At 45.5% G+C, this 144,179-nt stretch overlaps 2 protein-coding genes across 8 annotated transcripts; both read right to left on the bottom strand.

Annotated features, from left to right (window-relative positions):
• Positions 1–15,717: 15,717 nt before the first annotated feature.
• LOC143163448 (serine/arginine-rich splicing factor 5-like) lies at positions 15,718–32,692 on the bottom strand. Of its 2 annotated transcripts, none has more exons than XM_076344826.1 (8): positions 32,571–32,692; positions 30,087–30,225; positions 26,461–26,531; positions 25,606–25,692; positions 23,220–23,292; positions 19,287–19,360; positions 18,189–18,299; positions 15,718–17,243 (listed from the first exon to the last, which is right to left on the bottom strand). In XM_076344826.1, the coding sequence occupies exons 2-8, from the start codon at positions 30,210–30,212 to the stop codon at positions 16,952–16,954; spliced, it is 834 nt and encodes a 277-aa protein (XP_076200941.1). In that variant the 5' UTR covers positions 30,213–30,225; positions 32,571–32,692; the 3' UTR covers positions 15,718–16,951. The 2 variants fall into 2 exon arrangements, with proteins under 2 accessions (XP_076200941.1, XP_076200942.1); XM_076344827.1 differs by lacking the exon at positions 32,571–32,692 and adding an exon at positions 32,219–32,425.
• Positions 32,693–41,027: 8,335 nt separating this feature from the next.
• On the bottom strand, positions 41,028–138,444 carry ACTN1 (actinin alpha 1). Of its 6 annotated transcripts, none has more exons than XM_076344823.1 (22): positions 138,205–138,444; positions 90,597–90,711; positions 85,213–85,332; positions 77,289–77,375; positions 76,614–76,701; positions 75,579–75,657; positions 67,626–67,707; positions 65,911–65,996; positions 58,974–59,066; positions 57,591–57,821; positions 56,901–57,048; positions 56,166–56,316; positions 53,849–53,957; positions 53,221–53,361; positions 51,052–51,234; positions 50,177–50,311; positions 49,133–49,312; positions 48,065–48,211; positions 46,013–46,093; positions 45,396–45,461; positions 43,738–43,896; positions 41,028–41,919 (listed from the first exon to the last, which is right to left on the bottom strand). In XM_076344823.1, exons 1-22 carry the CDS (start codon positions 138,307–138,309, stop codon positions 41,761–41,763), a joined length of 2,745 nt encoding a protein of 914 aa, XP_076200938.1. In that variant the 5' UTR covers positions 138,310–138,444; the 3' UTR covers positions 41,028–41,760. The 6 variants fall into 6 exon arrangements, with proteins under 6 accessions (XP_076200938.1, XP_076200939.1, XP_076200934.1 ...); XM_076344824.1 differs by lacking the exon at positions 65,911–65,996 and adding an exon at positions 64,474–64,559; XM_076344819.1 differs by lacking the exon at positions 45,396–45,461.
• Between the last annotated feature and the right edge of the window lie 5,735 nt (positions 138,445–144,179).

Genomic DNA, 144,179 nt, shown 5'->3' with positions numbered 1-144,179 from the left:
TGGCGTGGATCCCTGTTTACTTAAGGAGGCGTGTGACGACCTCTAGCAGACCGGCTGCACAAAGCTGCAGCCCGCGTTTGGCACCCAGCTGCTTGTCCCAGCTTGTGACCCTTGGCACGGGGAGCAGAAGGACAGGGCTCTGGCGGAGCCCAGTGGCAAGGGCTGATGCAGGGAACTGTGGGTAGTGTTTACATGGCTCTGTGGAGAGCCCCGGTGACTAAGCCGTCAGCTCATCAGCAAGGGCGCTTGCAGGCCTGCCTTGGCCTGTCCTGACCCCCACAATACAGAGGTCCTGACTGGGCGGCTGGCTGCTGTGTTTGCTGTATACAGGCTGTGGGGTACAAGTCACGGGAAGCATCAGCTGTGCCAGAGCCAGCCTTCGGGTCCATGTGCTCCAGAGAAAAAATAATGTGAACGTCCACCGCCTTGTCCATCCTCACAAAGTAGCATCGGTGGCAATGACACCGGTGTCTGAACCAGATGCAGCTCTGGAGGTCTTCATCATACACACACATAGGTCAATACACGTGTCACCACACACGAAATGCTGCAGCTAAAAAGAAGACGGTACATATTTAAACTCAAGCACTCAAGCCAGGGAAGGGGGGGATGATCCTGCAAGCTTTACATCCTGCCTTTGTACGTGAGGCTAAAGCAGTGTGGAAAGAGATCAGATATCACAAATTGAGCACCCCCCTAAAAAATTGTCTATGGGCAACTCCCTGCCTTCCCTCCAGGCCAGTTATTGCTGCTTCCTGCTCTGATTGTTTCAAATCCAGTTATCTTGAGTTATGCCTGTTCTGGCAAATATGGTGCGGCAGAGGGGAGGTCCCGTTCCAGTCCATGCTGTATGCATGCCACAGATCACAGAGATTAGCATGGGAGGAATAGCTCAGATGAGCTGCTTGAGGCAGGTATTGGGAAGCTTACAGCAGAGCTGTGTAACAATTAGAAATACAAAACTGTTTAACAAAACCTTCATTTTGGAAGATACAGGGCCATGCTGAATTTCCGGATGGCCGGAGGCTGTTTCACAGGGGCAGCACCCAGCAGAAAGGGGAGCTGAGGAAGCCCACTCCAGCACCGGCCCAGACAGCCCCACGTGCTTCCTAAGAAGCACGGTGTCACACCACCCAAGGGCCATACATCATCAGGGAGGGCTGGCTTAGGCTGTGGCAAGGAACCTGCAGCCACATGTAGGCAGAAGCATGGGGTGTGTTTTCTTCTCGCATAAGGGTGGATCTGGAGCAGCTTTCAGCTTCCTGGGACTTGAGAGGTGGCTTTGTTTATAGCTGAAGAGGATGGAAGGTGCAGCTCCTGTTCCCTTTTTTGGGGGCACACCACGAGCTTCCTTTCCTTGTACCTCAACAGGAACCTCTGTGTTCACGCACCACGTGCTCCCACTCTGCACCTTGTACAGCACACCAACATCACAGAAGGACAGACAGCTGGTGGGATGTGTGAGGGCTAATGCCACCTCACCAGGAACGGTTATAGCTACCCTGTGGCTCAAAACCCAAAACCACGTCCCCAAGAACGTATTCAGTCTAGGCTGAGCCCACACGCCCTATGATATCCTAGTCATAGTTGCAGAGCAGAGAAGCAGGACAGGGAAAGAAAGGTAGGCTAGTGAGTTATCCCAAAATCATATTTCCAACCTTTTAATATGGGTGGACGTATTTTAGGTATAACCTTCAATGCGAAGTCCCAATTGCTGGTAGATTCATTTATGGGTAACTCAGGGTTCAGGCTTAGTTTCAAGGCCAAACTCACTGAGCGTTCACACCACCTCTTCCGTACAGTCTTGTTCTCCAAACAGCAGAGAAAAGCCTGGTCCATGTAGAAACTATGTCCTTACCAGCAGCACAAGTACTCCTGGCTCAAACCTCCTGGCTTTGCAAACTCAAAGACGTTTACTGAGGACAGCACAGATGTAGCGTGATGCAAGTGCAAAACTCCCCAAAAGCATTCCCCTGTCTCTAGGGCACTGAAACAAGAGCCGAATTTTCTCATTGACCTCTTTTGTGGCAGGTGCACAGATTTAGCAACGGCACATTAAAAAGAGCACCCAAAAACTGTTTGGCAGAGCAAGGACTGGAACCTGCTTCCTCTCATCTCCAGTCTCCCAGGTTGGGGGAGAGATTGCTTCCAGGTGCCTAGCTTTGTTCTGGTCCTGGCAACACAAGCCCGTTTTCTGGTCCATTCTCTATCTATCCCAAAGGGGTTTTAATTTGCATTTTTGACCACAACCAAACAGATTTTTTCATTGAGCTGTTCACGCAGAAACCATTTTATTGAGCTGTTCTGGTTTTGGTGCGCTAAAATCACCCAGCTGGCAGAGCAGTTCAGTGCAAGACAGAGAGAAGTCACACACCTCTCAGTTGGGTCTTACCATAGGAGGTCCTACCAGGATGCTCCGGTCAAGGCTACAGCTACCTGCCATGTAGTCAAGGCATCCTCCTTTACCACCACTGTTCTGGCAAGACTGGCTCAGAGTTAAGAGGCAGCTGATCCCAGTGTCTTATCCAGGTCCACTGCTGATGAAGTTTACATTAAATCTACTGGCAAGATCTAACAAGATTGCATGCAGAAGGGCACAGTTCTGGATGAATAGAAGTTAAGGGAATAATAACCTGCTTTTCTTGGACCTGGTCCAGTATTCACTAAAGGGATTTCCATGAGCATTAGTAGGATTCAAATCAGACCAAAAATTTCTTGCAAATTTTCTTCTGCTTTATTAAAGCTGGGAAAAAAAAAACCCAAACAAAAACTATTTTAAAAGCTGTTTCCCCTTCTTCTTATATATTTATTCTCCTTTCTGCTCCTTCCTGGCACCAGGAAGAGTATATCCCACCTCTGACAAGACCTTGATCTGACAACTGCCTGTAACATAAGTGCATTCCTGAGCCCCCCAGCTTTGCTGGCCATGGAGAACGACCGACTCGGCCCTGCTCCACTTCAAGGCTCATCACTTGTACTGGGCACCGGCACGACAGAATTACACACCAAGAGGACGTTCTTCCTATCTTATTATCACCTTCCCAAACTATCAATTAAAAATGTCACATTTCTGTACCCTGTGGATGTCATCTGCCTTATTTGCGCACTTTGTTCATGCAGGGTTGTGACACACGCTTCCCGCAAGTCATCTAGGGAGGAGTATTACACGTATGGAGGCACTTAAAGATGCCAGCAGAGTGCCTAATTGGATTTCAAAAGGGCATTTCTCCTGCTGCCTTTTGATTTCAATGCAGGTTGGACATGTAAACCCCAGTTCCCGTCTCTAGGTACCAAACACCTTTAAAGTCTGGTGTCCCCTCTTAGACTATGGCACTTAGCTCTCAGGGTGTTGCGAGGATGGAAGAAGTAATGACTGTGAGTTCTCCGGAAGTATAGAAATGGTGTCAACTAAGTAACTACGTAACTTTTAAGTCTCTTAGAAAGACAGTCTATTAACACTTTCTGCTAATAGCCAGCTTTTATAGATTCCCATGATTCCCACTGCCAGCATCTCCATTCACACAAGGAAATATTTATGACCCTTCTCCCTCGAAAGGCTGGTTTATCTCATTTAAAATAGAGAGAGCATGAAGATACATCTGTCAACATTAGGGACATTAACTCTCCCTTTTTGTCCCCATGCTTAAAAAAGAAAAGCATTCAAACCTTAAAGTGGAAAGTGAATCACACAGAGTGGCTGTGCATGGGAGTCATTAAATGCCTGGCTACACTTTTTAATTGAAACAATAAAGCAATTTACCGTACAAATAGCTTTGACAAAGTGGGGTTTAGGTTCTGTCGAAGTTCACAGCCCTGTATCCCTAAAGGTCAAGTACAGCAGCAAAGCCTTTGACCCTTCTGAGCACTGAGGAGGCACTGGCTCTCACCCCAGGATTGCTGCTGGCACATCAGGCAAAGCACACACCAAATGTATGCAAGCGTGAGGCCTAAAGGAGCTACCGCATCTCTGCTTTGATTTCCATGCAACTTCAGAAATGTGAGGGTCAATTCCCAGGTAACAATTCCTGGTCCATTACAGGCAAGCGCAGAGTCCAGAAGGGAGCAAATCCATAGTCCTCATTTTGAACAAGAGAGAAAAAAACAAATCCAGTTTGTTTTCAATGCAGTCTTGACTGCCCGTAGGTTTTGGTCTGAACTACTAAAAGTGTGAGGCCTGTCTTTACGCCCCAATTTTGAAAGGAAGGCGTTTCTGTATTTTTTCAGCATTTTGGTGTGTGAGCAATAGGGCTGCCATCTAGAGGCCAAAGTGACTTTCCAGCACATTCCCTTGGACAGCAATGGCACCGGCAATAACCTGCTCCTCTTGCTACCTCCTTCTAAAGGATTTCTCATTTCTAAATAAAATTGCTATAGTATAAAGCACTTCTCCATCCACAGCTCTCATTCAAGAATTGCATATCCTGCCTTAATCAATCCAGCTTAAGAATGGGCTATATAGATAATGAATGTATCCGCCATCGGGATGAAGGACAGTATGAAACATGAGATATAAAGCAGAACCTTGCAGAGATACGTGAGGGGCTCTGGGGAGCTCTAGGCTTCTGGGAGTGGTATTAAATGTGTGGTTTTGAAAGAGTTATAGCAGGGAGACTCAAGTATGGGACAGGGCTTTGTGTTGCCTTCCTAGTCACATCAAGCTCTATAGCCACAGAGTGAGCATGATTTTCATCTGCTCATCCCATTGCTACTCCTCACTACTGCCAGGCTTGGGAAGAGTTTGCTCTGGAAATGCCCCAGGACTGCATCTATTTTGGCTCCAAATGTGCTTTTCTCACATCCCTACAGCAATCTCATTCCTCTCTGACAACAAGCGGGGGGACCAGGTCTACTGAGACCAGCAGCAAGCTCTGGCTACCTAGGCCTGGACACCGTCCTTCCCAACTTGCCCCTGAACCGAATACTGCAAGTCAAACTGATCCAAACTCCCAGCAACTGAGACGAGTCTGAAACTTGTCTTGGTGGTTACGGCCTGTACAGAAAAGTCACATCTCAGCTCACACTCCTTCCCCATGACTGCTCTGCTGCCTTGCTGCCTAATCTTCTCTCTAGTCTGGCTTAGGAATGGCCTCTCCCCATGCATTTCCCTACAGCAGGCGTAGGAGTCATTTAATACTGACAAATGTTAAAAGGAACCAGGCAGAGGACATGCATGGCAACCTATTGCTCTCCATAATGCCCCATGCTAATTTGAGGTGTGTTAAACCCTTCCACCTCCCACACATCTCGAGCAGCTGAGCAGGTTGAAGTGGAGCAGGAAAGTGAGGGTTCCACGGCGATACTCTGACCTTGCAGCTGGAGAGCCCCAATCAAATGCCCTTGCAAAGCACTTTAGTTTTGCTTGCACACTGCCTGCCCTGTGCCCTGCACCCACTGCATTGCAAAATCCCCCCGTTGATGTGACTAAGAGTCACGCTCTGCAGCCTCAGCTTCGGTTTCTACCTTTCACAGCCCTGAAATGGAGACAGGGAAGTGTCAGATACTTTCTGTTCTCCTTACCTCGGACTCTCTCACCATGGGTGTTTTTGAGTCCAAGGGGCTGGAGGGAACTTTCAGTCAATACTATCGCGTGAGTGGCTAAATAAAAACAGATCTGAACCCAGTCAGCTCTGCTTACATCAAGGAAAGGGGAAGAGGCCGTTGACTCCAGCAAGCGCTAGCAAAGTTCTGCTAGAGGTGGCTAAAAATAGGCCTGCCCCTATAACACTTCCGTCCTGGCTTTGACACACTCACAGCTTTCACATCCCATCAGCCTCGCTGTTTCCTTGTCGCTGGCTTGCCTTACGCCCCAGCGTCACAGAGCAGCCCTTCCTGCCTGCGGACAGCCTCAGGAGCTTTGAAGTGCACACAGCTCCCTCCCACCCTGGTGTAAGCGGCCACTTCCCCTGCCCTCTCTACGTGTACTTGAGTTGCAAATGAGAAGTGGGGTAAGCCCCCAGTGCTGGTCTCGCCCTAAGAAGACACTAAAAGTCCCAGAGATACTGAAGACTGGAAAAGCTTTCCACAGTGGCGTGTTTTCTCAGTAAATTAAATGATGGAAAGTGTTTGCTTGAATACCCTGGGATAACATTCCTAAACACTGCCTTTCGATTTTGGTGCTTATTCTTGGAGAACTTGTAGCTGAAAATGGCCTGAACCTGCTTCTTGGAGTAAAAAGGAAAACAAGTGAACCCAGGATGTAGAGGAGGGGATGTGAAGGGGAACTCTTCTTTGTGCTCTGAGGCTCAGGGCTGAGATGTCCTTGCCTCTGGAGCCAGGGAGATGGCTGTTAGCACGCCAATGATACTGTGTGGATGTTGGATGGTGGCACATGGAAGATGGAGGTGCATTAGCAATGTACTGTAGGAAGAGCAAGAGCGTTACCAGTTCTGCCAGTGCTGTTTGTGAGGACAGAGCTCAGAGCAGATGGCCATCACTGTTAAGCTAAGGAGAAAGCAATATGAAGTGTGTTAACCCAGATGAAACGGAGACTGTTGAAAATGGCCTGTGCTGTTTGCCCAAGGTTTTCCAAATCCTGGGAAAGTAATGCCCATAGGAAGTTGGGCTGATTGGGAGCTCATTAGTGTTTCTGTCTTCCCTGCTTTTCAGTCCAGCAGGTACCAGGAAGGGCAAGGCAGCACATGCTAGACTCCTGGTACAGACAAATAGGATCAGGGAAATCCAAGAGCAGGGCTTTGCTGCCTTCTCTGGACTACAAGACAATTAAGCAACGTACCACGTTGTTGCCATGCTGCAGGAGCAGGGGTCCAGGCAGTCTGGGAGGTGATCCACTCCTCCAGGAGTTTGGAGTCTGGCTGTTCTGGCCTCAAGCTCTCAAGCAGAGGGATTTGGTCTTGAAAGAGAAACACTTCAGAGCCCCCAGTTCTGCTCCCAGGTACCAGGGGTGAATCAAGAAAGCCAGTTGAGTCCCCTTGCTGTAAAAGGACTGGTGATGAGGGAGAGCTGGGCCCCTTCACTAGGGGTGGGGGATGCTGTCTTGGGGTAGCCTCTATGGAGCCCTGACGTTGGCAGAGGACTGGAGTGTGGAGATGCTGCCTCGGGGAGTTGGCTTGGTAAGCGCCAGAGGTCTCTGGAGTGGACCAGTGAAAGGCACACCTGGGGAAAGAGCCCCCAGCCAGCCTGCAGGACAGCCTCCAGGGAATAATAGCCCTGTTAGGAGAGGGCTGCTTCAGGGCACTGGGTGGTAAAACATAGCAGAAAAGCAATCCGCTCAGAAGTCACACCCAGACAGCAAGAAATTTTCTCCAGACCAAGCCAAAAGTTATTTCCTGAAGCCTCTTTGTCACCAGACTCCTTTGAAGGAGTGGCAACATTCAGCATATACCTAACGCTGGCTAGAAACAGGGCCATGGCAGAAGGGTGCAGCCCCAGTTCTGGGTAGCTCCTGTGGGTACGCGGGGGGTGGGGAGGATGCTGGGGGTGGGGGAGGCTGGTTCCTCAGCAGACAGTTTTATATTTCTCAGTCTAGTGCAGAGGAGAAGCATTTGTAAGCTCTCACTACTTCTAAGCCTTGCTAACCACTCTCCTCTCAAGACTAGCCTGTGAAGGTTTCCCGAGTGGTGGGTTTGTGTTTTTTACCATTGGCAATTTAGTATCTGGATCTTAATTCAACCTCTCCATCTCCCTCCCCTGCCCTGCCAGTGGTCACAAAGGCAGGCAACTTGGGCCCCCGGTGAAGCTGTGCCTCGGTGTCCTTCAGAAGCTGTTGTGGGCATTTGGGGAGCTACCCCGGGGCCGCAGCTGGGCTGGAGAAACAGGTCCACAGCCCCTGGGGTCAGTCCTCATGGTGGCCCTCATGACAGAGCGACTTCCAAGGGCTTGAGGCACTGGCAGGGAGTCAGAGAGATGGGACACAGAATATCTGCGCACACAGACATGGCTTCCAGCAGATCCTCTGAGAGAGCTCACATGGCTCAGCTCCTCGGTTGATTTTTGGGGGCCCACCCCCCAGCTCCCCCACTTCTTCCTTCCGCTCCCCTGGCAGGTGAGCGTGCCGGAAACCACGAGGGGAACAAGACAGAGTTTCCAGTGCTCTAGTCAGGGGTGTTGTTATGGTTTTTCTGTCTGTGTGTGTGTGCACGCGCGCGCACGTGTGTGTGTGTTGTTTTTTTTTTCCACAAAGGCAATGGTTTGGGTCACCAGGGCTATTTTAAGATGGATTTTGCAAGTCTCTTCTAGAAAGGGTATTTCCTTGAGGCAGTGTTACAGCACCATCTGGTGGGGTCCCAGCCAACCTCCAGCAGGAAAGGAGCTGCTCCTCTGCAAAGGGCGTTGACGAGGGGGCTACTCTGAGCGCACAGTTACACTGCCCCGAGCGCGGCCGCTGCGGGAGAGGGGCCCGGGGCCCTGCCTGCCTCCTGCCAGCAGACACGTCGATGGGAGCAGAGGTGAGTTTTTGCCCGTGTTCACGGTGCGCTGGCCCTTGGCAAGAGCTCTCGGAGAACTGAATGCTCTTTGAAAGCATGGCCTGCTGCCATGCTGCGAACTGTCCCGGGCCTTGGTTGCTTCATATGATCTATCTGATGCTAAAGCTTCCCTCTGTGACTGCATTGCGGCTGACATGCTGGTACCCTGAGATCTAATTGCCTATATACTGGACAAACCCCACTGTTAGGTAAACCACACCGTCATGGTGAAGAAGCGTGTGGGGCAGCTTTAGACCCAAGTCCAAGACAGCACTGGCTGCTACGTAACACTGCAACAAGCATAAACTGCTCTCACCATACTCTTTTTCACATACAGCTACGTGCTGGTTCTGACTGGGATAGAGTTAATTTTCTTCCTAGTAGCTGGTGTGGGGCGGCAATGTTTTGGATTTGTGCTGGAGACAGTGTTGATAACACAGGGATGTTTTCGTTACTGCTGAGCAGTGCTTACACAGAGTCAAGGCCTTTTCTGCCTCTCACACCACCCCACCAGCGAGAGCAGGCTGGGGGTGCACTAGAAGTTGGGAGGGGACACAGCGGGGACAGGTGACCCCAACTGACCAAAGGGATATTCCACACCATACGACGTCATGCTCAGCAATAAAAAGCTGGGGGAAGAAGGAAGAGGGGGACATTCGGAGTGATGCTGTTTGTCTTCCCAAGTAACCGTTACGCGTGATGGAGCCCTGCTTTCCTGGGGATGGCTGAACACCTGCCTGCCGATGGGAAGGAGTGAATGAATTCCTTGTTTTGCTTTGCTTGCGTGTGTGGCTTTTGCTTTACCGGTTAAACTGTCTTTATCTCAACCCATGAGTTTTCTCACTTTTACCTTTCCGATTCTCTTCCCCCCATCCCACTGGGGGGAGTGAGCAAGCGGCTGTGTGGTGCTTAGTAGCCATCTGGGGTTAAAACCATGACAAGCTATTACTGTTGTTCAGGTAGGATAGACAAATGTAGGGTAGGAAAGTGCGCAGTCCAGGTTTGCAAGGTCTTAGCTGAGCTAAGTAAATTCACTCATAGTTTGCAAGGTGTTCACTGAGAGATTTGGGGTCTCAAAAGTTATGTACTGAGTATCATCCATTCTCACTGGGAAATACAGCATAGTGTGATCATTTCAGTGTTCAAGGATAAGAGATACGAGCTACTGGACTAAAAGAAGTTCAGGAGAGTATGTACAATGAGCAGATGTGGATTTTAGACCATCCAAGTGCCAGAACTGGGAAAAAGTAAAGCAAATTGAAACAAATGGAGGGGAGGTGTGGGCAGAAAGCTTGCAGCAAGCATTTTGGCAAACCTGGAAGACCAGTCTACATGATCGGCCGTGTTCTTGTACAGTGCTAGAAATAGGCTGTGACAATTTGAAGGAAAAGAACGAGGAAGCTTTTTAAACATATAAGAAAACTTGTTTTTTTGAGCACATCACTTTTCAGCTAGGCATTCACAGGAACTGGCAGCAATGCAGAGAACATGGCAATGGCCATGTGTGTAAGAAACAGCAGAGCTGCTTGCTTATACTTTTTGTTAAAAAGCCAGTGTGATCTGAAGCTTTACTGGGAAAAAGACATAGAAGGAACAAAGCCAAGTGCCATCAGAAACAACACTTCAGGCTGAAGCACTAGATGTTGTGTTTAACTCCAGCTCCGGTAAATTCCATCTTTGGCCAGAGGCATGGAAGGGCTAGACTGTCTAGAGAGATCAGATACCGATTCTCTGGTGGTCAGTACCAGCAGAAGGACAGACTGCCCATGGCCTAAGCAGGCACAGCCTGCTGCCCATTTTGGAGAGCTCTGGCTGGTGGCTGGAATGCTGCTGGCCTGGACTCCTGATGTCCCGAGGCACTTAGGAAAATCCCAACCAGAAGTCACAGTGGTGGGTGAGGCCTAGACCCACAGTCCCATTCACTGATTTTGAGGAATAATTCTTTCACCTGTAGATGTGAAGTGCAAAGATTTCGTCCAGTTTCCTTTCTTTCCCTGTATATTTTTTCCCTACTTCCCTTTCCTGTCATTGCAGTGCCAGCATCTGCTGCAACACCTCCACCCTACCCCCAACTAAAATCTGGCTCAAATTTTAATATCAGTTTGGGGTACCTCTGCTTTCAAGGCTCTACAGTGGGAGCATTTTTAGATTTTAGTGACTTCAGCTCTACCAATGGGTGCTCACTTGCTTTAAAAGCATGACCTGCTACATCTTACCTCTATGAACCACAAAGTAATATCCACGGACCTCTGAAACACAAGGAGAAAGCACTCGCCTTAGAATGCCAGAGAGCTGGCTGTTGGGTAAAACAAATGCAGCGTGCACGTAGGATCCTGCTGAACTTGATCTCGGGGTCTCCAGTGATGTATCACACCTACATACACACATACGGAGCAGTTCTTGGTCTGAACTGAAACATCCACTCTAAGCATATTGATCTGGATCTTTCCAGCTCAACCTGCCACTGCTAAATGCCCACACAGTGCAAGGGTTTTCTAGAGTGGAAAAGGAGAGAACAGGGAGGGAAGACATTCATCCCTGGTTACAGGAAAAAGCCGTCACACAACACAAAGGTATCATTCATTACCAGTGAAACTCTGTCTTTTATTTTAAGCCCTTCATTAATCTTGAAGAGCAGGTTTTACCATACACTTTTCTCTCCCTCATCACTCCCTCATGGTCCTAGGCCCAGCAAATCAATAGTGGCGATTGTCCTTTGAACATCTTGAGACTACCCAGACATACAGAGCTGCCATTAGCTAGTATTTCACTACAGCATATAGTTTGGCCTCGTTTGTAACCCAGGCCCCCAGCCTGTTAACCCTTGCACTTTCCTCTTGGTGCTGACTCCACCCAAGGCCTGAATGGCTCCCTTATGTGGAGTCAGTGTTTCTGCTGTATCCTCTCCTTTAAGCTGACGTGCATAGAGCACTCTGCTTGTGCTGCTCCCCCAGCTATAGCCCTCTGCCAGGCATAACTGTTAGCTAATCAGCGTTATTGTCCTAGTGAATCACCCCCAGGGTGAAAGGCTAACAACTCTCCTGCAGGTTTGCAAAGAGAGGGGGTGGAGGGGTAACTAATTGCCGGGCTGGTAAAATGGGAAACATGCCCTCAGGTACTGTACACACAGAGCATTTAGTCTTCCAGCAAACAATGGCTAAGGAGGGGGAATGAGGGAACCAGACTGGAAATTACATGCTTCCAAAACCCTTGTTAGAAAATTAAAGCCACGTAGGAATTGTACAGCACTCGGCTCTACGATTAGGCTGCAGCAGGAGGAGCAGGCAGAGCTGAGAACTTCCCACCTCAGAACTCATCGTCCTTGACCCTCTCTGCTAGAGCAATAGCCGAGCGCCGCGGGTACGGATCCCGGGGCATTTCTTCCTACTCGGAAGCACACCGCTACTTCACCTCATTTTTGAAAGAGAACCTTTTTCTCTCCTGATAGGAACCAAACCCCTTCCGAGCCCGTTTGATGGCTCCACAGGCAGCGGCAGCAAGTACAGCCACTAGATGGCACGAGTCAGAGCCGAACCTGTCCCGTGAGGAATCCTGGCCTTCGCTGCGGGCACATTCCTCCTCCTGACCTCTCGTGTTTTGCAACCGCAGGTGAACGCCCCCAGCACTTGCTTTCCTTTTCTCATCGGTAAAGCAGAGATGAGATGTGGCCAAGTATAATAGAGTTTATCTTCACAAACTGCTGGGATACCCTTGGATGAAGAGCCCTGTGTTAAACTGACAAAAATGTAATTAATAATAAAGAAGTGCCATAACCGTCACAGAAAATACGCTCTTATTTTTGGCGTGGGATGTAGCCAGTTGCTGAAATGCAACTAATTGCATTGCTCAACTTCCAGCTGTGCCCGGTGCTCCAAGCAGTTGCATGCTGTAGCATAAGGCTTCCCCTGGGAGGAAAATGTCCTGTGGTAAGAGAAGCACAAGAAATCCTGGACAGAAGGAGAGTGATGATTGGAGACTGACTGCTTGGAGGACAAAATGGGAGGATAAAGTTAGGAAAAATAGGATACTTGTGTTCGTGAGGGAGGCAAACAGAAGGATCACAGGGGAGTTATAGCCCAGGTCATAATTCCACTTCCTCCCTCCCAGAGAGGACTGGAAAAAGCAGCATTGCAGGAGACCCGAAGTACCTACTCTCTGTGATGTAACTGAATTGGCTTCTGGAGGATCAGATGAGCATCAGAGCTGGCACAAGACAAGGGGCAGGCACAGGGATGGTAGCTTGTAGCTTGTCTTGCCAGCAGCAAGCTGCTAGATCATCCTAGCTGTATTGCCCAACTGCAACCCAAGGCACAAGTGGAACCTTTGAATCTAATATAAATGTAATATTTGTATTGTCTTACGTCACCTCCATTTGCTGAGGAGAAATTTGTGAAAACTGCTCTTCAAGGATCAGGTTAGCAGAATAAGGGTAGGAGTAATGACAGATTTACTTGTAGATGCATCATGACTTCAGAGCTTTGTTCCTTTCAGCTTTGCAGGGCTGGGAGCAGAAGCTTTCTGCCAACTGGAAGGGATGATTCCCAGCTTTCTCATGGAAAGCGTCAGGTGTTGGAACATGCTGCCTGTAAAAGCTATGACTTTAATACATTAAAGCAGTCTATTTACAGTTATTTTAAAGTGGAGCTTACATTCCTGTGCTCTGTAAAGTTGGAACTAAGGCACCTGATATGGATAAATAATTTGGTCCAATGCAGTCTAAAAATGTTCTATTTTTAAAACAATCTGGTTTCTGATACATTAATAGTTCAGCCAAGTTTCAGACTCTAATGTGTTCCCTAAAGAGTCTACCAAGCAAGTCTGTCTCCTAATCAAGATGCCTACCTGACTTGTAGATATTATCTTCTCACAGGAACACAGGTACGACTTTAGTTTTCTTTAGACCTTTTGCTCTTCAGCAGAACACCAAGTATTTTTAAGCAAAACAAACAAGCACACATGTTCCCCAATTTATCTCAAGATCACCTGCTGGAGGAAACCTCTAAATTTGAACTGTTGTCATGAGTATAAAGGTTGTATTCCCTTCTGTGGTCTATGTATACCAGTCTTTGACACCGAAACTGCCACCTGTCAAAACTCAAACTCCCTCTCATCCTTTTTTTCCCTTCACGGCTTCTGTCTACCCCAGTCCCTCTTCTTCCCTCTCAAGCCTTTTCTACACTTGCTGACCACCAAGCAAGTATTTTATTCAGGCTGCCGAACTGTCCTTTTAACCCCTCTGCACCAACTCATATGCCCTAAACCGACAAACTCCAGATTGGGTTTGCTCCAAGTTGAGGTCAGACATGACCAACTTAGAGTGGCACAATGAGTTATCCTTCATCAAAGCAATTAATTAAGTGTACGCAATTGTAGCTCATTTTACATGTCAGGTAATGTCAAAACTTTAAACCCCAATGAAAAACGTAGTTTTCATTTCCAACTCTACCGTGTGCCAAACAGGGCTGTGCTGCTCTGAAACCTGCTCAAAATTGTTAGGACTTCCTGATACGATAGTCTTGAAGTTTGGTTTGGCGTGTTTTTTTTTTTTTTTCCCCTAAAGGCAAAAAAAATCCAGTCTGCTATTCACGGTCTGTCCTCTTTAAGAAAAAAATCAATGTGGTAACACAGCAGGAAATGAGGGGGGAGGAAATCAGACCACCCTTCCGCCTTCTCCCCCACATACATTTTAAGGGCTTAAGTTTTGACACGGAAAAAGCCATGGAAAAAAGCCATGTGCACAATAAATAAAAATTTGGGCTTCAAAATCCCTTATTTCTCCAGGCACCGAAATTAATATCCCGAAAGAAACAACTAAGAGCTGAGTAACCAGGGACTCAACCTGTCCTTTAGGAAAACTGTTTGTAGCTGCTAAAGATTCCTATCCTTGCCCTTCAAATAAATACTCAGAAAGCTACCAAGTTCGCATCTACCATAAACAGATCCTTCCCCAGAGAAAGACCAGATTTAATATTCTTAGTATTTCAAAAGCTCACCTTTTCCTCACCTAAACACCTTTATATATCTTAGGGAAACAAAGAACCACTGCTTGCCAGCTTGAAAAATGTAAAAAAAAAATTAGTGGGAGGTCCGTTTCCATCATGTCACATTGCATTGGTAACACCACCCTACAATCGGCAGTCCTTAGTTACCTGTTGCTACATTTAGAAACCCGTACTACGGTTAACTTGGATGCAGCTGTGCTGGCAAAGATGTTTAAGCTGCTAGAAAGAAAAGAAATACTGTCATAAGTGTTTCTACACTAAACCACTATCAGTTCAATCATACAATTTAAAGTAAGTTAAAAAAAACGTACTTCTAACCAGTATTAATAGCAACACAGATCTATGGGTAGACTGGGCTTGAGGTTTGACATGACAGGTGTTTGGGGGGGAAGGGGAGGCTGGTTCTTTGGTCTATAGTCATCTTACTGTTGCCACTGCTGACTGAATCAACAGAAAATTACAGGAAGGGAAATGATGTTGTACAATAAAGAATCAAGAATTAATAAAATTCACAAGATCTATATTAGCTCTGTATTTAAACAATTTGCAAGGTAAGCATGCTGCGGTCAGAAGCATTCAAGGTCTCCAATACTGCACTTGCCAATCTCAAAGGTACTAGGCTAGGCAGTGGACATTTTGGGGAGGTTTTTTTCTGGCATAACAAATTTACCAAAGCACACACCACTGACATTTAACGCAGCTGAGCATACCCCAGCTTTCCCAACAGAGTCGTATCTAGTAAGATTCCTCTGCAAAGTGATTTCTGTTTGTTCCTTGTGTTCCTTCTGAACTGCTACCATATTCAGATCACATCAAGCCAACCATGCAAAGACCGTGATTAGCAGTAACTTGCTCTAGAAAGGGTGTCAGCCTTGAAGCCTTAGATGCACAGTAGTGTGGGCAAGATAAGAATCTCTGGAACCACATTTCGAAAGCAGCAAATGATTTTACCTATAGGAAGATTCCAAGACCTATGGCCATTTGGTTGTCGGTTCTTCTGTTGAACTGGTGGACAAGGAGGTGTCACACAAATCTGCCTCCAAGGACTGCAGAAGGACTACTATTTGCCATCCGTTCAAACAGCCACTGATGGCCATGGCAGTAAAATCCTATCCTGTCCTGTCCTCCTATTAGTCAGCATCTGGTTACTTAGGTGTCGCAACTGGTTTCTATTTTACATTTTGCTTGCTTCCATATGGGTACACCTTCAAATAAATTTCCTTGTGATCGTGTTTGCAAGATTGTACGAAGTGAACAACAGCAACAGTAACATTACTAAACAAACTGCAAAGTAAGCCAGAAAAAGGTTTTATTTTATTAGGAATGGTACATTTAAACACACGTAAGACTTTGGGATTAATTTACATATTTTTCCAAAAATGTTTCCCTTCTTTAACAATACAGAAGTTAAAAAAAAAAAATCTAATTCCAAATTATAAGAACGAACAGTATTTGCAGTGGAAATTTCTATTAATTAAAACAACTGTGCATTGAGAAGATTTAAAGAAATTACCCTCTTTACGCTTTAACATGATTAACTTTTCCTGTCACAACTGACTATACTTTTCCTGGGATTTTTTTGCTGCTGTCATTACTAAAATAACCTTCCTTTCCATCAAGACTATTGCTAGTCATACACACGTTATTCAGTATCATACTTTTGGGTATGAAAGCTATGTCACTTTTATAAACATCAAAAACATGGACATGCATATTGACATTTCTGTGCAGTTTTATGGAGTCACCTGTCAAATAAGGCCTCTACATACAATACCACATACTAGTGAATTACTGGAAAATTATTCTAATGGATTCCAAATAATCCTGACATCTGGATGGTACGTCTCATTTTAACAGGAACTTCCAGCTTTCATTACTGGTTAACATTGTATTGATTCACTGTCCAAATGAGCAATATTCAACTGACCAATGTGTATTCCTGAAAGTCTGTTGCAAATTAAGCGTATTATCAAGGTCATTTAAAGCTGGAACTTAAACAGCCTGTTAAGCCAAGCAACGGGGGGAAAAAAGTGAACTCTAAACTAAATTCAGCTGGTCCATTCATTCTCACACAGAAAAGTAGCCACAGCACCTTAAAGGAATAAAATCTATACTTCCTGTTCTCGGACTTAATACCAAGGACAAAAGCTAACATCGTATTTTGAAAGTCAAAGGCCTTGGAGGTGGAGCAGAAAGTGGGGGGCAAGAGAGGGAGAAAGCAGCATATTGTCTCATCCCATTACCTCAGCATTATGTGTACATAATATATCTATGATAGAAATGTTTACTAATAGCAGGGAAAAAAAATAAAAAAGACTTCCCACTCCAGACTTCACTGAAAGGAGAAAGCCGACAGCCCCTCCTCACAGAGATGGCCTATTTGATGACAGGCACTTTGGCAATGTAAGAGGAGGTTACCCTTTCATCACGTTAACTCTTCCCCTCCCGGTTCTCATATATAATTTGTCTCAAGTCTTCAAGAAACTTGAACCAAATTAAATGCATTAATACACCTCTAAGAGCAGGTTAACTACGGCTATGAGCAGAGCTCGACCTAGAACGAGATTTTCTTTTAGAAGAAGAGGGAGATGGGGAAGAAGCTAGCAAGCTGGAGCGGTGGCTTTTCTGAGAGTAACTCTTTTTAGGTGTACGACTGCGAGAACGAGACCGGGATCGAGAGCGGGACCGGGATCGAGAGCGGGACCTGGACCTGGACCTTGATCTTGACCTGGACCTGGACCGGCTGTCCGATCTGGAAGATCCTGTAGACCTGGACCTGCTGCGAGATCTTGAGTAACTCCTTGATCGAGATCTGCTTCTAGAGAAACAATTAAAAGCTGTAGTCTCACCTCCTACTAAATTTAAAATACTCAATTTAGATTCTCAACTACTTTGTATGCACAGCACAGAACATCTGAATGCACTAGGCACAGCATTCAGTTATTTCAGAGTGCTGCTAGATTTCTGTCATGCTCCATCACAACAATATCTTCTTAGGCGAAGGCTAGCCTTGACATTCTCTGCTAGCTTGGCAAAATACGAACTGCCTAATACAAGATGCCTGCCCCCGCTGGGAGGAGGGAGACAAATTTTTAGCCATTTATCAAGAAAAGTACAGAAATGAAAATTCATACCTGTGGTATTTATTCTCTCTAGAAAGGCCCATGTAAATTAGGGTTTCTTTCAAGACACTAAAAAAGTCTCTAAAGGCATGGAACACCAGCACACTTTAAGGCCTGAGAGTTTAACACCTTCTCTAGTTATGCGTCCCTTTTTTCATGAAAATAAATGGATTTATTTTTAAGAGAGACAATGAAAGAGCTGCAGCCAACATGTTTTTTTAATGACTAAATGGCAGAACTGCTTTGGGAATAACGCAAGCAAGCTAACTGTTTCTCTTTTATTCTCATGAAAAAGTTGGCTTTCACAACTATTTGAGAGACATTTCACAGGACTCTGAAGCAGCTTTCCATTAAATTAAAAGGCTTTTAATACCAAAATTCGTTTTTTTATAAGTCCTTTCATTTAAATATCAAGTTTTATCTTTAAAAAAACCCCCACAACTCCTTACTCTCATCCAAAAGTGTTCTATTTACCCTGTTTTCAGCAAGTCAGTTCTTATCTAAATCTGTTTACACTGCTAGAAAGCGGTTCTGTGCGGTGATATTTAGCTTGGGGCCAAAGAATTAGATAATAAAACTTTGGCATCGATACTACCCAAATCCACGCCCTCAGCAGAATTTTATCAGGTCAGGTGACATACCTATGCCTTCTGTGATCTTCAGTCAGTTTAATTCTGCGTCCATTCAGCTCAGTGCCATCCAATTTTTCCAGTGCACTCTTCATATCACTATAAGATGCAAATTCCACAACCCTGTATACCATCAGGAAAAAAAAGTTTTAGAGAAACTGAAAAAGCAAGGAGAACAAGTTTGGGCTTTTTTCAATCTGGTGATTCACAGCTTGATGTTTTATCTTCTGAAAGCTAATTTTTAACTTGGTTAACAGGAAAATATGATACTAACAGTCCTAGCCATCCACACCTTCCACATCCTTTTAAACATTACCAGAACTCTCATCTGCAAAGAGATGGAGAAAATCCAGGAAGCTGCACAAACCTGCACCAGCTGAGGAAGTATCTTTCAGTCCTCCACTAAATTGCATTCTAAAGCTGTCCAAGAAACAACATAAACTTGCAGACTTTCCTGCCCTATTTAGAGTTTTAACAGTGAATAGAAAAAATCCCCTTTGTTTTTTTAATTTGTTTTCCCCTCAAAAAAAGTCTAGAGTTGCATTTGCTCGCAATGGCCCTAGAGCACTGTTTTGCCAGCACAGACACTCTATTCATACTTCCCTCTCTCCTGCTTTGTCGTGCAGGACCTTTGTAGTCTGCAAAATTAAGAATGGAGAGCAGGCAGCTAGGTATCCGTAAGGAGACTGGTTATGTTCATTTCCTATGACTTTGACTGTTGAACCAGTGCAAAGCAGCCACAGACAGGAGGTATTTTAGCCTCAGGAGTCAGATCATAAATGATTATAAATAAATAACTTTAAGTTAAAGACAGCAGAACTCAACTGTTGAAAGGTATTCTCCCTTCCCTTTCTGCTTTGACACATTGTTTTCATAGTAGAGAGTAGAGACTGAGTTCAATACCACTTCTGAACTCCTACTTACTGACCGTTTGTGTTTTGGTGGGGGGTTTTGTTGGTTTTTTTTTTTTAAATTGGAGAAATGTCAGCATCTAAGCCACACCATAGATTTAGTTGGGGTTTTTTTATATATATATATATATATTACAAGGATAATCTTGCCTTTAACAGTTTCAGTTATCATACAGATTTAGACACAAAATGAACTTACCCTTCATTCCTGTTGTTTCTGTGTGCGTCCACATAGGTGACCTCCCCTGCCTTTCTCATGACATCTTTCAAGTCCTGCAGCAAAAGTTAACATTTTAGCCTTAAACAGGACACAAATGAGTCAGCTAGCAATTAAGTAATACCCCCCTAAAACTTTCTTTGCTAAAACTGCTTAATGTTTTTATATTTTTATATATATAAAAAAATACATATAATTTAGAAAAAAGTTTCTGAAACAGCCTATGTTAATAGCAGCTGCATATAGAAAGGATCCCTCATTTTTACAACTACCGTGAATAAGATACTGCTTTTAAAATAATCCTGCATCCCAAAACCAGCTGTTATGAAAACACAATGCAATACTTAAAATACCAACATATGCACTGAAATCAGAACTATAACAGATGAAAAGCAACGTAGTATTAAATGCAAATTGTCACGACTAAAACCCAGTTAAATGACAATCCAATATATGTAGACAAATTCATTTTATATGCTCACCTCCCCCAACTTCACAGCAAAATTAAAAGCAAAAAGGTGTAATTACTACATCGTTAATAATTTTACAAAGGGAAAAATTTTTCCTGTATTTCACTTGAATATCTGTCACACTACAGTACCACATCAATAGACGCCCTTGTATTTAACTTAATAGAGGCTAAACACGCAGACACTGTAAAATTACTTGCTTAGCAGTAGGATGAAGTACAAACAAATAACGTAAAAGGTCACTAAAAAGCTAAACGTTTGTACAAGTTAAAGCAGTACTTTTGCAAACAGTATCTGGTATTTTATAATCCCAGACTACTTACCACAACATGCCACAAGTGGCAGATGATATAAGAAGGCACCTTAAGCAAAGAGTTGCTTGTCCAATACCTAGCTGGCCAAGAGGAACTCTCTTACATGAGAAAGGCAGAGTGATGGCTCATAGCAATATGCTTCACGGAGGTACCAGAGGCCCTGAAAGCACTGGACATAGTCTCCAGTCTCCAGAAGTGGCTAAAGAACCCGAGGATGATCTGTGCTAGCCAATCGAGATCAAACCCAGGCAAACCAAGATCTAGATCGCCAAAAAACAGGAGTGTCATAGGAACCAAAAGGAAAATTCAGAACAGGCCAAACCCTAGAATTTCAGCCACTAGAAAACCCCCAAATCTTTGGTTCTTTTTCCTCCACACAAGAAAAATGAGGGTTAACCAAATCAAGGTTGTTAGAAGAGGTTCAAAATGCACTTGGTTAGAAATAGGCTTAAGGAAGAAAAGACTACAAAACAAAAAGCCAAGAAAAACCTTTAGAACATTTGCCACAGAATATAAGGCTTAGTTTTATCTAATCTTTTAATTAAAATTCAACAGTTTTATTTTAAAAACTGTTTGCGTATGCAAACTAGTAGATATTTTCCTTGTTTCACATGTGCTTAACACAAAGAAACCTTAATAGCAAATGAAAAATGGGCCCTACAGCACCATTAAAAGTAATATTTCAACCTCAGTATGTTTATCCCAATTTAGAGACAAGGAGCAAACTTTTGCCTCTGCTCGAGTCAATGACAGCTTAACCAGACCACGGCTGGTAAGGCAAAAGGAAGTCAGAAAATGTTAATCTACATAATTATTTTCTAATTCAATAACTTCAGGCTTTAAAATTGAGGCCCCCACAGACTTGCCACACTATACGCCGAATCCTAAGTATCATCATCATGAAACATCATTTGTAATAGTAATGTCAACATGATTAAGATGCCAACATTATTGCTCAAAAGACAGTAAGTGTGCATGTGTTATAAAAGCTCAACAGAGTATTTGCTATTATTAGGGGAATGCTTTATCCGGTTTTACTTAACCAGTGGAACAGTCAAATTTTATCCGAAGTTTACTGTTCTGGTTCACCTTAAACAGCACAAGAATACCCTGTTGTCCTTAGCAGCAAACGAAAATAAGGTGTAGGACAACCATAAATAGGAAAAACACACACTAAAAATTACATCTTGATGTAACACAGGTCTACTTTTCCCAACTGCTTGAAAATTCACAGATACTGAAGAACTAATGAGGGTGGTTGGAAAGCTCTGAACATGCAGAAATACGTTTGCTAAAATAAGGAGAATTCTGACAGTTTGTCTACTACTTAGAGATGAGATTATCTATTAACAAAATAGTCAACAATTTGAGGAAACTGATCTAAATACAAATTTTATTTGTGGTTTGTTTTGTTTTTTTTTTTTTTTAAATATCCCAACACAGTAACTTTTAAAGGAGACAGAAGAAGTTCTCAAAGCATGGGGATCTGCACACACCAAAGATGAAATTATGCGCCTAAGTTTTCAAGCAAGGTTCCTAGTGATTGTGCTTGCTAGAAGCTCAGGGATTAGAAAGGAAGAATAATGCCACTACTGTTAATGTATTAGCTATTTTAATCTGTTGTGTAAGTAGTTAAAAGAAGTTAAAACACTATAGTCAGTATCAAAGCAGTACAGCTTCAAAACTAAACGAGGCTTGCATATGGATGTTAGCTTCAAATGATTTCTATTTAGGCAGGTATCAAGAAGTAAAGTCTCTTATATGCTAACTTATCATACATTTAAGAGAGTCATTAAAACATTTAATTAGAATCCTAAAGATTCATCAGCATGAAATTCGATTTGGGTGGGCTAAAATGGTAAGTACATATAAAGCCATTATAAATATTCACAAATAAAAGAAAGTTACAGAAACATTAATTTTTTTTTCAAGTTATGAATTTAACACTAAACAGCATTATAGGATTTACTCTCCTTAACACTCCATTCTAGCTTACTTCTCTGGTCCCTACTGTCGTTTCCAAGCGCTGTGTTTTATAACAATCTCTTCATGTACATAACTGCATAGCATACCCAGAAGATATTTAGATGAAATCCACTTGCTCATCACATGAACTCAGAAGTTGTTTTTTTAGTTATTCAATAATTAACACAACTGTACAATTATGAACCTTTTGAACCTGTCATGCAGAAGATAAACAAACCTAGTTCAACCATTTATCTGCATGGACTGTACCCAAGCTCTTATGAAACTCATCAGTGGAGCTTCAGGCAAGCCAAACAGCCTCCTCATGTGGATTTAGCTGCAACACCAAGGCTTTGAACATTCAACATGTTCTACTGCATCTTTCAGTACACTAGCTCTCTTTATTCAAAGAATATAAAGGTTAATGAACAAGACTGAACTCCACTACTCACTCACCTTTTGTAAATAGCATCTGTTGTTATGCCCTTAAAAAAGTAAACTTTTTATAGACTGTATACGACACAGAACATAATTAAAGGAATTGATTATATGGTTATTCTGTTAAAAGCCAGCTAAAAATTAGCAAAACTTTAGCAAGGGGTGAAAAAAAAAGAAGGGTGGTAAGAAAGCTTCAAAAGACAATTACTGAAAGTTTGGGGTTTTTAAAAAATATCTACAGTAAGCATACTTTACACAGTAGCTTTCTTAAGATTAAGACCCTTTATTAATGATGTATTACCAGACTTCTCAATCATCATGTCACAAAAATATTTTGCAAAACTGAAGAAAAGACTGTAAATTTCACTCAGAACAAAGGCATGCACTTCCAGGTGTAACAATACAAAAGGATGACATAGTTTGAGTGGATGCTATGCTTCAATAATTTAGAAACAATCTAGAATCTTCCAAAGTTTTATCAGTTGATAAACGCAAGTGAGCAAGAATCAGTTCCCAACTACAAAATCTAGTTATAAAACTATTTGCGCAGATGTGAAACAAAAGACTTCAAGTTTTTCAATGCTAGTTTTTAGCAATCACTGAAGCTTTTTTGCTTATTTTTTATTCAGGTTAAATATTTATGATGGCTTTATTAAGAAATTAGGCTGAAAGCAGTCTGCTTACAGGGTAGGAAAATAAGGTGTAAAAAAAAGATGACGTTAACTCACCTGCCAGCTGATACGGGATGAAAGGTTTTCAACTATGATCCTGTGTTCAGTACGAACAGGAGGTCCATACCGGCTAGAAGAGTTCAGAGGAAAAAAAAAAAAAAGGAAAAAGTCTCCAGTGTAAGGAATTTAGAACTTAAGAAATCTGATGTTTTCTATAGTTTGCTGAGAGATTTAAGTATTTTCCTTGTCGCTGGACTGCAGATTTGATTCTCCCTAGTCAATAAGATATTTAAGAGTCCACTACAAGAAGAGAGCTGCTACAAGGGTATTAAAAAGGATTTTGATGAAGAACTTTATACCAAGGCAGTCAATATAGCTGCCATTTTTTCTAGATACACTGAAATAAGTGCCTAGTAGAATGAAAATAACGTAAAGAGAATTAGTTTAATTTTGGTATTTGACAGGCTTGGCTCACACATACGGTTTTGGAGGATATTCATGTAAAGGGCAATATTTTTTTTTTTTTAGTTGGTAGGATAAATTCTGCTTCATGTCAGGGAGATAGAAGGCACAATTTAAAGGCATCTTAGTTCATGCTTCTCAATTCCAAATCACTTGTTAATATTTATAAATGCCACCATGACCTATATTAGATATTTCTGTGGGTAGAAATATTCTTATTTTAGTAAAATGAGAGCTAGATAACTGGTTGCCTTGAAATAACTGTGGCAGTTTACAGTTCCTGAATGAAAGGCGGTATTTTTCACTTAACCAAAAATTAAAGACCCTCTCAAAAATGAAAATGTGGCTTGAAAACGTTCATACAGAAAAGAAGAGTAAGACATCTGGAAAGAATACTGCCCTTGCAGGTCATTTCTGTTCCCAATACTAGTCATTCTGAATCCAAAGGGATCTGAGAACTATGGAAAAAGGCATGCCAGCCTTTTGATAAGTAATGCAAGATTCTAACAATGGCACTACTTTGTATTACTACAAAAAGATTCAAGAATCAAGAACACTGACCTTAGAGAAAATTCTCATCTTCTCCTCCCACAGAAACATAATCCTAAATTGTATGTATTGATTTGTACACTGAAGCACAGGCAATTTCATTTCAGTGCATACCTCAAAGTGTCCCAATTTTTTTCAGAACATCCAGATCTTCCAGGCATTTAAACAGAGGTCCCAGAGTCCCAAAACTGGCAGGCTGAGTCTCATTTTTCCATTATTGCAAACCGCAGTCTCTTCCTGTCTGGCATCGGCAGTCTGACGTCATGAACATGACTACAACGTCAGATGCCCACGACCTTCAATCACACTTCCTACTTTAAAAGTCCACTTTTAGCCTGGACCTCGGACCAATTATACCGCATCAAGGTTACTGCCACTAAAGAAAAAATAATCTAATTAGCATACTTGCATATGCAAATTAGATGTTCCAGACACTGGTTTGTAACTGGCAGCAATTCTGACTTTGAAACAAACGCACAGGTTTATGTCAGTTAAGTCTTCGTCTTTCTTCCAAACTCTACTCTGCATAGGCCACAGCTATAAATGTTTCTACAGAGTAAATTATTCCATACATATTTACTTCACACAGGTAGATATAAAGTACAAAGATGTAATACGCAGTTGTTTGGTGGAATATATGCAAATCTGCAGAACTTTCACAAACTCCACTGCAAGTTGGTACAAGGTTCACCACTGGCTCAATCATCGAAAGCGAACAACTCCACAAATACTGTATGTCCACTACAGGTATTCTAGATATGAGCTACGTCCTGTTTTTCAGATTCCGTTGTAGGACAGAGGCTCTCCTTCAGCAAGGCACCTGCTCGGTCAGCAAACTTAGTCAACTGGTATTTAAACACTTCTGCACATGCTAGTATCTTGTGCCCTAGCACTATTTCTCAAATGCAGTTCCTTTTGTATGCTGTGCTGTAGTAAGCGTTTTGATAACCATACAACTGGAAATGTGAAAGCTTGGTTAGACGGTAAATACCTTGAACTATTGCTCTACAATAATTCTGCTTAGCCTGTAAGCTCAGTTTCATGACAAAAGCCTCAAGAGAGAAGCTCTAGCATTTTTCTTGGTATACTGTTAAAAACAGCCAATCCAACTGCAGCATTACTCGTTCACATCATTTACACAACAGTAGGAAGCAAGACCAATATAGTGCCTACAACACAGAGAGGGAGCATTTCGTAACAGGTTTGTGAACCTCTGCAAGCCAGTTAAACTGCTTTAAAATCCACATTCTCCTCAGCCAGAGGAGGTAAATAATAGTAATGGACCTCCAAGGTTTGAGAACATAAAACTTCTTTTGTGAAGCTATACAAGGCACAGAGCTGGATCCCTAACTCCAACCACAAGAAGAAAACAGTATTTCAGTACAGTTGTTCAGTTATTCTGTTTGTAGGAAACAGAGTCCAGACCACCTACCTAGATCCACTCTGCGACTGGTAATAACTGAACCGTTGTGGGAATCTGCCCCTTCCTCTTCGGGCTCGAGCATGCTCAATTGTAACCCTTATGATAGGAACAAAACAAAACAAGCAAACAAAAAATAAAACACAAACTTTAAGTATTTGACACTGACTTAAATGTTTCGCAACTGGAAGCACATGTGCACAAACAAGAATTATCTTGCCCTTGCAAGCAACAATTTATAACACAGTCACTGGCATTTCAAGAGCCAGAACAGTGGTATTCTCGTCTCATTCATCTGCCTCAGACTTTCATGAAAATTGTCATGGGTCTGTAATTCAGATTGAAACAATTAAATTTGCTCAACCAGAGCCCAAGAGTAATCACAGAGGGAAAAGAGTACCAAAATAATAACAACCTAATTCCACAATCAAATAAAAATTACTGTAACATAACAATGACTATAGTCCACATTGTTGCAAACTGAAAGGCAACACTCCAAATGATGAAAGGCTATCATCAACTTATTTTCTGAAGTCAACAGACAGATAAATAACAAATAGATAAGTTCAATTCACTTTTACTAATATTTCTAGTGACAAGACCTTGAGTTAGCTTTGAAGGAGAAATAAGTGCAAGTGGAGAAAACAGTCAGCCCTGCTCCAAACCACCCCTCCTCCAGTCCCAAACTATCTTTGCCTTATATAAGACTGTAGCCAGGATCCCAATGAATCTCTTTAGATAAAGTTATGGAAGGTGTATCCCACCATAGAGCCACAAGAAACGGGTGTTGGAGCACAAGCTAATGCACTGTATTTGGATGCAAAGCACTTTTGCTGTTCTTAAAGGTAATTATGGTATCAAGCTTACCTTTCATCACACAACTCTTTACCATTTAGTTCATAAATTGCATCATCAGCATCCCTGTGGTCTTCGAATTCCTAGAAAGAAAATAGGAATAAAAAAGTATTTTCCCTCACAGTATATTCAAATGCTAGAAAACATGTTTTCTTTATAAATTTTACATTTCTGCAGCACGTATCAGCCAGAACTTTGAACAAGGAAGTGGATTCCTAGTACATTTATGACTGAAAAGCCAAGATGTTCCCATTCACGACCATTTCTTCTCCCTCCACCCCGCAAACTCATTTTGCCTCCCTCAGTTGTTTCAGTATAACTATTTGCAGGACCTACATAAAATAAATCAATTAAATGACCTGGTTTATTACTGAAATATCTAGAATACTTTTTGGGAGAGAGGTGGGGGGATTACTTCAAGGCATACAGTTTAAAACACAGCCCTACACACAGGGAAATCCTGTATAACAGCACGAGCTGATCAACTGCAACCAAAAGCAGGAGAGCTGTGCACTCCCAAAACCCTCTTAAAGAGTTCTGGGGCTGATTCAATTCTTACTGAATTGGAAAAGAAAGAGTGAACCAGAAAAAAAAAAGCCCTTCTGATTTTTTTCTGAGTGAATTCAGCTCACTAGTCTGGCAAAAAGGTGCCTGTGTAAGAAGAGTAAGAAACATAAGCCCCTCTTCAGCACTGGCCACCTGTGGGTCTGGATCAGCTGTAATATGCAATTCCTTATACTGTTGCAACGGAATCTGTTGCTTTGCTTTTGGCAGCACTGCTGCTTTCATCAGCCCAAGTAGCCTCTGCCCACTATCCAGCCCACTGGTTCTTGGCAAAGCTGTTTGTACAGCTCTGCAGGAAACTAGGTCAAGAAACCTATCCAGATGAAAAACAGCACACTTTGTGCAGGAAGTGGGGTGAAAAAGACAGTGTTATTTTTCAACTACATCGGCTTTCCAGGTAGGTTCATTATGTGGCTGAACAACTGTGGTAACACCATGCGAGGCAAGGGGAGAAAGGAAAGAAATAAAGCAGTGAGAACAAGCAGCTGGGTAGGGACTGCTTGAACCAAGTGTGGATGATGAAAAAAAAACCCGTGGCACTGCAGCTTGACAGCAATGAACAACAGAGAAGCAGCTTCTCAAGTTGAAGAAAGCATTTGCGTAACTATAAACAGCTTTTTGGAAGCAATACTGGCTTAAACAATCTTCCCCCCTCTGCACTGAAATCTGTTTCACTACCAAGTGAAACATCACACATCCTTGCATGATGATGCGAAGATTATCTTGAGAAAATTCATTTAGGCCCAGCATTTAAGAATATCAAGTTAGCATCTACAACTCCCATGATTTCAGCTCGTTTCTAACAAACTGAAGCATGTCTGCAAGTCTATCTAGCTTTACATACTAGCTTTATGGTGTGGTTTGAAAACATTCTGCACTGAAATTTACAGAATTTCAGTAAATATAATCAGTTTCAAAGATTAAGCAACAATTTCAATCAAGCACAATGAAACATGCTTTTAACACTACAACAACGTTCAATCAGAATCACTTGGGTTTGTAAGAGGTTTTATAAATACAGATTTTAAATAACCAAAACCAAAGATGAACTGACAGCCCATCACAAGTGAAGTACTGCAAAGGATAATACTATTCAATGTATTTATAAATGATCTGGATGACAGGACTGAGTGCACCCTCACCAATTTTGTGGCTGACACCAAAGTGGGAGGAGAAATAGATATACCAGAAGGAAAAACCACCACACAGAGACACCATGATAGGCTGAAAGATTAGGCCAACAAGAATCACAAGTTTTAACAAAAGATAAACGTCAAGTCCTGCACCTGGGATAGAATAATCCCAAACAGCAGAACAGGCTGGGGTCTCAGTGGCTGGAGTGTAGCTCTGCTGAAAAGGACATGGAGATCCTTGTGAAGAGTCAGCTAAGTGTGAGTCAGCAGTCTGGCCTTGCTGCAATGAAAGCAAACCATGTCCTGGGCTGCATCAGTAAGAGTACAGCCAGCAGGCCAAGGGATGTGATTATTCCACCCTATGTGGCATTTGTCAGGCCACACCTGGAACACTGTGTCCAGTTTTGGCCCCTCCAGCTCAAGACAGACATTGAAAAATTGGAGTGGGCCACCAAAACCGATCAGAAGGTTGGAGAACAAAGAAAGGTTGAGAGAGCCATGTTTGTTCAGCCTGAAGAAAAGGCGGCTCAAAGGGGATCTAGTCAGAGTCTTCTAATACTAAAACACAGTTACAGAGGTGATGGAAGTGCTTTCCTCATGTGGGTGCACAGTGACAGGATGACAAGCAAAGGGGGGGAAGTTTTATTCAGCTGTAAGGAAAAAATTCTCCATCATGAGAAGAATTAAAATTTTTAGACAGAGTTATGGGATGATTATTCAAGCTTATTAGTGAGCTTTGAAAAGAAAATGCTTCTGCCTAGGAACTGGAGAAGACAGGAAGGATGGTTGGCTGACTCATGTATGGGAGTTGAACAGAAGTTGTTCCTGAATGAGTCAACAGCCCTGCCCAAAAAGAGAAGAGGAACGCTCAGGGAAAGGCAATTGAGACATAGCAGCAATTGGAAAGGACGCACTAAATAAACTCAGGCTCACGTCTAGATCGGCGATTTACCTCTGGACTTTAAGAGGCAGGTATTTACCTACTGGCAGTCAACAAGAAGTAGCTCATACTGCAGGGCAATCAGGAACTAGCACATGTAGGAGTCAAGTCAAGAAGTAATACTCACATGAAACTAAAGTGGGCAAAGCCTGTTTTTTTGTTCTTTTCCCATAGCTTCACCCAAGGGATTGATCTTGGCAGAACAAATGGCATGTAAGCCTGCCATAGTGTGAGGGCAGTATCAACCTTTCCAGTTTGAACTCAGTACTGCAGAACAGCTAATTATCAGTTCTCAGGAGATAATAGTTAAGAAACAGGCTGATCTTAAGTCAGCTTGGGAACCTGTAAAGCTGTAAAAATTTGGACAACAGTTTAGGAGCATAGAGCTCTAGAAAGCAGTGGTAGGAAACTAAGACCCAATCAACTGTGTATTTCATTTAATAGTCTGACAGACACATACATCCTGTGAACATATATTGACAGTGAATATACCTAACTTTAGCTGCACAAGGGTTAAAAGCCATGCTGCTTAAATCCAACAGCAAGCACCTATTACACCTGTTGTCTTAGCCAACTACTTTGCTTTTATGTCACGCCGTTATTTAGAAATGTGACCAAGCAGACTAGAAGGAGTGAGAGAGGAACATGAGTGACTCTGGATAAACTTTTCTCCAGGTCAAGACTTTGTCAAGTTTTGTGATGCCATAACAGGGTATTTATACTGTCTTCAGAAATAAGGGATAAAATTTAAATCCATGGAAGACTATGATCAGACAATGCATTTAATATAGCTAGAATATTACCAAGATTTTGAGCAAAATCTGGCCAAAACCAGGTAAAACTGTAATCCCAACATCTGAAAAGCAGTCTGAAATGTATATTAATATATTTTCCATTTCCCATTAGAACTATTATTCTCTTAAACATCTTCCCTTCCTTGACATCAGCCTAGCAAGGCTAGTACCTGCAAGCAAGAGAAAGGAAAATAAGGTGTTACATACCACAAATCCAAATCCATTTTTAAGATGGATTTCTCGTATGCGTCCATATCCTTTGAAGAATTTCTCCACATCCCGTTCCCGAGCACGTGAGCTTAAGTGGCCAACAAAGACACGGCAGCCACTCATCTTAAGGTCGATGCTAAGAAAAAAAAACAGCAACGTTTATCAGATTAACAAACTTAAAATAGGGTGATTAAGATCACTTTTACATCTCAGAGATCTTGGTTAAATGGGATTTGATTTTATCGTCCTCCAGGTATATGTTAAAAACCCAATTCTTCCCTATAGCCAGAGAAGTGAGAAAATCCTGTCTTACTGACTTCTAGCAGAACCTACACAGAACTCCCAGCTTTGTCCTTTTTAGTCACATAACTTAAAGACTTCTTGCATCTGAAATAATGTTTTTGTTTGTTGCTAGACTAATAAGGCTTCTGTACCACAGAGCATGAAAAAGACCACTCTATAAGCTCCAAGATGAATTTGCTGGGCTAAGAGCAGTTAAAAAAAAAAAACAAACCAAAACTGTTACGCTAATCATTGGAATAACACCATAAAACATTCTCAAACTTTTGCTTTCACCTGAAAGGATTGCTGCAATAAAAGTTATATTAGCATCCAAAAGATGAACAGTAGTTTATTTCAATTTGCACTAACCATAAAATAACATATTTTAACAGTCTATCAAGTTATGAAGAAGAAACATTTTGTTATTACGAGATTTCAACAATGGCAAATACAAAGGCTATTTCAGATATGCAGACTTTCAAAACTATTTACTGATCCAGGACACACAATTTGAGGTATTTTATTGAAGCTCCATTGTTTACCTTGAGTATGTCACTTTTTCAGTTTATGTGATTTAGAAATTTTTAAGTTCTTGTGACTGGAAAATATTAATTATTTGGCTCAGCTTGTTGTCATACAAAATACAAAGAATCCAAGCCCTAAAGAGTGGAAATATAATGTGATCTTATACTAAAATACTGGGCTGTAAAGCAAACAGAGTAAACAGACAACAGATCACGTTAGCTGTGAAAGTAGTTCAAGACAATTTGGATGCAGTATTTTGAATGAGCGTGATTTACCTTCTGTGTTAACACCCATTAGGTTTCTAGCGATTAGCTTCTTCATTCGGGCTCACTGTGCCATCAGAGAAGTGCCAGAATTTTGGAAGACAGGGTATAGGGCTTCGTATGGGGCAAGGGGCAGAAGCGCGACAGCACTTACTTAGATTAACCTAAACTGTCCCCGAACCACGACCTGAAGTGATAGCTATTTAATTGCTTTCACGTGAAAAGTTTCGTGCTTCTCCTACAAGGGCTTTTGTAACCATTCCCTCCTTTGTGCCCACACTTGCATTTTTATGCCCACATGGAAATCCAGCTCAGAGGACTGATTCAGCTCCCTCGCAGAGTCGCTAGTCTTCTGACAGATTGTTTCCCCAGTGCACGCTTACCACACAAACACTAGCAAGGCCAGCAGTGGGTAAAAAGAGACAGGCCTTTGCAGAGGAAGGACAGACTTACATAACTATGTGCTTTAAAACACGGTTAAGAACAGTCACTCTGGCAACAGCACTCATTTTGGGAACAACATAGATTTGACAGATTAAAACGACTGCGTAACTGCTGTTCAATACTTTTAGTTCTTAGTTCTAGAAAAACAAGGTGGGGAGGAGAGAAGAATCACAGAAGGAAACGAACATGGGGTGGATGGAACTGACTGCCTGAGAAAGTACCACAGATACAGCGTAAGACGTGCAAACTATCTGTCCATGCATTATTTACTCAAACATCAGGGAGCACAATGCAGTTGAGATCTGTATCGACACCTGCAAGTCGCAGATCTTGACACGTTGTTCCTAGCACAACGCAACCGCGTTTGCTCACTAGTGGCTCACAAGATCAAACATGCTGGCCTAAAAGCACTCGGGAAGCATGGGACCGCAGCAAAAAAACAACTGCTTGTTCGCCTTTTTGAGAAGTCGAGGCGGGACAGGGCTGCGCTAGACTCGCCGCCTCCCCAAGGCAGGAGGACCCTCTCCTTGGGTTCCCCATCACCGAGGCGTCGGCCCACCCAGCGGCGATCGTCCCTCCGGCTCTTCGGGGCGGACGCGAAAGCTTTACACTCACCTTCAAGCCCCGACGGCTCCCAGCCATCCCTCCGAGCAAAACAGCCGGGATCAGCCCTCCCCTCCGCAAAGCCGCGGGGCAGCGATGAAGCGCGGCGTCCTCCGCGGCCTGCTGCCGTCGCGCCTCGATTACCTAACCGCCAGCGGCCCCCCGCCGAGCGCCCGGGCCAGCGGCGCTGCGCGGCGCCAGCGAGGCCTCCGAGAACAGCTTCCTCCCCCTCAGCCCGGCGCCGCCACAAGAAAGGCCGGGCCCGTCCCCGCCCCGCAGCAGGGCCCGGCTGCAAGAAGCCCGCTCGCAACTCGACGCCCGACCCTCCCGTCACCGAGCGAGCCAAGGAGGGGCAGCCGCTCACCGTCGCCGAGCGCTGAGTCCTGCGGGCCGTGAGGAAACCGCTCTTCCCGGCCGCGGCGGCAATGGCTGCCTTGTTCCTACGAGAGACCAACACCGCCGCGCGCCCCCAACGGATGCTGCGCAACCGCCAACGCCCGACTCCAACTCCCAGCGTGCCGCGCGGCGGCCCCCGGCCGCGCCCCTCTCCCGGGGCGGCACCGTTGCACGCTGGGAGGTGTAGGCGCTGGGCCGGTCAGGCGGCGCCGCGCTCCGGCCCTGCAACCTCCCGGCTCCGGCAGCTCGTTTGAACAGGCGTTGTAGGGCAGTTTTGTGGGGATGAGGGTTCCCGAGGGCAGCGCCGCTCCCGAGGGGGGCGGCTTCTGGCCGGGAGGAGAGGGGTGCCGGAGGGGTGCAGCGGGCGGGGGCAGGCTGCGGCCCTGTCGGGGCGAGCTGCGAGGCCGGGGCCGTTGGGTCAGGGAGAGGCCGAGGGGCTCCTGCCACGACCAGGCCCGGGCTGCGGGGTAGGAACGCGCTGGGAGCCAGCGCTTACCATGGGGCATCCTGAAATAAATCACGCTCCTTTCCCGATGAAGCGATGCTGTGCCTATGCATCCCTGCCAACCTGCTGCCATCCCCCGGCCATTCATTCACGCTGAACTGCCTGTGACTTTTGACCAAGACATGGCAAAAAAGATGGGTATCTATACTAGTTAACAAGTGGAAGAGCAAAAGCACACGTCCAAAGAGTTCATCCGAAGTGTTACATGTTAGCTCAGCAACTGCAGTTCTCCTGTCAACAAAAGTTCGCTGCGGCCAGCCCCTAACTACCACCTTGTCTTCAGCACACAGAATTGCACTGCTTTGGATAAAACCGCAATACTGTTACTGTCGCTGACACCAGGGGGAAACCTTGGTTGGGGAAAAGTGGCTAGTGAAGATACAGGCTTGTATGGAGGTGCTAGGCAGGAGCAGTTTTTCCATGCATATACATGCAGCACACTACTTTTCTGGTTTATCAGTGAGATGTACTCATTTTATGGAATTCTTACAGTGTAATTCATGACAGTTCACAGTATGATGATCAAGAGAGAAATTGTTATCTGTTTCTTCAGTAAAGCGTAGCTTGTTAAATCTGCAACGTCCAGATGCTTACAATATAGCTACAGTTTGTTCTGCCCATTTTTTCCCCTCGTCTGATAGCATCATGTCTGGATTTCCTGATTTAACTTGGAGTAAATAACTAAGTTACATTTATGACATCGTATGTTAGATTCAGGCATCATTCAAATTTCTTGCCCTCTAATTATTCTTTAGGGTGGAGATAACCTACACATTCAACATCCATAATAAACAGAATCATTTAGGTTGGAAGGGACCCTTTGAGATCATCTGGTCCAACCCCCCAGGTTTGCCCAGGACCATGGGGGCACAACAACTCTGGACAACCCAATCGACTGTTTGACCACCCTTACAGTAAAATAGTGTTTTGAGAAGAAATTTCATGGTTTTTAATTGCCAGTGGATGCTACTGAGAAGAGTCTGGCTCCCTCCTCTTCATTCCTTCCCATCAGGTATGATGAGAGATGCTCCAGTCCCGCAACCATCTTTGTGGCCCTGTGCTGGACTCACTCCAGTAAGTCCGTATCTCTTTTGTACTGGGGAGCCCAGCAGAGGACACAATGCTCCAGGTGTGGCCTCACCAGTGCTGAGTAGAGGGGAAGGATCACCTCCCTTGACCTTCCAGCAATGCTCTGCCTAATCCAGCCCAGGATGCTGTTGGTTTTGCCGCGAGGCAACTGATGTGAACTCTTTTTGGTAAGAAAATGGAGTAATGTGACAGCTTAACAAAGCTAACTGTGGTTAAAATAGAAAAAGTGGGTAGCTGTAGCTGGGGCAAGTATGTCTTACAACTTCAAATACCATGTTCAGTTGTAAGGCTGTTTTACTTCTTTATTTGGTAAGACCATCCAGGACACTCAAAATGGCAGCCCTGTGACTCTTTGCAAATTCTGCGTAGGTAGCAGAGCTGGACTATTACAGGGGTAGCACCAGAGTGTCTGTGTGCCTGTGTGCTTGAATTGCTGTGTAAGAAGCTCAGAAGCAGAAAAAAGCTCCTTAGGTGGCAGTCTTGGAATGGTATGGGAGTAATAGGGTTACTGGCAATAATGAAGATCAGTCATGCCGGAAGCCCAATTAAAGCTTTTTTTGTTTTATCCTGCATCTCTGCAGCCTCTGGGGTCATGTCAGTGGGGAAGAATGAGCCTGTGTGTCTGGAACGCAGCTCCGGCTGCTCTAGCGGTGCCTGAGCCAGGCTGGAGTCTCACTTTCCCTTTCTTGGTTGTGGACACTCTGCACGGGTGGTAAAAGACATGAAATATATCATTAGAAGAATCTGCAGCGTTGCCTCTAGTGTGTGGGTAGCGTTTCTGGAAGCTATCATGTGCAAAATCAACTTTCGTAATAAAGCTGTATTTTAGTTTCCTCATTATTTTGGTTGCACGAAAAGATTAGTCTCTCAGAAGACTATCTGAAAGCCCACTGGGAACTATTAGTGTCCTGACTGCACACCTATAAATGTAAACAAATACTCAGCTGGAATCAGGATACTTAAAAAAACACAATCTGTTTATTGCTGGGGTATATGAACTGCTTTTTTGCTTCCCTGAAGAAGACATTTTATTTTCTCTGTGGCAGAAAGCAGGATGCTGTGGTTCAGTACCACAGATTAGAGATTATGCCCTATTCAAGTAAGAAGCAGAAGGAGAGAAATTCTTCATTAAAGTGATGGTGGTGGTGGCTGAATGTGCTTAATAATAAAGAAGGTATAAAACGCTTTCTTAACTCTGCAGTTTAAAGTAGTCCTTAGTTTTAGGCAAATCTGTACAACAAAAGCACAGGGTTCATACAAAAAGCCACGACAGCAATTAAGGATCTGGAGGGAATGGTCTGGGAAAAGGTTTGAAATAGTTGTAGGATCACTGTGGCACTTAGACAGGAATGCGACAGAGCTGGGCTCAGTTCTCTGCTCCACCACAGACCTCCTGGAGGACAGGCAAATCACTTCTGGCTGGAGACAATAACCACCCAGTTGCCTTCACTGCAGCACCTAACTCTGAGGTGCCAGCCACCCAGAAGGAATCCAAGACCTAGATCTAGGTCCCCACTCCCCCTGCCCAGGACACAGGGGAAGGTAGACATCTGGTGACCAAAAATGTCCGCGTGCTAGTGAGTGAGGAGCTGCTAGGAAGCAGTGGTGAGAGATGTAGGTCTTAATGTCCTGCCCCTGCTCAGCACATATGCACCTGCCTGCAGCTGGGAAACCAGAGCCTTGTTCCACTTGGGATCCACAGCTCAGAGTTGTCTCAAAGAGAAGTGCCAACATCTGTTTCTAGTGAGGACTAACTAGGACTTGTTCTTTTCTTTAGCTGCCAAAAGACATGTTGAGACCAACAGCTACGTTTTGTAAAATGGCCTATTGTTTAAAAAACCCATCACTCTGGAGGCTAGGGTCCGGTGTCTTCCTCAGACTGAAGATCCGGGCTCCCACCCGCCACAGAGTGCCCTAACCACAGTGTGAACCTGCAGTGGTGGAGGAGGGAGGCTCCTCTCACTGAAGCTGTGCCACTATGGTGCAGACAACTGAGGGAGAGCAAGTGTAAGGGCAGACCTAATAGTTGGGGTGCTGGGAGAGGCGTCCTAGGGCCTGTTTCCCACCCTGAGGCTTTGTTCTGTATTTTATCCTTTGACTATTTAATAGAAAATACTTAAAAAATGCCTCCATCAGGGACTGAAATGCAGCATTCCTTCTGCAAACCGATTGCCTAAACCATGAGGATATGGGTTTATGCTTTCTCTCCTATTGCTTGGGTGCTTATTCTTTATTTCATGGAGACAGATGGAGTGAGGCTGGGAAGATGCTCCCTGGCCCAGCCTATTAGGGTTCCCGCTGGTTAGGGTGTAGTGCCAGGAGGTGGGGATCCCCTGAGGAGGGACGAAGCGTTGAACTTGTGTTACTCTCCTTATGTGAAGGTATTTTAGGCAATTAGGACCTTACGGAGCAAATGGGTGGCAAACCCACCTGGAGGCTTTGCAAAGCAAGCAGCCAGTCTTGCTGGTTTGTACTGCTCTTTCTACACGGGGTGAGGTTTGCAGCCCCTGGTGATGCAGGGTGTTTGCAAGGGGAATGCTCAGGCCCTGATGGGGACTCTCACAGGGGACCAGGTGTCCAGTTGTTTCAATGGCCTGTTCCAGGCCTGCCCCGAAGCAGAAATGTAGGTGTGCAGAGAAGGCTTAGGTGCAACAGGGAAAAGTCTAGTGAGCAATACCTCCAGATTTGGGCAGCAGCTGAACAGCGACTGTTTGGATTGCAATATAGGCTTCACATTTCTACCTTCTAGTGAGACCTAGCCCTTTTTCCCCATGTGCTGCCTTCATCTGCACAGTGGGAATAAGACTAGATGTTTCCCACAGCAGTAGTGAGAGATTATGTTTTTCTAGATAGTATGAGGATTGGGGTCACTGAGGTTTTGCGATAGCTAGAGGTCCTTGATATTTTGCTCGAATGCTTGCTAGGTCACTGGGATGGGAACTACTGACAAATAGCAAAAAGGTGTAAACAAACTTTCTGAGAAGAGAGAAGACAGGGATGGGATGTAGTGCAGTTTCTACCAACATATTTTCATGCATGTATGTCCCAGAAATCAAAGCAGAGAACAAAACTGAGAAACTATTTCCTGACTGTTGTGTGGTGTCCAAAGACAGGGCAGGAATCCATTTTAACATTTTATTGGTGAGATGTATGGTCTATAGTGGCTGTAAGTCCTCAGAATATAGAAAAGATTAATGTTCTTCTTTCTTTTTCAGTGGGTTTAAATTGCTGAGATTTAAATCTACCTAAATAGCCTTATAGAGCATCCTTCCCTGTACAAGAGCTAGTCATCCAACTTTATCCCTCGCAATAGCTGACTTTTCTACTGACTGCAGCACTGAACGTATTTTCTCAGTGCATGCTGGGGAATGTTCTGATTACCTGTTTGTCTCAGGATATGCCCTATACTTTGTTAATCTAGGTTTATTATGCTAAGACTTTCCCAGCAGCTTAGAGCTAATGCAATGGATTTTAAGGGTTTACACAGTAGCAACTCTTTCAGTAGCCAGAGTCACCTCAGCTGTTTGATTAATTCAACAGGATTAAGCTTTCTTAGTACTCGGCTACTACAGGGTTGGGGGGAACCTGTCCTACCTCAGCATCTGTAGTGCAAATAATGTCATACAAATAATTTTCTTGTTACGGTCTGAAAATCACACCTGCATTCTGGTTCCTTAACAAAGTCATTTTAGTTCAAACTATTCCTTTTCCCAGCCGTTACAGTCACCCTCTCTTTATTGCTTGTCCTCTTCGATATTGCCCTGATAAAACCAGTCAGTCTGATTCGGCTGGATGGATCCTCCATGGATGTATGAATACTTCTTTGAAACCAAGTTCATTCAAGGTTGCGGACCAGTTTCCTTTCATTGTCTTCTGAGACTCCTGGCTCTGCTCCTCCACTCCAAAGCACTGAAGACATGCAGCAGTCACAAGATAGATTTGAGAGGCTTTTGGAAATGTGGTTGCCATGCTGGCAGGCAAGACAGCCCCATGTTGTCTTAGCACTGATGTGTTTTTTGCCCCTGTACTGTCAGACAGTCATGCAGGGGCAGGTACCAAGATCTCAGCAGCCAAAGATGTCAACAGCCATGAAAGGAAAACGGTTAATTTCTCAGGAAAGCATTATTTCAATTTCTGTCCCTGAAAATACTGAGTATGGCAGACTGATGAAAACAGTTCATCCCTGAACGGGAGATGTGAGCTTGAAGCGGATTGTCTGCTGCTTCTGTTCTTGGCAGGGGAAGGGTTGGTCACTGAGCTGCAAACAGCTGCTTCCAGAGACAAATTTCATCAAGGCTGATGTCAGGACTTAGCTAAAGAATGGCACGTTAGCTGCAAAACCATGAGCCTAATACAAAAAGCTGTTTTCAAATTTCAGCATACTAACTGCCAGAGACTGTTAGGCCACACGATGGCAAGATACGTCTTATGCTGCATATGAAGAAGGTGAATGTGTTGCAGCATCCTAATGCTCCTCCTTGGGTGGGATGGGAATGGGGAGGCCGCATCTACAGCCTAGAAGGAAAGACCAGGTCACATAAGCTCTAGCCAGTTTGTCAAAGGCCATGCCACCTAAGCAGAAGAAATACCAGTACATGTGCCTAAAATTTTATACACACCTACTGCCAATACTTTGAACTCTATTCAGCTACTCAGAAGCACAGGCGAGGCCTTTCTGGTGCTGTTAACACCTGAACTTCACCAAAGGATGTAGCGCTGTGGTGCCAATGGAGCAACGTTAGCAAGGCTGGAGCCCACACGCTGCCAACAATTTGTGGTGTGAGCAGGGACCAGCCACCTGTTTTCTTTCTGCCTCATAAAACCATGAATACTTACGCCCTGTTGGGGTTTTGTGTGAAACCTGGTCACAGGGTGCAACGCTACCACAGCTCAGTAAAAGGTTTTTGTAAAGACTTCTGGAATCTCCAAGCGTGGACTTGCAGAACGCTGTCACCGGGATCATTCCAAATAATTTGGCTCCATTCTCAGAGTGGTAGCAGACCTGGGCCCATGGTGATGGCTCAAGGTGCACCTATGCTCTTTTTCCAGACCTATTTCAAAATAACATGGGTCTTTTCTCCAGACAGTGGTCATTTAATACCCCAATGGGTATTCCCCCCACCCCCGGTATTACTGTTTAAATAAAAAAGCAGCATGCATAAAAAAAGTGTATCATTACATTTTCTGGGAATGGGTACGACCCACAGAAAACCTCAGTTTGACAGTACAAATGTCCTTTTCCAGGTGCAGCAAACCAAGGACAGGGCAGCTACTGTGGAAGAGGAAAGAGGGTTATCAAAGCAAGGGCAATGGGTGCTCTGAGGCAAACTTCAACATAGATTATCTGCTCATGCCCGTAGTCATCCTCTCTGCTGTTTTAGTTTTCAGATAACCTATGTTATGTACATTAAAACACGACAATGGAATCAGCACTCCGTATCTTTGAAGAGGACAGTCCCATTTGTAGCAACATAGTAGTGACGTAGCTGAAAATGGGCCTATAGAGGAGCTTGCAAGTGGATTAAATACGGATGCAGCTGCAAGTCCTACATTACTGACAATTCGTATCGACCCCTCCAGGCTTCTTGGTATCATGGGTTACAACAGGAAACTCAGCTTCACCTCAACTCCAGCACTCATTAACAATGCAACTATAGGTAAGTTACGTGAACTGCCTCTGCTTCAACCTTTGAAGACAAACTATGGCGAGTACATTCTGGCCTTGTCTATGTATGAAGCTAAATGATGCTCACTTGCACACCCTCTGCAAACACATTATCCAGCCTACAGGAGAACACAGGCCTTGGTGTCTCCTGGAAGAAGCGTGGTAGCAGACATTAGCATCCCCTCTCCCAAATACAGTATGCAGATACTGTCAGGTTAGGATAGATCACAACACACTGCTCTGATTTTTATTGTGTCCTACTCAAGGTCAGGAACAAACCAGAAAGCTGTGCTGAACCCCAACCCGCTATGTGCAACGCCTTTCTCAGAACTTAGCTCTGCCCTGGAGAACAGAGGGCAGTGATACTGAGAGCTTCAGGAGCTCCTTGTGAATCTGTGCATGAATTCTCCACTCCTGCAGTCGTTACTTCAAAATAAAACCTGCCTTCAGGACTGGAGACAGCAGTATGTAGTTATACCTAAAAACCACTCACTTGAAACATGTCATGAAGCAGTAATGCAGTTTTTTGCTCCTAACTCCACGTTTCCTAAAAAAGTTGCGGGAGGGCAGAAAATGCACCTTTAATAGGAGATGGCTGGGAAGGGATTAGGCTCCTTCCCTTTGCTGATTTTCAGGCACGTGCGTGTGTGAGTATACTTTATGACTCATTAAGGCTCCCAAAGGAGTTGTTCTGAAGGCTAGTTTCTTTTGAATGTCCAGTACAAAGATGATCTTGAGGGCTCTGGAAGAATTTATAATGTCAGAAGATGTGATATCAAGAGCAGTGAGATATTCAATGCTGAGCATAGAACAGTGGAGAAATTTTCCACAGATGGTTCAAGATGCGGCGGTTGTTTGTTTGCACTGGTCTAATAACTAGTTCTGTGCTGGTTTTTAAGGAGTAACAAGGATATTGTTCCTAGAGATGTGGGTGTATCAGGGATAATTAAAAATTATATAAGACGTTAATTTAAAGTAGTAAGAAAGCTGTGAAAATTCCAACATCGTTCAACAAGAATGACAAGGTTAAGGGGGAAAGCAAGTTTACCTTTAAAATATTGTAATTTCAATTTAAAAAACATTAATTTTGGATTCTCTTTGTTGTGTTTGTGGTTTCAACTAAATAGGATTAAACAATTTTACTATACAAATGAATAAAGTCTAGATTTGTTATCACAAGAAATTTTTAATATGGTTTGTGACAAGCAATATCAAAGTTATCAACTCTTAAGCTTCATGTTCTGAAACCAGACAACTCTCAGCAACAAAAAAAGTTGTGCACTGATAAACATAGGAGGCATATTGTATTTTTTAATTAAATATGAAAACATGAGCTGTGTACATTATTTTTTCCCTAGAAAACACAGCAATTTCAAAAGTTTATCATAAAATATTTTCATGAAATGAGTGAACCAGCAAACACATGCACTTGTGTGCCTTCCCCCCTCCCAAGATAAACGTGATAAAAGAGACATACGCAAATGTAAAAGTTAACAGAACAAGTGGCTTTTTGTTGTTGTTTGGTTCTTTTTGGAAAGGATGGAATGTAACATTGTGCTCGACTTTATGTCACAACAAAAAATATTTGGTGCAATATTTTAACATTTTCTTTTTAAGTTTCAATCTGGTGGAGAAAAATACCTTTTTCTATAATAAAATATGTCTGTTCTTTTTAAAACTTAACTTTTTTGCACAAAATAATTTTGTAAACTGTCATTTCAAGGGCAAGGTAGGCGGTGCCATGTCAATGTCCTCCCCCCCACTTAAAAATGTGATCTGTTATCTGAAGCAAAACGGGGAAACACAAAAAAGAGCGGAGCAGAGGCTGCTTTGCAAAGAGAAAGAAGGGCGTGTCGGACGGGGGAGAGGGGAGGGAGCGTGTGGTGGGACAGAAAAAAGTTAAAGGTCACTTTCGCCGTAGAGTGCCGTGGAGAAGGACATGTAGTCAAGGGCACCGGGTACAGCATCACGGCCGTTGTAGGGTGCCATTCTAGCAATGCAATATTCAGCCTGATCAGGAGGCAGTTCCCGCCGTAATTCATCCACAGTGATGTAGTTCTGCAATGAGGACAAATGATAAGGCGATCGTTACTTTCAGAAAACCGACCTTCCTCAGAGGGACAACCACCCCCTGTCCCCCCAGGGCAGCAGACGAACAGTCAGGGGCAGGACCCCAACAACTAGACTAGTACTGTACACCCACACAGGGAGCTCTCTGGTCACTCCCTACCATCTGGACAAGAAAATGTTTTTTACAACGGAGAGAAATATTGCTTTTGCAGGAGAGATGCTGGCACACCTAAAGAAAAGACCTGGAGGTAAGTAAGGTAAGTTGTTAGTGTAAGACTGTGCCTTCCCGCTGATAGTGGAGGTCCTGCTGAAAGCAAATGGGAGGAAGCAGAAAATTCATTTGGATCCTGTCCCTCACTGGCAGGAGGTAACAGCTGCTTGTGCTGTTTGGGAGTTGCCGTTCCCTCTCTTCAGAGCAAGGAAAGGAGCTGTCCCCACTAGCTCTGGTTGGTGGCACCAATGCAGACAGCAGACAGGCAAACACTCTGTATTGCTTCCACAGTTCCCCCAACAATCCTTGCCTTTCACAGCAGACATTTTTAATAAACGAGCAAAACTTCTTACGTGAATTCGGCTTCTGGAGACTCACTGAGCTGCGCTGAGGTAGCTTGGCTTCTCTCCATGCAGTAAGTAACAGTAGCTGCCTGTTTGCTAACCACTGTGTTGTCTTTAGCTAACTGACTCATGGGCATTTGCAGTCGTCTGAATAATGGTTCAGGTTTCACAACATCGCTCTCTCTCCTGTGACTTTTTATTCTCCCCCCCCCCTTGCCTTTCAGTTTAATGATTGGAGTGAGTAAGAGGTATTTTTCTTCATAATGAAATACTGTCTGATTCATGTTATAGTCACTAGAGCATATTAAACACTGACAAATATATTTAATGTACTGTACAGAGTAAAAGAGTTAGTAAGTAATACTGTATCCAAAAGTACCGATTTATTCAGTGATTAGCTCATCTGAATAATGTGGAATTTTTAGGCAATAGGACTGACTTCAGTCAGGTAGATGCCTAAAGGATGGATATCATGGGTTTCTACACTACAGATTATGAAAAGATTATTAGTGAAACATGGAAACCAGTACTGGATTTAAGGGCAACTCATTACAATCTGAGAAATGGTGTCCTACATTTCAAGTGAGATTAATAAAATCATTAGCAAATACAGATATATTAATATTGCATGTACATATTTGTTCAATTCCTTAAAAGATTAGTGGGGATGTTATATAAGAAAAATAAGATTAAATAATCTTTTTTATCAGCTGGTTGCACTGATGATGCAAATTCAGAAAAGTAATACTTTTAGTATCATCCTGTGAGTTTTCCTACTTTTGACCAATTTCTATGATTAACAGATGCTCCTCTTGCAGACACAGCATATCCTCAATGAAAATCTGCTATTGATTGTATAACAACTGATAGTGACACGTATATCTGAGAAAGATCATCTCAGGTTTACAGCTGTCAGTAATTAATAGTTTTTCAAGACTAATCAAGAACCATCTGTTGAATTTGTTCACACATTTTAAAATAACAAATCGCAACCAAGCTCTTAATTAAATTTTTAAAGCAAGAGTGGGCAGCAAAGTTCTGACTGACAGCTGAACAGGACTTTCGAGTGCCTTGGCAGGCTGCTCATTAACCCACACTTTCGCCTTGCACTCCTCCAGCACTGCACAATGTTCCTGTGAAAATACCCTCCATGCTAGAGAGTGCTTCCCTCGACACTTTCTCTCGGAGACAAGAGAGAAAAAGGAAAGCAGGAGCAATGCAGATGCAGGAAAAGAAGGTGTGGAGCCTGACCTTATCTCCAGCCAGGATCTTGAAGGAAGCCATAACCTGGTCAGCCGTATCTGTATCTGCTGTTTCCCGGGACATGAAGTCGATGAAGGCCTGGAACGTCACTACACCCAAGCGGTTAGGGTCGACGATGCTCATGATGCGGGCAAACTCTGCCTCTCCCTGGAGAACAAGAGAGTCACGTAAGCCTGGACATTTGGGCGGCAGTGCTATGAAAGTGGGGAGAAACTGTTCAGCAGCATATCTCACAGCTAGAAAAACAAAGCCAAATAGAAACCACTTCTGTTTTTTTTTAATCAGGATATTCTTTTTTAGCTTGCTCTTATGTATAAAATGCTTCCCACTCATTTGTCCTTTGGACTAAAATATTCTCAGCTGTGCCCTAGGATAACATCCAGCTCCATCTAGCTCTAGGACAATGCTCCTATCAGGGAACAGTATCACACAGACTTCAGGGGAACACGCAAATTTTTATGTAATACATGTCATGCTAGATGTCTGTAGCAATATTTGAAGATCTGCATTCCTCAAATCCTTTTACTTTCATTTACTAAAAGAGAACTTTTACAGTTCTCTCAGCTGCCAGAATAGAAAACACCAGAAGAAACGTCTCTGGGTCTTTAATAGTATCTGGTTCATCTGAACTAGACAGACATTGGAAAGGATGACTTACATATCTGGAGTAGCCCAGGGAAGTAGCCTTTACAAGGAAGATCCTACAGAGAAGTTTGCTACAGAAGCCAAAACCTTGTAGTGTAGTTTTCTGCATTTTTTTTGCATATAAACGGAAGATCATCTATTGTCATCTCTGGGACTCCTTCCTCCCCAGGTAAGGAGGAGGGGAGAGCAGAGCTGCGTCTTCTCCTGGGAACAGGCTCTTCTAACACATCTAAACCAGTATACCTTCAAGAGTAATTAAGGTATCTAATCAAATGTTACTGTGGCTTGGCACGCTACATTGAAGTCTGTATTTATACTGGGCTGATGAGTAAGATGAATAAACACTGCTTTGCCTGACATCAGGAGCAAAGATACTGAGAGTACAGCTAAATATTTTTGCACCACACTCCTCTGCCCTTTCACGAGCATCAGTCTTCAGTGAAGCTCTTCCTATTAGTTATCGTGCCTCTCAAGGTGCCACATGGTACTGTTCTGAATATGCAGGTACTCTGGTGAGGGAAAAGCTATGGGGAGGATGACTGGAACCTGAACTTACTTACATGTACAGGAAGAGAGATGTGAAATAAATGGCAGGAATGAGAGGTGCAGTGTTTGAGTGTATTCAGAAATCAGGTCGTGTATACTTCCAGATGAGTTCAACTGATACTTAGGGCTGGGGAGGTTGTGTGTGCTGTGCAGAGCGCAGGTACTGATACGAGGAAGTTTATTGTTTCTTCCACTTGTAGCTACACAGTTTGATAAATATAATTCTTATTTGAAATACACAGGAATGAGACAATGATTTCCATTTTTTTTACCTTCAGCTACCGCTGCGAGACAAGAATTTTACATGTAGAACTAATACTAGATTTAACATCTATTGCCGATAATTCTGGAAAATAAGGCTGTATTTACCTTGACTCACTACACATTCTCCCTTTATTTTTGAAGGTGCCTACAAGAATCGCTTTGAACAGGAGTTACAGAGGGCTCTACATTACCATATTGTAACCCATGGAGATAAGGCAGGCTCGGAAATCTTCACAATCCATCATACCAGTCTTCTTCTACAGGGAATGATGCAAAGATGGAAAAAGCCAAGAGAGAAAACGAGACCAGTCCAAGGAGAAATGAACCCACAGGAGACATTACAAAGAATGAGTTTCAGGGGGGAGAAGATGGAAGGAAGGAAGGATTTACAGGACAATGAAAAACAACAGAGGAAAGGTAGTTTGTGAAACCATGAAGAAGCAAAGGTGGTTTTGGACATGGAACAGTTTACACATAAGAACATATTGATGGTGAAAAAAAGGAATGAAGACATCAAGCAAGACAGATTGAGGGATGGACAAGAAAAGGAGCGTTAAGTGACACAGAAGTAAATGGAATAGTTTGAAGACATAAAAGGAATTCTCCCAAGACAAACAATTGGGGAATTAAGAAGGAATAGATACCAAAGTACATTTAGAGAGGTAGTAGTATAGAATAGTGATGTATATATAGTCAAACACAAGAACAGCAATGACAGATGGATTAAGACAAACAAGAAAAGAAAGGAAAAAACTGTTATTTTTTCACAGTTTAACATCTGGCTGTGTTCACCACTAGCATTCAGTACCTGTGCATCGTTTCCAATATCGTAACCCAAGCTGATGAGACAGGCTTTGAATTCCTCAGGGCCAAGTGTGCCGGAGTGGTCCTGGTTATGCGGTGTGCCAGGCAGCAGGACATGCAGTGCCAGTGGGGTGACGGTGTGGGGCAGAAGGAAGGGAGACACAGAGAAGATCAAAGGGAGGACAACAAACAGGTGCACCATGCAGTGGGTGAGGAGAGAGGGAGAGGAAGAATGACATGCAGATAGAAAGACAGGGAAGAAAAATAAAAAGTGCACAACATTAGATATCACAATGACATTTCAGGATGTGATAAAAATGCTCTTGGAACAGTTCCTTCTCAGAGATGCTCATCACATCTTGAGAGCATTTGGACGACAAAAACAGTTGATGCTCAGAAGCCTCAAGATCTCCATCTCCCAAGTGAATTACTTGCGTCACTGCTTGTTATCCATAGTGCCAGAAGCCCTGTGTTTCACTAGTAACCCAGAGTGCAGGTAAGCAGGCAGAGACAGTGGGAAGCATTGCCTTAATCTTCTAGTCAAAAGTCTCACTAAAGGAGTAGGTGAGGACAGGTATGTTTGGCAACACACCCAAGGAAGCTTAGCTGTCAGGGCATCCCAGGAACAGACAAGGAAAAACAGCTGAAGCTCAGGGGAACAGTGTTATGGCTGTATTTATGAGACCTGCACGAGGTGGAGCTTTGACTGGTAAAGCTATTTCAAGTGCTCAGCTCTGCAAACAGCACTGCTGTACAGCACAGCACAGCTTGGCAGCTGCTCTTCCCTTTGCTCATTCCCCGCTCCCCCACTGTTTAGACGTACCCATCAAACTATATGCAAGCTACCACAGGAACTGAGAATCCCCATCCACCTTGCAGAATTTTAGCTCAGGACAGCCCCCAAGCACTGAAGAGCCCCTGCCTGCCACCACCATCTCTGGCCAGATCAAGGAAGCTACAGACAGGATGGTGGGACCAATTCCAAGCGACTTTCCTCAAAAAATCAGCTTTTAAAGTCAGCGTTAAGCCTTCATAAATCAAATACACAGTTGAAGATGGGAAGCCCATGTTCTCTCTGCATTATCATTCAGACTGTTGTGGAGGAAGGGGCAAGCGATACGAAGGTGAAAATATAAAATCTACAGGGCTGTATGGTTCCCTCTGCTAAGAAAAGAAGCCATGGTTTTCGTTTTTCTTAGGCAGCTAGAGAAGGGCTGAAATAGCCAGTGTTCAGCAATCTGAAAGTGTTGCCAATCTCTGAGGGCAGGCTGCAGCCCTGTTCTCTGGAGACCTTTCAAACAGTCTGGCTGGTGCAGCAAGTGGTGGACAGCAACCTATATTTGCATCACTGACTTAGTATCTCTGCAGGCTGCTCATAGATTCCCAGACAACATTGAAGGGATTGATAATGGAGCCGGTTTCAGGCTTGGGCTGCTGTCTCTGCTTCCCTGCATGACACCTTTGTGATTCGGGTTGTAGAAGGAAGAGCTGCAGACAGGCTGGCAAGTTGAGGGGAGGAGAATTTCCTTTAAGGAATTCCTTTCTTACTGCACCCGTTAGTGCCTTGGCATGTATTTCCACAGTAAGGCAAGGCAGACTTTACATCAGGGTTTATCTACATCACGCAATGCCGTGGTATGAATAGATCCTCCTGTTTGCTCCATACAAGAGCAATACTGGTTTCTTCAATACAGGTTTATGTGATGGTATGTCAGAGTGCAGGACAGCTGCTCCAGAGAATTTTATAAATCAAGATAATAATCTGCTCTCTGGAGAAGATGGGGTAAAAGTCTAATTTCCTAAATAAGCCTTCAAACTTTTCCATACTTCAGCTTTACCAGGAAACTTAGTTTCCTGTGAAGATATACTTCTCCTCCCAGCCTAATGATGACTTAGCAGTCTTCACAGGAATGACTGCTCCACAGGAGTGGCGTTTCTAAGAATGAAACATCTTCTATTGATCTAGTTTTACCACAGTGACTGCTTGTTTTTTATTGCACTGTGCAGTCTACATGGAAGCTTGTAGTTTACCAAGCTGCAGTCAGCACTGACTTACCCTGTCGAAATGGTTGAAAGAAGCCCGGAACTCATTCATCTGTTCCTGGCTGATTCCTTTGGCATCACGGGTCAGAATCTGGTTTTCCACTTCATTGATGGTTCTAGCAATTGTTGTTAGTAACTGCTCCCAGCCCACTCGGATATGCTGGAAAAAGAGGACAGGACAATTTTTAAATTAGCTCTTCTGCCTCTGAGGCCAGTGGATCAAATGTGCCACTTGTTGCAAACCAAATGATCCTGGTGGCCAAGGCAGGAGAAGTCCATTTGCTCAGAAAAGCTTCCTTCTCATCTGCAGTGTGAGCCAATCAGATGTTTAAAATCTGAATTTTGACAGAAAAAAATATTGAAGAGGCCAATTCCTGTTCTCAAGAAAGTCTTGGTCCTATTGCAAAGTTCCTTTGCCTTGTCAGAGCAACATATTGGGGGCCTTTAACAAAAATGAGAATCAAACCCAGTGCTTCTAGGATGTAGTTGGGCAGAAAACTCTCCTTACCAAGAAAATAAATAAACCACAGTCCTTGGAAGACACTAGTGCTCCACTGCCTCTGCTGTTGCTTAATGGAGAGCTGGCCAGAAACCAAAAGACAAGTTTCAAAGCTTGTCTGTGTTCTGCTGGACTCATGTTGAACTCAGATTGATTCCAAGAAACCTCATGTTGTCAACAGAAAGCCAGACTCCAATTTTAAAAAGCTTTTCTTGGACTTTTTTCTTTTGCCAGGCTGTGGCAGCTCAAAATTGCCAGCACTTCCCTGGTCTTTCTAATCCCAGCTAATAGGCTGCCACAATTGGATGGCAGGAGAAATGAGACCAGCCAATTTTTCAAGCAATACTGTTGATGTCATTCAGGTTATTTCTACTGTCTTTATTTGGAAGTACATTGGAATGGATTAGCATGAAGTATAGCAAGGCAAAAAAAAAAAATTCAGTGACATGCTGTTGCATGCTTGGCCACATTGCCAAGCTCTCCATTTTCCTGAGAACCACAACACGTTGCCAGAGCTAGATGTGGCTGATGCTAACTGGCCACAGCAGATGAGGCTGGCTGATCTGCTGCCAAAACTTTTACCTCCATGGTGTAGTTGGTGTGCTTGTTGTCAAAGATAAGCGCTTCCTGGATCTGTTGGTGATCTCCTTCCAACTGGTCAATCTTTGGTTTGTAATTCACAATGCTTTTCTCATACTGCCGCAAGTGGTTGAGCTGGTCTTCGAGGGTCCCATGCATCTCTATCGAAATGCGGCCAATCTCCTGCATTAGCAAAGCCAAAGGAGTTAGACCCCATTGGAAGGACAAGCCTCAACATGTCTGACATTTATTGCAGCTATTTCATGCTCACACAGGATGATGATTCAAAAAAAAAAACCACAAACCAAAAAAACTCATGGAGCAGTTACTTTAAATGAGCCAAAACAGTGTCAGCAAAAATTTTAGCAGAGCCCTGAACATTTTCCAAGTGAGGTGAGTCACATGAGATGTGTCTAATACAAGGATACAAAAAAAAAAAAAAAGGAAACTGCAGTCCATAAGCTAGTAATGTACCAAGCCAGATCTTTTTCTGATGTACTATCTGCCACTAACTTAGTCCCTTCATACAGACATATTTCTGTAATTGCTCTCTTCTTTACAGCTCCTGCCATCAGTAATAGCTTCATATTTTTCCATTTCATCAACTCCAATTCCTTTAACTCAAATCTTACCTAAAGAGAGAAGATGTCCCTTAAAAATATGTCTCCTCTGTTGATGTTTGCTAGGCTAATTGTATTTATTTTGTCATGTGTATCAAGACCATTGCTGTGAAAGCAGTTACACAAAATATGCTTCTGATGTAGGGTCTTTAACTTGCTGCATATAAACACAACTCTATTAAAATACCAGTGTTCCCCATTTTAAGTCATGTTTTTTATCTCTGTATTAAAGAGTTAGGGGAAGAAAAGTACAAGCACTTCAGTAACCGATATCAATCTTGGGATTCTCCATATTTTCTATGAAAGTTTCTCTTGCTGTAACCTGAAGGAAGAATGACCGTGACAGTGGTCAAGAAAGACCACGGATAAGAGTATCAGTGAAGATCACAGAAGAAAACAGACTGTTTCAAAATGAGCAAAGCACTACCTCCATCTTGGTCTGGATCCAGGGTCCAATGACATTGGCCTGTGCACCAAACTGTTTACGAAGTCGTTCATTTTGCTGCTGCCGAGCATGTTCTTCCATCAGGGCTTGATCCCTTCTGGGAACCAGTTGCCGCACCTACAGCAAAGAGTAACAAAGCGTGCCGTTTATACATACAAAGGCACATGTATAGTAAATGTAGAAATTGCCGCAAGGAAGGGAGGAGTGGGTGTTTGCACTGAAAACAAGCAGTCATATGGTTTAGGACACAGTGGGAAGGCTCATGGAACGTGAATCCTATCTGCTGTAGGATGCATGCTGCAAACTCATCTTTGGCCATGGAAGACCAGAAGCTTCCATTCACTACTTGGGTTTCTGGTGGCTCATGTTAACTGAATTGCAGGACCCTGTTCAGATCTGACTTTGGTGATCTTGCTTGGTAGTAAGAACCATCAGCACAGCTGGTATGGAGAGTAGCTGCTCTCTTAGGATTACAGCAAGGGAAGGCTACTTGGCTGTGGAGATAAAACATGTGAAGGGTTGAATGGTGAAAAAGGATACTGACTCACATGCCATACTTACTTGCTTGTCAGGTCAACTGAGGACTGAAAACCTTAAAGCTTTTAATTTAGCATCTTTCATTATAAAAATAGCAAGTAAAAGGGATCTGACACCCCTTAGACATTTATATGAAAGATCTCTTCGACTTTCCAAGCACATGGTAATTGAGCCGAAAACAAATGACAAAAAACCCCCCAACAAACCTCAGCAGTAAGCATGAGAGAGTAACTGAAGAGTAAATAATCCATTTCCTGGGGCCCCAGCGACTGAGCAGTGGCATCCTCCCACACTAACTTGCAAGGTTAGAAAGAACTCACATGTTCCCATTTGCCATTGATCTCGTGTGGGGTGATTGTAGTGTAAGGATTCGTTCCTGCCATGTTGACATGGTATGTCTGGACAATCTTTGAGACTTCATTGTGGATTCCCAGGATGGCCTGTCGCTCCTTGTCGGCATCTGGCAAAGTGGCTTTGAACTGTTCGTGGGCTGTGGTCAATCCCTGCAGAAGGAAGGCAGAAGCAAAGGGAGGGTAAGAGCATTAGTCACTGAATAGCCTCTTCAGCAAATGTATCCCTGCAGAAGTGACTGCAAAAGCTTACATATTCCGATACAAAGCAGGCTACTCTAATACACTTTTCAGGTTCTCTCAGCATCACTAAACAGGCTGTTTTGAGTAGTTAAATGATGTGAAGTCTCGTTTTTCCTCTGTTTCTGTCCCATGTTGACCAGGGACAGAGGTCACGTCCCAAAAAATGGTGGAATAATTCTGGCTCATAATTTAGGGGGAACTATTTCTCCAACACCGCTCAGTGACTGCCTGTCAGACCCTTTGGGAAGAAGATCTGACTACTAGCATTACTTTAAAGCAGTCATGTCTCACTACTGTAAATGCGCCATGTTTTTCTTCTCCTACTATGTATGTACTAGTTCTACACCTAAGGTAAGTCCAGATGAATAATAAGAGTCAGATTCAGTCTTATCAGAGTCAGTTAGAACTAGGTAAAGGACTTCCAGCCAACAGCAAACTCGCACAGGCAACATATGCTCCTGCTGCTGAAAAACAGCTCCTTCTCCCTGAACACAACAGGCCCTTTCTGTTCCCAGTCTTGCTGTCGTGCCCGGATTGTGCTCCAAGGACCGATGGTGGGGGCACGCCTGCTGGTAGTTTGTGGACAGCTGACAAGCCAGTTGGTCCTGGCTCATCTCCCACTGCTTCTACAGGCCTGTAAGGTACTTAATCCCAGAAGCCTGGAAGATCAAGACTAGGGAAGCAAACCCAGGGAAAGAGGCAGCAAAATGAATGGGGGACAGAGAGGCATGTGCAGGGATAATCGACGGAACAGTGTGGACAGAAGAGGGAATGAAAGTAAACCACATGATTGACCCCTCTCTTACAACACACACATAGTAACTACTTTTTGTAAAATTGCTTCCTTACACAGTGACTCATTACTTTGCAGCTGCTGCAGTGGCCATAGAGATGTAATGCAAGTCTGGGGGGCTGGAAAAGATACTGCAAACAGTCACAAAGAGATGATGGAAGTGTTTAAATGCTGTTCAGATTTTTTCTGCATTATGAAAGATTTAATGAACCCCTTTGTTCAGGAGGGAAGGGTGGAAGAAACAAGTAGCAGCTCAGTAACAGAGCTGATACTAGGCTAGGGCTATTTCACTACCCCTCCGCCCCCCTGGCTACATAGCGTCCTCAGTTGGTCTCCCATTCGCTGCCTCACTGATTGCCACGTTGCTGTCAGCCATTCCTGCAAAGAGCTGACTTGGATTCTTTTCATGAGCCCATCAAGCAGGAGAAATAGAAGTTGCCACTGCAACCCAGGGAAGAGTAATTCCTGCTCTCAAAGGTCTGAAAATTACCCGTAGGTACCTCAAGTTGCTTTCATAACACCCTTTCAGAAGGGGGAAAACTGAGATACTGTCTCTGTCGTCTTGCAGGAGGCAAGACAACTTCCGCTTCAAATGGTAATCCACCACCAAAGTGGACAATTCTGATTTTTCTTGTGCTCAGCACCGAAACCGAGCTGGCAGCTCAACATGTGCCCTCATGGCACATCCTATCACATAGGACCAAATGACCTGGACATGACATTACACGGGACAACTGACCTGCAGAACCTGTGAGCAGCACTAAGCTTTGCTCATGTGGGTTAAAAAAAACCCGCACAAGACCCTCAAAGATTCTCTCAATTTTCAGGCTTTCATTAATAACACTCTGGAGTTACACTGAAAAATCCACTTTCAGTTCTTTGTGTCCAGCTAGGATGGTGTGAGCATGTTTCATACCTATTCAGATCCAGGTTTTTGGAGGAAATCAAGGATAAACATACTCCTTATTGTTTCTCTTGCTAAGGCTCACTCACTAGAGCAGAAGCACCAGAACATAACCTACAAATATGACACCACTAGGAATCCAGGAGACCCCTGACTTCTCTCTATCCCAGCCCGACTGGTGCAAACGACTGCTCTGTACCTGGATCTCCTCGATGGTGTGAACAATGAACGTATCCTGCAGGTCCTCCATGGCCCCTTCCATCCAGTTATTGAAAGGGGCAGCTCGTTTGGCATATTCCAGGTACAACTGGTCAATTGTTTCCAGTAGCTTCTCTGTCCTCTGGGCATGCACAAAAAAAGAAAGAAAATCAGGAAAGATGGTTAGAGAAGAATAATCACATAGATATGTGGGTTGTCTGAGCTGCTCCTTCCTTTCAGACCTCCTTGGTGCTCCCAGGATGGTACTACAGTAAAAGTCTCTCTGCTGTTAAGAGATTACACACAGGATGGATTTTTTCCTCTGAGGGAAAAATCTGAGGTCCTTTGAAATAAAACAAAACAAGGACAGTCTTTCTAAGCAGAACGAAATTACAAAACACAGAAAAGTAGAAATAAATCAATAGCCTGAGCAAACAAATGGCACCACAATTTGGCTGGAAGGGAAAAAGCAGGCTAAATATACTGAAATGTAACCCTCGTTTACAGTCTGGGATGTTCTAGGCATGCACAAAAGAGCTGAAACTGGTTGCTCATGCCCACTGCAGCTTGATTCCCACAAAATGACCTACCCATGTAATCCCAAAGGTCCAACTTGTAACATGTCTCACCTCCAAGGCTTCTCTACGTTTCTGGGTTAGGGCACCCAGATTATCCCACTGATCACAGATCTTCTGGCACCTGGCATTGACACTGGGAGAGTCGTAATAGTCCAGCTCACTATACGGGGTGGGGAAAAAAAGTACAAGAAGTCAAATAAAGACCTTTTGGAGAAGAAAGAGAAACCCATTAGAAATCTTTATCAGCCTTGAGGACAGATTCAGACATGCAGAGCTCATGGTCTCTGCAAGTAAAGCGAGCCAGGAAGACGGCAGTATCTAGTTTTGGAGACACTGTATGTTATGGTACATCAAACAGCACAGAACAGGAAGAAAAACAACCACCACCCAAGGCCTCAACAAACACTGGTGCTGGCTGCCTGATGGGAATAACTTGGCACTGGGGGAAGAGAGTATAGACTTTTGCTCAAGATGGGAATAAGCAGATTATGAGCACAGCAATATGGCCCATATTCTGCTTAAGAACATCGTGCAGGCTAACTACCTGCGCGGGGTAAGCTGAAGCTTGTGGTCTTGTATCGCTTTGTGCTCTTGGTTCTGCACACAGTCAAAGAGGGAGAAACCTGCAGGCAGAGGGAGACCAGCCAAGCTGGAAGTGTCAGCCTCGAAAGAGGAAGTGGAGTAACTCACTGGGCTACTGAGTGACCCTGGGCCATCTGATGAGCATTTTTCTAAGCAGTAATGCAGATTTAAACAGTTTCCTCTTGCCTCCCCTAGCCTTGTTTCTTCCCACCATTGTATTGCCCTCCTGAGGTGTGTGGGCACAACTATTGGTGGAATCTTGTGGTAAACTAGTCAGGAAACTGATTTGGGCTAAAAATAACTTTTTCTTTGCTGGGTTTTTAATCCAGATCAGTTCCTTGATCTACTTTGCTGCAGAGCCAGCTCTGCAGATGAAAGAACTGCTTCTGAAAGCCTGGCTTGTAATGCACCCGTGCTGGACTGCTACTGCCGGGGAGTGGAATGTGCCGTGCCCCCAGACATGCCTGGCACAGGCAGCCGCAGCGGCTTCCTCCAGACCCTCTCCATCTCCCTGGCAGTGTATTTCTGGGGGAGAAAAGAGCTCAGCCATGGTTTTTCAGGGTATGACCTCTTTGCTGAGATGGAAGATGGCTTTTGGAAGGATGGCAGAGCCCACTGTTCTCACACTTTGGAAGAAATCACCTCTCCCCCAGCTTAGGGCCCAGCCTTCCCTGTTGCTCTTAGAGCTGCAGCTGCTTTGGCTGGCATGTAGCATGTGCTTTGGAAGTGGCAGGTCAGCTAATGCTTGCTGACTAGCCAGCCTCGGTTTTAATCTTACTGACATGGAGGATTGCCTTGAACCCTCCTCCTGTTCCAAGGTCAATCCTCCAGTGGACAAGGGAGCAATTCTGTAAATCCGTGTTGTTAAAGGAGATAATGATCTTGATCCAATAATCCTGATTTTTTAGAGAAAAATAGTCCTTCGGCCCAAGACTACTGATCTTAGCCTAGACACTAACTTGAGGTAGGCCAGTGCGATATATAAATATTTTTAAAATAGGAAACAAAGTCAAAGCCAAGTTATACAGACTGTTTTTGCCAAGAAACATGCAGGGTTTCAAAATCTCTCTCCCTGTGCTGCAGAGGCCAGCTCTTTACCTGCCTGCTATCCCTAGCAATCAACCTCCCGCAGTGAGGAGACCCCATTTCTCCTAGTAACTTGCATCACTTGTCACTCCAGGAAAGGGAGTGGAGGTGAAGTTTTCCAAGCCAGGGGAAGCAGGGAGGGAGCTGAGCTGCTGTGAGGATGCCCTGGAGCAAGTGCCGACCAGAGTGCACATAGTGCAGTACTCCTGGGGCAAAGGGCCGGGGTGGCAGCAGAGGCCATGATGGGCTCAAGCATCAGCAGGTTTTTTTCCTGCCAGAATAAAGAGGATTTTTTTGATAAAAGAGAGCAAACTAAGAGCCTGCTATCCTCTGCCGTTTCCTTCTGTTCCTGGAAAAGTATGACGGCGTTACAACTCTGAAACCTAGCAGGCACCAGCGGCAGGTCAGACTCTTTAGGAAAGGGTTCACAGCAGCATAACGAGCTGGAAGAGTATGGAAACTTGGCTTGGGAATGTAATTCTGCCGCCCCCTCATCAGCACCCACAACTCATCTGTTTTCTGGCCTGCTCTTCTGGTGCGTCCGGATACTGGAGAGCAGTATCCTAGATACTGTTTGGAAACACTGGGACTTCCCAACATTTTTGTATGGGGATTGATTTATGGCTCTCCAGAGGGCAGAGGGCAAAGCTGATTAAGCCTCTCTGGCCCCAAGGATGGGACGTGTGCCGGGGTGCCGTACTTCAGCTCTTGTGCAATAGCAGCAATCTGTTCCACGCGGTCCTGGTGTGCAGCCAGGTCGCTCTCAAAGGCCTCGTGTTTCTTCAGCAGGGCCTTTATCTCCGAGAGGGTAGCAGTTTCGTAATCCTTCTGCTGCAGCATTGCTTCCTTACCTGGGGAGGGAGCCAAAGGACAGGAGAATGAAGGACAAGACCCAATGCCCCCAAAGCCAGCTCCCCACCACCGAGGCAGCCCCGTGTGCCCTCAAAAGGGCATCTGCCCCACTCCAGACACCCTGCCTGAGGTTTGCCCTCACACGTGCTGGCCTAGAGATGCACAATCCTCATTTTCAAACCACAGAGTGCGAGTTTGCCATTAAGAACAGAGAAGGGCATGTAATGCAGCTCAAGCCAGTGCTGTCACAGTTTATACTAGACTTGTCTCAGTAGGCAAACTGGGCTATGCTGGTTCTGTAAATGCCAACTGTAGCATTTACTGTACGGTAACTTTTCCTCTGCTCTGTAGCTCTTTTCTATCCAAAGTTCTCACTTTGCAACAGTTCGGGAATGCCAATGTGGCCACATGATGTAGCAGAGCAGAGATCAAGCTGATTTTCATGCATCATTATTATAAGAAAAGAACCTAGCATTCTCGAGAGGAAAATCTCATGGAAGGACCTATGTATGATCCATCTCTTCCTCCCTATGTAATGGACAGCACTATGTCAGGCAATAGGAAGCATGTAGCTTGGCATTACCATCTGTCCAGGACTCATGAATGGATGCTTTCTGCCGGAACTTCTCTGCCAGGTGATCCAGCCTCTCTAGCCTCCGGATCTCATTCAACAACCACTCCTCATAGCCCTTCTCGGCCTGCTCTAGGCCACCCCAGGCATTGTTTATATCCTAGAGACAGGAGCACAAGAAGAAAAGGCAGATTAGAAGATGGGGGGGGGAGGGAAGATGTACGTCAGCATTAGTCTCCATGAGCTACATGGCTCCAATTGGTTGGAGGGAGTGGATGTGGGCTTTTAATCTCACAGGGCTGTGCAGACAGGTCAGGAAGATGACGTGCCAGACTTAAGATAAGCAGGACTAGCAGTGTCAGGATATACCTGTCTGCACGAGAGTCCCTCTCGAAACACTTCCCCACATGAAACTTCAACAAAACCCAACCATTTTTCAATTAGAAAAAATGAGAGGCACCCAGACATCTCCTCATAAAGGCATGCAACTTGTGAAGAGCCTCAGAGTCTGGTTTAGGTACAGGGAAGCAATGATTGCTTGATCCTCTCTTATTATGGCCTCACTGAACTATATTCTGTAGGGTTCCTACCACAGAGTAGCTCACGCTGAAGGTGGGCATGCTTTGCCCACCCATGGGCAGAAAAGGAGTCCCAGTTTTTAGACATGGTTGGGGGTATATACGAGCAGTTATCTGCACTCACCGAGACCATTTTCCCTTCTGAAGGCATGAAGGCTGGCCTGTTGCTGAGCCGCAGCTTGGTCTGCAAAGTGTTGAAATTGATCTCAAGTTGGCACTTCTCTTGGACCTTAGGGGGCTTGTGCAGGCGGCGGTAGTCCCGGAAGTCCTCCAGTTTCTGCTGCATGGCTTGCATGGTGTTCTCTGGGGCCCGGTTCTCCAGCCAGGGGATGGTGCGACGGATCCACTCCAGCAGCTGGAAAGAGCAATGACAAGAAGCCTTGAACTGAAAATTGCGTTAAAACTACAGGTGTTGCTCTGATCTCATTAGGCACCATTTACTTTTATGTTTGCTGTCAGAAAGATTCTGCCACCAGCAGGGCTTGTAAAGAAAAGTTTGCCAGCTTTTTTGGAAGTACTTTTTTTTTAAATGAGCAGCTCATTCCCTACCACGCTAAGTAGTACCGCTTATTGCAGCACTGCCGATCCAACATGCTTAAGGCATAGCTTTCGCACAATCAGGACCAAACTATGTCCTCAGATTATGCTAAAGCCTTAAAGTTTTGCTGGAGTGTTGCATAACTAAAGGATGCTGTAAGTCATATTATCTCCAGAAAGGTCTGACAGGAGAAATCAAGTTCTTGCCTCCAGTTACACTTTTCCCACTCTAGCTTCCTTGAAGTCAGTGTTGCTCTTTGAATAAGCCCTCCTTAGCAAACCTATCTGGGGAGCTGGCAAAATGCTAATGCAATGGTCAGTCTATAGTGTGAGTGGAGTAGTGTACTATGCTTTTCAGACCAGGCTGAAACCAGGCTCATGGGCTATGTTTGCCTTTCTGTTCTCCATCTTCCCATCCCTACTTATCTTCCACAAACACAGTCCAGTCCACATTTGGTCACTTCTGTAGTTTCACAGCTGTCAGTCTGTCAGCCTTCTCTGTTAACCAAAGCAGCCTCCAGCTTGTTTCTTACACAGATTCTTTCAAACTATCAGCAAATGCATATTTCTTTCCTCAATTATCTCTAACTTCCATTCTCTCTGATCCAATTCTTGACTTCTGCAGTAGATCGGCATACAATTTGTACGAAAGACGTTATGAAGTTGTATAGTCCTGAGGAATGCAAGTTAAACCAGCTTGATGTTTTCCTTTAATTTTAGCATTTCTGCGTCTGCTCTTGATAAACTGAGAAACTCAAAGCTGATCTATAGAAGCTTTCTGTTTTAAAGTAGATTGCTCTTGCCTTTAAGGTAAGTTCGATCTTTCATTTTTCTCAAGCTAGAAGGAGAAAAAAAGAATTTTCCAGGGAAATATGCGCCAACAGCATTCCCCAAGATTAGCTATCAGCATTAAATGCAATTCCTTTCCACATACCACCACCCAGAAACCACCAGCACCATGGACACCTACATCACTGGCCAGTTTTTCATAGTCTTCCATGAGCTGTTCGTTTTCTTGGTTGACTGCCAGCACCTTGCAGATACGATTTGCTGCTGTCTCCGCCTGACAAAGAGAAGAAAAACGGAAGAAGGGAAAAGTGTGAAAAAAACAAAACAAAACACCAAAACAACAAACCAAAGCTTGCAGCTTAGCTTCCTGCTACATACCTGCGGGTAAAGTCTCCTACCCTTGGCTCTAGCAACCTGTCTGCGCTTTGAAACGTCTGTCCTGACCTCTTTGCTTTCCATCTGACCTTCTATAATAATTTATTTTTCCTTTCTCAGGTGAATACGTTCCTTCAGACATTCTCAGCAATACTGATCCCACCCTATGCGTTGTGAGACAACCACATATCTATGCCTTTTCTGAAGCTGCTCCTAGGAGAGGGCCCTGTTGTTTGCTTCCTACCAGACAACCCTGGCTTGCCTCTTTACAAAGACAGGAGGTTTCTGCCACCACCACCACTCCCCTCACCAGCATTCAGAACTGCAACACCAGTAACTGAGTGGTGTCAAGCTGATGAGAGACTCTACATGCTTTTACCCCAGGAAAGAACTACCTAAACAGAATTGATTCATAGACTGGACTTTGGAAAATTCCTGATTTTGTTTGGAAGATGAAGTGGTAGATACTCTTCTTAACCTTAAATTCTGCCCAGCAGAGCTGTCTTTCAGCTTTCCCTGTATTTCTGGCACTCATTACAGGGCCACCTCCTCCAGCATCTTACTGCATGACACCTACCATGTATTCAGGGTCTCATGATCCAGCTGAGAAGAGGTTTTTTTTTTTCCCCTTTCTGAGTAATCTTTCTGCTTACTCTCCCAAAACAAGTCTCACCAAAAAAGAGACTGTGGTTACTATTTAGGGTGTCTCCCCCTCCCCCCCCCCCCCCCCCCCCCCGCCATTTTGGGACAAAAACCTTGTTCCCTGCAGGGAGCTGAACGCGTTAAAACATGAATTTGGAACAAAGTAAGGATCAGAAAAATCCCAGCTATGAACTCAGGAGCAGTCAGTCTGCCCTGGAGTGCCATGCATGTGTTTGGCATGGGGAACATACAGCAGGCTGATCCTTGCACAGCATGTATCTGTGGATATCAGCTCCCTTTATCATTATCATGGTAGATACCATGCCACAAAGCCTCGGAGGATGTGCCCTTGTGATGGGTGTCACGGGATTGCTCAGCACCCTCTTAGCACAGTACAGCTATCACCCTGGTGCCCGGGGAAGATGCTAGAGCTACCCATAGGACCCCTATGGAATAGTCCTCCTTACAGAGGCTAAGTGGAGATGAAGAGGAGAGGGCACATGCCAACACTACAACAGATCAATTGCGAATGCTGTGTCTTGCCTTAAAACTATGTGTGGGACTGATGCCAAAAGAAGTTTTGCTGAGCTTATAGCTGGCAAGTTTCAACCTTTTTCTATTTTTAAAAGGCCTTTTATTATCTGTTTATTCAATCTCCAAGGCCATTTGAGAAAAATCCTCTAATTTTTGCAGCTGATGCGAGGCAGCAAGAATAGCAATAAAGTCATAGGCTATACAGTGATGTATGGATAGCTAAGGTCCCAGAGGATCTGGCAATCTTATTCATTTGTAAGAAGCTGTAAAAACATATATTCAGTCATCTGTCCCTTCACTAAAGCGGGCCAGTTAGCAGATACACAGATATTAACTAATTTAAAACACATCAGAGGGACCTGTACAGGAGAAAGAGCAATTTCACTTAAAAAAAAAAAATCTGTAAAAAGTGCAAATGATGGTTACATTTAAGAAAGCTTGTACTTTGATCTGTTTTTAACTAAAGTTTGTACTTTAATGGAGTGCTTTTTGATATCCAGAGAAAACTTTATAGACATGGGACCAAATAGCATGTCAGCAAGACATTGCCAGAGCCCTACCATGATGTGTCTAGTGACTGCAGGGAACTGGTGGTGCCAAATGTTTATCTCAATTGTCCCAGGAGAGGAGCTCCCTGCACACTCAACTCTCTCCTTTTTACATGCCAGGAGCTCACTGCAGCAGCAGCCAGCTGTGCAGGAGGGACCCCATTTCACGGAGGCATATTTACGTGTATCCAACCATAGATTTCCTCCAGCTGCCAAAGTTTTTAAATACGTGTGTGTGTATATATGAGTGTTGAACATCTGCCCAAACACAAAAGCCCTCTGAATGTCAGCAATTACGACACTATTTGTATTATCCTAACAGCTGAAGTGTAGAGGCTTTCTCTCCCCTACTAGTACTTGCTTCTCAATGGTTCTTGCCTACTCCAGACTGCTCTATGCAACAGTGTGCCGCTGCAGCAGCAGGAAAGGCTCTGCGGCCACTATCACCATTAATGTCATGAGCAGTTACACTGACTTGGTCTGAGCAAGGTAGGACAAAAGGATCCCGGTGCTTTCAGGTAACCTCCACAAATACCTCCCACACTGCTGCTAATGAGCTGATCTGTGGTGATGGCAACCTCAGTGAAACACTTTCAGGTAAGAGTGGCACGCCAAGATGTTTACATAAGGCCAAGGCAGCTCCCCCTACACGTTCATTAGTGGAGTGGAAAAAGCCATTTTGGCTTCCTCACACTGCTAAAGGCAATGATACATTTAGGATGCTCATGCTGGCTCCAAACAAGCCAGGATGTCCACAAGGCATGGAGCAGCACTGAGAAGATGCACCATCCTCAAGTCTGGAAGCTGCATATCTGTATTCTCAGAGAACCTGATCAGCTTTGGTGCAGTGTCATGCTGACACATTATACTACCTAGAGACTTTGGGGAGGGCAAGCCCAGGGCATTCTGCTCGATACCACACTGCTGCGTGATATGCATGTGCTGTTTGGTGGACTCAAAATGGAAATCTGAATAGCCAAAGAATAGCCAAAGTAGCAGTAATTTCTCTGCCTTTTGTCTTTTCTGTACTTCTCAACCCTGACTTGGACTGCTTAGGGTGGAAGTGGAGTTAGTTGTCTCTCTAGCTCATGGGTCCAGGTCTCTTTGCTGAGGAGGATGATAAAAGGAAGGCATTCCCACAGTGTGCTATGTAGGGAAGATGCCTGCCTGTTGCTGTCCTCTGGCCTCAGAGGACCACCTCAGAATACTGTATGCCAAACACAATCTCTTAATAGAACGGTAAAACGTTAGTTAGAAATTTTCACCCCAGAAATCAAGTTTACAAAATATTAAGCCAACCAGTAGTTGCATGCATTTAGTGTGAAAGTCAGAAGCGGTTAGAAAACAAGCAAACCAACCAAAGCAAGTATACCTATAAATATATATATATGTATGTAAAAAAAATGGCGTAAAGAAAAAGCAGCCATCTACACACACAAGTCAGGCTGGGGACCCTGTACCTTCAAAGGCTCAGTATAAGAGAGTGAAAGAAGCAGAAAGCAGCTCATGGGACTTCCCCTTCAGGACTGGTGGTAGTAATGAAAAATCTGAATGAAAAATGGAGCGATATCACAGTAAGTCACCTAACCGTGCGTGAGGCAGCAACACATTACAATCTGGGCTGGGGCTTGCACTCAGTAATCACTTTGCACTTGCCTGGGGGTTTGAATCTGTGTCACTCAGCAGCTGGCTAACGTACAGCTAGGGCAGCTCCAAAAAGGAGCTGTGCCCCTCCTGCCAGGGCACAGTTGAGTTGCTGGCCCATCAGGATTGCTAAAAAATTAATAAATGATTCAATCTTTAATCTTCCCTATAAGCCAGTTTGACTACATGGGATTGAAGCTTTAATAACTAAGAAGCTCCATCTCTAGGTTCTTGCCCCAGCTACTTGGTTCAGGTGTTGAGGCAGTAAAAGGTTGTTTTCAGTTATCCCAGGAGACGTAACATCCACCTAAACTGCTGATGAGAGCATGGGACCTGCTCAGCAGGTTTCCAAATCGTGGAATGGGTGCAGAGAGAAGAGGAAGGGATTGGCAAGGGGCATGGCTGCTCCTGTGGCAGGCCACAACCCTCCTTATATTGTGGTTTGCTGTTTTCTCAATCTGGAGTTCTTTGGGTTAAGCAGACAGCATGGAGCAGTCCCTCAGGGGCACCTAGCAAACAGCAGGCCTTATCACTGGGCTGGCTTGAGTTCTCAGTCTTCCTGAGCAAGTATCAGCTGGCCGGAGCTTGCAGCCTGGTCTTTAGGGTTTTGAACTTTTCACAAAGCAGGATCCTAGTGGAAAAGTCATGACTACACAAACTATGCCAAACGGGCAAGTCTACTACACTGCTGTGGGACATATTCCCAGTTCCTTGGAAACAAGACAGCATCACGTAATTTATATGAAACAGGGCAAAGAACAAATAGCTTGAGCTAAAGAACTGCTCCCTGGAACCTACTGCCTATGTTTGCCCTCTGAAAGCCAGCATCAGCACGGTATCTGCATCAACGCCGCGACCATCAGCACTGCTTTGTACAAAAGAGATGCACTCTTCCTGGAGTCAAGTTAGCCCTCAAGCTGGGCAACGCATGGACTGTGTCTCAAATAGAAAAGGCCTAGTGAGAGAAAGAAGTTGTGGCAGGGAGAAACAGGGAGATTTTACATCTGTTCATAACATGAAGAATGCAGTCTTGAACTTTGGATTTTATTGTTCCAAAGCCTACAATCTGAAATTAGCAGTGATCTTGTGGAAAGGATACAGCCCAGCCAGGCTATGGCATGGGAGGAAAGGATGGACCTTTTTCTTCTGTTCAAAAGATTGCAGGGAAATTGCTGGTTTGGAGGAAGTTTGCCCAAAGGCGAACTGTGACTATTTGGTTCCTCTGAGGACTAATGTCCCGATGTCAGGCAGAGACTTTGGAGTAAAGAGGAAGCAGAGAAAGAAGGACTGAAGTTATGGAAATGGGCAAAGCAGAGGAAAGAGAAATAAAACATATAGGCAGTTTGGGAAACAAAGGAGAATGACCAGGGAGAAGCAAGGAATGGAGAAGCATGTGAGTTTGGGAAAGCTTAAGGCCTGGTAGGAATGGACTTTGTGGCTGGAGCACAAAAGTGCTATGTAACCAGCTCACAGATGATTCAGTCTAGGAAAAGACCACTGACCTAGTGGGGGCTGAGTGTGGAAGGCAGGATAGCAGCTCAAGGGGGTCAGGCTGTGATTTCCTGGACTAGGCTCATTTGATTGTGGTACTTCTGGAGGCGCATCGCCTGGCCAGGATGATGCCCACTAGTCACTGAAAGGGTACCGATTCTGTCAGAGCAGACATTAATTCATCTTTCGATGCCAGCTTTACCAAATGCTTTCTCCACCGCTGGGGTGTGAAACTGGAGGGAAGGGGCAGCTCAAGTCTGTTTGAAAGGACATTCACATCACTTCTCCAGCAAGACTACAGATGGCACATCCAAGCGCATCGCTGGATGCGCTGGGCTTCCCTGCAAACGCCCTGGGGCGGACGGGGGTCTGGCACAGTTCCTCGGTGGAGAGGAACAGTGGGCAGGGCAGGGAGCGGGGAGGGGGTTGTTAGCAGTAAAGTCTCACCTTCTGCGCCCCTGAGAAGGCGTGGTAGTAACATGAGACATAGGTCATTATGGCCTTCTCATCCGGCCTTAGCGTGCCTATAATATCTGTGCAGAGAAGGAAAAGAGGTTGAAAGGATAAAGTAAGAAGCAGCACATAGAATAAAACAAAACAGTCATGGGTGGCGTGAGAGAGGGGGAGAAAACTTCCCATCATGCATTGCAGGACAGGCCAAACAGATTTCCATGCGGAGAGCTGGGAATTCGGATCAGAAGGTGGCTAGCAGCGTTGGCTTGTGGCTCAAAGCGGCACCCCTCCCTCCCACCTCCCCAGTCCAGGGGGATCCCGAGCTGAGGATCTGGGCTCTGCACCTTCACAGCTGTGGTCCGGGGGCCTGGCCCAAGGATGCAAATAGGCTGTTTGGAGGTTTGAATGCCTGTGCTCAAGGCCTTTCTGTACGCCGAGGAGCTAGAGATCAGAGCCTTCCTACGCAGTGCACTTTCTACAGCGTATCTGCTCTGCTGCAACACACACTGCCTGTTCCTATGGCATTGAAGTACAGGCAGCTGCTTGGTTTTGGCCAGAGATGCTTACAAGGTTTCACCCACAAAATGTTTTCCTTAAGTGACTCCATTAACAACAAGAAAATGGCTAAGCCAGACACAGCAAGGACTCAACTGCCCATTTTCCAGCATGGTGGGTGAGAAAAGAGGAAAAAAAGAAACAAATGAACAAAAACACGCATCCCAGTCATGATAAGCAACGCTGTGTTTGCAAAATCACCACGGACGTACTCGTTAGACATGCTTTGTAAGCCCCAGGTGAACTGGGACTGAATTTGTGGCACAACTTGAGAAAGCAGCAGGTTCAGACCTCGAAGCAAGGGTGCAGAAACCTGCAGCATATGTAAGGTAAAAGATAAAGCTTTGGGTATTCATTGACTCCTTCATAAAAACCACTAAGTCAGCTCTGTTCCTCCATCTTTGAAAAAGAAAAAAAAAAGTGAATAGGTATCAGCATTGTTTCCAGTGGGGGCAGGCTGCAGTGTCCTGCTGAGCAGAGCATCTGTGTGGCGGTCTTCACCTTTGTGAGACCAAGCGTCCTAGCTCAGATTCCCCAGGAACAGGGGGTGCAGGTCCTCGGCCGTCAGGGCAGCAGTTCAGAAGGCAAATGGAGAAGGCAGAGCTCCTCACTCGCTTGGATTTGCATGCATGCCAAGGTGCTGGCATACGTAAGTGCCACTGAAAGTACCTCTGACTATAGGGAAATGGGACTCCTGGCTCCCTTGCCCCACGTATTATGTCTGGGGCACCACTTTGAACCAATAGCCAACTCTACCAAAAACATAATAATAAAGATGCCCGTAGCTAGAGAGGAGAGAGAGAAAGAAAAAAAGGTTTGGACATTAGCAACGGCACCAGGTGTGCTCTGTGGAGGGAGCTTGGGATCCTGCGATACCTTCTGGGCTCCTGAGAAGGCGTGGTAGAAGCTAGAAACATAGGTCATGATGGCTTTCTCGTCAGGACGGGCAGTTCCAACAATGTCTGTCAAAAAAAACCTCACGTTAAGAGCATAATCAACTGATGGGAGGAAAGCAAAGGAGAGGGAGAACCACAATTGTCCAGGAGGCCTGCTGGGGTATATGCTTGTCATAGCAACTCCACAAGGCTTCCCAGCATTCCCCAGAAGATGTGTCTCTCAGAAGCCAGGATCACCCTCCTGGTTCCCCTCCCTCATGATAAAATTGCTTCCTGGGTCTGGCCAGACTAATGCAGCCATATGTCAGCATGTCTCGTGTCACAGCATTTCCCCGTCCTGAGAACACTACTGTGAATGGTGGGCTGAATCAATCCAAACTGGCAGCAGGCTGACATGGCTTTTATAGACGTATTATACTGCAATTCCTCCATGCAGTTCTTCAGGAAAGATCCTTTCTCCCTTTCTTTCCATGCCCCCGTCCTCCATTTCAACACAATGATGGCTTGAATTTCAAAAGGCCCTTTCATTAGTTTCAGGGGAAACTCAACACCTCCAGAGATCAGAATTAATGGTGTGGAGGAATGCACATTAGCTCCACTCCATGAGGGAGGAGAGTGATCAGGAAAGAGCAATAGGAGCTCCTGAAAGGGGCCCTCTTCATCACTGCTAGCTTTGCCGAGATCTGAAGCTATATCCACTTATTTTGGAGGTGGCTTTATTTCCTACAGAATGGCAGGAAGCACTTGAATCTACTCCAGAAACTTCATGATTTTTGTGACCTCAGCATGATGAATGCAGGGAAAGCAAGACTCATCCCTGGGGATGGGAAATACTACCTAAGAATATGAACATCCTAGTTACCCAAATACAGGTTCACTGGGTTCAGCTGTCCTATCCCCACCTTTCCCCCTTGTTCCTCTCACTCCCTTATTTAACAAAAGCCTTTAACTGCTTCTCCTGTCCAAACCAAGCCTGAAATACAGCTTCTGCCATTGAAACCAGCTGGCTTCAGGCAAACAGCCAACAACCAGTGAACTATTTCAGGCCGTTGTTTGTACTCCAGTTACAGTCTTCAAAGTCTATTGCCAAGCTGGTCCTGACAAGGCTCTGAAAAGTAATCCTTGCTGTCCCAGTGGCCTCAGGGAAGCAGTCACAGTCAGTAGCAAAAGCACCTCTGAACAACATGCATCTCTGCCTTGGTCTCCAGACCTAGTCAGTGAGGGATCTTCATGCCCAACACTTCTGAGTAGTCAAGAAGAAGCAGTTTATAATACTAATATCATGCCCCCAGTCGGAAGATCGCCAGCAATGTCAGAAAGAGCCCAGAAACAAAAAACATTCTGGAGCAAAAGGAACGCAGTCCTACACCATACATTAACTCAGTATTAAGCCCGATTCTTGAAAGGGAACACTTCAGTCAGCAGTGGACATAGCCAGCTGTTACTCATCTCTGCCTAGTGCGTCCACCCCAGGTTAAGATCTCCACACCAGACTCAGAAGACTGAGGGGCACAGGAGGAAGAGGGAAGCAGAACAGGTGATTCACTATTCTATTGTAACTTTTTCCCTATACATTTAGTACATGGTGATGGAGGGAGCATTCAGAGGTTACTGAATTCTTGTACAAGTCCACCTAGAAGAAGTGGGAAATTTCTTGAGAAAAAACAAGTTAAAAGCCACTGGGTTCTACTTTACCTTCTGCATCCAGCATCTTGGGAATATCCAGATATTTCTCAGCCACATCAAAAGCTGTGTTTAGATTAGTGAGAGGATCGTCCTGGGAAAGAAACAGAGCCAGAACATCAGCATCAACTTGTAACAAGGTACGCAGCATTTCTCTCAAAACAGAGCTATTGTGCTTGGTTTGGTTCAGGTAACTGTGCTGTCCAGACAAAATTATGCGTGAATCCGCATGCAGCAGGATGAAATAATTAGCTTCCTTTTGAAAGCAGAGCCTGGAGACTCATGATATAATCTATGCACTTGCAACAAGAAGGAATAATACGTTTCGTCCTGAACCTAGTTTAAAGTAAAATCAGCTTCACATCATACTGATAGTAAATGGCCGTATCTCACACTTACATCTCATGCTTGTATTAGTTTTGCAACTTCCATTTTAAAGAACCGCAGAGCAGTGTATCTGTTAGAACATCTAAGCAATATTAAAATAGTAACAACATCTGTAATGGGTGCTGTCCTTAGCTAGTGTAGTTTGTTGAACACCAGTTGAGTGGGAGGAAGAGAAATGTTTTAACAAAATAAATATATATAAAAGTACCCATTTTGTCCGTGTATTGCTTTTCCTCCTAGGCGCTGCACAGGACTTGTAATTTCCTTAGTACATTTCTATTCCTCTCTATATAAACCTTCTGCTGTGGCAGGATGCACTTCAGATAGAGACATCAATACACAGTAATCAAATCCTAAACAAAGTTAAATGTGACTTATCACATCATGAGTCATACCACAAAGGTAACTAGATTTTAGAGCCACACAAGAGAATATGAAACCTAGATGTCACTGGAAATGAAAGACCTCTGCAAATTGTTTCCAGCATTCAAACATAATGATCAGCAACAAGACACCTACCAACCTGTAAGAGACCCTCATACAAGCCTGGTTCCTATATTCCTGTATATCCATGTTACTTAGTTATTCTGAAGGATCAATCCACTTCATGGATGACAAATGACATTTGCACTATCAGTTTCTACTGTTGAGACAGGTGGCTTCTGCTGGAGGAAAGGCTGTGCATAAACTGCTAGTGTTTAGTACTATGTTTGCTAAGTGTCTTTCGGGAGAGAGGAAGGATGGGGTGGTACTCTCCATATTGTCATTTGTGCCACTCACACTGAGACCCACCTTAAAAATTAGGAAATAAGGAATATAATTATTTCACCTTCTTTCTAGAGTGGCATCCATGTTCTGTTTCTTTTCTATTTGAGATCATGTGCCTTCGCTTATTGCATTGACTTGGAAGATTAAGCTGTGCCTGAACTGTAATCAACAGGCAGTTTCCTTTGAGCTGTTGTGGTTTAACTCGGCAGGCAGCTAAACACCACACAGCCATTCGCTCACTCCTCTCCCTCCCCACCATGGGATGGGGGAGAGAATCAGAAAAAAAGTAAAATTCGTGAGTTGAGATAAAGACAGTTTAATAGGACAGAAAAGGAAGGGAAAATAATAATAATGATGATGATAATAGAATATACAAAGCAAGTGATGCACAATGCAATTGCTCACCACCCGCCAACCGATGCCCAGCCAGTTCCCGAGCAGCGGTCACCACCCCCTGGCCAACTCCCCCCAGTTTATATACTGAGCATGACGCCATATGGTATGGAATATCCCTTTGGCCAGTTTGGGTCAGCTGTCCTGGCTGTGCCCCCTCCCAGCCTCTCACTGGCAAGGCATGAGAAGCTGAAAAGTCCTTGACTAGTGTAAACACTGCTTAGCAACAACTAAAACATCGGTGTGTTATCAACATTATTCTCATGATAAATCCAAAACACAGCACTATACCAGCTACTAGGAAGAAATTTAACTCTATCCCAGCCAAAACCAGGACAGAACCCACCCAGTATGAAAGATGAAGCTAGGCAGGCTTGGGCAGACAGGGTATGGGCATGCAGAAAAGTTCCTTTATGGCACTGGTCATTATGTAGCCCTCGGATTACAGCCTTCATGAAACTAGGAAACCGAGCTATTCTGAAAAGCAGTTTCCTGCAGCATTTCCCTAGGAATTAATGCATGTATTAGGTTGGCCTCACATATCAGCATCATATTCCTTTGGATGAATGTCTCCTGTAGTCAATGTTTCACCTACCAAAGTAAATCACACAGTGGCCATCAAAACAGACACGACCAATGATCTGTATTTAATCCACTGGGACAAGACAATATTAAGTGAGGAAATGTTGCATGGGCATGCTGTGATGAAACCAGCAGCTGTCACACATGGTAACAGGCCCCTATATCAGTGTCAAATAGTACTTTATCCCTATATAATACACTTCCAATGGTGACTACATCAGATATATCTATATCCACCTCTTCAGAGTTTAGCAGCGGTACAGGCAGGGGATTTTTACTGTCCTCCAGCCACAAGGAACCACCCTATGCCATGGAATTAGAGGCTGGTACCATTTCAACTTCAGTCTACTTGTCTCCTGTGCCTGCTGTGGAGAAATCACAGAAATCAACCCAAACTGTAACCAAAAGCCTTATTTGAGGAGGTGAGACTAGCTGGTATATAATATACCTTGTTCACAGGGCCTTAGCTCCATTTAGGAAGGAAACATAACAGCCTTTCTTTCACTCAAGTGCAGGAGCATCCAGAAATGCCAAGTGGCAGCTCCCTTGCCAGTTTTCCCCTTGCTCATGTGCCATTTTCTACTTCTGTAGAAACATCACCACTGTGTACCAAATTTCAGCCTACACTGACCATGACCACCATGGCATTGCTAACACCCTGACAGAGTCTTTAGTATTAAACACAGACCCTTCCTTAGCACAGACCCATCTGAATGAGCTGCCTGAAGATCTGTCAGCCTTCTCCTGGAGGAAAGGGAGGAGCAAACTCACCGCAGATAGCTTTCCTATCAGTTTGCAAGTAACAGCGGGAGCAATGTTGCCAAAGGTTAAAAAGAAATTTTAAGCTGGAAGTTGGGAGAGGTTTCCTGATGGGAAAACTTACTGGGCTTGGGCACTCCCAAAGGAAGGGCTGGAAGTCTTAACACGCGGGAAACTGGAGACTCACTAAATGAAGCCAGCAGAGTTCTACTTCATATGTAAGAAAGATGTGTGATCACATAGTCTATTGGGGAATGAAGCTAAAGATAGTGCTACTGAAAGCAAGCTACCTAAGCCCAGGACTAGCTCTGAGATGAGCAGAGCTAAACCTGAGCAAGACCCTGTTCCCTGTGGGAAAAGCTTCACCCCTGGTGGGCAGTGGAGCTGCTCATCACAAATGTGATGCTTCTTTGTGCAAAAGATAAGGTTTCCCTGGGGGGTTGTCCAAGACTACAACAGGGTCTTGAGCCCATGAAATTCCTCCAAACTCCACTGCTTTCAGTTCCATCCCATTGTACACCAGCTAATCATTATTTCAAATCACTTGTTTCAGTTGACTCCCCTGAAAAGGGATAAAGTAGTAAAGACTGGCCTGGCAGCTCCAAGGCTCGCAGTGCAGCACTGCAGCACCACGGCTGCAGGCACACTTTAGGGACCCAAAGGCAGCAGAGCAAACAAAAGCCAAGTCACCTGTTCCCTGATTCCTTCCACAGCTGAAACACACACCCCGGAAGACCACTGACTCAGATGAGGTTCTGCAGAAGTGCCTCGGTTCCCACTCTGCTTACGTGAACACAGAAATGGCAGAGACATGAAGTGGAGCTGTAACTTGCCAGGCTTTAGCTGGGCCAACTGCGACAAAAGCTATAGTTTTACCATGGAGGAATTACGTTGTTTTAACGGTGGCAGACAGCAAACCTGCCCTAAACAGGTGCCCACCTGGCACGTTCTCTGCTTTTGCTGACTAAAGACTACCACGGCTCCTCCCCTTTCACCACAACCCTAACTCACATGGGGAATCTTCTCTCCTCCTCCAGCTATTTCCAAGTCCTTGCAGCACACAAGGTTGCCATGGCAATTATTGCAGTATGACATTAAAAAAATCTTCTATTAACTAGCAATCGAGAAAGGAGATGGAGGGGGAGGAAAATCGAGAGAGAGCAAGCACTTACTATATCTGCCAGAGTTGAAGACACTAGGAAAGAAATCCAATTGGTACAACTCATGTTTTCAGGAATATCTGTAATAAATGCATCCAACACGGCAGTACACAGATCACGTTTCTATATGGATTGCGGTATATGAGGGGGGTGTCTGAGCCATCAGTCAACCATTGTACTTGATAAAAAGACCTTAGATGTGGCTCACAGTTGAGCTACGGTCAGCGGTAAAAGGAGGAAGGGAAACCCCATCTTCTGCATATCCCTCACATGCAGACCATGAGCTGAATCTCGAGATCTTATCTACAGTGAGCTGAACAATAGCAGACAGACCTGCACTGAATAGAAACCATCTAACCAAATAAGTAGCTGTGGTGTCAGAAAATCACTGACACCAAGGCTGGGTGGACTTGCACCTTTTATTTTGGGGCCTGGACTATACAAGCAACTTCAGCTAGGCAGGGCACGTAGGCAGAAAAGAATTGTGCTTGCTCCACTAATATAGCTAGACTAGGAAAAATAGGTAGGAACATAAACTCAGTACAAAACTGTGCTGACAAAAGAAGTTGCTAACTTTTGGGAGGAAAACATGCAGCTACACTGGCTGCCTTTTGCTAGCATACACTGCCAATACAGGGTCTGTAGCATAGACACAGCCTCTGTGAAGGAGCAGAAAACACTAAAACTGCACAAGAATGCTGCCCAAACAGGAGGTACAATGCAGACCTCTTGGCAGCTTGGACTGATGTTCACCTCTCTATCTTATACATTTGTGTGTGTGTGCACAGAAACACACACAACATCGCCAAAGGCAAGCACAACAGAGATGCCATTAATCACTCCCTAGAGCTGGAAGAGACCTGGAGGTGGACCTCTAATCTACTACCCACTGTGATGGCTGCTTCTCAGCAGCCTTTCTCATGTCTTTCTCAGCAAGGTAAGTCCCCTGCAGAGCCAGGGATGATTCAAACTGTTGGTGTTGGTTTGTTTGCTTGTTTTTGAGGGAAGGGGAAGAGGGGAAATAGGCTCCAAGGAGAAGGGCAAGAATCAGCCAAAGGGAAGAGAAAGAAGCGATAAAGGAGGAAACAAGTCACAGAAATAGTCCAGGCAAATACTCTATCTCGGAAGGTGCCATGTTTGTACATTCTACAAATGGGTTTCAGAGATCTAGCATAAAAAAGGCAACTTCCCTTCAGCACACATCAACTGCCAGAGCTAAAGGCTAGGCTTTGAGCCAAGTTCTTCCCAGCTATTTGCTCAAGATTTCAGCTGTGGTAGAGTTCTCAAACATGCATTTAATCTCATGCCTTTAGAGTAATCGAGGCAGAACAATAAAAATGACACAGAAAGAGTCAGAAGGCTGCAGGAGGGCAGAGGGAACCTGATGAAGGAGGGATCAAAGGCAAGTGGAGAACAAAATATGCTGGTTCCCTTTAACCTTACTCCAAGAAGGACAAATCCCTTCCCATCTACATCGATTTTGGCTAGGACAATCACCCTCTCTTTCATCTTAAAAAGCCTGCAGGCAATATGACCAAATAACTTCCTTTCCCTCACTCTCGTTTCGCTTGGGTTTGGCTTAGAGCTTTGTTGATAACGGAGAGCACTGTAGCATTTACCTGGCTGGGTTTGTCAGACGCACATTGCTTAGCTGCTTTTATTTTCCCCAAGATCAGGCACTAAAAATGTAACTCTAGTAATTCATTTTTTTATTGCTGCTGTTTATGTAAACAGATACAGTCTCTCCCCACTGTTTATTCATCATGTGCTGACTCCAGACACTAAAACTGATCAGATAATATAATTGACTGCTCTGCAAGACAGTAAAGATCTAAAAGGTTACTGAAAAGCAGATCAGGCATTGTACAATTCATTGGCTCAAGGATGCAGCTAATTTGATTAACTCATTTACATTTTGTCTATTTGCACAGTGATCCAAGAGCCCAGGTCTATTAGTGATGGGCTTCTATGTTTATTTCCCTAGCTAACATCAAGCACGTACATACTTTATAACACCCAGCCCGTGAGATCAGATGGTCAAACTTTTTGTGTATTAGTCCCAATAACAACACATGAATTATGCTCTTGGTGACTTTTCACTCCACATGTGCACAGATATAGTGAAACTGGATCTCAGCAGACTGCAGGAATGCCAGTAGGATGGGAACCCAGTTTGGTCTTCCATCGCCCTGCTGGGTCAAGACACTGCTGGCAGCACAAACCACTGAACGCTTATTCTCATCATCCACTTAGCAATCTTGTCTCCAAGACACACAGGAAGCAAACTTTGGAGCAGCTAGATATCATGTGGGTGAGGAATTGGTTAGATGGTCGCATCCAGAGAGTAGTGGTCAACGGCTCAATGTCCAGATGGAGATTGGTGACGAGTGGCGTCCCGCAGGGGTCCGTACTGGGACTGGTACTGTTTAATATCTTCATCAATGACATAGACAGTGGGATCGAATGCACCCTCAGCAAGTTTGCAGATGACACCAAGCTGAGTGGTGCAGCCGACACGCCAGAGGGATGGGATGCCGTCCAGAGGGACCTGGACAAGCTCGAGAAGTGGGCCTGTGTGAACCTCATGAGGCTTAACAAGGCCAAGGGCAAGGTCCTGCACCTGGGTCAGGGCAACCCCTGGTATCTATACAGGCTGGGGGATGAAGGGATTGAGAGCAGCCCTGCCGAGAAGGACTTGGGGGTACTGGTGGATGAAAAGCTGGACATGAGCCGGCAATGTGCGCTCGCAGCCCAGAAGGCCAATCGTATCCTGGGCCGCATCAAAAGAAGCGTGGCCAGCAGGTCGAGGGAGGTGATTCTGCCCCTCTACTCTGCTCTGGTGAGACCCCACCTGGAGTGCTGCGTCCAGCTCTGGAGCCCTCAGCATAAGAAAGACATGGACCTGTTGGAGCGGGTCCAGAAGAGGGCCACAAAAATGATCCGGGGGATGGAACACCTCTCCTCTGAAGAAAGGCTGAGAGAGTTGGGGTTGTTCAGCCTAGAGAAGAGAAGGCTTCGGGGAGACCTTCTTGCAGCCTATCAGTACTTAAAGGGGGCTTATAAAAAAGATGGCGGCAAACTTTTTAGCAGGGCCTGTTGCAACAGGACAAGGGGGAATGGCTTTAAATTAAAGGGGGTAGATTTAGACTAGATACAAGAAAGAAATTTTTTACGCTGAGGGTGGTGAAAGACTAGAACAGGTTGCCCAGAGAGGTGGTGGATGCCCCATCCCTGGAAACATTCAAGGTCAGGTTGGACGGGGCTCTGAGCAACCTGATTTAGTTGAAGATGTCCCTGTCCACGGCAGGGGGGTTGGACTAGATGACCTGTAGAGGTCCCTTCCAACCCAAACTATTCTATGATTCTATGTTACCAGTGGCAATTCTGAAAGTAAAGTTGAGTGTTATGGCAAATGCTTTTCTGACACCTACATGCTAGGAGAAGCCCAGTACTGCAGATGGCTCACTGCTAAGCTGGAAGCATGTGACAAGTGTCCAGGGAGGGCACACAGACCCCTCAATGAGCTTTTGCACTTGAACATCAGGTAACCAGTTTCTATCCAACTCTCCACAGAAATGTTAAGTCTGATTTGACTAGCTAGTCTGTAACATTAGCACAGAACTAGTGTCACATTTGGTGTTACTGAATTTGCCAGCTTTTGCTCATCTGCTGGGACTGGGGCACGTGTGTCTCATATAAGGCAGCCTGAAAGCAGTGAAAGTCAAGCAGGGAGCTCATTAAGTTCACGCTTCAGTAAGAAGCCTGAATATACTGATTCATCCCTCCTTCCTTCCCTCCAATCCTACAACTGCCAGCTTGGGCTGAAGTTCTCTCATTATGTTTACCAAGCTAGTTCTTCTCCCTCTTTGCTTCTAAGGAGCCAAGCATCTGATCTGACAAACAAATTGAGTTGTACCTTTCGTAGCTTCCCGTAGTCGATGAGCTCTGGACGGTGTCTATGAATTAAAGCGCAGAAACCAAGGCCGTCCTTCCAACTACGAGAGAGACAGAAGAGAGCACAATGAACAGCGCTCAGCCAGGGAGAGACAGAGTGACGGGCATGAGCATGAGGGAAGGCACCAAGACAGCAGGACAACTAATTCTGGTTTAGTTTCTAGCTAACAGTGCTTCTGCAAGTGCTGGGAAGGAGGCATGTCTTATACCTGCGTGAGACTGGAATAAAGATTCCTTTCAATCCCTACCAAAATCCACTGTGATTAGGATGTTCCCTTTGCATTGCCACCTCCTTTTTGCCAGTTCTCTGTGCTGAACTCTCTGTGCATGTCCTGTGGAGCACGCAAGGACAGGTGTAGAGCTCAGTGTTGAAAAAAGGTGTAGATACAAGCCCTAAAGGAGGAACAAGTGCATGCCTTAGGGAAAAGGCAGATGCCCATAGCTAGCTCCACTATAGTACCGGCTAGCGTGAATGGCACTTAAGCTCTCAAAAAAGTGCTTTACATTTATATGGTTCATACAGCTCTCCAAGACGTGCTGGAAAAAGCACTATTATGCAGAATCTTCACAGGAATATCTGCCAATTTGGAAATATTAAGAGCAAAGCCAGAAAACGTCTCAGCCCTTCCCAACTCTGTCATACTACAAAGTTTCCGGTGCAGCCCTTATTTCATGGCTTCTAAAGCATTCTGAGTTTTCACAGAGCAAAAGCTGTCTTGCTTAGCCTGTGGCACATATGCTGCTCTCAGAGGACTTAATGCTCTGAAGAACTTTACAAAAGCAGCAACCGTAACCAGAATGAGGAATTGGGATGTGGGTACTTGGATCCTCTTATAACCTCTGTCTTTAATTTCCTAGAGACTCTCTGGACTACACTGTTACTGTGTAACATGCATCTGCATTGCCTCGGGAGGTCTGCCAGGAACACTGCTGAATATACCAAGACACATATGAAAATAACACAGATTGTAAAGCTAAGTTCTTGCCTGTAACTCACCTGATGTGGAAGTTCTGGATGTTAACATTTTTGTAGGGGGCTGTCTTCCTCTGACACCATAACAAAAGTCCTTCTTTAGCAGATGTCTCTAGAGAAAGCAAGCAAGCACACCAATTAACTCATTTTCTTAGAAAGCAGGAGTCTCTAGAGCATATGCTAGAAACACATGACCAAATCGTCTTTGGTAGAGACTACACTGAATTGTGCTTTAATGTCACTTGTCAGCAAATTCCTTGTTTGGAAGAGTCTACGGGGATAGTTTTGTTACTATTATTTTCTTAATGAGGTTCTGTAATAAGGAGATAACTTTTTGCGATTAGAGAGGAGAGTTTTGCAGCACTTGTAAGAGATAGGTCCATTTTCAGTGCTAGTCCCTGAATCAGCCTGCAAGAAATGCAATAGATTCCAACATCAAAGTTGGCTTTCAGGCTTAGCCATCCTTTTGAGCTGCTCTTAAAATCTCTTACAAGAAGAGGATGTGAAAAACTTTTCTCAGTATACCTGAACCTGGCCAGAAACGTCAGTGAGATGACAGGGCAGCTTGGGAAGGGGAGCCCCCTAGGGATCTTCCAGTGACTCACCTAAGAGCACATTCTGGGCCTTTCAAGTGGCAAAGCCATTTAGTTACCCCAGTTGTTCGTTGTTGAACAGTGGCTGGAAAGAACTAAGATTTACCTTCAACTGAGATATCCTGAATGGCAAAACGAAGGATGATGGTCCAGATCATTCCAAGAGTCATTTTAACATTGCCATCCACGATTTCTATGGGAAAAAAAGGTAGAAAGAGAAGAAATAGAAGGCATCAAGTTGCAAGTGCAAATCCTAGTAAAACAGGAGCATTGGGGAACATTCTCTTTTGCAGATGGGAGAACTGGAATTCCAGCTGAAAACTGTTCTTCCCTGCCTCCCCAGATGCTCTGCTGGTACAGCACAGTCTTGCCCAGTAGTACCCAGTAATCAGACTTGTTCTCTTGCAGTATAATACTGAGCATAAAACAGACACCGATGATCCAAAAGACCAGGAATAAGGACCAATTTAGATCAGTTTAATTCCCCACAGGGGCCTAAAACCACCTTGTCCAGGTCTAATTCTTATCACTTAGAAGCCATATAGGCCAGACTGGGAAAAAGAAAAGCCTTCCTCTCTTACTCTGTCTACTCCAAGTCACCTATACAACTGCCCCAGCATAATCATACCAGAAGAACCAGTGAGACTTCCCACTGCAGATGAGCTCTGACAGCTGTTTTTGTCCTGTGAACAAGATGCCACCAAGAAAACCAAGAAACATCAACATTTTAATTTCAAACAAGCCTGAATGCTTGTTGTTTCAAAAAAGCCTAAATACACCAGACTGCCTGTATAGGACTTCTTTCAGTCATATAATTGCCAAAAGACTCAACAGAGCGTTCCTCAAAGTACATGCATCCTGCTTGAAGAGGAAGCAAAGACTCATGCTGACCAGCCTGAGCAGACCGTAACATAAACTAAGATGTTAAGCAGATCATACTTTATTGCTTATTGGACTCTGCAATATAAATCAGCAAGGGTCAACAACTCGGAGGTTTTAGAAAGCAACCGCTTGCGTGTGTGAGGTATGATCTGTTTAGAATGGGGGATCAAGGTTCTGGGAGGAGGCACTGGGGGGATGCTGGCCCAGGAACGGGCTTCCACCATGTATAGATTAGCGCCAAACAGTCCAAACAGTGAGCAGCTGGGTCTCAAGTGCTGATCCTCAGCATCTAAAAAATTCCGCACAGACTACGTATACACGTTATAAAATTTACAGCCTTCACTTTTTTGGATAGTGAAACTAGCCGAGTAAGCTGCCTTCTCCTACTCATTCTCTGGCAGGTTCCTGCATGGCAGAAGGATCTTTCACAAACAACTGACAAGTTACAAGAGTATTTTCAGCAAGAAAAGGCTTAGAATTAACCTACTGTTTGGAGGTAGAATAATTCAGGTCCTAACAAGGCTGCCAGAAACCATTTTTGTACTACTGTAGACACCTCTGTGTCACTGCTTCCAGCAGGAACACATCATGCTTTGGGGCAAGTAGAAATTTGCAGTATAGGCAACTGCTACCTGTCTGGATCCTGTCACAAAAGCAACAATATCTGAAATTTTCCTTTTAAGCTATTAAAAAAAGTTTTTCCTCTTATGAAAAATTTTCAACCTCAGTGTATTCACCAACAGACAAGTAGCACGCACCCCAAACACATTGTTCCAGAAACCATGTCCATCTGGTCCAAATTCCTGAAAGCTTGTGATTTAGTGATACATGTGGTGCAACTTCCAGTGTAAATTAGAAGGATAATCTCTGCTGTGCTTTGACATACGTCTGCATTAGGGATTTACAGATTTAAAAGATAGAACAAGGTGGCTTGTCTTGTTTTCTATGGCAGTAAACCCCTGTGTCTACTCCTTTCTGCACTTAAGAGTACACACAGATATCTTGGTGGGGCATCAGTTTGCCCAGAATTAAATAGCCAACAACTTTTCACTGCAGTACAAAAGAACTGCAGTTATTGTTGTTGGCATGAAAAAAAACTATGTTTGCCTGTTGACAGTTTTCTCACAAATGAATTTTTTACAGGTATTTTGGGGTTAGGGGGTTGTCCGCTAGGCTGATGTAAGAAAATGTCATGTGATGACAAGTATATTCAGTTCTGCACTTTCTGCATTCTCCACCCCTCCAATAGAGCACCGCAATTAACTTAAAGGAAAATCCTTGCTATTGTTACAAATACCTGAGATACTACAGCTAAAATATAAAATTGTTTTGTTCATGTGATAGATATTTGTTGGGATTTTCAAAAAGCAAAAAACCCCAATGCTTGTAAAAACCACAGCAGCTGGCAGGAGGACTCTAGGGTATATTTAAGACCTGAAACCAAATTGAGCTCTTTATTTTAATGGACTAGATTAAAATCTGATGGCAATACTTTAATGTTGAAAATGCTTTATGAACACTAATAAATCAATCAGTGAGCTAAACCAGGTAATTAATATTACTGTTCCATGGATTTTAATTGGAAATAAAGGTCAAGATACTTACATAAAACCAGATGGCGTTAAGTTGCTAATGTGGCATTAGAACTCAGCACTATGCTCTGGTCACGTTCTCAAATTCCAGTTTTATAAAGTTAGCTGGTGGAGTTAAGGTGGAAAGCATCTCTTCTCCCCCAGCCCTCTTCATTGCATTACTCACTTAAAAAGGAAGATGTGTGCTCCCTGTTCCCATGTCTGATTCTTCCTTAGCAGTGCACCAAAGCAAAGGTGCTCTGGAAGAAGCCCAGAATATTTCCACCACTTCATCTCTACATATCATTTTACTTTTTCTTGACACAGAGAAAACCCACCACCTACCAAGCAGATACTGATGTCACTGAGATTAGTGAGTGATCCATCCCAGGATGCAGATTTAACCAAGCACACCATCCCCAGTCCCTTTCTTCTTTTTTTTCTTTTAAATAGAGTTGACAAAACTGTTATTATTTGTTAGAAGTGGGTGAGCATTTTTCATTTCTAGAGCTAAAAAACTTCTCCTGGCAACCTGGTTACAAAGTCAGCCAGCCTGATCAGAAAGGCCATATGCTCTTTGGCCCTCACTCACTCGTTTTTCCACCCCTGCATTCCCCAATGCCAACCTCTTTTTCCTTTAGGATCCCTTCAGCACCCTTCAGCCACTGCCAGTCTCTTTCTAATATAGTGGAATATGGCCAAGAAACAAAAGTGAAAAATGTAGTTGCAAAACAGGTTTTCATGAAGCCTTCTGCTTCCTGGTGATGAAGAGAAAGAAACTCCACATGAATTGTTAAAAAGTTGAACGTAACACTACAAAGCTAGAACAATCTACTGCTTAATTAAAGACACTGTGTTTGTTCCCCACTGATATAAGTAAAGCTCAGTAACGTGAGAGCAGTTCACATATTAAAAGGCTAATAATCAGACAGTATCTTCTGCCTGACTCTGCTTTCCAAGTGCTCTTCCTAGGCAGGACCTCTGCAAGCGTTGTCTGCACTTCCTCCACCACCAGCAGCTGTTGTCTGAACAGCAGCAGCAAGTACATGTTATTAATGTGATTTACATTCAACTTGGGGGTAGATCAGTTGCTGGCTAAAGCTGATGAGGCATCTGCATCCACTGGAAGGGAATTTTTTGCACCAGTGAATATGCTTCCACCCAGGTCCCATTATTGTACCAAATACCATGAACAAAATATGCAAAAACTACAGTACTCTCATCCATTTGTTTGACAGCCAATTAAGGGTCTGAAAAATATTCAGCCTTCAGGAGCAAGACTGGCTGGCTACACAGATGTGGCTTTTAAAATGCCACCACCTTTTTTAAATGCATGAACTCATTCTGAAAAATGCAAAAATGAATAAGCTTACTTTTCTACCCTGGCCTGGGTAGTAAGAAGCAGAATCAATGCTACAGAAACTGTTATCCCCCCCTAACTACTTCTGAGTTGCCCATGAGAGCACAGCCGCTGGTTACCCCACGGAGAGAAGGAGTTGCAGGGAATGAACAACTGGCAGGATAGTGTTATGATCTGGGAATTGGAGATGTAGAGCAACAATGGTGACATAAAACAAAGGCTGCTCTGCATTTTGCTTATCCTAACAAAAGCCAAATAAAGCAGGATGAGCATCCATGCCCCTGTCTTCAGAAAGCATGTTGCTAATGATGGTCCAGCCAGATTTAGGACAGGTGGCTGGCATTGATGATGGGGGTGCACATCTAAGCTCCCTAATTGTGAGCGGGCAGGAGATAGGAACAAATACAATGCTATGTTTCACTCACTGACATGGAGAAACCTTATTTTCCCCCTTTTTCCACTGTCAAATGTATGCTTGCTCTGCCTGGTGCTTCAGTAGGTGTTTTGCTCAGATAGAACTTCTGCAATTGTTGAAATCTCTAAGCTTTACTTCTCCTTTCACTTGCGCAGGTGAGAATAGGGACCAGTTCATTCAGTTATCTTTATGCTGAACTGAGCCACATCTGCCTGAGAAAGCAGCAACTTTCTATGCAGATTAGAGGTGCAAATAAAACAGTCTTAGGGTCACATACTTGACCTATTCAACCTGTTAAATCCCAGGAGCTTTTGACACCAGTATGGAATCTATTACAGCAAAAGAAGGCTCCTGAGGTTTCAGATGACAGAGAGATTTAAAAGCAGATGAAAAACCATTTGGAAGCTGCACCAGGCTAGAGCCTTCCTTGATCCAGATTTACACAGATCTGCCGTATGCCATAACCGCTTTGACACTATGGACTCTGGCTAAACAAAGATGTTTAGAATCATCTTGAATTGTTAACAAAGACGGTTGTAAAAAGCAGCTCTTAACCCTCATTGCTTATTCTGTTTGCTTAGTTCACCCTCCATTTAATGTGGACATGGAATATGTCCTGCACTCATGCTGTGTGTAGGAAGTCCTCTTCCACTCTGGTTCTCGTTCCCTGGGACACAGGTGCAGAGCTTGGCTTGTAAACAGCAGAGAGGGATCTTTATTTAATGAAATACAAGATAAATGCCATGAAAACATTTTTGCTGGCTTTAACTCTGATTAAACACTAGGTTTCACAAGGCTTAAGCCGACCTGAGAGTCTCCTTGGGATTCTTTCTGGAGCTTATTTTTTAACCACAAAAAAATAGTAATAAATAAAGCCAGGACATTGATGGCCAATGCCATTTGTCTAATATATACAGAGAACTACAGCTGGGCTGCAGACCCTTCACGCAGGACCCGGTTGCCTAGCAGATACTCAGAGATGGAGCAAGCCACCTCGAGGTGAGGAGTGTGCTGCCCTGGCCAGTACCACCACACTGCTGCTGGATGGTGGTTTTCTCCTCTGGAAGAAAAGCCACCTGGAAAACTTCCTAGACCAGTCCAACCTGACTGAAGCATTTACAGCTCGTTTTCTTGGTGCAGTGTTATGACTGCCTCATTGGCTTTTATCTTCTACTTTGCTGCTGCATAATGTCTTCTTAGAGTCCGAGAGTAAGCCCTTAAAATTCATGCTCCAGGAAGGTTTATAATCCCTTCCATGGTGTGCTGGTTTTGGCTGGGATAATTTTCTTCATAGTTGCTAGTATGGGTCTATGTTTTGGATTTGTGCTGGAAACTGTTGATAACACAGGGATGTTTTAGTTACTGCTGAGCAGTGCTTACACAGTCAAGGCCTTTTCTGCCTCTCACACCACCCCACCAGCGAGCAGGCTGGGGGTGCACTAGAAGTTGGGAGGGGACACAGCTGGGACAGCTGACCCCAACTGACCAAAGGGTCAGTTACGGCTGTGCTGTTCAAAGTAAAAGTCCATTTTTATAGCTGATGTGTCATTTACTGTACACCAAGCACCTGGATGGACTGGGCAGAAGCCCCTGCAGCAGATTATGTTTCCTGGTGACAACCAGAGTGGCCTGGGCTCGCTCCGGGTGCATGGGCAGGCACTGGGGTGGGGGAGCCCATGTTGTGACCATACTTACATAGCCTGAGCTGGCATCCCAGCTGTATAAAAATCAAAGCTAACCTTGGTCCAAACTTCAGTGCTGTGCTACCTTTGGTAGTATAAAGAAACCCATATGGGTTCACCATGTAGCTGCATGGGCACCAGGACAAAGGAGAGCCAGGAACATTTGGCAGGGGAGGTCAGGATCACTGTTCAGACTGATATAAATCATGGCTTCTATCACAAAATGGCACCTCACAGCCTATTTCTGAACAGGGTAACTGCTCTGAATCCATACTGAATAACTGGGCCCTGGAGATCTTTGGTCACAGACAATTTTACTTACAAGTGATTTCTAAGTGCTGTGAGAGTACAGTCACAGCTGATTCAGGAGCAGAGATCAAAAAAGAAAAATCCAGTGGAAGGAGAGGAAAAGGCAAACTAGTGCCAGGGAGAGCAGAACCAGAAAAAGAAAAAAGGGAATAGAGCAGGGAAGATAGGTTTTATGCATGCTCTAGACTCCCAGAAGGATCCAAATGTCTGTCCAAGATCCAAATGACAGCAGGAGCTGTCTTAAGGCAGACCACCTCTGGCTCCAGGTTCAACTTCCAGTTTGAAAAGGGTCCCATATAGATATTGACTACTGTATCAGACGCTGGATGCATCAGTCTTTTTTGTAAGGGCACAAAATGACCTTAGATATGCATTTGTGCTACATAAACAGTACTCAGGGCCAGCAACTTCCTCAGGTTGCTCCTGTGAGAAAAGCTGAGAAAATTGAAGAAAAGTTTTGCATGCAGAATATCAACATCATTGAGCCATTCACCACTTGTATTTCGCTCTTAAATACTAAACGCAGTAAAGAAGTGTCTGCAATGTCCCTGGACACTAGTTTCAAATTGTTCCAAAGTCTCCATAAAGTTAAAGCAGTACGTTGAGGTAAAGGTCTTGGTAAGGCAAACATAAGCACCTGCAGCAGCTGAGGTATTCTGCCTGATCTGACACAGAACAAGCGGACCATAGGATGGGCACATCTTGGAGATGTCCCCAAGAGCATGCCTGAAAGGCCAAAATTGGGGACAGCATGCCAACACTGCTCTGACCTCCTGGGCTAAGAACAGGCAGGGCTCAGCCCTGCAGCCCCGCAACTTTCCCAGAGGAGGAATGCTCATCCAGAACTGTATCACGGGCTCATTTCCTGGCTCTGTCATGAGTTTCCCTGGAGAAACCACATATTTCCATCTGTAAGATGGAGATAACAAACCTTCCTCATTTTCCATGGTCACTGTAAAGACAAACCCCGAAATACCACAGAAGCAGAGTGTCTCCACAGCAACAGCGACAACATGAGTCCATAGGCAGGACTCACACACAGATCCAGAGCAGAGGAAAACAAGTGTCATGAGAACACAAATAAGATGACAAGTTGTTAAGGTTTATAAAAGAGCAAACTATCTTACTAACCTGCAAACCCTTCTGGGTCTCGGGTGACATATCTGCAAAACACCCACCATCTTTGCTAAAAAGACAAAAATACTGCACAACTCCCTGTTGTCTGCATGATCCACAAGTTCATCTTGAAGGCATCCCTGGTGCTGCCCACAACGGTGTCTACACAATACACAGGCTTCCAGCCAGAGCACCCAGCTTTCTGGGGTGCACAACAAGAAGCCTAGAAGCCCTGAAAATTGGAGCCTCTGGGGTCCTTGACACATGCTGGGGACTGCACTTGGCTTTGACCCATGGGATGTCCTACAGCAATAGGAGATCTTTCCCAGCAGCTCTACAACAAGCTAACTACAAGCAGCTGCTATGCTTCAATTGAGACTTTTCTTCATTTGAGAAAGAAACATCTCAATTACTTTCATTCTGCCACTGCTAAATGTTTTCCTTAATTCATGAGAACTGGGAGAAAAGCAGGAGGACCTGACCAATAAGCTCAAGTGGGAATCAGGTTTGGCAGCTTGGTGTGAAGGTGCGATTTAAAACCAGAGTAAAGGCCTAATATATCCCCTTTTTTCCCCCCATGGCTTATTCTACAAGGACATGGTAGGGCTAGGGGGGTGCAAAGGGAAATGGAGCTATGAGAGAAAGTCAATGGCTAAGCACAGCTTGGGCCCAGACAAATCAGCTGGTTTCTTTACCTTCTGCTCCAATAGATACTAGTTTGACTCCTTTGCTGGCAATGAAATCCAAGGCCTTGTTCACGTTGGATATTTTGTGCACTCGCATTTTGCCTCTTTCAGGCTTAGCCAAACGTTCACCTATAAGAAAAGAGAAAAAAAAAAAGTATTAGAAAACAATTCTGAACCCTTTCTTCCCTGGTGGGTGTTTCCCCATGCTGGCGGCTCCCGCTGCTCAGCCAGGCAGAGGGTAGACCTCCCTGCATCCTTTCTCAACAGTGAATGCAGGACAGCCACACTCACTGTTAAGTACCCCCAGAAAGAATCAGACAGAAAAGTATCTTTTTGTTGCATCCCAGATAATTTAATAATAGAGGAACTGTCAGCACTGAGTCCTTTCCACAGCAGGTTTGTATCAGAGGTGAAAAGGTCCCCAAAACCACACTGAGCTAGACAGTACCGTTAACGGCAGATAATGATGCCTGGAAACAGCACAAACTTCCTCCCCCACAAAGACAGGTGAGGACTTCCCCTCCAGCATTTACAACACCCAATTTATAAAGCAAATCTCTCCTTCTTGGAACTTCCTACAGTCAAATATGAGGGTGATCTTGTACCTTGCCTTTCTTTTCCCCAGCCAGGATACAGGCCTCCTACCTCTCTAGTGTCTGCACTGAATGGCCACAACTGCCTGTATCAGGAAATAAAATCACTTCTTTGGCAAGTGGCTTTATAACTGTAAGGACTGTCATCTCAACTCCTTTCCATTACATGTTTGATGTATTTCTGACTCTATGCAATGGTCTCTAAAATGGTATGCATTTTAAATGTTTATAATGAGGCAGAGAGAGGGAAGCAGCCTAGCTCCAAGGTAAGAGCAGGTAAATCTCTGATAGAAATGAGTCTTAGGGCAAATGCCAGCTCCTGACTGGAACAAAGCTGGAAGATTTGGAAAAGCACTTTCTTGACCTTATTTATTTGAAAGAGTTGCATTAAGTGCGGTCATGCCCTTCTTGATAGGCTGCCTGTGACTAGGCTCACAGCCTACTTTTACTAACACTAACCCAACACGCAGAGTAAGCAAATTAAAGCTTGGACAGACAAGTGGACTTCTCAAAGGAACCTCTGCTATAGAAATATAATTAGACAGGACATCAGAAACCACCTGTATGTGACACACACCACCAAAAAATGAGCAGAACAGCCACTTTCAGATCACAAGCTCCAGAATACAAAAAAGATATAAACAAAATGCAAGCAGGTTTTGCACTTTGAAAAAAAAAGTTATGAGATCATTAAAAAGAGATCAAATGGGCAAGTCTAGGCAAGTAACTACTCACCTGACCTATTCAGTTCCAAAAGTCTCCTGCTATATCTTGAACCTGAATATTTAAGTCAATGCGAGCTGACTCAAAACCTTTATTTGAGGCTTAAGGGTGAGAAAGAAAAGTACTTTTTAAAGAACTCTTTTTCATACTAAAACTGAAATAATAGCTTATTTCCTAACAAAGGAGTGAGGAAAAGCTAAAAGGGAGAAAAATAGATTATCTCCATAGCCATGCCCTACAAAGAGAAAAAGTCTGGAAATGAAAATCCTTTGAAAGTGTTTCAGTGACTGTAGGCTGGTGTCATTAGCTCTCAAACTTAAGGATAAAACCAGATTCACGTTCAAAATGAAACACTGATGTCTGACAATTTAAGTAAAAAGATATATTTATGGTACTACCTCCATCCTAGGATTAAAAAAAAATCTCTTTTGCTTTAATGGAGCCTCAAGTACACGTCATGGTACGTTGCTTTCTTTTTCCATTTGGATAATGCTAGCCATTCTAAATAAAAGTGGAAGCATTTTTTGTGACAGTTTCACAATGACATTTTTACATGTAGTTTCACAATAGACTTAAGCAGACTTATGCTGCCAAATGTCAGCTGGTTGAACCAGCTAAAAAATAACCATTTTCTTCAGCTGACGTGACTGTAAACTAGCCTTGCAAAAAGAAAAATAAAGACAAGAAATTAGGTTTCAGCTGAAACAGCAAGCTGATCCAATTCACCTTGTGGCCGCATGATGTGCATTGCTAACACAAGGGAGAGCATCTGAACTGCTCTCTCTGGGGCTGGGGAGAGCAGGATTGTTCCCTCTGACAGGCAGTGCGATCTGCAAGCAGTTGATGGTGAATGCAAAACTGCAGTCTCCCTCTCTCAAATACCACAACAGCATATTTGTTTTAGCATCATTTTTTGGGGAACTTAAAGTCCCAAAACCCAATGGCTATTTCCTTCAGACTTGGACTTTATTACAAATTTAGATTTCCAGAGAAAAGCTTCATCTGGTTCCATGCCATACATTATTAATGATGTAGACTGTTAAAAGGGAAGCTTGCTAGAAGTATGTTCTACTTTCAGCTATTTGCATCATTGCTTTATTTCTCAGTACTTCTCCCAGCTGAGACAATGAAAATGGTCTACTCGCTTCCATTCTCTGATTCTCATGTACTAGCCCAAGGCTGTACTTTAAAAGCCAAACAATGCAAGGAAGTGTTGGCATAGAAGTTGTTTACAGCAAATTTGTTTAGGAAAAATTTCAATTAGTCATTCCTTCTGTTTGGGGCTGGGGGGGGAGCCTAACAACTTTATTTTAAAAGTACTAAATGTGAGCTTAGCCTTTTTCAGTCTTGTAGTATTATTTTTAAAATGGCTTTGTCAGGGGAAGGAAATGCATGTGGTGAAAAATGAAAGTGTATCTTTTGGGGCAATTTCCAGGGGGGGCCCAAGTGCTACTTCCCATCATGGAGGCCAACAGGTGAGGACTCGCAATGAGGAAGTCCCAGAACTGTCTGTGGAGCTTCCCCCACCGCAGAGCGGCTGGGGGACCGAGGGACTCTGGCTGGGCTGGAAGGGGACCCGTCAGCAGAACAGCTCACCACCAGAAGGTACTGGACTGAGTAAAACCGAGGCGCTCTCCTCCTGCAGAACATCACCGCTTCCCTTATTTTGGGAAGTCACATCGGACGGGAAAACTGCTTCCTACCTGCCCAGCAGCGACATGTCTCCAAGGGCATATGGGAGGGTCTGCCCTGAAACAGGTCTCCCACAGCCCCAGTGGCACAGTCCCTCTCCCACCCTAGAGCCTCCAGCAGCTTCCCTGATGCCGGCTCCATCCTTCCTCCCACAGCAGTGCGGCGGCAGCCACTGCTGCAGTGGGGGCAGAGGGAGATAGCGCTCCCTCACTCCCACACACCCCAGCCGGGCGGCCAGGCGGAGGAGGCACTCGGCTCCACACGGCTTTCGGCCAGCCCGGCCCAGCGCTCTCATGGCTGAAGGCTCTTATAGCCATCACCCTTTGGGTCAGAGGAAAAGATGAGCCTGCCACAGAGCAAGCCTGCCCACGCCAAATTCCCGTCAGCAGCTCTGCAGTCCCGCAAAATACGGGAAGAGGAAGGTGTGGAGTGAGCCAAGGGCTGAAAGGAAAGGCCAGAAGCTGGAACTGGAGGGCTAAGAGCCATCCGGAGACTCACCCTTTTGGCAGGCAATCAGTGGGAACCATGGCAGGAACATACAGGCAAGCCCTTGCCAATCAGGAGACTCCTTACCCCCAACGCTGCTCCTGGGCTGGGCTGCTGCTTCCCCAGCTACGGGCCAAAGGGGCTACTAGCAGGGCCAGCAGCTGGAAGGAGGCTCTGTAAGAGCAGCAGGGCTCACAACGGGAAATGGAGCCGCCAATGATGGAAATGAAATGGGAAAAAAAACCCCTGTGCTAAATCTCCCCTCTTTTGCCACTGTACCTAGGAGAACTGCGCTTCTAGCTTCTGCTGGCTCTAAGGAAAGGATGCTCAGTCCTTAGTGTGTGAAGGACCATGGCCTCTGGTGGGATGCAGCCCACAGCTGCTCCTCATGCCTTTGCCCGCTGGTCATCTAGCAGCAGGCTGCGGGCACAGAGCCGCTCTGCAGCGGATGGGGAAATGCTGTGCCTACACCACCGGTGTGCTCGGAAGCCGTTAGCTTCTTCCCAAACTGAGGGGGGTCCGACAGGCCCTGCCGGTGGGCTCCCAAAGGGACAACAGGAGAGGAAGAATGGGAGGTGAGGCAAGGAAATTAAGCAGTGTGAGATATGAGACCCCCTGCTTTAGCACTGAGCCTCATCCGCCCTCCCCTGTTCATGCTTCTCTCCCCTATCTTCCAGTTCAGCGATGAGAAACTAAGCCATTAAGGCCCATCTGCCCCAGCTTCCAGGCTGCAGCCCCTCCTCTGCAAGGGAACATAAATACAGAAAATAAACTAATAGGACTCTGCTACCTCGTTTCTTACAGGCACTGCAGAAGCAATGTACGTGCTGCAAAGCTCTGATAATATTTTGAACTCTGATCCCTCCAAACCACCAACATGGGCAAAAACCCTGAGGTTTTATCCTATATTCATCAATTCTGAAAAACACATATACTGATAGCATCTTTGCAGGAGCTGGCAAAGCGGAAGGGAAGGAAAGGAAAGGAGGGGCAGAGGGAAGCCAGTCTGAGTGCTTTATTGGAAAACATACCAAGAAGGTCAGGAGTGCAAGTCACTGGGTTACTATTACTGGCTCAAAAGCCATCAAAAGAAAGTCTGTGAGCATATAACCCCAGTTTCATACATACAGTCTTATCCCCCCTCAATGCCTCCCACAATACTTTACTAAGGTATTTATTTCATCAGCATATCAATAGGGATTACTGCTTATATGAAATAATCCCTGGGAAATATCTGTCAAGTAGTGGGACATTTGTGATAGGGAGTGAAAACAAATCTGACCTAACTTGTTCATATCACTGTTTTTATTTCAGACTGGGTTTTCTGGGATTTTGCTTTTCTCTGGGATTTTTTTTTTCCCTGAAGGCTTAAGCATTGAGCTCAGATTGAAACTAGAATGGAAGAACTTCAGTCACAGCTGAAACTGAATGACACAGAAGATTTACTGGTTTGACTCCTCTCTTCCAATAACTTCTATCCTATTCCCACTGTCATGTGGCTTTGGTATGATTTGCCAGTGCAGCATTCCCACACTCTTCCCAGAGCTGCTTCATCAGCCCTGCCAAGCAGTAAGGGCCATTGCCTGAGCCTTCACAGGGGGCCGTGCATTCCTGACGGGCAGAGGAAAGCAGAGAGGCAGGAGCAGGAATGCAATGGGCAGCCTGCACAGGCCATGAGGCTTAGAGTACATTCCAAAAGCACATTAATGGTCACTGCTGGAGACAAGATATTCATTAGGGAAAAATTTGTTCTGAATCAGAAAGCAGCTGTTCTTATATTCCGGCAAAATCTGCAGCATTACAGCCCTTGCCGTCCCTATTCTGTGAGAAAGGGGAAGGACAGATTTCAGAACGGAGATGCTCAGTACACTTAAGAGCACCACACAGAACCTCTCTCACCTGAAATGACTTCCAGAAGTAACATGAGTTTAAGACCATCCCTGAAATCTTCCTCTATGTTCTCAATCTGTGTCCCAGCCTTGCGGAGGTGAGAATTACACCATGCTGTAAACGTCTAAAACACAGGAGAAAGAAAAAAAAAAAAGCAGTCAGTAATCTTCCCAGAAGCCAAACAACAGTTCAGAACCAAAGCAGTGCTGCCAGGTACCATGACACAGATTCAAATGCTAGTTAGGTTATCATCTTTCCACCGCTGTCCTTGTGGAGTACAAGCATTAGTACCTAAATATGCAAAGAAGTTGCAGGGTGTTCCCATGACAGAGGGAGTCTGAGAGAGGCAGTCACTTCATGGCTCCAGCATGTCTGATTTTCTGGAGAGGCCCCTACATTTTGTGTTTGGTTTAGAATACCTTGAAACTGATTTTAGGGCATGCTAAGTGCTCAGATTGCTAGGGACTCCAGTGTTAAATGAGACATCTTAACATAATATGAAGGAGAACAGAAAACAGCATTCCAGATCTTCTCGTCTCTAGACTGGTGCTTAAGAAAAGGACCATTCTTCTATGGCCAACTGCCTCTGGTCTACTCCATCCCCAGCAAAAACTGCAGCCCTTAGACAGACACTGAGGGACAGCGTGCTGAGCTCCTCAGCCACATAAACCACATCCCAGTAGCGTCTGTCCTGCTGCCTCCATTCTCACCGACTTGCTGCTAAGCAGACCTCCCTCCCCTGTGTGAGACTGTCCCACCTTCCCTCCCTCCTCATGTGGAGGAGTAAATGCTTTCTGAATAACGATGCTGTCACCTGTCTCAGCAGAAGTGCAGGTCCTAGAAAGGATAAAAGTAAGCATTACTTAGTGACACTACTGTCTAGCACAGTCCCAAACTCCAACTATTTGAGAGCCTCTGGCAGAAGGATCATTGTAGCCACCTCAATGATAGAAATCACAGTCACTCTGTAATTAGTGATATTATGCACCACCACTGGAGTAATAATATGAGTTTGAAGTGCAGGAAGGACTGAGGTCCAAACTACAACACAGCCAGCGGCATTCAGGCTAAACAAAACTCTTTTTGGAAACGCCTTCTGACCTCAAGTGGTCAGGATAAGAGGATCTCTCATATGAGAGAAATGAATTTCACCACAACTGATGACAAGACACATTTTCTGCGGTTGCAATCTGTCAGCCCATGTTCTGAACAATGGGCATGTGGGGCACTGGCGGGGAAGAGACCATCTCATCCAAGAGATGTGATAGTAGGGATTATCTCAAAAGAACACTATGTGAACGGGTCTGAAAGAGAAAAGTAAGTGCTACCATTCGACAGTCAAAACACAAGAAGCAAATATAAAACACCTCAAACACCTCAGCGTGGCATGGTCTTAAACAGGTGAATCAAAGAGCCCAACCTGGAGATGCAGAAGCTGTTTGACACAAAAGTAATGTTTGAAGAGTAAATGGTAGCAACTAGTTCTTTTAAGGCTGACAAGTTTGTCCAAGTGCTAATGAATGTGTTTCACAGTGTTTGAATAGGACACCAAGTAAACTCTTTCCTTCGTACAAACTGATAACCCCTCAATCACTCTTTAAATAGAAGGGTGAGGTTACTCAAAAAATGAGCGGCTCCAAAAGCTCAGTGCTACCACAAAGAAAGGAGGTCTTTCTTCCGTCCCTCTCCCAGATGTGCTCCCAGAGCCCATTCAACTCACTGACCCAGCAAAGAACTGTTTACTTTCTTTGGTAAGGCTAGTTGTCTGCTCAGTTAGTGCATGGAGGCAGTTCAGCAGAGTCTAACAAGACTCTGCAAGAGGAAATTGGGCATACATGGGCCAAGAAGGAGGGTGGAGCAGACCACAGCAGTCATGCCATCTTAGGCTGTTGGGAAATCGCAGCAGAAAGGACTCAGCTGATACTGAAGCACGGCATGCCAAAAATTTAGAAATGCTTCACCACTGCTTACACCATGCACAGGATTTCAAAAGAAAGACTACCCCAAATGGCAAAGAGCATCAGGGCTTGTTCTTATTTGTCTGGAAGCTGGGCTTCCTCGACTAACCTGCTCGCATTCATGCTTACACGGCTACAAATAGTGTAGCAGAAACTTTCCTTGGAAAAAGCATTGCTCAACAGCTGCCGAGCTTCCCACTGCTGTGTTCTGGCCTTGCTCTGCACCAAGGCTGTGGGATGGAGCAGGATACCAGTGCAGCTGTAAATACTTTCATGGTAATGGCCCTTTGGAAGGATGCATGTATTGTGAAAGTCTGAGATCTCTTTTTTCAAGATGGCCCGGTTTCCTTCCAGATTTGGAAGCTGTAAAAAAAGAGTAAGTCATTAAGCACCTTTTATTGCTTTTTAATGTTATTCCCCTGAGAAATAAAAGTGGGTTGTTTTTTTTCAAATAAGAGCGGTTTTATTTGAAAATGGACCCTGTATCCTTAAGTACATCCTTTTGGCACTACCTTCTTCATTCCACTGCCTGCGCTGTGTTATGTGAGAAGAGGTTCATTTATTTGGCTCCCTTTTGAAGCCAGGCTCTTTCACTCCTCCAGAGGGGCAAATGAGAGCAGAGATGCTTTCAAATGCTACATCATCATCACATATCAAAGTACGAGAGCAAGTTATGTTCAGGAAGGTTGTGGATGCCCATGAACCTCCTTCTCATATTTGAAAAGGAGACAAAGCAAGATACCTAGAGCTAGTGACTGGCCCTGAGTTACATTACAAAATCCACGTTGAATTGAGGAGGAAGCTTGAGATCTAACTCACAGGCCACCAGGCTGCACTTTTATTTCTTGTATACTTCTCTGAAGCCATTTCAGTTTTGTTTTCCATCAGCCCAAAGCAGATCAGAAAGTTCTGCTTTAAATCATGGATAGTCCCGGGATAGCTCAACGGGGCATCTCTTCGCACGTTTTGAGCATGGAAGAGGGCGGCTGGGTCTACATTTCTAAGAAACACAGATGAAATTAAAAGCAAACCACAAATCTTCTAAACTTTGCATTATTATAAAAGCCTGGCAGGATAACCAGATCAGCTGGAGTATTTTTATTGCTGCATGAGTCACCTAGGGCTTGGTGGAAAAGTAAGTCCCAGAGCCAGCACTCCAACTTCTCTGCTGGAGCCATCTCCACCACATCGCAGCCTCAGACATGCTGAAGTGAGATGACTCTGCAAAACACTGCCATAGCTATCAGTGGCAGAGCTGACACCTCAGCTCCTCAAGGACGCGGACCATGAAGGGTTAATAGACAGAGCACACACAGTTCCCACTAGACAACTCCCAGATGTGCAGACATTTTCTCAAGGCACCCTTCAGGTCCTACATGAACTCCAATAAGCATAATACCATAAGCAGTACAACAGTGTATGGGAACAGCAACAACCAGCAGCCCGGTGTGGATGCATTAGGCCATTTTACCAGAAAGTGGATTATAAATGCTTTTAATAATTGCAATGGGATTCACAAACTATATTCTTCACAGACCAACCCAGAGCAACATCCATCAAAATGTAATAATCAGAAAACAGTTTTATGTTGCATTTGCTGCATATACTGCACAGGAGTAAAATATCTTCTTGCTTCAAAGTAGTAAATTGGAAGGAGATTTGACAGACAGATAAGAGAAGGCTGGAGAAATGTGGCAGAAAAGTCAGGGGGAGGAAGAGAAGAAAGGAGAGCTGAAATTTTTGCTGTCCGCTAGGTCTTGCAATCCTGGCAGTCTTGTTTGGAGCCATTTTTACTGACTTGGCTTCACGCATCTGCACAGGATCCTTTTTGTTATTCTAGGAAAACTACTGAAACCACCCACTCGCCCCATCCACCTTCTGGGCAACACAGCTGCTCCTCCCCACGCCCTGAGTCACAGCTAGCGGTGGCAATCGGCTCGGGGCGGCCGCTACGCCCTGCTGTGCTGCCTGTCACCAGCAAACAAGCTTTCAAAAGGGGAAAGGGCTGCCGAGAGCAGCCAGTTGTCTTTCCGGTGCAGGCTTGGCCCTGGGAGCAGCCAGACAAAAAAAACCCCAAAAAACACTGATGTTTGCTGGGGTGAGGTGAGGCGCACCCCAGTTCAGAGGGCAGAAATGCACTGCCAGGTGGGAAGCACCGTCTCCTCAGTCGTGAGCTCAAACCACTGCTCTGAGGCAGCAGATGTGCTTCCTTGCTGCCTGCAGACGCAGAAGCCTGGAGATTATTCTCCTGCTTACCTCTAACTCCTTGTCCCAAAGATGAGGAAACAAACATTCTGTTAATCTTGAGGCTTACGGAAATTTCACAGAGCTGGAAAACTACTTACTGTTAAATAACAGCACAAAAACATACCATCAACTGGATTTTCTTCACACAAATCTCACACCATAAATTTTCTATGGTAACTACACAAGAGGTGCAAACAGAGCTGTGTTTCTTGGCCCTTGGATCTTTCCATATATTGTACTCTTAATTTCATTTTTGGACACAACAGATTGCCAGGACGCCCCTGCAGGTCTGCCTCTTGTTCAGTGTTCACAATGGAGGATGCCCGATGAAGGAGTGCGTGTGCACTGTGTACATACATACATGTATGTACATGCATGCATTTCTCATCATTGCTCTCTGTGCCCCCTGCTCCCATCCAGCTATGATTTGTAGCTTCCTTTTTTTTTTTTTTTTTACACCCCAGCTTCATCAGCAAGATCCCTGACACTGAGATCAACTCTTGCTCTTTGTGTGCTAGATGCTGTACAAACAATAGGACCTTCATGTTCTACCACAATATAACCTGTCAGATAACAAAAAGAATAACAAATGTTACTAAAAGCAAGCAAATATGATTAACTGTTCTGCCGCCTGAGCATATGAGGCAGGTTTACTGCTGGGGTAATTTCTACAAGCCTACCTGCATACCTATTTAAAAGGCATGCACACCCTTTTTCTGACACGACATGAAAAGTCCCTGCTTCTTCAGAGTTCACTGGATTAACCCTTGTCCAGGCATGAGTTAACTAAAAACAACAGCCAGGTGATTGCTGGAGGTCCTGCAGCCAAAGCTCTAATGAGATCCCATCTTCAGCTAGCTCCTTCCAGGTATCTCCCAGTCCTGCCAACTGCAAACCTACCTTTGGTTCTCCCTGTATTACACGTGCATGCACACATGTACTTTCTGGTACTCTTTGCACTTCCCAAACTTTTGCTTTTGTTCCTGAAAGCCAATAACCTTTCCTCTTCACACTCTCCTTTCCAAATTCAGTACCTTCTGGTACCAAAGTGGCTCAGGCAACGTTCCTGAAACCTAGGGAAGCAGGACAGTGAGTCAACATTAAGTTTAAAGAATGCTTCTGCTTGGAAAGCAGCAGTGCTGTGGCACCACTGAGAGTGGATCTAGAGAACTGTTTGCTGCAAGAAAAGAGTCATAAGGCGCTTCAGCCGCTGAGCAATTTTAGCAATGTAAATGTCGAAGCTATCACAACCACATAAATGACAGATATTAAAAAAAAATGGGCACTTTTATCTCTTTGTGGCTGCGACAGTGACATTCCAGCTTTATCTGACCTTTCCAGATGCTCTTTACTTCTCTTCTTGCTAAATCACTCTTCCATGCAGCCCTGCTTTCCATGGGTGAGCGTAAACTTTCTGACACAGCCAAGAGACTGCCATATTTGTGTAACAACCCCGGAGAAGCTGTAACTGAGCCAGAGCAGTGCTGCTTGCCTCCTTTCTGACAGGAGAAAGGTCTGGCTTAAGCAACCAAAGAAAGAATTCACTGGAGCACTGCCTCGCCAGAACACCATCGCTGTACTCAAAGGGAACCAGTGTTCATGGCCACCAAGGCACCCTCCTTCGTTGTGTTTATGCTGGGAGATGAATTTTAAGCAAGTATTTCAACACAGCTCTGCTGTTGAGATGTGTCCACAAAGGTTTGGCTCCTGTTAAGAAGGGGATGGAGCTGCTAGCGCACAAATCTCAGCCTAGTAGCACAGTTTTATGCTGTCTGCACATGCGCTCTGCAAAGTGAGGTCTTGAACAGGCTGAAAGCTGTGGGTGCTAGCCCAGGCTTTCTTAGTGTTGTAGGGGAAATGACAAGAAGACTCCCTTTCCAGTCACCAGAAAAGAAAGCAGGATATTCAAACAATACATCATGCATAGCAGGAAAACAAAATCAATTTACCCAGCTGCAAGTGCTGCTCTTCTGCCAGTTGTGAGTTCAGAGGAGTGCACCTGGGCTTCTGACTGCACAGGCTGCATTCCCTGCCTGGCCTGAAAGCAAACTCTCCACAGCACCTGCTTACTAGAACATCATACATTACAGGACTGCTGAGACAGATCTGCTAATTCTTGCAACAAATTCTACAGCCAATTCCACGTTGCAAGGAATTTTATTTAAATGAAATTATCTGGAACGATGACTGAGGCACTCAGCTAATAACGACTAATAGTTTATTAAGAGCAGGCAGAAAACTGCTGCACACACGGCTTTTTTAAGCAATATAGTTACAAATGAAGCAGTTCCAGCTGCCCCAAAATGGGATCCTTTCCACCTTGGTAATCTGGGAGCTGAATATACTGTATCAAGTAAGGAGGATACTAACCCACAGTCACCACAAATCTCTCTCTCTTGCTCCTTGAACAGACAGAGTAGGCCATCATTAGCTTATTAATCAGAAGTTTTTGGACTGAAAGGCTGGGCAGGCCATGAAACAAATCTCACCCATCCAGTCCAAGTTTCCCTGCACTGAGCACTAATTCATTACCAGCATTAACCCCCAGGGTCTCATGTGATTTTCCCCTTCCTGGTCCTATTGCGCTCTGACAGTTTCTGTGGCACCCCCTTCTCCGAATCCTCCTTTCACACCTTAAAAGCACTTGGAAGAATTGCTGGGGTCTCCTGGGTGGCTGCTTGTCACCCTCCCCACACTCAACACAGACTCAAAGGACAGGCTTGGTTGCAGCTTCTTTTCCTGCCCAAGGCTGTGGTATAAGCTGACAAGGAGATTCTCAGTTAATTAGGGAGTAATTACAAAGTAATCCTGGATCCTGTCAACACCTTGGCACAAGAAAGGCCATGGCTGGACAAGACAGATCACACCAACAACCCTAGTGAAGAAAGCTGGGTGTTGAAAGGACCCTTCAGGAAGTACAACTGTGATCAGATAAGCCAAAACACAGTCTCCTGGCCCACTGAACAGTTTCTGTGCCCACAGGCTGCAAGTGACAGAAGCTTTATACACATATATATTAGTGGTTTTCAGCTGCAATGGAGGAAGTGAAGCCCTACAGCCCTCACCTCTGTATACTACACCTCTTGGTTTATGCCTTGGTGTACTTGGATGTCTGCTAGGATGCCCAAAAACACTCACAAATGGCTGTCCTCGCCCTGCAGAGGAGCTCTAGGGATTGGACAACCTCTACACAAACCTCATCACAAGTCCAGGGAGCCACCCAAAGTGCCTTTTGTTTGAACTAGAATTAAGAGACCAGCCACCATTTGCCATACTCTCCAATTTCATCTTCTAACCTGAAATACCTCCACTGCATGTTGCTTTGCATTTGAAGCCACCTAACAATTTTGAAAAGAAGAAAGGCATTTGATAAACCCTTTCAGCATTTACTCTCTGAGCCCATTCTCCAGGACACAGGGGTGGTTCAAAGAGCTTGGTTTGTGTTGAAGAGTTACTCTATCAGCAGCTGACCTCTAAAGAATTACAAGTATGATGGTCAACGAGACCAACGCTGCACAATGAAGAGCTTTGCTTTCCAATGGAGTTGGCCAATTCTCTTAGAAAGGCCAAAGGAATTAAATGGATATTCAGAAGGAATCATTACAGACACTCACAGCACTACTTCGCCGCCTCCACAAAAGGAGTTTACCACTGGCATCAGTGGTAATGTCCTGTTCTGGTTTAATTGCAGCCACTGAGTTCCAAGCGTGGCTGAAAGACAAAATATAGCCCATGCTGCTTCTGAAGTACTACATCCTGAAAACGGGAGGTATCATTACATTCTACTGTGTGTTACCAGCATCCACCTACAGAACCATTTGGTGGCTGTGTAAGGAATTACTGAGGGTGAAAAGGAAAATTGTAAGTTTACTTGCATTGCCCAACTCCAGGGCACAGCCCCTGAAACTTGGAAACACAGAGCTCAGTCACTGCTTCTTAGCCACTTCCCAAAACCCATCTCTGCAGCTCAGGATGAGAACAGCACTACAGCAGTAAGAGCCCCAGCCCTAACTGTAACTGCACAGGCTGGACTGGATCCTACTGAGACCGTGAAGTTCACCACCAAAGCCTCTCCTTGTCCAGAGGAGCTAGGAAACATTGCATAGGGAAAAGAAACCCTCCTGACAATCAATTCATCCTTTTGGGCGATGGCAATGAATCAGCACATCACTTGCAAGAAGTGCAAGTAAATTCAGTATAGAAGTTTTCATTTTTGCTCAGTGGAATACAGTTCCCAGTGTCTTGCACAATTTTAATTCTTCTGTCCTGGAAGACAGGGGAAAAAAAAAAAAAAAGCCAGAGTCCCTTCCACACTGGTTTTCCACTGGCATGGTACTAACTGCTCTGGAATCAGAACAATCCCTTTTATTAACTAACAACGGGCTAAAGTGGCGAGGGCAGAAATCTCAATCCAGCGCACTTCCCGTCCAACACAGGGTAAATATTTGTTCTTCTCTACATTTGTGCCTCTGGAGCCTTTAACTCCATTTCTGCTACAGAGCTGCACCATTTCAGGAAGAATCTGCTTCTGGCATTTGAAAACTACTGACCATTAAATCAATGAGTTGGCTGGCATTTCAGATCAGTAAAGTACAAGCTCTCTTTATCCAGAGTTACCAGGGAGCCCTAATACCTAAGAACTTACAAGAAAGTAAGTTGCACTTCAGACATGCAAAAACCATGCAAAAAAACTGTACAAGGAGATCAACTGGCTAGAAGTATGGTCTTTTAGAGTTTATTGTGAAGCTCAGACTAGCAAGACTCTTCCTTATGCTCTTCTCTCTCCTATGAAATCAGCTCATAAACGTCAACCTGCTTCAGGCTCTCACATAACAAAAATTAAACAGAGCTTGTCTCTGTACTTTATATGCTGAGCTTCCCAAATGCATTACAGCATTTGAAGATATACTGGAAGAAATCATTTTACTGAGCACTAGGATGCAACTATTCATGGACTGAAAAGTAGCAACAAACCACTGAAAGCCAGAATATATGATTCATGGAGGCTGAACTCCAGCTGTCCAGCGCTGGATTGGGCCAGGTCACCAGGATGAAAACCTTCACAAGCAGCCTTATGTCCCTGATGGCAGGCCTGCACTTTACATCTCACTGCCCAGTCAAACTCTCTCGGAGGGTTTATCCAGACCCAGTACTGATTTCATGGTGAGGTGTCACCCACTCAGTGCCAGGAAAAGGCTGGGGGGGGAAGACAGCGAACGCCTGGCACTGTATCACAAATCATAGAATAGTTTGGGTTGGAAGGGACCTCTACGGGTCATCTAGTCCAACCCCCCTGCTGTGGACAGGGACATCTTCAACTAAATCAGGTTGCTCAGAGCCCCGTCCAACCTGACCTTGAATGTTTCCAGGGATGGGGCATTCACCACCTCTCTGGGCAACCTGTTCTAGCCTTTCACCACCCTCAGCGTAAAAAATTTCTTCCTTGTATCTAGTCTAAATCTACCCCCCTTTAATTTAAAGCCATTCCCCCTTGTCTTGTTGCAACAGGCCCTGCTAAAAAGTTTGCCGCCATCTTTTTTATAAGCCCCCTTTAAGTACTGATAGGCTGCAAGAAGGTCTCCCCGAAGCCTTCTCTTCTCTAGGCTGAACAACCCCAACTCTCTCAGCCTTTCTTCAGAGGAGAGGTGTTCCATCCCCCGGATCATTTTTGTGGCCCTCTTCTGGACCCGCTCCAACAGGTCCATGTCTTTCTTATGCTGAGGGCTCCAGAGCTGGACGCAGTACTCCAGGTGGGGTCTCACCAGAGCAGAGTAGAGGGGCAGAATCACCTCCCTCGACCTGCTGGCCACGCTTCTTTTGATGCGGCCCAGGATACGATTGGCCTTCTGGGCTGCGAGCGCACATTGCCGGCTCATGTCCAGCTTTTCATCCACCAGTACCCCCAAGTCCTTCTCGGCAGGGCTGCTCTCAATCCCTTCATCCCCCAGCCTGTATTGATACCAGGGGTTGCCCCAACCCAGGTGCAGGACCTTGCCCTTGGCCTTGTTAAGCCTCATGAGGTTCACACAGGCCCACTTCTCGAGCTTGTCCAGGTCCCTCTGGACGGCATCCCATCCCTCTGGCGTGTTGGCTGCACCACTCAGCTTGGTGTCATCTGCAAACTTGCTGAGGGTGCATTCGATCCCACTGTCTATGTCATTGATGAAGATACTAAACAGTACCAGTCCCAGTACAGACCCCTGCAGGATGCCACTCGTCACCAATCTCCATCTGGACATTAAGCCGTTAACCACTACCCTTTAACCACTACCCTCTGGATGTGATCATCTAACCAATTCCTCACCCACCGGACAGTCCACCCGTCAAATCCATACCTCTCCAGTTTAGAGAGAAGGATGTTGGGGGGGGACCGTGTCAAAGGCCTTACAGAGGTCCAGATAGATGACATCTGTAGCCCTTCCCATGTCTGCTGATGTAGTCACTCCATCATAGAAGGCCACTAAGTTAGTCAGGCAGGACTTGCCCTTGGTGAAGCCATGCTGGCTGTCTTGAATCACCTCCCTGTCCTCCATGTGCCTTAGCATAGCTTCCAGGAGGATCTGTTCCATGATCTTCCCAGGCACAGAGGTGAGATTGACTGGCCTGTAGCTCCCCGGGTCTTCCTTTTTTCCCTTTTAAAAAATGGGGGTTATGTTTCCCCTTTTCCAGTCAGTGGGAACTTCACTGGACTGCCATGACTTATCAAATACGATGGATAGTGGCTTAGCAACTTCATCCGCCAGTTCCTTCAGGACCCACGGATGGATCTCATTGGGTCCCATGGACTTGTGCACCTTCAGGTGCCTTACATGGTCTCAAACCTGATGTTCTCCTACAGTGGGCGGCTCTTCACTCTCCCAGTCCCCGCCTTTGCCTTCTACAGTTTGGGCGGTGAGGCTCGAGCACTTGCCAGTGAAGACCGAGGCAAAAAAGTCATTGAGTACCTCCGCCTTCTCTGCGTCCCGGGTAACCAGGTCTCCCATTTCGTTCCAGAGAGGGCCCACATCTTCCCTCGTCTTCCTTTTATCCCCAACGTACCTACAGAATCTTTTCTTGTTGCCCTTGATGTCCCCGGCCAGATTTAATTCTACCAGGGCTTTAGCTTTCCTAACCTGATCCCTGGCTGCTCGGACAATTTCTCTGTATTCCTCCCAGGCTACCTGTCCCTGCTTCCACCCTCTGTAGGCTTCCTTTTTGTGTTTGAGTTTGTCCAGGAGCTCCTTGTTCATCCATGCAGGCCTCCTGGCGTTTTTGCCTGACTTCCTCTTTGTTGGGATGCATCGCTCCTGAGCTTGAAGAAGGTGATCCTTGAATATGACCCGGCTTTCTTAGGTCCTTCTTCCCTCCAGGGCTTTGTCCCATGGCACTCTACCAAGCAGATCCCTGAAGAGGCCAAAGTCTGCTCTCCTGAAGTCCAGGGCAGTGAGCTTGCTGTGCACCCTCCTCGGTGCCCTAAGGATCTTGAACTCCACCATTTTGTGGTCACTGCAGCCCAGGCTGCCCTTGAGCTTCACATTCCCCACCAGCCCCTCCTTGCTGGTGAGAACAAGGTCCAGCATAGCACCTCTCCTCGTTGGCTCCTCTACCACTTGGAGAAGGAAGTTATCAGTGACACATTCCGGGAACCTCCCAGATTGCTTATGCCCTGCTGTGTTGTTCCTCCAACAGATGTCAGGGTGGCTGAAGTCCCCCATGAGGACCAGGGCTTGTGAGCGTGAGGCTGCTCCTATTTGTCTACAGAAGGCCTCATCCGCTCGGTCTTTCTGGTCAGGTGGCCTGTAGCAGACCCCCACCGTAATGTCACCTGTCCCTGCCTTCCCTTTAATTCTGACCCATAAGCTCTTGGTCAGCTCCTCATCCATCCCCACGTGGAGCTCCATGCACTCCAGCTGGTCATTGACATAGAGGGCAACACCCCCTCCTCATCTCCCCTGCCTGTCCTTCCTAAAGAGCCTGTATCCCTCCATCCCACCACATCTCCGTGATGCCAATAAGATCATAGTCCTGCAGGTGTGCGCGTGTCTCTAACTCCCCTTGTTTATTTCCCATGCTACGTGCGTTTGCATAGAGGCATTTAAATTGGGCCCCCGATGAAGCTGTCTTACTGGCTGGAGTTCCTTTGTGCTGCTGGATCATGAAGGCAAATCAGGACACGTGGATCTGCTCCAGCCATGGCTTGCCTGAGAACATGGAGAAGGGCATGGGACTTCAGTCGGAAGCAGGACGGGGAAGCGCCCTCCCTCCAGTGGATTCATGTTGCTCCATAGGCAGATGTAAATGCAACTACTGTGGTAAAGATTTGTCTAGTGCTTCTGCTCTCATGGGGCAGGGGGGCTATCAGTTTATACTAAGTCCACAAAGCCATTAGTGCAGGAGCTGATCTGACTGAAAGCCCTTCTGCAGTGTAGGTTCAGAGACATTTGGGACTACCCAGAGCCCTCAAGTCCATCTTGCATGCTGCTGCCCTCAGGGGCTGCTTCCTCCAGCTTCCTGGGAGGATTCACAGGTGTTGCTTTTTCTGTGGCTCTTTTGGCCGTTTACTTTGCTGATGAAGGGGAAGGGAGGAAGAGGAAGTTACAGCTTCATTTATCCAGGCTTTCTAAATACAGAGCTAAGTAAACAGGTTGAATAATTGAAACAACTTAATGTATTTGCCCACTGCTCTGTATGGATGCTGCAAAATTAGCACAAAGTATTGCTCCAGGCTTTTCAGGCTGCAGAACTTTAGTGGCTCTGCAGCTCTGGAAGGCAGAAAAAAATTTAAAATAATCTGGTTTTCTAAGGGATGATGACAAGTGTCCTGGCTAAAAGAACCTATAACTGCATTTCTAGTGAGAAAGGGACTCCAAACCAATGTTTGGCATGAAGCCTGAGAGCTCCCTGACAAAGAGCAAGGAATCAGAAAGGATACCTGTATCCAACAGAGTTTCTGAAGGCTACGTGGCATAGATGTACTGTGTATTTGGGCTTCACTCCCATCACTGGCGACACAAACTCTTATCTAAAATGTACGGGAAGAAAATAGACTTTTGGATACACTTGTCCCCTTGGCCATCATCACTGTCCCTGACTTAATGTGCTGTCAGCGCTCAGAGTTCTCATGCTCATTTGCAGCTGTGAAATGCATCACTCTCGGCTCAAGCGGACTCTCCTTTTGAACAAGGTCTGCAATTGTTAAGATCATTCACTTGATATGGGATTTTCCAAAATTAAGAAAATAGCTCCTGGGACAAGATGACTGCGATGCACACATACTACCAAAAAAGTACGGGCTGTGAAGATCGGCAAGGACCTTACTGTGCTAGGGACTACAGAGACACAGGGTGAAAAGCTGCTCTGTGCTCCAAAGCACTTTCAATATGAGACTCAGAGATGAGGGTGGAGACAGTGCATCTCAGAACAACGAGGCAGCATTAGTCAGGGTGCTTGGCAGTGGTCTCACCGCACCCACAACCTACCTCTTGTCATGTCCTTTACCAAGATCATAGTAAACTAAAGAGAGATTTATTCCAAAAAAAGACTGACCCTATCTGAAAAAAGCTACAAACAGTTCACAATCCCTACAAGCTACATAACTGCATCTGAACAGCAGCCTCCTATGCAAGACTGCAGGACTGTTTCCCTCACACTCTCCAATGTTTGGTGCCATCATGTTATGTTTCGGTGCCATCACCTTGTTCTCAAAAGCTACATCCTGCTGCCATGGTGCAATTTGCTCTAGCTTGGAACATGCAGTTGGTGCTGGCAGCCTAATTGGAGGGGAAACAACAAAACTGTGGTTGTCTATAGTAGATTACTCCTGAGTGAGAGAGGCAGCACAAATAAGAGCAAGAAAGCATTTGTCTGAAAATGTAATGAGCAGACATTTGGCATCAGAGCCTGACAGAGGTGAGAGCTGACATCTCACAGCAGAGATAAGAAGAATGAGAGAGGCAACATGGGGCCTTGAAAACAAAGACAGGTACCTCATATTTAACAAGGTGAAGAAAGGGGTGCTACTAGAGAGACATGAACTGAAAGGCATGTTTCTAAGTGACGGGTGACAAAAATTATTGCTGCAGCTGTTTGGGTGAGTGAGATTGGATTGCTTCACAGAGGTCAGAAAAAAAAGGATGTTGCAGTTACTCAGACGTAAGATAACTGGGAGCCCGTGTGGGAGCTGTATGGGAGATCTATCAGCCATTCTGGAAGGAAATGAAATGTCAGGTCAGAGTAGGGAATGTCACATCTATTGTTGGATGAAAGGATTTAACTGATCTGGGTGTAGGCAAGATATTGAGTGTTTACATAAAGGCACTGCGAAAAAAGTCCCACCGCTAACCCACATGAGCAGTAAATGTCTTCTAAAAGGCAAAATACGGAACTGAGCCTCAGGAACTCTGAACAGGGACCACCCCGGCACCCCCTCTCCCTCCCACCTCCACCCCTGCGACACAGACCAACAGACAGACCATGAAAAGGTGGTGCTGCTCCTCTACTCCTATATAGATCTGCTCCTTTCATTCACATACACAGAGCAGTGGGAGTTGTCACTTTTTACTGCCATTAGCTCTGTGAAGCCAGCACAGATAATCGGAATGGTGCCGAGATCTGCACCTTCTCACGTATGAAGAGAATTAGGTCCTTACTGTGGTATAAGCTTGCCAATGTGTCCACTATGCATCTCATTGAACCTGCAGGCCTTCAATAGTGCACAGACAAGCACTGTCAGGATGATCAGATCTTAAGTGAATTACTGGGAGTTGACCACAGGCATCTCTCCTCCCACGCTGTAACTCTTAGGTGGGTGCACACGTTTGCACAGCTGTAGGTTCAACAGTGTTTGCACTTATAGTTTAAACACCCAGCACATGAAACAGCTAAGAACAACACAAATTCATATGTATCAGTATCTGTGTGTCCTGTGGTTGTGGGGAAGGGTATTTATTAAGGTAACGGTCATATTTAAAATTGAATTGCATCGTGACTAATTTTTAATTGGATATTGAAAGTGCTAAAGCTACTGTGGGTGGTGAGATTATGAAGATGGTCTTTTCTGGGATCTTAAGACATGTTCCTTGCTGAGGCACGAATGTGTCATCTAAGAGCTAGGATAAAACAGGATTTAAACTGTCTACACTAGCACTGAGTAGCAAGCTATTTCTCAGCATGCATCACAGCCCAAGGAGTGGTCTAATTAGCGAGCATCCTCATGGGCCCTAAGGCATCTGCATGCCACTGCAAGTTTCTAACACCACCTTACCACCACATGCACTGCAAGTGATGGGATCTCGTATCTTCACCCAGCATATATAGCCCAGACTGGTACTGAGGTGTGCTTTGAGGGATCTGTGCCAAGTCTGTGGGTACACCTGGACAGCACAGTGAAAACCAGCGTAGAGGTGTCTGAGTATGTGAGCCAAGGTACCAGAAACAGCAGTGGTAGGAAAACACACCTTGGCAAGGGCTATCCAGTGTAGGAGCTGTAGCAGGGGTCCAGGGCACAGCCCCACGTAGCAAGCATAGGAACTGAGGCTCAGTACTGTAGCAGAGCAAAGAAGCAGGGGAGGTCAGGTCAGGTCTTCCCAGCATGTGTGATCAGAGCAGGATGGAGATCTTAAAGCAAAGTAAGAAAAAAAAGGCAGTGGAAGATTAAAAATTATGATAGGGGATAATTACCAGCAGGAGCTTTGTTCCAGACTGCTGTGGTTCAATGTTTCAGACACCCCAAGAGAGCAGCAACTGCATTGAGGTGGAGGCAATGCTGGCTCACCCAGCATAACACCTGGCTGAGGACAGCAAAGCACTTCTCCTCTGCTTCCCCCAATTTGCTGTCTTTGCTCCAACCTCATGCTCCTTTGCTCTGCCCATGGCCACCAAGACTCCAGACTGGGAATCTAAGCAGAATATGACCTAACTTTAAGAGGATGTAGTCTTTAAAGACTTTCTTGATCTCATGACCAAAACCTCATATTTTTATCTAATTTGACCTTTATTTTGTCTTGAAACTGTTTATGCAGTTTATCAAAGCAAGAAACTCTCTAAAAGAAGTCAGATGTGGGACTGATATCAAGGATTAAAAGGGAAAGAGAAACATTCAAGATTTGGTTTTGTTTTTTCTTTGATCTTTTAATGCAACCTGAACCATAAGCAAAGGCAGTTTCAGTTCTAGGTAGCACAGTAGCTCTGAGCTAGTATCTATTGGTATCATTTATTCTTTAAAAAGCTTGTGCTATGGTTTTACACTCTAATTTTCCAACACTTATGAAAAGGAAAAAACGGAAGTAAAGACGCACCAGGAATGTGCAATACTTTGAGCCTCTTGGAATAGATGCCCTAGGTAAAGTCTGGGAAATGCAGTCAGCAAACTTTCTGGACTTGACCCAAAGGCTACCAAGGAGAATGTTTCCACTGACTGCAGGGGGTTGAGGATCAGGCCCTGCACTGCGGGGGACAGTGGCAGAATGACAGAAAAAGTCTGGTGACTCCAACCAAGTCTAAAGGAGCCGTAAGGAGCTGCTGCGTTATTTAAAAGCAGACATGCAGAACACTGCCAGATACTAATGGGAAAAAATTGATCTCTCTTTAAAACTAACAGCAAGATTTTCACCATCCTGATGACAGGAAAACCTATGGGAACATAGGGGGAAACACACTGCAGAAAGAACTGAGAGGAAAACACTGCTACCAGCCAGTTCAGCTCATGAGGAAACATTTGCTGTTTCTACTTTTCCGCCTCAAAAAGCTGGAGGCTTCAAACAACGTTCTCAGAGGGACAGAGCATGAGGGGACAGAGAGAAGGCAAGTCCCAGCATTGATGCCCTGCACAAACGGACACCCCCGTTGACTGGTGAGGACTTGGGGACCAGCCCAGGACCACCTTCTGTAAAAGTCACACTCTGCTCCCCAGTCACCCTCTGGAAAGATGCGACAAGCCCAAATGTAACCTAGATTAGTAACACCACACTACTGTATCTGGCTGGGAAAATTAACTTGGCACGCGGGGCAGTCAGGAAAGCGTATGAATAATCTGAAGGCATGAGCTGGAGCTGTAGCAACTCCAATGGCTGAGGACAGAGTGTGATTTAAGCCCTAGCCACAGACACGTTCACATTCTTGCATTTGCTCATTTCTAGGAGATGAGGTCAAAGAGCTCACCACAAGAGAGGACAGATGATGTAAACTGGATGCCGAGTGCCAACACTAGGGTTTTTTTCACTGTGCTCTGCACATACCCAGAGCCTTTCCATTTATAGGAAAGGCCATTGGTATAAAAGGTACATTCTTCAGTGGGCCAGAGGAGGAGGCATCATACCAGGTATAAAAATGCTAGTACTGTTTCCAAAGCTCAGCACTCCCAGTTAAGGGATGAGAGGAAAAAAAACCAATGTTTTCCCTCTCTAAGGAGGAGCTTTCAGGTGGGCAGAAGACTGGAAGAGAGATTCGAGGAGAAAAATCAGGTTTTTTTCATCAAGGAAAATGAATACACCTCTAAGTTAATGGTGTCTTAGCTATTTTCAATAAAAAGAGCTAGATATACTTTTATTTTTGACCAGCTTTAGGCTGGAAGAAAGAGGATTGGGACAATTCTTATTTGCCATGCCAAATGTCCCAAGATGCTGTGCATTAATGCAAATATTATCTTAGGAAAGAGAGAAGATGGAAGAAGAGTAAAATCCCACTAGAATCAAAGTTAAAATTAATTTTTTTTAAGACATTTCTACATTACTTGACAATTCAAGTTGTCAGTATTCTCCCTTCCTTTCTGCAGCTCCATTTCAACCCTAACCATACTTGCAGCTATATTCTTACTGAATAGTGAGTGTTCCCAATCAATAGCTGCAATTTCACCCTTTTTAGAAAAGTGAGTGAGTTTAAGGATAGCTCTGACAATTTGAGATATTGGCTAGAGCGCATCAGAGACACCTTCTTCCTGCTCTACAGAAAAGGGTCTGTTTTCAGCAAGGGCGCATATAAGAGAAATACTTTGTCACGTGTTGCAGGATTTTGCTTCAGCAATGGAGTTGTGATGTCTTTCAGGAGCTGTAGTTCAGATGCCTCATGCTCCCATTTTTTTCTACTGTGCAGGAACTCATTTAAAGGCATCTTCCACAATAAGCTACCAAGTAGGATTGTACTTCACAGGAGCCTGACAGGTGCAAATCATGGGAGATGCAATTCCCTTTGGAAACCACCCCACAGATACAATTGAACTATTAGCTGCATACCCAAACGTATTTTGCAGAAGGGAAAGGAAACTGGCCAAAACATTGGGATTTCCAATATCTGGCTTTTTTTGCTAAAAAAAAAAAAAAAAAAAAAAAAAAAAAAAAGCCCACCAAAACAAAAATCACCCCAATATTGCTTTTCCCCCATGGAAAACACACACTTTTCACTAAAAAAAAAAGCTGTAATACTACAGTTAAGAGTATATGCAGTTTTGGTCAAGGAACATTCCTAACAGTTTAAGGACTGGCCCTTTGCAGTAATTGCTGAACAGCCCCCCAGGTACCAGTGTTGCCCAAAGCATCATCAAAAGAACAGGGCACACACAGAGTGCTGCCAGTTCTGCCATCAACTGTGCAGTTCCGAAGTGTAGAAAAGGCATTTTCTGCCCCTAGGAGGACAGTCACTGGGAAATGAACATGGCAGTTCGAAAGATGGTAGTTGATTGGAGGCGGATGGCAGAGAGGCAAGGGTAGGGTTTAACTTTTGCTTCATCTGTAGGGAGATGCATTCAGTTATAAAAGATGACTGGTAGTTGAGGAGAACCGATTTGAATGGGGTCAGGCAAAGATTAATTATTATTTGCCTTTGCTGCTGTTTAAAGAGAAGGAATGATGAAAATTGCAAGATGAGGACTGCTTCTGACTCGTCCTGGGACCGGAGGAAGAAAAAGGGGAGGTGGGGACTAGTTTTGTGTTTTCTTAGATAAGGGAAATTGCAAAAATAGCTGGGGGAAGAGTTTATTTGTGTTACGAGCTTTAATCTCAGTCCTGGCAGTGGTGGCAACAGGCTTTGGTCCAGCAGCAGCTGGAGAAAATGACTGTATGAAAAATCTGTATTATACATGAACATCAATCCAGAATTTTCCATTCTTCTTCCTTCTGCCTGGAAGCATATGGCATCTATTCCCAAAAGTTTCAAATAGTAGACAGTGAAATGATCACTAACCCTGTGGGCTAGGAATTATTTTTTCACAGCTCTAGGTCTAAAAAAAAGTGTATTTTATCCTTGAACATGATGAAATCTTGCAATACATTTATATTATTACTGAACTCGGGAGAATTTTTAACCTCCCTGCCTGCCAAACAGAGCACGGGAGCTCGCTGCTGAGTCTGACAATTGTACTTTTACAGCATACGTGACCAGAGGTGCAGTCAGTCCTCAAGGAGATACACTGCAGGATGCACAAGCTACCAGTGGAAGGGAGCATTTGCATGGGCTTCCACAGACCTGTGCAAAGCACTACCTGTGCAAAGCTCTACTACTTTCTGACGAGTAGCTCACTCCACTAATGCTACTACGTTCAGGTTTCCTTTTGGCACTCGGCTCTGCTGAAACTGCTCAGAGACCACAAACCACGCTTTAATAAAGAAAACACACAGACACAGAGAAGAGAAATTCCACCACAACTAAAACCCAGCCATCTTTCTGCTCTTTCCACCTCCCACGCTGAGCTTCAACCTTGCATTTAGAACAAGTCAGAAGTGACCGGCTCTGTTCAAAGCATTAAAGCAGCCAGGACACAGATGCATCAGCAGTTTTATAGTCTTTGTAGGTAGCCACCGGTCATATGTCCACATAAACTCGTAATCAGGGGACTATTTGCCTCCATTTCTAGGCTGAGCAAAATGGGAAGCAGCCAGGACAGCGAGCGTTGTTGGAGAGCCCTGGAAGATGGAGTGCTGTGCTCAGACACCTCAGACCCAACAGGGCATCCCTCTGCTCTGCTCAACAGCTGAGATGGGATTAGTTAAGGAGGCCAAAGGGAGGACATCAGGGTAGCTGCAAGGCATACCCTGAGCTCAGAGTCCCCCAGAAACGAACAGCTTGAGCACCCCCCTCACTACACACTGGAGAGCTTCACTGTAAACACACCCTCTACTGAAGCAGAGAGCAGTAATATAAACCAGATGCTGTAGGGAATTTTTTCCCTCTTCGTCTGCACTAAATTTAAATACTGTGCTCTTCTTTTGCCAATTCGTTCTTAAAGGGCCTGTGTGCCGCTCTTCATCTCTATCCCACTTGTCTGAATTTAACGGAGAACTCGGCAGCCCTCCACGCGCTGCGACCACCCCAGGAAGCACGTGTTCTTCATGAAGTCTTGAAGGCTGAGACCTGGCTTTCTAACTACTGCACCAGGAGCCCTCACAGCTCCTCTGCCCATTCACCTGGGCACAAAGGGAATCTTGCAGGTGAAATGAAATCATGGCATGAAAGCACTGCTTGTTGCTCTGGGCATATAAATGCTAATGGATTAATGCAGTGCCATCAATTCACTTGGGTTCTTCCAAGCTGACGGAGGAAGGAAGGGAGAGGTGCCATGCAAGATAACACTTCAGAAGTTGGGTGTTGCCTTGTAGCACACACTGCCTACTTAATCAACAGGACGCATCACATTTCAGCATTGTGCCATGGCTACACCTAAATTTAGGTAAGGATTCCTGGGCTCAAAACTTGCAAAGCTGTAAGAGCAAAAGAGTTAAAGGCAGCCTGACACGCAATGGGCTGTTGAACATTGCAGTATGCAGGGCTAATTGCACACCATCCAGCCCAGCAGAAGCACACAAGCAGCAGTGTAATTGCACACGGGGTAACAATGTTTCCCAAAAGCTGTTTTTCCAGCTTTAACAAGAAGGTAGGCTCAAAAAAACCTCAGCCATAGTTTTTAAGACAATTCTACCCTGCCACACTGCTGAACATTGTTACTCCACTAAGAGGTGCATCAAAGAGGAATGTGTGCCTGAACCGCAGCTGATCCACCTCTAGGTCCAAAGTCTTCTTTCAAACCAGGAGTGAGCCCTAGAAAAGTTTCCCCACCCTTGAGATAGATCCTACTCCAGGTCTTTATCTTCTGAAGAGAGATGTGGTAGAGTCAACACAGGAGCTTAATTCCCACCTCATGTATGACAAAGAATTGCACTTAGCTTTCAAAAATTGTACCAGACCTGATCAACACAAAGAAAGTCCCACCAAGAAGCTAGCTTAATTGTGGTGGCAAGAGCAATCCACTAGCCTTCTATGCCAGGTGACTGAGTATCCCATCACAGGCCTTGTCTCCCAGGCAGAGTAATGGAAATCCATTACTTAAGGACATACAGGTCTCATTGCAAAGGGCAGCAGAGGACGACACCCTAGGAGTACTGCCCCTCCAGACAACGGACTCCACCTGCATTACCACCACTACACTCAAATGGGTTGGCTACCGTAGTACAGCTGAACTGACTGCGTCTGCCACAGGCATTAAGTCAACACCATCTTCCTAGTGAAGGCTTTAAGTGATCATGGCTAACCATTAAAACGGCATCAATTTTAAACATCATTGAGGCTGTGTCCCCATCCCCCCTCCCTTTTGTTGGGCTATCAAAGCCCACAGCTGCTTTGGTTATCAGTAGGGCTCTTTTTCCAGGAAGGTGCCTTAGCCTCCTAGCACCACTGAGTAGGCTGTCCTTGGCAACTCAAACAAATCACTAGTACCCTAACAGGCAACGTGCCATTCTTGAAAGATGCAAAATAATGCTAGTGCACCCTTTCCTACATATGGTTGTATTAAATTTCTACTTGGTTTCAGCTCTTCTTGAAAATTAATGCCTCACCCCCAAAGTCAAATATTAACCTATTTATTCTTCGATAACAAGCCATTCAGTAAGCAGCGGAACTAACGAAGTCTGGCTTCCTACACTGCTCCAGTGTGTGTTCGCTGGTGTCTAATAAGGAACAAACCTATTTGCCTTGTCCCATCCTGCCACACCTCCAGAAACAAGCATGCAGTTTGCACCTTTCTTCTTTGCTGTCTGACTTCTGACTTATTTTCCCTAACTTTGCTGTTGTCATAGCATCATTGACCCTTCAAAGGCAAATAGTCATTGGGGAAGAGGGATGTTCTCTCCTGGAATATAAACTAGCTAGAAGATAGAAAATGAAAGCATAAAGCGGCCAGTCTCTGTCATGGAGAGAACTACGCTGGGGGGTTACACAACATTTCATACAAGCACAAACATCACCTGATGTAATTATTAGTGATAGAGAAAAATAAGATGATCACTAAGGTGAAAACATTTTGGTTTATAAAGCCTCACTGTGAAGAACTAGATTTAATCAAAGGCAGGTGAGTAACACAATGACAAATAAAAGTCACTGGTGATAAATCCTCAAGGATTCACTTGTATTGGAACTACTCAAACATCTTACTGGATCCTAAATTAATTCAAAATAAACTGGGACAAAACAGGGAAGAGCCCTGAACAGCTCACCAACTCATCTGCTTAATGCAAAGCAATACCCTAGAAGTGAGACCGCAAGTACAGGTGAGGAAGGAATGGGATGAACAATTATGGACCTTACAATAACAGCACACTGCGCCATGCTGCGCCTACACACAGAGCACAGTGGGGTCCTGAACCTGCACAACAAGAGAGCAGGAACAAAACATTTTTGTAAGCAAACTCCTTAAATCATTTGACATCTTCAATTTACTTCTGCTTTACAGTTCAGTAGGAAAGAGCAGAATATAATTATGCAGCAATTGTTCCATATATCTGTGACAGATTTTATGTAGAATTTCACTTAGGTGAAGGTCAGATCAACACTACGTGCCTTACAGGTGGTTTAGCTTTTTTAAGGCAATACAAAGTAAATCTCCTCTTTCCTGCCCCTCCCTTACCACTCTTGAAAAAGACATTGTCAAGGTACAGAAATAATTGTTGAAATCTAGACTTTCTGTGGACATTGTGGTTGCATATTAACTAGTAGTGAGAAATGCCACCAACAAGAGCAGCTCTGAGGATAGCACGGGGAGATGCCCTTCTCTCATACACAGAAGTGAAACCATTCAAAGGATGGGGGGCTTTTTACCTCGTGTACTGCAAGTTTTGAAACAGTCTTACAAAGATAGTAACTTTGGGTGGATAACAGAACTGGGCTGCTTCAAAAAGCAATGCTTCAGCACCCCCTATAAAACAGGGCATCAAAAACACTGTGAACCATCACAACACATTATTTGCCTAAACTGAGTATGCATGCAATCATATCTCTAACCCATATCCTTCCTTAGCTTTTTTTCTTTCTAGTAAGCTCTGATCTCATCTGAAACATATGTTATTTTAGCTACAAGGTCCCAAACTTGCATACATTGCTCTTGAAACTCTCAGATGTGGCTCCTGACCACAGGAAACAATCTGTGGTCTAGACTGTCAGGAAGAACAAAGTACAAGGATGCCCGCTGCTTTATACTTGCACACGGGTAGCTGGAACCACTAATTTTACCTAGAAACTCTCCAGGACCCAGGCTCATCTCGTTTCCTGTGATGCATGAAACACTCTGCTGCACAAATTAATGGCCAGTAAACCCGTGCACTTAATGGTTTTCAAAATAGGGGGCACCCATTAAAAAAAATGCAGAGGTGCTCTACAGCAGTGGTCTCAAGCTACCACAGAAGTCTGTCACCCTGGGGCCCTGGCACAGCAGAATGGGGTTTTTGCCCCAGGGATAAGAGAAACCTCTAACCCCATATAATTCCTGAACAGCATTTCTAAAAAAAAAAAAATTAAAAAAAAAATCAGTTTCTTTGGTAAGTGGCATGGGATTTATTCAACCCAGGAGCATGATAAAATTCCAGACAGTTTTGAGCTTTCTATGGCAATTTTGGAAAAGCCTATGGACCTAAGCAATGTGCTGGCAGTAGACTGAAGCTGAACTCATTGAGATGCTCCCCATGATCAGCAATAGGAAAGAAGTTTCCACAGGACCAGAGCACCACCCTGGGTTTCTATCATCCCACAACCTTTTAAGTCCTTTACCAGTACCTCAATTTAGGCTACACAGGATTTTTTTCGATCCTGGAAAAAAATCACTTTGAGGACCCTCAGAGTGTAATTTGCTGGTGTGGTACTATATGCAAGCACCACAAAGTTGTGCTTTCCATATCCGTACTCTCAGCCATTGTCTCTGCTTCTGAGCAGGCCCTTTCGGCTGTGCCCGCTCAGTACACCCCTGAAGCACATATAGATGGATGCCTGCTCAGCAGGCTTAGTTACCAGAGCTGGTCTCTCAACTCTTACCCCTGCTTCCCAACGCAAGTCAGCTGATTTCTTGTATTAGCAGATACACCTGCCAAGTTCCCTGCTTGGTGAACAGAGACAAAGCTACACTGAGGAAGCCCATAAATTCACAGGGTGCAGGCATGGCCGGCTTGCTTGCAGGGCAGAGTGCGCTCTCGCTGACGGGGAAGGCAGTGGGGTGGCAATCCCCTCGCCTTCTGGACAAACTAGCACCCAGTGCTGCCCCACCAGAGCAGTGGGACTGAGACGGACACGCAGCACGTGCCATCCTGAGGAGGCTGGCAGAGATGAGTCACCACTGCAGACGGACATGGGAGGCAGCACAGCCACTAGCGCAGGCAGGGGCCACCCTCATTTAGGGACAGGGCACCAAGTCATGCGGGGGGAGAGGGACACTCTGTGCTGGGCTGATGGGCTGCTCTGCCGAGCACACAGGCCAGAGCTAGAAGAAAGAGAGGAGACTGCTGCTGAAGAGGCAGAAGCCACAGGGAGAAGCCAGCGCAGCACCGCTTGTATCCAGGGGATGGAGACAGCCGGGGTCCCACACGCACTGTGAAGGCCCTGGCAGCCACGCAGCACCAGGGACGGGCCTGGCAGCAGGCCTGCGTACGTCCTCCCATCCACTTCTTGTGAGACACCATTTGCTTTCCACCAACTGCGCAGCCTTTAGAAAAGCAGGTGCATCCAAGAAGCACTTTTTTTTTTTTAACAGTTTTTTTTATTAATTGCAAGGAAGAGCAAGTCAGTGACAACAGCACAGGCTTCCCTGGTATCTGCCAGTAGCACCTGCCTCCTCCAGCAGCTGTGGAGGATCCCCAGGGCCTGTTTCACACTGTGCTCATCAGCATGGCAATGAAGGATACACAGGAGGGATCGAGTATAACAGCTACAGCGCTACATCTGTAACAGGGCAACACACACCCTTGCTACCCCGCCTGAAACCCCACAGGTTCAGTGGAGCAATGAGGTTGGAGAGGCTCCCACTGCTGATGTGAAGGATCAAATGAGGTCTCTGCCCAGGGAAAGACAAATGATTTATTAAGACATTTTGCTTGAGGGTAGGATGAGGTAGCAGGGACTCTACCTTTATTTGGGAGCTACTGTGGCTTGCAACAAAGAGGATTCCTGCTAAAGAAGGACACAAACCCCATACGGGACAGCCAGAATGACAGAACTGCAAGTCCAAAAGCACAGCAAGTGGCACCAATGCTCATACCAGAGCTGCCGTGACCCATCACAGTGAGGGATGTCCTCTCCGGTGTCCTTCCACTGCAAGAGACAGGACTTGCAGAAATATCTTGGACTAAGGTGGGAAGAAAATTTCAGAAAAAGATAACACCTTGCTAAAAACATTTTCCTGCCAGGCCCTTCTGGTTCAAACGTGGAAGCTCTCATCTTGGAGAACTTCCGCTTGAGCTATGTTGTCACCCTAGCAAAACACTGATTCCCCCCTGCCACATGCTATACATTTGGGACAGGCAAGGAAGAAAGGGCAGGTACTTAGAAGACAGTACCTTGGTTTCATCTGAGCCCTGGCCCAGAAGGGCAATGAAAGCACCGTAAAACCTCACTGCAATACTGGGATACTGGGAAAAACAAAACCTTCACTCCAAAACTGGGCAAGTAGCCTGGGCAGACCACTACTAAGCTGTACCCTGACTTCCTTACATAACTTTTTAATCTATTTTTGCATAGGCATTAATAACGAACTAAAAAGGAGTCCTTAAGACGTGTCAAGCACCCTCTCACAGATAACCCAGTAGAAAGGCTCCTGCACACTGAGGCACATCTCATGTGCCAGTTCAAGGTAGGTTTCTTTTGCCTTTAATAATTTCTCCCATGAATAAGTAACACCTAATGAAAGTGCTCCTACCCTGACAGTATTTGTATTCTGATACCCAACTGCTACTCATATGCCTCTCCTAAGATGGTCCCTTGTTAAGATTACAGTAGCAAGGGCAGGAGATGTGTGAAAGCAGACATTGCCTAACAAGTGCTTAAAGCAGTCATTTAGCTTAGTACCAATTTCTTATTTCAGACTTGAGGCCTAAAGACTGCTGGATTAGCCCCCTTCATGGAGTCTTTTAAACACAGTGTTCTTTATAACATGTGCCTACCTATACATGATAAAATTAAAGTCTTCTTCACTGTAGATTCATCCTCCATTCAGGGGGCTCCACAGCCGATACTGCTTGAGCAAGCACTGCTGCAGACAGCATATGGTGTGTCACTCGTCATTTTGCCTTGTCCTACTATGTACTTAAGGGTGGACACACCAGTACCTCATTCACTCGTGCTCACACTACCATCAACCTCGGTGCAGTTCCACAGGAGGGAAATCTCAAATGTGGTATCGGTCACAGTCCTCTCAGGTACCTCATTTATTTTAGGGGAAAGGGAATGGTTTCACAATGGAGAATGACTAAGCCAACCACCATTCTTCAGTTACCATGGTCGGATGTCCACTCAAATTAATCACTGTTGCCCAAGGATTAGCCGTAGAAGTTATGACTGTGTCAAGCTCTTTGACCCTGCTGCCTTGTGTTGGGAAGCTGCCTAGAGATATCTACTATACACAGAAAGCCAGCAAGAACATTTATGAAGCTAGGGGATTAGATTGAACTTGCTTTGATGCATATTCATAAATGCTCATATTCTTACATGTTTGTATAAGAAAATGCCAAATCATTTAGTCACAGATAATATGACAGAGTACAGCTCATCTCTTAAAAAGAGTGCCTTCCGTACTCACCATTCCTAATTTTGCTGTTGCCTGACAATTGTCCTTTGCAACAGTTGCTAAGCAAAACATCTGAAATTCAGTTTACTATCACAACTGATACATGGTGATTGTTCCTAATGGTTATGCAGTAAAATGCATGGCTGTTGAGTCTTGTTCATTTTTTTACCTACCCTGTTTTTTTTCAGATCTGTGACACTCGGGATATTTTATTCTTTACTTAGGGAATGCCTAAATCATTTCTACTGCAATATATGCATGCACAGATACAGTAGAAATAATGAAGCTAGCAGATCCTGGATCCTGCATCATATTACATTAGGGGAAAAAAAAAAAAAACAAACCACTGACAAGAAATAGATAACCCAAACAGCAGGACATGCAGTTTGTGTGCATTCTACGAGTCATCACTGCCGTGATGTTTGTCATCTGTTTTCTCAACAAAGGAATCATCTGAGTAAGGCAAGGTGCATGTAGATGACAGACAGCAGTGTTAGTTACCACATGGAAGTCAAGTTTGTACCCCTGGTACAAACAGCCAAGGCACCCTTATTGCCACTTGCTTCAGAAGACCTAAAAACCTCATTCCAGCAATATCCATACAAGGTCTGTCAATATCTACTGAAAACAGGTATCTTGCTAGCACCCCAAGACATCCACCACCAGTCTTCTAATTAGAGGAATTTGGGATTATTTCTGGAAGTTCACGTAGCTTTCTGTTTCTCCTACAATAATCCAGTTCAGTGTAAGACCAATATAGAAAAGTTAATTCAAGACATACTCAAACTGCTGATTTTTAATATTTGAGGCTAAGAAACTGTACCATAGGTTAGCAGTGACAGGTAGCACTCAACAGAATAGGAAGCAGGAACTCATCTCCTTTCCTGCTGAAGTACAAAAGAGTAAACAAAAGTCAACTTTGTTGAGGAAAAAAAAGGACGGTCCTTCTGACATTACTAACAGACACATGGACAGGCTTATTTCAAGTTTGTGCTTAGACCAGGAAACCTCTCCTATTCTCCTTCAGCCCAAGAGCTTCCTAAGCAGGTAGATCCCAATAACAAACAGGATGGTCAAGAGAAGTTCTTTTTCCATTAGCTTTGGCTTCATCACATAAGGGAAAAAAAGAGTACCCCTCATCACAGAAGGGAAAAAAAAAGTATATATCTCCATCCTTCCTCTTCCACGTCTAATTCATATAAACTTCATCCATGGATGATGATCAGACTTTTCAGGTAAGACAGAAAGAGGGTGACGGAAAAAGACCTTTGGAAGCATGGGGGAACACAGACTTCTGCAATTCCTAAGAGATGACAGGAGTCTTCAGAAGCAGCTTTGGAAATCAGCAGCAATGCAAGTTGCTGCCATGTGTTGAAGCCCTAAGGAGGACAAGGCAGGTCTTCACAAGTGAACTGGTACTAGATTGAAGGGAAAAGCCCCATGCTGTGTATATGTATGGGCAGAGAGGAGATTATTAGGAGAGAGAAAGAAACAGTGATCTGTCTTGTGCAGGAGTAGCAGGAAGGTAAAAATCACACCCTGCCTTGGGCCCCATGGAAGTTTGCTACAGTTATGCCCATGCTGATAGCAAGGGTAAGCTACAGACCATGCTGCAAAATTACACCTTCCCTCTTGTGCAAAACCACACCTCAAAAACTAATTTTAATTTTATACTTGGTTCTCCACCACCACAACTGCTTGTATTCAGTACTGGCCAAATCGCTGAGTGACACCCACCCAAAACCTTATGCCAAGGGGCATGGTCCCATTTTCCAGACTGATCACTGTCAAGCTGGAAAGCTTCATGCACTAATCTCAGACCAGGGTCCAGCCAGAACCTCCTTTAGTAAAGATCAAGTTATTATGGAATAAGTTAATTCCTGGCAAAACTCCCCTGGCTTCAAGCTTACACCAATGATAAATGCAGTTCAGTCCAACCCAGTCTTTGTTCCTAAAACTGTCCATTTTCTGCTCTCCCCATAGCTCCCTCTGAGGGCTGCAGGGATGAGCAGGTCTCTGCAAGAGAGCTGATGGCAGGCTGCATAGCTTCACAGGAATACCAACATGAAACGCATTGTTTCAGGGTCTCTGGTTAAGTGCTAATCTTCTTCCGGATTTGGATGCCAGCCCCGATTATGAAAACTATGCAGTAAACAGAACCGTGCCATGTGATATGTGCGCTTAACCCTCTTCCTGCTGGCAGCTGCACAGCAGCACAAAGTTGCAGTGGGAACAGCAAAACAGTGTCTCCACAGACTGATTGGCCTTTTGTCCTCAGCTTGGTGCTTGCTGCTGTCTCCTCTGGAAAACCATGTCCACACAATGGAAGGTTGCAGACAGATGAATGCGATTTCCACCATAACCAGTCCCCTGGAAATCTGCTTTATTTGGTGATCTACCCCGCTCTGACCCAAGCATATGGCTGGGCACCAGCCACAGCCATGTCCAACAACAACAACGGTCTACGTGCAGCTTCACAGGGAAAAGGGTATGGGTAATTAAGATCCCGCAGTGGGAGGCTCAAGCTGATCTTTTCTGTGGGCCAGGAAGAAATAATCCCACTCCCAACATGCTGAATAACCAGCGGGTGGGCTTGAAGAGCAAGGGCATAGTTGTCCCAACCCTTTCCTCAGCAAGCAATCACGCAATTGTTACACACTACAGTAGGTATTGGCCATCACCCAGGGGCACCGCAGCTGCTGCACAAGCATCCAGTGCAGTGCATCACACACTGTGCTCTAACTCTAACTGCTGCCACACGTGTTGTACAGTTATGACCATGCAACCCTACACCAGCATCCACCACAGCTTGGGAAGAGAAAGTACCTGAACCAGCATGCTAGAAGCCAGGTAAGTAACGAACTTCAGCCCCTCCCTCCCATGGGATCCTCTTCCCTCCCATGGGATCCTCTTCCCTCCCATGGGATCACACACTCTATCATCAAGGCACGTAGGATCTAACCTTTGCAGGACTCTTTCTTCCTCTTATGCAGTCAGATGGCCACAGAGCATTGTGCTTGTAAGGGAAACATTTTCTTCCTGCACAAATCAGGCAATCCAACTCAGAAAGTGGAGTTTTCACAGCATTAAGTTGAACTTGGTACTTAGCAAGCCTAGCTACACTTATTAGTGGCCCAGGACCTCCTCACATCCTACCTCCTACATCCTATGCACTGTACTGGCAACTGCCAGAGGATGTTAGTCATTTCCACATTAGACTGTCTCCCATGCCACGAGCCAGCCAGCCCATTTCTGCACGCAGGTAAGGTATTGTTAAGTGAATTAGAATTTATTTCTTCCCTTCTCAGCTGCCAAAACAGCTAAGCCTCTTGCATCGCTTATCAGGCTACTCTCTCGCACTTTTTTTTTCTAATTTCCTGATGCTTAAGAACCCAACCCTGATAATTTAGAGCCTGCCTCCAGCTCTCTGTGTGGTTTCTCTGTATTTAGGACTGCTGTGGGCTAAGCTCTACCCAGGAAGACTCTGCACAGAGCCCTGACACGTTCATGCTGCAGACTTTGAACTACACTTGAAGCAAGAGTTGGCAGAGCAATACAGGTCCATATGAACAGCAACCAGGCAGCAAGAGCAGATCAGATCAGAGCACTATTCCCTAGCAAATGCATAAAGAGCCAGGCACCCATCAGTGAAGCATCTGCAGCAAAGCATCTCCCTGCTGACAGGGGATTCCTGCTCAGCTCACTGTAGCAGCAGCTAGCCCTGTTGCATTATCCCAACAGGGAAGCACCAGCTCCCAGGCATGAGGAGCCAACCCACAGCACAGCCCTTTGCTCCCTGAATTCCTTACAGCAGCCTTGCCGCTCTTTAAAGATGGGGATCAGACTACTGGTACCTGTTCATAGAAGAAGTCTGGTATTCTGCAAAGCAGCATGGCAAAGTCTTCAGGTTTTGAACATTTAGACTTGAAAGGCTAAAGACTGCACTTCCTGAGTGGCTTTGTTTCCCCAAAGCTTCAGCAACTGTGTTCGTGTGAACTGCTCTGACCTCTGGCAATCTCTGCAAGGCCTAAGAGGAGGCGGCTAATGTTCCTGCATAGGCAACAGAAGCAGCTTCTTTCCCAGCTCAGCAGCTGCTGCACAGCAGTTCTTTGACCAGCTATTAAGCACGCGCTTCCAGAAGGCGGGAGACTGCATTGGACTTGAAAATGAGACAGATGCCAAATCCCAGTCCAGGGCCAGTGCTTGGGGAACCAGGCAATGTGATGTTCAGAACACAGATCCACCAATATTTATTTCCACAGCAAAAACACTTAAGAAGTTTTTTTTCCTTAGACTGTCTCCAGCTCTTTCCCATTCTCTTGCTACTCCCTCACTGTGGGGAGCTATGTAGATTTAACTCTTCTCCCTCTTACTGTTTTGGTAAATTAATTTTAACACCAATTAAGTTCTTTCATCTGGCTCACAGTTCATGTCCACAAGCAGTTATGCTGGAGCAATGCAGAGCCTGTGCCTTGCCAGGGAGGGAAGGAGCAGCTGGGGACACGTATTTCTCAGGCAGCTATTGCTAGTGCAGCCCCCTTACTCTATCAAGCCATAAGCATAGTCTCACTGCTTCCAACATTACTTACTTGTGTCAGGCAGATTTCCATTCCCCCACTCCAAAACCCTTCCCCCAAAATCTCAGATACCTTGCATGGCTAGAGGTGGTTTTAAACTGCATTCCTACCTATGGAGAGTTGGAGGACAGTTTCTTCTTTTCACATGCAGACTAGAACTATCACCTGGTCCAAGCTGCAAAAATTCAAGGAATTTGGGCAGGGCTTTAAGAAAGTGAGAAAGTATTGCTTTGCTTTCCAGCCTAGTAAAAGTTATTCAGAAGTCTAGAACAGAGCACAAACCTCAAGCTCCTTTGGCTGCCAGAGCCAGGTCTCCTCTGCATTTGCTGCAGATCCAAATACCATATAGCTGAGGGACTGGTTTCATGGCTGGCGTTGACCACTTTATTGACAAGCTGCCATTAAAGTGGGCAGTCCCACTCTGCACTCACCCTTCACTTCCCCACCCTGCCACCTCCTTCTTATCTTAACCTTAAGCTCAGCAGCATCAACTCACTCTGTCATCTGGCTGAAAACTCACTTTTCCATAGCATGCTCAAGTACTGATCATGGGTGCATCCAACTGAGAACGAGTGGCAGATAAGCACAGTCAGACTGGACTGAAGATTGTGAAACTGCATCTGGAGCAAGTCTTGCCCCAAGTAAACAGATGAAGAGAGAATACTCAGCACTTGCATATGCAAAAGTTAAATAAATTAGGTGCAAAACATAAGATTTTGGCAGGTCTTTGGAATCATCAGGGACTGCCAATTTGAATATATCTTATGTCACCCTCTGGCAAACTGTCTAGGATACATTTTACAGACTGCAATTACCCAATACATTTTTACACCCCTTTTGTAAGGCTGCAGAAGTACAAAAGTTCACTAGCCAAAAAGCAGATAAGCGCTACATAAACTACATTAAGAGCTCTGGAGCATGTTATCCCCAATATACGTATGTAAAATATCCTCATATAACTCATATCCTCTTAGGAAGGCAAAGCAAGGAGCAAACGGGGGCTAAATTAAGCGCCAGTTTGATAGAAACAGGCATGTCTAGCTAATATTCCTATACCCTTCTACTAAGATCGGAAGGGTAGTTCTGGTGCACTGCAACTGCATGACAAATAAGCACCCTTACAAAACCTTGTTAAGGGTTCACATGAGAAGAAGTCACAGGAGAATGTGACTTACCAATCCACCACACAGGAAGGTCAGAGGGGAACAGAAACCCAAGAGAGTTTGGCCACAAACTGTCCTGCTACAGCATCAGGACAGCACTCATACCTGGAGGCACGCTTATCCAAAGGACACCTCTTACAGCATACTGCGCCCTGGCAGTGATGAAGAGCTTTGCTCTTTGTCTGAGAAGTTGTTCCTTTGGATGGGCCATGCAGACAGAATCCACACCTTTGATTCCCACAGCCTGAATGTGCCCAGTGCAAACACTCCACTACCTCAAACCTGCCTGCTGCTGCCCTGCTCAGAAGCAGAGCAAGGCTTACTCAGTTAGGGGCTGCCAGAAGCTACCGCCAGCAGAGCACTTCCAAATAAGCTCTAAAGGAAAGTGATGCCACCAAAATAGTCTCTGTGTGAAAGAGATGAAGATAATTATTAAAAACTTATTAACAAAAAGTTTCAAAAGCTCTTTCCAGCACCACATCATTTTGCAAACGTATCAGAGCATGAAAGTCAGCAACCCACCTAAGCAGAACAGCAATCTTCAATCCAAAGCATATGAGATCACTGAACACAATGGCAGAGTAAGATGGGAACACAGATTTCTCTTCCCAGCTCCTGTTAATGAAGGTGGGGGCAAGGAAGGGAAGGGAGAAGAGGAGGAAGGAGAATTTGGGATAGGGAAATATAAGTACAAAGAGATAAAGGAGTACCATCAGAGGCTTTAAACTCAAAGCAAAATTTAACAAAAAATAGTATGCTGGTGATTTTATTCTCTTTGGCTATGCCCATAGCAGAAACTTGCTACAGGGTACTGCTGTACTACACTAGCAGAGTTGGAAGGGTGTGGAGAAAGGGACATCTACACTTGCAATTTTGTAGCAGCACGCTGAAAGCAGACATCTGAAACTAAAGATGACAGAAATACATAAGCACCACTCTGAAGTGGTCTATTACTAGACTTAATCCTGAAGAGAGACTGGGAAGCACTCAAGCACGGTATGCTGATAGCGGCTGTGCCAGCACCTAAAACCAACAGCAAGTCAAACGCATGGTGCTAGTGCAGAAGAATACGGAATTGAAAATAATTTCTATGAGTCAAGTGGATTGTAAGCAAGTACCACAAACAGGGAAGCAACTTTTATGTGCTGTAATCAGCTCAAGTGGTCTTAAGATAACACTTAAAAGCAAAAAAAAAAAAGTCCATTTAAAATCAGTTACCATCGCTTCAGTGCTCGTGGCCTTGCAGCATCTGGGAACCACGCTCACAGATCAGAGTTCTGCTGTGTAGGGCGCTGTACTAACACAGGGTAAACACTGTCCCTTTCCCCACGTACCCTGCAGGCTACGAGCATGGCAAGAGCCTGCAGGAAGATGCAGATAGATGCAAAGGTGATGTAAGGCAACAGGCAGACACTGCTCAGGCTAGCAGGAAGAGATCTTGGCACATCATGGGGCCCACCACATAGATCTCTGGCCACTGGCACTCTAGGACTTGCTCCTCACCTTACTGACCACTATGACCTACATGGCAACAAGTACATTTTCAGTCTTTCACACAACTCAGCGACAACAGCAGATTTCTGGGGCAATAAGATAAGTGTATAGACAGCAGTGGCAAATGCTGACAGCATGCACAAGATCCAGAGGGGTGAGAACATCTCTCCCCTCCTAAGCTAAATCCAGAGCACATGAAACAAACTCATTCTCATCAGAGACTGTTTCTCTATTCACTTTGCCTGCTGGGGGCCATGATGCAGACTGCGCATCTTCTCTCTATTGCCCAGCACCATGCAGAAATGAAGCCTGGAAAAGGAGAACAGTAATTGCTCGAGAGTAAAACGAAACCCTGTGAAAACCCACCCTGGGAGTGGGTTTTGGGGTGGGGGTGGTTTTTGGGTGTGGGTGTGTTTGTTTTATTGTTTTGGGTTGGTTTGTTGTTTTTTAAAAAAATTAAACTCATCCTTAGACCAAAAAGACTTCTCATTTTTCTGACCCCATCACAGGCCAAATACTGCAAATGAATACCCTACTCAGCTGCTGAGTACAGCGTGCCTGCCAACTGACAGCTGCCATCTGGGCAGCTAGATATTTTATCACTGCAGGGCCTTTGCTTGCTGCTCGCCCCTTCTCATCCAGCAGGGCTCTCCACTTCAAAAGCTGCTCACACTTGTTCCTCACCATGGCCCTCCTCCTCCCCAAGAAGGAAGAGCCTGAGTTACAATAAGCTTCATCTCAGGAGGTAAAAATGAGGAAGCAGAACAAAGGCTGGAGACAAGTGCGCTGGTACTGCCCTCCTGTCAGGGTATGAGGGGGAGGGCAGGAAAAGCCCTTTAGGAAAGCCAGCTCGTTGCTCCCAAAAGGAGAAGCGGCTGAAGAATGCAGCAGAGGGATGTGTCTGCTTGGAAACCCCAAGTCCTGCAGAATGAATCTGCAGGGCCAGGAGCTGAAGTCTCTTGGCCTTGCCTACGAAGTTAGTAATTTGGTGGGTGGGCAGAGGGCACAGACACTGTGCATAGGGACAAGAGGGTATTCTGACAGCAAGAGGAGACATTGAGCCTGCTGCAATGTAGGCATTTTCTACCATGTAATAAATGTTAAGTACTACTACATCACACCTTCAGTGCCACCAGCTGCCCTGCAAGTTCCACCCAACACCAACATCCTCTGACACAGCTTGCGAAGAGAAGGCTCCTTTCTGACAAAGGGACAGCAGGAGATCACCATGATGAGCTGGGCACGCCGGCTCACCTCCATGGGGCTCCTGAGCCTCTCCCTGCTGTGGGAAGCCCACGTGGCGCCATGCTTGGCAGGAGAGGCAGCATGGACTGTGCCAGGCTTGCCCTGTGTCCCCTGCACCCACTCCTGGACCATCAGCAGTAATTGCCTCTCACAGGACTGCAGGCAAAAGTTGTTCCAAGCTCTGCAAACACAAAGGATATTACGCTTCAAGTGTTTTAGTTACTGTAAGCAGTTCACTAATTACAGTAGTAATGATTGGATTATGGCCAGTTAACAGCTTTAAAGAAACACGCCACTATAGGAGGGGGAGGGAAATACTACTTTGGGTCTAGGATGGAAACAGCTTTCAGCGGTCCACCCTGTAGGAGGCTGTCAGTAGCTGGCTGGGTCAGACCATTTGCAACAGGCTGCAACAGCAAGGAGCAGTGTAATGTGTCACTAAATGATACGCTGGCACATGAAAATTATCAGTGTTGGAGGAGGTGCACTTGCAGGAACAGAAGGTCTCCTGTTCATACACTGGCCTTGTCAGCTCCAACACCTCTGTGTGACTGGACGCAGAAGACATGCTGCAGACAGGTGCGTGCACACTAAGTTACCGACACAGTATCATGCTTGTGATGCTTTGTTTCAGCATACAAGGAGTTATGACTATGAGCATTTTAGGAACTCTTTAACCGAGACCTGCTAGCTTCAACCAAACAGCTGAATGCAAACACCCACAATATCAGGAGCCAAAGGCACTCACCAGAAAGAGCAGCTAGAAATTTCCTTTCACTAGCAATTGTTGCCAGCACTGGAAGGACCACTGTATCAGGTTAATCCCTTAGTCCCTCCAGCTGCTAAAAATCTGTACAAGGAACATGCAGGGAGACTCCTGCACACCTGACTCTCAGACCTCTCCTTGTTCTTCCACGTCTGACTGCAGAGCAGTCTTTGCGGAAAAGCAGCTGGACCAATGGATCCCTGCAAGAAGTCCTATCCCCATGCACAGAGACTGCAACAAGGACTGCCAGCTCTGGAAGATGAAGTTTTTTGTGGCCATGCCTTTTCTGGGGTGGGCAAGAGGTCCCAGATGCACAGCCTCCCCCTTGAAGGGCACCTTCTGCCCTGCAGCACCTTCCACAAAAGGAGGAAAGGAATATCCTATTTTACAGAAGTCCCCAGCGTGTTGAAACCACGATGAAGGGAACAATACTCATTCCCAGATGACTACCCTGATGGTACTGCCAGCAGTACATCATCCCTGCAGGTTGGGTATCTCTGCCTAACCAAGGAAAGCCAACCCTTTGCACCCCCACCACCTACTTTTTCCTCTCCACTCACCCCAGGAAAAGCAGGTCTCTACACCCCTTGCCAGCCCTCACCCACAACAGCCACCCCTCAGGGGTAACACCCCACCATCATGCCCCCTGCGCAAGCTCTTCAGTGCCTCCCCTCACCCCCTCCTCAGCAGTATCTTGCTCTGCTTGGTCTCCATGTTCTCCTCTCCCTTCAGAGGTCTTCAGCTGAGGACTGGCAGAAACTGAGTTTGGTATCACTGGCTGGAGGGTGAGGATTTCTGGCAGGAGAAAATCAGTGGAGCTGGGCATCTTGCCCAGAGTGAGTTCACACTTGGCTCACCACAGCTGGAAATAGTCTCATCCCTGGCCAGAGCTCCCCAACGGCCCAACAAAACCCTCGGGAAACGGCAAGTTTCCACGCGTTAGACATTTTGAAACAGACTGGTTCGTGTTCATGAATGTACTCCCCCGCTGCCCCCACCCAGCCTTCTCTGCACAGCACAGCTGCCTGCAAGTGCCACTGCCAAAAGGTGCTTGATGAGCAAGCACTGATGAAGCGCAAGGTCTCACTTTGTGCGTGGAGCCAGGTGTGGCCAAGACCAATGCTTCCTCTGGAGATGCTCTGCAAGCAGAGCTAGAGGGAAGGCAGAGGCTTGAACAAATGTACCCCCACACTCCTCTTCCCACCACGCCCTTGCATCTGAGCTACTGCTCTCCCCTCCCTCATCGGTGGGAGATCTCCACATCTCCCAAACCAGATAAGACATGTAGGAAACTCACCTGGAAGCAAATACGCTTAAAAAGCTGGAACTGCTTTTAGCTGCAATCAAAGTTTTCCTTGGGAAATTAAGTATTTTCCGTTGTGATAAACCCTGGCATAGACACGGTCTAAATAGCTTTAAACAGTGTCCCTTCTTTGGCATTGTTTAGCAGTTAAGAAATTAATTAACTTGCTTTTTTTTTCCACCTGTGGAGCCAAATTTTAAAGTTTTCTTGGGGATAACACATTTAAGTAGCAGAACTAACTCATTGTCTACTGAAGGGTAGATTTAAATAAACTGAGGGGGATCACAGGTAAGTACACTGGGTAGCAAGAGAAACTCAGCTGCTACAGAGCCAAGGAATCTGGCCAGGAAACAGGGCTCTGGGATGTACACATCACTTTCCATGATGAAGAAAAGAGCACTCAGCTGGGATGCAGAGACCATACATGGTTCTCTCACTCTCCCTCATCTCTCAGAGGCCTTTATGGGCTAGCTCCTGGAGCAAAGATGTAACAGCACAACTTCCATTTACAGCAGCAGTGAAGTTTGAGTGCTTAGCATCATATGCTGCAGCGAGGAGTAGCAAGTGCCCTGGCTGCCTGATCCAAAGGCCACGGAAAGTAGAAGTCCTTCCTCTGCTGCCAACTGGCCTTGGTTCAGCACCTCTGTAGAACAGAAGAGTTGCCCTCAGCATTGCAAAAGGAAGTATGAGTATTCTGCATGAAACTTCTCCGGCCATACAGCGCTCTGCTCATGGAAGGAGCAGAGCAAACAGGCTGCCCATCCACACTGTGCTGTGTGGCACAGAGATACAAGATTTCACAAGGGTCCCTCTGAAAATGAGGGCCACGCATAGGAGGCATGAGCAGAGCCCACCTGTGCTATCCTGACAGGCAGGCCCTGCACCACAGTAATGCACAGTCACTGCAAGGTCAAGCAGACTGCCAAAGAAACAACCAGCCAATACATCAAGTCACCCCTGCCTTCCCATTGACCATGTAAGCCATCTAAGATGATGTGGAACAAGTTGCTGCTTAATAAGTCTACCCTGCAGCCTCACCTGCCTATCAACTATCCACACTGGTGTGTTTCTGTAAGATTGCCCAGAAGCCCTGGGTTGCTGGCATTTAGAGACCTACTTGAAACCACTCCAATCAGGTCAGGTCATATATGGAGACTCACATCAGTGGTGTCCACTGTAGTGAGTGTTAATAGCCAAGAAATAGCAGGCCTTTTCACCTGCCAGCACTTCCCATCTTGGCTCTAATACAATGGAAAGGTCAGTTTTACTGTCATTTCCCACACACCACAGGGATGAACACATTTCCAGGAGGCTTTGTCTATATAGGAAGAATGACAAATCAAAGATTCATCTGGATGAGACACCAAAATCTCCTCTGTTTATTCATGCATACCCCAGCCCTGTCAATGGGAGCTCTTTCAGTGCACTGAGGGTGGAGAAGGTCTCTGCAGAGCCTTGTTCCTATTGTAGTGCTTCAAAGCAGCAACAGACCTGGAAGAAGGAGGAGAGGGGACAACTGCAGGTAAAAGCCTGAGGTCAGCCAGCTGCAGTACTGGTACAAGGGTTGGCTTGCAAAGGCCTGACCCAGCCCTTACCAATAGGATACACACATTGCCAGCTGAGCAGGAAAGACACAACGACAGGAAACCAACATGGGGAAAAAAAGGTTCTGCTTTACTGCCTAATAGGGAGCCAAGAGGTTAAACTGGCGCCAGGCCACACCACAAACATCCTATGACCAAGTTCTGCTTTCATGCAGTGGGGGAATGAGAGACGGGAAGGCAACGGCAGGAGGGGAACAGGAAGCGAGCTTTTTTTGCTAATCATATTAATGCTAGTGGTTTTGCTCACTTAAGCATCTTTTGGGTTGGCCCAAGAAGTCCCCAGTTCTATCTCAGGGATCTGGGTGACTCTGTTGAGAACCTGTACATCAGTCTCATGTGCCGGGGTCAAAAATAAAGCTGTGGGTGGCTCCACAGACTTCAATAAAATAGACTTTTCTGGCATGACTAGCACCAGACAGAAGGTCCTGCTGCTGACAAGCCTATCTTGCCACTCTACACCAACTCATCTCAATAGATCCAAGCTCTGTGTAACATGCTTCAGCCCCAAAATGCCAGAGTTAGAGCAAATCTCATGCTTCTATGAAGAAGAGATGACACTCTGCCTTTCTTGCTAAGGTCATGTTTTTCCCACCTAGCAGTTGCTAAGCATACTACACACATTTTACCCCCTGCATGCACAGTTCTCCTATGGCTTTGAGGGGATGAGATGTTTACGTTGCTATACGAGATTTGTAGAAGTCATGCTAAGCATGTTCCTTATGGTAACCATCATGTTTCCAATAGTCAAACACAGCAAGAAATCAGTTTTATGTTCTTATATAAAAGAAGAGTAAACTCTGTTGCACTCTGTCCCCCATCCTCCTCAAACACCATTGCTTAGACTATACAAAATACCTCTAAAAATCACGGCAATACATCCAGCAAGCCCCTGGGGCAGATGCAACACATTAAAGTCAGACCAGTCCACTGTATGTGTTGTATTTTAGCAGCTTCCCAATGTTTCCCCAGACAGCTCTCCAGCCTCTTTTCTACAGTGACTGCTTTCTGCACCTCATCGTCAAAAAGAGCACAGGCATCCTCTGCTAGCATAAGTGCACCCCGGAGAACAGCCTAAGTGTCAGACACAACAGTGATAATCCACAGGCAGCTGGAAAACGCTCTCAGTCCTTCCCCAGCACAGCCGTGCAAGTTTTCACCATCTCTGTCACTGCTGTTTGTGCCAACCTTAAGAACTCCAGGCCAAAGTCTTAAGTGGATCCCAGTGAGGCAGCACAGAAAAGCACACAGACTCATAACCTGGCCGGGGAGGCCAACTGAACCCTGCTCCTCCCCCAGTTAAAAATGCATGAGAAGTGTTAGGCTGTAGAACTGCACCTCTCACACAGCACACATGAGAAGAGCAAGGTGCCTACAGCAGGAGCAGCTGGGGAGCGTATTACTACCATTCATGGTGGTCACCTCAGTGCTGGGAAGAGCAGGTACCATTCACTGGGTCTCCACTGTAACACACGGCTTCTAAAAATGTGATCCCAGTGTTCACGAACACTTTTACTTAACAGGTTTACCAGCCCACATTCTCACGGCTACCATCCAGTTACACTTGAATTACATAGCCAGACAACACTACCTTGTACAAAAGTACCCGCTTCCTTCTAAGGGCACAAGTTCTCACCAGACAACCAAGAAAACTGAAGTTTCCAAACAGCTTCTGCTTAAAGATGCCCTACATGGAACGTCAGATGCCCCAAGCTATACCACCGAGCACTGCAAGGGGTCAGGGAAGAAAACAATGTTATCCTCTCTAGCCTTTGCACTTATGCATGGCAAAAACTTGGTCATTACCAAATCACATGCACAAGAATTTAAACTGGTTGCCTGAAGCAGTCAGCAAGAAATTCCTCAGACAGACACACTTTACATCACTGGGCTGGTAGCTGGATGCCTTTGAGGTGTTTCACCCTTCCCTAAAGGATTAGGAGAAGGAACAGTTCAATCCAGTTTGGCAAGTATGGTGTGTTCTCATGAGTTGATCCTTGGGATCTGTTATAGAGCCCCCCAAAGAACATGCAATCTCCTTTTTAATCCATGCCCACTTTCTCCTTAGTTTTCCTCCTTAAGCAGGATGCTGAATAGGCGGGTAAGTCACTGCAAAGCGCACATGCCTCATTCATCATGCACCAAGAGGTTACAATGAATAATAATGTTCTTGTTAAAAAACCCACAAACGCACATCCTGATGAAACCTGATCACAGAAAGTATGAGGCAGCTCCCACACTCAAGGGCAACTAACCGATCTACAAAGCCAGATATTTCCAGAGCCCCCTACAGCAACTTTTGAGTTTAATGTTTTGAAGAGCAAGTATCTGGCAATAAGCTACTTATGTTAAACAACAAAAGCTTGATCTGAAAGATAAGAGATACCTGGTGACCTATATTGCCTGCCTGTTTGACTGTAAAAGAGCAGCTGAGCAAGCAGCCTTACAAATTTCACCATTCTGCTTCTGTATCGATACTGGTCGGTGCAAAATAAGGCACAGAGGATCCTCAGGTGCATCAGGGCCACCTTTCCTACAGCACACCCACGCTGCAAAGACCACACAAGGACCATCCCTCGCCATGGCCCATTGAGTACTACGCAGTGTCACTCACAGTGGGAGCAAAGGGACCCAGTGCTGTACATTCACCAACAACACACATTTATTTACCTCACTGCTGAGTCTATGATGGTACTGAAAGAAATTTTAGCAAACTACATATTGGGTGTGGTATCACACCTATGTATAGTTCCACAGGAGCTACCACAACTGTAGGTTTCTGGAAATCTAGATAACCTTCTCAAAATAGACCCTGTCTGGATGAAAGAACACTCAATCCAAGGGAAAAGGAAGCTGTGATTGTGACTTTTACTTTTTGTTGGAGATATTAGTCACACTCATACCACCTGATCTGAGCATGCTACCAGCAGGCTTGGAGGTGGGCTGTTTCCATGAGAGACCTGGGCTTCATTTAACAGGTACTTTCTATCATTACAACCCCACCTCAGAGAGGTGATTAGCACAGCAAAATTCAAATCATAACAAGAGCAGTAAGACCTGTTGGACGCAGACACAGTAGGGCCACAAGACCCATGGCTTTTCAGGTTATGGGATCACCCTTGTATTTATGTGTATCTTCACATGCAGTGCATGGCTGTCATGGTTTAACCTCAGCCAGCAACTGAGCACCACACAGCCGCGCGCTCACTCCCCCCCACCCCAGTGGGACAGGGGAGAGAATTGAAAGAGTAAAAGTGAGAAAATTCATGGGTAAAGATAAGAACAGTTTAATAATCGAACTAAAACAAAGTAAAATAGTAATAGTAGTAATAATAATAAAAGAATATACAAAGCAAGTGATGCACAGTGCAATTGCTCACCACCCGCCGACCTATGCCCAGCCAGTCCCCGAGCAGCGACCCCCCCGGCCAGCTTTCCCCAGTTTATGTACTGAGCATGACGTCACATGGTATGGAATATCCCTTGGGCCAGTTTGGGTCAGCGGTCCTGGCTGTGCCCCCTCCCAGCTTCTTGTGCACCTCCAGCCTTCTCAGTCGGCAGAGCATGGGAAGCTGAAAAGTCCTTGACTAGTGTAAACACTACTTAGCAACAACTAAAACATTGGTGTGTTATCAACATTGGTCTCATCCTCAATCCAACACACAGCACTGTACCAGCTGCTAGGAAGAAAATTAACTCTATCCCAGCCGAAACCAGGACAAGGGCAGAGTGGCGAGAGGGGTTCTGGGAGACTGCTATTCCTAACAGCGAATTTCTGTAAATTCATGAATAACGGTACTTAGTAAGTACTTCTTTAGGACAGAAAAGGTGCTCCCAAAGTCTGTGCTATCACTGCTTCAGCAGCACCATAAATCTGAACAGTGCAGTTCTCTCAGCCAGCAATATCATTTGCTGCCACATTGCCACAGAAATGCCAACCTGGTAAGGCAGAGCAGCACTGGATAAAGACAAGGCACATTTATTTCATTGATTTGATTTTTTTTTTTTTTTTTTAAAAGAAAAGCATTGCTATCGTTCCTTACAGCATTTAAGTTGTATATGGCTATCTTCTACATGCTGCAAATGAACACTGCTTCCTACTCATATTGTCAAGACGGCAGCTGTCAGGTCAGAAAGCAATTTGGCATTTAAAGTTTCCCCCGCAGCTCTACAGTTTGGACAAGTTGCTTCAGGCCAGATTTTAAAATAAACCCTGAACGAGGTGCACCCTGAGCAACCACTTCACGAAATGAGAGTGGCCAACAGCAGAGCCTGCTGCATGCAGAACCTGAGGCCTGACCCCTGCCAGCACCCCAAATTAGCGCCAGCTTCACCCCAGTGTCATTCCTGACCTCCCTGGGACACTCAGGAGGCAGTGGCAGGAGGTTGTCCTTCCCACCACTACCCTTCGCTTCACCTGCAAAGACGAGCCAGGCATGCTGAGCCCTAAGCGGCTCACCCAGTCCCTCAAGGCCAAATCCAGCTCCTTCACCAAAAGCCCCCAGCTGACTCAGGAAAAGTTTGAACACTGCAGCTGGCCATTTGTCATGAAGAGGTAGAAATGTCCTTGTGGGCACAAGTGACAATTTCTTGGCCAGTAAACACCCACATACGTACTTTTTACATGGCAAGTTTGTCTACCTCGACAGCTAGGTAAGACCGTGGCAATGGCTTTCAGGACGTTTTGCTTTGTAACACTGGGAAACAGCAGGATCGATCTTGTTATGCCTTGGCTAGTGCTACTTTAAGGCCTGACTCCAGACAGGAAAGAAGAGAGAAGGGAGAAGAAAAAAAAAGGCTATTAGAAGAAACTAATGAGATGAGTTCCACAGTGCAAAGGGGAAAGTATTTTAAGCCCTAGAAGAGACCCCCTGCTCCTGCACAAAAGGCTGTACAGAGGCTCATATCAAGTGAGAAGTAACTGAATTTGTTCTGCATATTATATTTTTTGCCGCTTATAGCAATTGCGAATAGCAATGCTGCGACGAGCTCTTTAAAACCTCTTAGAGTCTCTTCTGGTAGACATGAAAAATAGGCTTTGCGTGGAAAGCTGCTTTCCTCCCAGGAACTGTCACTCTATCCCTACATTGTAAAACAGTAACTTCCCAGGAAGGGGCAGGTGGGAAGAGGTGCGAGACCAGCGTCTCTTCTCTGTGACATGTTCAAGAGGCCAAACTTCACCCTCCAAATATGAAATTCACTCTGCAGCTCATCTATTTATCCATCTTAAAGCAGCTCATGAGATTGTATCTCAAGCGCCACCCCAGACAGTGAAGGCTGTCATATCTGTCTCTCAGCACAGGTAAGAAACCCGTGAACCAGCTCCTGAAAACTCAGCAAACTTGTCCTTACTAAAAATCAGCAGATCTTCCCGCTTCTGATGCCTGCCATGAGCTCTGCTGAGCCCATGCAGCCAGGAGAAGGGGAGTTGGATTCAATTCATCTGTGAGCAACATCTCTAGACTGTTTGCTTCCCAAGTCTCAATTAGTCCCAGCTGTGCAAAGCCACGCAGGACAGCACTGTGGCACAGCTATCCCCAGCCCGCAGAGCCTTACTGAGCCAGGACACAAGGGGCTGGGTTGGAAATGGCCTGCAAGACACAGCCACTTCTTGCACAGACAATTGCTCACTGGATTACTGGCCGTGCCACCACTTCAGACATGCTGTCTCCCCTCCCAGAGAGGGCCCGAGCACGAAAGTTTCAAGTCTGCCTCACTGACTGGCCTCGGTGCTATACATAACAACAACAATTCAGTACTACTTAAATCAGATTTAGTACTGTCTGATTTAGTCCTTAAATCAGACAGATTTCCTCTGTCAGAAATTCTCTAGCTATTCCTAACCTAAAACACGTGAGTCAACCAGGAAAGACTGAGCCTGAAGAGAGCCTACAGGACTATTTGGGAGGCATGAGTATCTCCTGTACATGTTAGTTAATAGCTTACTGAGGTGAACATTTTGAACATTTAACTTTAATTACTGCAATGATTTCATTTCACAGGTAAGAAGGGGTGACAGTTTTACTACACCATACATCCCAGGCTTATGCTTGGTGGATACCGTTATCTCCCCACCTCTGAAGGAAGCAAGCCCCAAGACCCCAACAGGGCTTTTGGTCACATTCAGACCCTGAGGAGGGGAACAAGACCGTCCCTCAATATCTGCACAGCCTGCTGAGGCTGGGGTCCAGTCATCAATCCCTCCAAGCAGGGGGTTAGCCTGACGGGCCACAGCTCGGAAGAGCCATCACTCCCAGACCTGATCTTCCTACCTACAGACACCAGAGGGGTGGGTCATGATAAAACTATGAGCTTGCACCCACTGCAGAAGGGAACAGCTTCAGCTGTCAATCGGCAGGAAGAGAAACAACCAAGTGACTCTACCACCAGAGAAGGACACCTAACTATATAGACCCCTCCCGTTCAGCAAGCTGGAGAGTAACACCCAGCACATCAAATTCAACTGGTGGTTGTTCAACCATCAAAAGAAATTGGCTTGGATGATTTTGAAGCAGATGTGTTAATTCCTTAAAACTCCCTCTTGGCTTCTCCCCTCCTCTGCACAAGTAACCCAAGTTAACAGAACAGCTCTCTGTCCCCCTCTTGTGATAGGACCAAGAGGACTTAAAAACTCCTGCAGGGAGGTAATACTAAAAGAGCATGGCCCTTAGGGCACGTACCACCGCTTGGGTTTTGGGACTTCTTTTTAAGCCAAAGGTTCAACCCCTGCCTCTGACAACCAGATCAGTGTCCCACCACATATAAAATATTTCCCCTCACCATGAAAGGCAAAAAACCCCACAGTATGACAATCATTTCCCCTCACAGCCTATGACCAATACTGCCCATCTCGCTCTGGGCCCCACTGACTGTTCCTAGATGTATTAGCCAGATATCGGTGTATGACTGGAGATACGGATCACAGCCAGGCAGATCTTTTGAAAAGGAAGAAACTTCCCTCCTCAAAGGAACAGAGCCTGGTCTTCAGATAAGCCATCCAGCATTCACACCCCAGACCAAGATTACATTCCTCTCTTTCTCCTTTGTTGAAATGTAAGCTCACACGCCATCAACTCTTTCTCCATTAAATGCCCTTGTTTGTATGCTTTAATTTCATGCTGTCTACTCTCACCACCCAAGTCCCTCCAAGCGAGGAAACCGCTGACAGCAGCTCTGTAGCTATCACCTTCAATTAACTCATCAGACTCCAGGGGAAAGACTTCTCAGTGGCACCATTTCAGACAGCTATGAACAGGAGAACCTGAAAAACCTTCATCTGGAAGCAGGGGAGGTGGGAAGGAGAGGGGCTAAAGAGGAAGAAGAGTCTTCTCACTGCTGTACCCTCCTTCCCAGTTGTTCCCAGCTCCTTACAGGAAGCCCCGCACCTCGGGCTACATTATATATATTAATATATCATGTATGCATAAGTAAGCAATATCCACCCCTCTAGTACAGAAGGTTTGGGGATTCTCCTGCCTGCTCGCAGCTCGGGCAGAGCAAGGCACGATCCCCCAGAGCGAACAAGTGACTGGCTGGGAAGAGCAGCGGGAGCCTGCTGCACCCCGAGGTGCCCCTGCCATGTTAGCATGAGCATTGTTTCAAATTCTGCTTTATTGTTGCCTGATGAAGTGACTAAAACGGAAATGTTTTGGGGATTAGGATTCCAGAGTGATCTAATACAGGATGCTTTTGGTTTAAAGAAGGAGGGAAAAAAAATATATAACTACAGAGCGGCGAGGCTGGAGCTCCTCCTGAGCTCCCCTCCCCACCGCCACCCTTTCGGTTTAAAAAAAGGGCTGAATGTTACCATTTTTGGACATGAGCTCCGAGCAAGCCCTGCCCTAAACCACACCATTCAAACGAGAAGCCAGTTACCGTCCCGCCGCCGGGGCCGGGGCGCGGGCAGCGGGGCGGCCGGCGGGGGGGGGCCCGCCGCCGCCCCCCGGGGTCCCCGCTACGCCCGGGCGCACCTGCGGGCCGGACCCGCCGTAGCGGTCCGGCTGCCGGTGACAGGGCGGACATCTGTTGCTGTAGGGGGACCCGCCGCGGCACCTCTCTCCCCGCCCCGCCACCACCTGCCCGCTCCACCCGCCCCCGCCGCCGCGGCCCCCGCCGGCTCGCCGCGCCACGCCACGCCGCGCTGCGCCAGCCCCCGGCCAGGCGCGCACCGGCCCCGCTGCGGCCGGTGGGGGCGGCGGGGCCGGGTCCCGGCGGCCCCACGGTGTGTGTATGTGTGAGGGGAGGGGAGGGGGCGCGCCCACCTTCCTCTGCTGCTTCTCCCAGGCCGGGTCGAGGAGCAGGTCCCGGTCCCAGTCCTCCTCCGGCTGCATGTAGTCGTTGGTCTGCTGCGAGTCGTAGTGATCCATGGCGGCGGCGGCGGCGGCGGCGGCTGCTGCTGCTGCTGCTGCTGTTGCGGCGGCGACCCGTCCCGTCCGTCCGTCCCGGTGGGCTGCCCGCTGTGCCCGGCCCCGCGGCCGCTCAGCCCGAGCAGGCGGCGGCAGCGCCCGCTCCCACCTCTCCGCCTCGGCCGCGCGCAGCACCGCGGGGGCGGGACGCACCACCCCGCCCCCGCCCGCGGCCCGCCCCCGCACCTCTCATTGGCCGGGACCCGCGGCCGAGCCTACATTTCCCGACGACAGCGCCTCGCTCATTGCACGTCCCGCACGTCCGTCACGGTACCCGGCCGCCGCGATAGGCGCGCTGCGGCCGATCCGCCCCGCCCCCAGCACCTCCCGACACCTCCCCCGCGGCGGCGGCTGAGGCTGAGGGTGTACGAGCCGGGGTGCGGTGGGGCCGTAGCCCGGCGGGCCGGGCCGGGCCGGGCCGGGCCGGGGCGATGCGATGCGATGCGATGCGGAAGGCTTTCGGGGCATTTTTCTCTCAACGGCGCCGCGGCAGGACGGGGCGCGGGTGCGCGGGAGGCCGTACCGGGAGTGGGCCCCTCACAGATCCGCCCTCACGGGCGGGACGGCTGAGCGGTGCGGGGGTGGCTGAGCAGCGCGGGTCAGGGCAGCGTTGTCACTGGGAGAATGTTTTCTTGTCACACAGCTGGTGGCCTGTGATCCCGGCCCTGACGTGAGGGTGTTCAGTCACAGCTCTGCAGTCATGCCGCCACCCCACTCGAGATACAGCTTCCTCGTGGGGTCAGGCAGGTGTGCTGGCACCTAGGATGCCAGAAAATAACTGTTTTCTCTTGCTCCTGACTGGTAACCGCTGGTCAAGGTTAGGATTGCCAGCACTGGCAGCCGAGGCTTCGCACCCGGAGTCAACAGCTGCAGTTGTGTGGTGCCACGAGCCGCCCTGCGTAACCCTCCTCGCACCGTGCTGTGCCAGGCCTCGCAGACACATCTGCTGCTTTCTGCCCACAAATATCCTGTTTAACAAGAAAACGCTAAACTAAAGTACATTTGGCTCATCGAGCAGCTTCCTAGGAGAGAAACACGAACCATTAAGGAGCGTACTGATAACACAAATGCTTGACATGGGTTTCTGTCAGTTAAACAAGTAGAGGGGAAAAAATGATAACAGCATTATTAGTTTCCCCTGGTAGTCTCACTGAGAAGCAGGATGGCATCTCTCACAAAAGTGAGAGGAAGCCCAAAGAAACACCGCTCCACAATACCACCCAGGGCAAAGCGCGTCCGTGTCCCAATTCATCCAGATTCAGAGGAAACGGAGAGTTTGTGGCCCATGAATGTGCGAGAGAGGGATGCTGAGAATGGACTGGAAGGATGCTGCAAAGCATCGGGATGTATTGAGCAGAAATGCTCAACATCAGGCAGGATTTAGCCCTGAATTACACTAGTGAGCTCCCCTTCCAAAAGCGAGGAATTTGTTTTCTGCTTCTTACAAACACCAGAGGTGAAATTGGATATCTTCTTTCCATTCTTGGCATAAATAACTGCGCAGAACATAATGGACAGATGTTCTGTATGGTCCTCTGTCTTCATGTGTCATATGATGCTCCTTGTATACACTTTCAGACTTCATAAACACAAAAATAACAATCAATCAAAGCTGTTCTGCACCGTTCAGAGACTGTTGTATTTACCCTTCCATGAGTCGCTCAGGGTAGAAAGATGATTTAAATATATAGGAACAGTAATATCCATGATTTTCAAAAGCAATGCAAGAGATTTCCATTTTGAGACCATTTGGGAAAACAGGCCATTCAGTGCATCCCAGCTCCAGGGAGCCAGATCTGAGGAATCCAGGTCTACCAGGCATTTCAGAAATCCTCCTGGATGCGCTCCATTTTGAAAAATGTTGGGGAATGCAAAATAGTCCTATCACTCTGGAGAGATGGTAACGGACTTGAAGGAAACTTCACTGTTTGGCACTGCAGAGAGGTGCAGATGATGATGGCTGGTTTTTTGACAAGCAGAGTGGAGGAATTTACATTGGGGAAATATGTATATCATCAGGGTTTGAAGAGAAAAGGCCAGTTTTTATTTCTTATAACAACTTGATGAACACCCAGCAACAGAAGTTATGAGCCAACAACCTGATCACAAGATAGTTTAGAGAAAACAAACATGTTGTCCGAAAATTTCCCTCCCTTCTAGTTTTTCTTATTTATCAGGACACTTCCAACCTGAGGAATCTGGAAGAATACGGGAATTGGCAAGATCTAGGGAAAGGAAGGGAGGAGGGAAGCAAACACGTTCCTTGAGAGAAGTCTTGAGCTTTGTATTTTAAGGCGGGGGTCCTATTTTATTACTTCCCCAGTCTTGTAGTTCAAGAGCCCATTATTGAAAGCCACTTTCACACCTTCCCAAATGTGGTGAGAGCTCTCAGCTGCCATTCAGTGAGTGAGGATTTTCAGCATTTTCCAGGAGATGCTCAGCACCATGGAGATCCAAGCCCTAAGACATGCGATGGGTGTCTGTGAGGCTGAATATTCTGGATGGTGCCTCTTCGGTTCCTTGGAGTTGAGTTACAAAGCAACTATACCCATAATCATAGGTTATTATTCTTCTTACCTGTATAAAATACACCTACTGATCCCTCTTACAGAGGTTGGTGGTACTATAAATAGAAAAATATTATTAACTGCCAATTTCAGCAATCCCATTCATTTACCTATCTCTTCTTGTACAGGGCAGAGGATAGATGAGATGATTTAATGTACAACATCAGTGCAGTAAAATGTAATGAAATCAAGAAGAACTGCGAGGTTTCTGGTGTATTGGAGCCGCTTTCCTAATTGTTCCTCCCAATTGTATTTCTAACTTCATGATCCTCACTTCTCAAAATTCTTGCCTGGATTTCTGGGAAATACCTTAATTTTTCACTCCTCACCCCATACCAATTCTTAGCTTTTCATTCACTCCTTAACAAAAGCGAGAGAGTGTTCTTGGCCAGAGTTTTGTGAACTTACGGGCAGTAGTGAGGAGGGAAAAGAAAAAGGTTGTTTCTAAATCTGGGATAGTTCCCGGATCCACTTGACCCTTGCCCTTGCAAAGAATTGTACTAGCACCACGAAGGGGAAGAGATGAGCTCGCAATGGGAGAGGGAGGCACAGCAGCAACAGGAACTACAGAAGCTGGTGTTGCTGATGAGAGAGATGCCTGTAACCACAGCAGTACTCTGGTTTTCCTTATTTAGTCTCCTGGAGTTCTCTTCTCCTCCGTACAAGATTGCTGCTGATTTCCTTGAGCGTTATTCAAACCTTGCTGGACCAAGCGGGTCTCCAACAAGGTCTTTCCAATCCAATGAATTGAATTCTTTCCAATGAAGGGAGACTTGGGTTTTTTGTAGGGCAGCGGGCAGAGCTACCGTGGGAACGGTTGGACGTACATCCCACTTCTTCAGCCTGCAACATGAAAAGAGGAAGGAGCCCAAGGGCACTGGGGTATTTCTGGTTACTGTTTGCTGCTCTTTCTCTTTGTGCTTAGCATATTAGCCACAGGTCACGAGCTTCCCTGAGGAGATACCTGTTTTCTTGCCAAGAACATCCATAAGCTTCTGTAATGAGGCCCAGCAGGTGAGCTTGGTCACTGTACAACAATGAACAAGGCTGTGTTGAAGTAGCCCTTGACTTTTGTTTTGGGAAGTCTCACAGCGAAGTTTCAGCACTTAGATTCTGCAGATATGCAAAAACTTTGTAGCTCTGGGATTTAGCACTTAAATTTGAACTGCATGTTGGGCTCTTACGGTAAAGAATTCAACAATTCTTTCTCATAATTTCCACTTCCCCAGCCCAGGACACATTATCAGTAAAAACTCAGCGTCTCTGAAATGCAGACATTAATTTGGTGGAGTTCAGTGGGGTATACCGTGCTTCATGGGATACTAGGGAGGGGGGTGTCTTGTGCCCAGAGATTGGGTAAAACTTGTGCTTTTAAGAAGTGCCATGGAGTAAGTGCCATGGTCATCCAGGCTGGAAGCGAGGCAAAAAAAGGAACAACCAAGGCAGGGATGCTGTGTTTGGAGGAGAGGAAAAAGGGGCCTGAATAAAGCCCCCAAGTACAAAACATCTTCTCGCTCCTTCAGGGCCTCTTCACCTGAGCTGTATTCCTCTTCTACCCTGCCCTCACCATCCTAAGTCCTCTTTCCCGTTACTTCCATTCCCATTTACCTGAACTTCCAAAATTGGCTCCCCAGCCCTGCACCCTGGAACTAATGTGACTTCTGGGACTGCAGAAGTACCTAAAGAAGGTGTTATCTCCTCCTTCTGCTGGCTGGGGGTCAGCCGTGCTTGTTCAGAGCACGAGCTTTAAGGACAAAGTGATCTGTAAGTCACACTTACTGTGTGCTGCCTTCACACAGTAAGCATTTGCTAATATTGTTTGAAGTGTGTCATTTTGTGAAAATGATGATTTTTTTTTCCTCCTGTAAAAATATTGATTTTACTTTTCTAGCAGAATATACCCTAGATTTCTCCCTTTGCTTTGACAGTGTCACTTGAACAACAATAGGATCAAGAATTACACATCCAGTAATGTGTAACAATCCCTGTTATCACGTACCCACTGTATCTACTTTCATCCTGCAAGGCAAATTGAGTACTTGACCAACATTGCCCATATACTCCCCTTTGCTTCCTCCCTTCACCCCTGAAGAGGAAGGTGTTTGCTGCTCGGAAATGCACAGGAGCAGCATGCGCGAGTGAAACAGGCTCAACTCGGGCAGCTGCTGAGCTGGTTCTGCAGAGGGACGTAGAGGGTAAAATCATCCAATGGTACCTGACCTAGAGAGTCACGTTAGATGCCCGTGAAACACACTGTACAGTGAAATGACCACCTCTGTGGGGTGAGCACCCTTAGTCTATGGTATGGGCAGAAAGACCTTCAGTCACCCATGGTTAGGGCTTCTCGTTTTCATGTTTTACCTGCTCGTTGCCCTGTACTGAGGAGCAGGTCTTTGTGGACTTGTTTGCTCAGCCCTTTTGGTTTTCTGTGTCAGTCTTTAAAGGACATCCCATTTCATGGCCCTGGCACAGTACCTCTGTCTGGCCCAAACAATAAGGAGGCTTGGGGACCAGAGATGCTAAAGACAACAGCATTTTCCATGTTCATACAAGAGACAGGGAATGAATTGAAGTGTAGAAGAGAGCATGCTTCAAGTTGGAGACCATAAGCACACAAATCCCTGACAACTGGTATATCCATGTACTAACCAAAGGCTCGATCCAGGCCATGCTCAGCGCAGTCTCTTCTGCTGGAGGCAGCTGAAGGGGGAGAGGCTGCCCCGAGGCGCAGGGGAAGCCACGATGCAGCGGGGGCTGCAGCAGGTACCCACCTCCACGAGCAGAGCCCTGAAAGGCAGATCCAACCTGTGCCTTCCACATGGCCAAGGGAGCGGGAAAGCAGGAGAGCCTGCTTACTTCTGGAGACTGCAGGTGAAATCCAGGCTGGCTCATTCCTGGCGCCGCCAAGGGGGAGACTCAGGTTTGAGTCTCTTGTTCTCACTCTCTGGCTGAGCGGAGCTTGCCAGTTGATGTGCCCATGGCATGCAGATGCGAGAGGCAGAATTCGTTGCTCCTCTCGCTTCTCAGGCACCAAAACTGGCCATGGAGCAAGTGTGACAAGCTTTGGAGGTAAGTGTTGTGAAGTCTTTCTGGAAAGGGAACAGCGGCAAGATGGTAGCGGGAAAGCAAGCACAGGGATTAGCCTCTTTCCAGCTCCACCCTTGCTCTCATGGAAAATCTTTTCTTACGAGAGAGTCACTGAACTCTCAGACCTGTCATTATTTAGCCCCAGCTTCAAAACTTCACTTAAAATCCCTTCCCTTC

The sequence above is a fragment of the Aptenodytes patagonicus genome, chromosome 7, assembly GCF_965638725.1.
Source record: "Aptenodytes patagonicus chromosome 7, bAptPat1.pri.cur, whole genome shotgun sequence".
Classification (NCBI taxonomy): Eukaryota; Metazoa; Chordata; class Aves; order Sphenisciformes; family Spheniscidae; genus Aptenodytes; species Aptenodytes patagonicus.
This window is presented reverse-complemented; position numbering and strand designations above follow the sequence as displayed.

What these genes read in the sequence shown, in the direction of transcription:
- LOC143163448 (XM_076344826.1), bottom strand. Translation starts at nt 30,212, where the DNA reads ATGAGTGGCTGCCGTGTCTTTGTTGGCCACTTAAGCTCACGTGCTCGG. An exon ending in AAAATGGATTTGGATTTGTG is followed by an intron (nt 26,532 to 30,086) that starts GTATGTAACACC and finishes TTTTCTTTCTAG; the next exon opens with GAATTCGAAGACCACAGGGA. An exon ending in CATCCCGTATCAGCTGGCAG is followed by an intron (nt 19,361 to 23,219) that starts GTGAGTTAACGT and finishes CTTTTGCTGCAG; the next exon opens with GACTTGAAAGATGTCATGAG.
- ACTN1 (XM_076344823.1), bottom strand. Translation starts at nt 138,309, where the DNA reads ATGGATCACTACGACTCGCAGCAGACCAACGACTACATGCAGCCGGAG. An exon ending in ACTTCTGGAAGTCATTTCAG is followed by an intron (nt 85,333 to 90,596) that starts GTGAGAGAGGTT and finishes CTTTTCTTATAG; the next exon opens with GTGAACGTTTGGCTAAGCCT. An exon ending in AGATCCTGGCTGGAGATAAG is followed by an intron (nt 41,920 to 43,737) that starts GTCAGGCTCCAC and finishes TCCTCATTGCAG; the next exon opens with AACTACATCACTGTGGATGA.